Here is a 144179-nt window from a genome sequence, read left to right on the forward strand (position 1 = left end):
CCAATAGCCGGCACTAAAACAAAACAGGAAGAATTAGTTTCATTGTACGTTGGCATACGAGTGGTTATAATGCATCATGCCGACTTTAACCTGGGTTAAACCTGTGGCTAGCTGACATTTTGACTGAAACTGAGTCACAGAAATTACGAGTGTTGTACAGGGAATGGGATAGGGTAGGCGAGCTAAGGAGGCCTTCACAAAACCTTAAAACCTGAGTGGACTGAAACAGAGGAGATATTGTGGTCTATTTGCTCATATTAAAGTATTTATTCAATTATTACAACATTTAACACACGTAGAAACATATATATGTATATATATCAAAAAAGTGAAAAGGTACTGGTGTGTCTGCTGCACAGCAGTGTCAACTAATCACAGGGTTAACAAACAAATCAATCATAAAAACAAAAATCCTTTTAAAAAATCCTGCTACAAATGCACAGTGCTGTAATCCACTTCAGATGTGTGTAGCTTGCCATCTTTTATACCTTACAATATCACTGTCAAAACAGTTAAAAATCAATCTGTGTCTTTGAGCAATTGGTGGCGTATTTTAAATTAAAAGGGGGGAACAGCTGGCCATGTCCAAAGGCCGAGGATAGTGGTCTGGTAGTGATTTAAATAATATAGCGGGAATGTCCACTTGCCATAGGCCATGAATAGTGGGCTGGTAGTGTTCTAAAATGGACAGTGGGCATGGCCAAAGGCCATGGCTAGTGAGCAGGTAGTGATATAAAACAAAAACAGTGTGGACGGCCGGAGGCCATTCTCACTGGCAATGTCTGTAGGCCAGTGCTAGTGGTCTGGTAGTGTTCTAAATGAGAAATGGACAAGGATGAAGGCCGTGCCCACTGGCTATGGCCAAAGGGGGGGCAAGATCCCTCATACAATTAACACCCCATTTCCCTTCTTGGTACATTTGTGAACATGTATGGTAAACTTATTTTAAATAGATTAGAGGCTTGGATTGTAGAGACTAATTGAATAAGCCACGTTCAGACCAGTTTTAAAAAGTGGATTTCCACAAATAACCAAGTATTCAGGTTAACCCTATTGATGGATACATATATTTCTCGCAGGCAGGCATGCGTTTTATGTTACTCATTGACCTTAAAACAGCCTTCAACTGCATCCCCAGAATAGTCGTGGAATACCACAAAAAGGAAAACTATGCCAACTCCACTTTTAACCACCACAATGCAACTATACACACATAATACTGCCTTAGGCAGATCAGGGAATGGCAGGGAATGCATTGGTCTTTTCCCAGTTGAAAAGGGAGTGAGGCAAGGATGCACTGTGGTGTCCACACTCTTTGCAATGTATTTTCATGATGTCATTGATAACATGTCCGTGGATTTTGCTCATTCACCAAAGATGGGGGTGGGGGTGGCGTAAAGATTAATATCTTAATGTTCACAGATGATGCAGGTTCTTAGCTCACACACACACCGGGATCAACGGGTGAAACTGGGTAGTTTTCTTTCCAATTCCCTCCCAAAGGATGGTGATGTTGCACAGGGATCCTCAATCTCTCCCCTCCTTTTTAATCTATACCTTAGGCCATTGATGGATATTCTAAGGAAGCATGAAGTGAAATTTCACTGGTACGCAGACGATGAGCAATTGGTCATCAAAATTGGGAAGGTGGAGGAAACTTTCCAGACAATCAAATGATGTTTGGATGAAGTCAAAGTGTGGATGTCCTCCAATTGGCAGCTTCTAAATACTGGGAAAGCAGAGGTAGCATTGTTTGCCCCAAAACACTTTCTGGGGGATAGCAGGCATCCAGAGGCACCCTGCTTTCTGGGCACATATCTAGTGTCCACAACTAAAATAAAAAAACATGGTCTGCATTTGGCACGAGGAACTGGGGAGCAAAGCACAGGTAGGTGTTAAGGTGCTATCAGTTTTCGCCACCTTGCGCATCCTGAGACAGGCACTACCGTTCATTCCCACCGAAGACCACACAGTGCGGTGGGAACCCTGTTTAATTTGCGCCTTGATTACTGTAATGGGTTACTTGCAGGCATCCCCTCAACACAAATGCAGAGACTGCAAAATGCCCAAAATGCAGGTGTTAGACAAATTTTCAGAGTAAAGAAGTTTTTCCTGATTTCTAACCTGCATCGATCTTTGCACTGGCTTACGGTGAAGGATCGTATTGATTTCAAAATGCTGTGCCTGGTGTTTAAATGTGTCAATATGATGGCCCTCAGCTACCTCTCAGAAACAAATACTATGCATCAACCTACCCAACATTTGTGGTTGTGAACCAAACTCTTGTTGCATATTCCCCCTTCAAATTGTATTTTTAGGGTTGATTGACGGTTTACAATATATGACATAAAGATCTGGAATAAACTCCCACTGGAAATTCAGGCCATAAGGACACTCAGCTGTTCCCGTAAAGCTCTAAAGACCCACCTGTTTAAGTAATTGTGGCAGGATGGCTATCAATGACTCTTTGGTGTTAGGGTCTGGAATGTGGTTTATATGCTTTACCCATATTATTGTTTGAGTCTATACTGATTCCACCAGTGCCTAGATATGATTTGGTTTGTTCAGGTGCACTATATAAATGATTCAAAATCAAAATCAAACTAATATCTCTTCTCCTAGATTCCGCAGGAAGACCTCCATGATGTCACCTTCCTGGAGGGCTCCACTAGGATCCAATACATGGACGACCTACTGTTAGAATCTCCTTTGTTTCAGGTCTTCCTTGCTGACTCGATGTACTCCTCGCTGCCCTAACAGTAAAGGGCCACAAACTAAACAAGGCAAAATTGCAGCTCTGCCTCCCCACAGTCCCTGGATTCGTGATTATGCCTCCACTCAAGCCCTGATGCAAAAGATGCTACTAGATTCCCAACCTGACAAACTCACATGGTCTCCTACAGCTTCCACAGCCATCTCCAAAATAGAGACTGCCCTTTCCATTGCCTCGGCCCTCGCCCTTCCTGGGTACTACAAATTGTTCACCCTATTGTGTGATGAGAAAGAGGGGTATGCCTCAGGCACACTCACACAGAAGCACAGGGACGTACAATGCCCTGTGGCATACTTTTGCTCACATTTAGACCCTGCTGCCCCTGCTTTCCACAGATGTTCCAGAGTGGTGGTGGCTGCCACTGCCCTTCTACATGCAAAAGCTGACATCTCCCTAGCACATCACATAAAAGTGTCAGTACCACACTCAGTATTAGCACTCCCCCTCAGGGGTAAAACACAACACCTACCTGTTGCCCGTCTCACCAAACATGAAAATGTGGTCATTTCTTCCATCAGCAGCACTCTCATCAAATGCGCCCCACTCATATCTGCCTCCCTCCTTACTACACCTGATGACGGCCACCCACATTACTGCCTTCCAATGGTTGACAATGTATCATCACCAAGAACAGACCACAAAGATACCTCCCTCCCCAATGCCGATCTGATTTCTGTTGTTTTGCCGTTTACACCTCCTTTGAAGTGTTAGAAGCTTTTCAGCTGCCATCAATACGATCAGCACAAGTTTCTGAAACTCATTGCCCTCACACAGGCTTGCATGGTCGTCACACAACACACAGCCACTATATACACTGATTCACGTGACGTCTTTGGTGTCTCACATGATGACGGGACCCTCTGGAAACAGAGAGTTTACCTGACTGCCCTAGGTATTCCTATTGTTAATGCGCTTTATGTTGAAGCACTGCTTAACGCCTTTCTTCTACCGACCGAGCTGTCAATTGTGAAATGTAAGGACACACTCAACTTGCAGAAAATACTGCACTCCAGTGCACATAGACTCCTGATTATGTGCCGCTGTTTCTCCTCTCATTTGAGTAACCCTAACATCTCTTTCCCTCCTGGTGGACCTCCAAGAGGCGTCCAGTCCGGGCAAGAAACAGGGCTGGGAAAGTAAATTATTTGTTTGTTGCTCTAATCGCCTATGGCGTGATGACACGAGCCGGCTAGTGGCCCGACTACCATTACTATTGTAGGTAGCACATATTGCTCACCCTGTGTCCCATTCAAGCAAGGGAAACATGACTTCAGTGTTCCAGTTATTCGTCCACTCCTGAAATTGCCCTCCATTGCTTAGAAATACTGTGCTCACTGTCCAACATGTCTCACGGTCAACCCTGGAAAGCATAAGAAAACAACTCCAGGGGTGCATGAAGTACCTTATGGCCTCTTTGTGAATTAATGTTCATTGTCAGTTCTCAATTCCAGCAAATAGAAGAAGCCTTTCCTCAACCACCGTCTATCAGCGCCAAAGACACAGCAAAAGTGCAATCTGCAGGGGTATGTGAGAATGACACCCCTCTTCTGTTGGCCACTGGGGTCCCAGAAGCTACAACCCTAGTGACTGCGCAACCAGCACTGCTCGACAATGAAGTTCTGCTACCTGTCCTGAGGTTCAAGTTGCGGGGTGCAGCCTCCATCTCACCTCACATCGGAGGGTGACCCATTGCTTTCAAAGGTTTGATCATTTGTCTCCGGCAGGTGGCCCATTACTATTAAAGGTTTGCTACACTTGTCTCTGGCAGGTGTCCCATTGCTATCAAAAGTTTGCTCCTCTTGTCTCTGACAGGTGGCCCATCGCTATCAAAGGTTTGCTACACTTGTCGCCGGCAAGTGGCCCATAACTTTCAAATGTTTGCTACACGTGTCTCCGGAAGGTGACCCATCACTCTCAAACGTTTTGCTACCCATGTCTTTCAAATATTGTTATCACCAAGCAGCCACAATAATGTGGTGCACCTGGATTATAGGTGAATAAGTAATCCAGCCGAAGGGGTTTGGAGGCCAGCTATGTGTGCCCAGCACAACAGCTGATTTATTTCCAGCTCTACAGCTCTGTCATCATCATCCTGGCAGGGATCCTGAACTTTTGCATCATCGTCTCTCCTGTATACAATGTCCTGTAACCATGACAACCACAATGCACAAATGAAACAGTGTTGCAGAGCATAGTTTTTGTGGAGGACTATCCCCCTCTTCAAAGATTGTTAAAGGCAGCTACAGATGAGGTGCAATGTGCATTCTCAGTTCATCATTAGGTTGATGCTGGGTGTGGACGTCCTTATTTTTTCTGAAAACTCTCAACAAGATGCTCATGACTTGTCCATGTCAATCCTTGAGGTTTTAGAAAAAGGAAGACGTTCCTGGGGATTCTTTTATTGGGCCAGCAAACAATCTAACCCACTCATGTCCCAAATACATCTCCTCCACTCAGTGTGGTAACATAGTGTATATACATTTTGCAATGTATTATATTGCATCCTTTAAGGCACACCATGTACTATGTTCTGTATATTTTTTAAGTACAAAAATATTACCAAAAGAGGCACATTGGCACTGAGATACACAGAAAACCCACAACACACTGAGGCGAGAAAAATAGGGGATGAACCGAATCTCATCTGTGCTACTCTTCTCTAGGGAATAAACATATTCAGGTACCTTCTGAAAGTCAGATGCTCCATCACCCACTGATAATCACGAGAATGCTCTTCCACATAGAAGCTTCCTCTACTGAAAATTATCTTTAACCTTTTATTTTTAAATTATGCCTGGTAATCATGATAAGACCCAATGCCTCAAAGTGTAACAGGAGATTTGAGAACATTTTGACAGTATGCTCAAGGTGGTAATAGGGCATAATTATGCTTTATGAGTAACGCAAAGTGTTGATGTACCACCAGCCCTTGTGGAGTTAGCTGCCTTTGTCTCTTTGTGCTGAAACAGATCTTCTGAAGTTTAAAAAGGAGTGAAAACTGTTGTCTTTGGCTGAACCTCCCCTTGGTGTCGTTCATTCTTAATTCTGTCATCTGCTCTCTTTTCTTCTATGCCCTGATGCCTGCAGGCTTTACGACACATTATACGTGCAAATGCAAGTGCAGTTTTTTTTGTGTCTTTATGTAATCATAGTTTTGTAAAATGAAAAGTTCATTAAATTCAGCTGATTCAATAAAACAAGTGCAAATAACATAACAATGAAGTTGGTAAATGGTCTGAGAAATGTCTTTTCTATTGAGTAATAGTCTTGCAGGTACAGTTTGCACTCTGCATTTTCTTCCTAAACTGCAACAGGAGGACTCAATGAATGAGTTTGAATAATCTATCCTTGCATCATTGAAACATGTATGTTACGCAGTTTCTGGGGGAGAGTAAACCAGTTTACAATTCTCTTATACAGTTTCAAATGATAGATCAAAGGTTGAGTCACTTTGGAGGAGAAATGTGATCTGACTTTCCATTAAAATGTGCTGATGTCTAACTGTCTATGTACATAGATTGTCAGACAGATGGCCACATTGCATCTAGGGCCAGAGTTACTGCACAGATTGACTTCAGATGTATCAGCATAACATTTTGGCAGGTTATGGTGCATCCATCCTTGGACTTCAACTATCCAACAAGTGAAGTTCATAACCTGGATGTTGCGTCCCTCATCTAAGGCAAGGAGGATATGTGTATCATCCACATCTACTGTATTCCATAGAAGTAGAGTACTTTGGATAAAGGCTGAAGATACACATAAAAAGGGGAGCTCTGTGTATCACTGCACACCATGTTAGACAATTGAGATTCAAAGATCCCCTAGCCCAGCTTATTGAGAATGATTACTCAAGTTGGTCTAAAACCATTTCTGTATATGCGTGATGCTTCTGAACCTCAACTAGCGATCAAAGCGGATCCTATTCTCGCCTGTATTGAAGGCTTCAGAGAGATCAAGCAGGACCAAACAGCAGGCCATGTCTCTGTCTACTAATCTTTTAATATCACTGGCCATTGGGGTAACCATCAGTTCTGTCCCCATACTGAGGTGAAAGGGTAGATGGGAGATTGGTCAGATACTGCAGGGCTCATTTGTGTAGAGATGATCTTTTTTCAATAGAGTAAAAATCACTACACTCTTAAATTCATTGGGAATAGTTCCTGTTTGAAGTGAAGAATCATTAAGGCGGATGGGAGCAGAAGTGATTTTACTTCAATCCTTTTCTTCCTTTTGTGGACAGCAATTCTTAGGAGAGCCACATGGTTTTAAGTTTCAAAGAAACCTTTATTTCTCTGCATGAGTAATCACTATGAGGGATGCAAATTGAGATGGACAAGGGCAGTTCTCACAATCTATATTAACTGTATCAGCATCATGGATAGGCCAGATCTTTGGAAGATCGGCCTGGATAGTTTCAACATTAATTTGGATATAAAGTGCTATTTTTCTGTCGAATCAGGGGCATTTTTGTATTTTTGTGAGGGGTCCATGAAGGATATGAGCATATTGAGGACTTTAAAGAGCTCATGTGAGGGATCCAGTAAGGAAAAGATTTTGTCAAAACATGATTTTTCTTTTAAGCTTTTGCTGCCATCTGTAAATAAGTGAATGAAAATGTGCCATTTCTGCAATCAGAGCCTGAGAGAGGGTGTTTTCTCCTTTACCTTGGATGTGTTCCACTGTTGAAATTACTTGTGATTCTTTTTTTATTTCATTTGATTTAGAAGAGCCACCTTATCAAAGGCAGTGGCATACGTATAGTCTATGGAATTAAAGATTGTCTGGGGAGGATTGAAATTGCTCATTGAAAATAGGTTGGAATATTGGGGTTGAGGTTTCTGGCAACTAGCTATTTAAGGATAAGGGTGCAACATTATCTAGGACTTGTTAGGGCTGGAAAGTAACATATTAGGGATGAAATGGCTAATTGCATATTCTCTAAATAATGATAACGATACTGAATGATGACTATTATTATTATTATTATTATTATTATTATTATTATTATTATTATTATATTATTATGTTGTTGTCTTGTAGGACATTGTGAAACTGTGATTAATAACACGGAATTGAACAGGGATGTAGCCTCTGAAGAAGGATACATTGGTTTCTGAAACACGTCAGGCAGTTAAGACTGTGTTAAAGAACATTCATTACACTGCCACGCTATAGAATGATGTATATACACATAAATCGAATATGTGTAATGATATTCATAGGCTAAAGATGTGGTTTAAGATTGTGATGAAAACAAACATTATATTCTCCAATTGAGAAATTGATTGTATGCCAGAACTGGATGTATGATGACAATTATATGTTGAACCTTGTTGTCTGAACTTAAGCAGATTTTGTGCAGTAAATAACATAATCAGAATTTTAAAACATTTTTGGGAGTGAATGTATAAGTTTGAGAATCTTGAATTCTTTTGAAGGGGGGATTCCTCCTCGGATAGAGTGCACCAGGGTTAACTGTTGGCAACAACGGATTTATTGGTATAGGGAGTATTCTCATCTTTCAAGCAGAAATTGCCAAAGATGCATGTATTTGTACATTTCCAACATTCAAAATAGCCTGGTAAAGTATTTTCTAACCCCCATCTGCTCACTTTTTACCCCCCACCTCTACCCTCTTCTCCTGCGACAATGTCTTCCTTTGCCCCACTAAACCTGGTAAGATTCTTGGCCTTGTCCCCGGGACTAACCCTTCATGTGCCCCCATCAACCCTCTATCCTCTCACACAGAGAAACCCTGGCTCCCAGTGTTGCGCCATATCATACTTCCTTGGCCTAGATCCTAACTGATCTGCCAACTTTTGTCCTGCTTCTCTTCGATCTCACTATTTCAAAATCCCAGAGAATGTAGTTTTCAACCGACTCACTGAGTTATTTGACACACAGAATGGGTTCCTCTTCAATCTGGCTTCCGACCTCTGCACTCCTCTGAGACTCCCCAAAGTTAGTAAGTGCATCTCTTCCACTCGTCATGGTAACTGTTCATCTATTCTTATTCATCTCAACCTCTCTGCTGCCTCCAACAGTGTCAACTACCTTCTTTGAACACTACCTATGCTAGGCATAAGGGACCAGACCCTCTCTTGGTTTGCTTCATATCTTGCCCCGAGACACTTCCATGTATCCTGGAACAGGTTTACCTCCCCACTCACCCCCTTACTCTTGTTGTTCCACAAAAGTCAGTCCTTGTTCCATTTCTCTTCACTCACTATGCCTCTGCTCTTGGCACCTTGTTCTCCTCCTATGGCTTTTCCTATCAACTCTTTGCTGATGAAACTTAGATTGTCTTCTCCTGTTCCTCTTTATCTGATGAGTGCCACAAATGTCTAACTGTCTCTATCAAATACTGGATTCCGTCTACCTTACTCATGCTTACATCCACTAATACTGAGGTTCTCTACTTCCCATCAAAACAGGCTATCTTTTCCTCTTCCCCTCTTCTATTCTTCTCTGTGGACTACCTTCCCTACTCTGCTTTTGCTCGCAACCTTGGTTTCATCTTCAACCCATTTCACAACTTCTCACTCTTCATCTCCAAATCTGCCACTTCAGCCATACTTAATCTCCTCAACATCAGAAAATTAAAACATCTTCTTCAAATCAACACTGCTAAGCACCTAATCTCCTCTCTTTAGCACTCTATCGAGCTGACTACCTTGCTAGTCAAGTCTATGGCCTCACCAATTATTCTTTTTCACCTCTTGACAAAGTCCTCAAATCTGCTGTCTGTACACCCTTTACCTTTCCTTGCTTCACCTCCACCTCCCCAACCCGTCATCAGTTTGGCTGGTTATCTATGAGACAGATGACAAAGTATAAACCCATTCTCATCATCTTGAAAACTACACACATACTTGCCCTACCATACCTTTTAGCCCATTCCAACGCTCTACTTTAATTTCTCTCTCACTCCCTACTATCATCCTTGGCTCACTTCCTTGCCACCTGCCATTGCTGTTGTGCTCCCTCTTGTTTCTGCTCTCTTCCTCTCCTCGCTCTTTTACTCTGGAATGATTTTCTTCCCCCATTCCATACTACAGGCACTCTATTTCTATTCAAATGAAACCTCCTAGCTCTTTTCCCTTCTAAAGAACCACTTGCATAGAATTTTACACCACCACATTTCCCTGTTCTCCTCTACCCTTACCTGTCTATGACAACCCCACAACACTTATCCCTCACCCATTCATCCTAAAACTTAACACTTCCTCCTCTGCCACATTCCTATATCATGCTCTACTTTCCTTGTCTATTGTTCATGTTTCTTCCTCCCCTGCATCATCTGGTCTTATATACACACCCTCTCATTTTCTTAGGGGCATTGGTCCTCCGCTCTGTAAATCAATGTTGAAAGGTTTTGTAAGCATTTTTGGGCCAGAAACACATTGATTGCTATGTAATTCCCATTAAATAAATGCATACATAAAAGTAGTAATTATAGAAGCAATAAAACTGCTAAAAACATTGCCAATCCTACTTCCTGAATTAGCCATGATGAAAAGTGCTTCATGAATGTGAAGAGTGGTGCCTGCTGAAATTCAGCAGGTGACAGAAATTCTCCCACGTGGATGGTGGAAACCATTGAAAAAGTACCTTCTTATTGGGGACTGTCAATGCATCATTGGGCTGCCCGTCCACCTATCCCAAAATGTTTAGGTCACCTTTGTGAATAAGGTGAGCTGCACTTTTTTATTTTCAATTGGGCATCTTTGCTAAACAAGTCATCAGTCCTTCACAGTGATGCCCATTAGTTTAAGAATCTTGATTTCAGACTCTCCCTTACACGTACTCAGAGTCCTGTGTGGATGGGTTATTTGAACCCTCGGCACACTACAGCAGTATGCTCACATATTGGATAATGTCATGTTGATTTTATTGATGCCCGTAATCACACATTCTTTTTGTTGTGGGAAATGTTTCGCCGAGTGTAATGATCTCTCGTTTTCAGAATGTATTTGTTGTTGTTCCTTTGCATATTTGATATATTTCTTCCCATTGGTTGCCTGATTAGTGTGCATGGTGCTATTATGTAGTGTATGTGTTTGTTTGCATCGTCGACCATGGCCTAATGCTGTGCTGTCCCCTTTCTTCCCCTCCTTATTATTTTCCTTTGCGAGTTACCCATTCATGATCTTGATAGGATTTACATGTGCCATACTTGTGTCACATGCAGTACATTCCATTTCAAGTCCTCAAGTAGTTTAATTAATCTGCACCCTTACTTTGTAGCTACATGTCAGTATTTGGGGTAGTGTGAATTGTTTAGATTTGGACTCTGTGAATAAGGTATAAGGTCACAGGAGCAACACTGATATGCTTGGCGTATCTCCTGATTGATCCAAGGGGTAATAATTCTGAAAAGGACACAATGGCCCTCATTCCGACTTTGGAGGTAAGCAACGTCCCTTACCGGCATGACGCAAATAGTGTGTCTCTGATGGCACCAGTCCGCTAATAAAGGACTATTACAACTTCGCGGGCACGAGCTTTGCGCCATGCCGGTAAGGTACCTAGAGCCATGCCGCAAAAGGCTCCCAAAAAGCCCTTACCGGCATGAAGCTAGGCGCAGATTACACTTCCGACATAGTGCAATGCGTCATTAGCGGTGACCGTAAATAGCGGTGACCGTAATTAGCGGACACCGCTATTTAAGGTCACCGCTAAATAGCGGAACCGGAAATAGCATCATCGCACAGGAACGGGAAGGAGCACAGCGGCAATCTTGAAAAACACAATCCATTGCTATCCTCAGCACACAGGACCCCTGGGAGACTGCTGATCTACTGAAAAGTACCCCTTACAAGCCAAGAATTGCAAAAGCTCTGAAGAAGGGACCTGCCCGCCTCCGAAAGGAGAGATTTAACCAGGACGAACTGCAGATGCTTGTGGACACTTTGCATTAGCATTCAGGCACAGTCTTCAGCAGCAACATGAGGAGGGAGGCAGTGCTGTGTAAAAAGGAGATCTGGGCACTTGTTGCCCAGAAGGTTAGTGCAGTGGGCAACACACCCCACATGGTTAAGGATTGCCGTAAGCGGTGGGATGATCTGCGCCTAAGGGTGCGCAACATATTATCGGTAAATCGCACCCAGGCCATGGAAACCGGAGCAGGACCAAGTTCACCCATAAAGCTCACCCCGTGGGAGGACACATGTGCAAGCATCATTGGCCCAGAATCGATTGAAGGCGTAGGAGAGATGGGGTGTGGCGCCACGACATCTGCTGATGGAGGTGAGTATCCAAAGTAAACACTGCTAAGCCAAATCTGATGAAAGTCAATGCCAATGTCTTTCCAAAGAGTCATGCCATGTTCGGCCACACACACCCTCCCTGTAAAGTATGCCGAAGCAAGTGAGACACATGCTTATGCCTGCTGCAAGGCCATATCGTACATGACACATACCACACAAAGTAGGAAATTCCACGAGGCACACAGCGTGCATGACCAAAATAGTGAGCATGTCAGACAGCACTGTTTCTGGCCAACATGAGTGACACCGACATATGGCTGCATTCACCACCCATGTATGAAATGACGTGCCCTTCCCAACACAAATGCCTATTACCCACAATTGTGTGGATGAGCAATTGTCCCAATGTATGTCTGATGCCTATCCAAACATCACTCATGCCGTCACTGTCTTCCACCCCCACAGGCAGTGAACATGACAGCGAAGAGCAAGACACCACCTCTGCACAGGCCACACCCAGTAAGAGTTCCCAGGAGGACAGCAACCGTCCTTCTACTTCCAGAGGACAAGCCATGGGGCGCCGTGTCCCAGCAAGCAAGCCACCGCAGGGACACATAGCACCTGCACCACCAAGGCCCGTGGAGGGCACACCAGCCCCACCCCCCCACCCACTGTTCTGCCTGGAGACACCTGTCAGACACCCCATTCAGAGGAGTCCAGTGTGGCTGGGGAGGTGGCAGCCACAGCACCCCTCACAGTGGAAGACAGCCAGGATGATATCTCGGGCAACATTGAGGATGATACAATGGATGTGGTCCACACCCCAACCCAAGTTGCATCCCCCCAGGTATCTACAAGTGATACCGTTAACACCAACACCTCAGAGCAGTTTGCGCATGACGACACCGAGGGACCAATCAGTCCAGTACCCAGTGTTGGGGAGGATGAGCAGGCTGGGCATGCCAGCCACATACCCAGCACACCCACAGGTGCAGCCGCAGAACCACAGCGGGCCGACGTGCTCACTGCACTCATCCGTGAATTTGTAGAGGACAACCGTCAAGCCAGACTTGAGCGGCGTAAAGAGTTGTCAGAACTGGGCCGGTCCTTTACAGACAACATCAACCGCCTCTCTGAGGAGGTCTCGGCCCTCTGGCAGGTGCTAGGGCACATCGCTGATGCCTTGGAGGCAGATCGTCCTGCCACACCGCCTCAGCAGGAGGCCACACCATCCTCCAGCAGTTCAACCCAAACCTACCAAATCTACGTGCACTGCGCCGACAGGACATGCCAACCGCTGGCTCTGGGTGTGCCGAGTGAATGTAATGGCAGCCTCATGTACAGCTTTGTGGACACAATGGGACTTGTGTGGGGGAGTTGTGGGGGGAGAGGGGTGAGGGTGTGTGGGGGAGTTGTAGGGGGAGGGGGAGAGGGATGAGGGTGTGTGGGGGAGTTGTGGGGGGAGGGGAGGGAGGGAAGTGGAAGGTTTTGACACTTACGTTACTATTCTTACATTCAATACACCAGTTGTGTGAAAAAGAAGACCTGAGTGGACATTCATCATTGCGCATGTGTCATTTAATCATTCACAGTGCATCCTGTCCATGTACACCCACATCCTGTGCCCTATGTCCAAACATTATGTCACCCTCTGCTGACATGTGTGTCAGAAATATTGTGCGATCAATGACTGCCACACAGCACGTCCCTCCTGTGCATCGGCACCGTGATGAGGTCCGGTCACATCTTCCTCCTCCCCTTCATCATCATCAGGTGGTAGCAGTTCAATGTCAGGGGTCAGGGGCACGTTCCGCCGGATGCACATATTGTGCAGCATTACACATGTCATGGTGATCTTGGCCACCTTCTCATGCCTGTAGAGGAGTGCCCCACCCGACTGGCTGAGGCAGCGAAATCGTGCCTTCAACAGGCCAAAGGTTTGCTCAATGACCACACATGTACGGGTATGGGAACGATTGTAGTCCTCCTCATGCCTGTTCTGTGGATTTCGGACAAAGGGTGAGGAGCTACGGCTTCAATGGATAGCCACTATCATCTGTATGAGATAACAATGAAGGTAAATGTCAGGGGAATCATGAAGGACAGCTGTACTGGTCACACGTGCCTTCAGTTTATCGTTGCCCATATGCACATGTCCCTGGATGCATTGCCGCCATTTACTGTTCCTCCATGTGTCCTGTGCCATGGTCTAATAGTGTGGGTTTCATATTCATGATGATGGTGTGCACTGATGTCTAGTTGCACATGCATGGTGTATGCATACAGCTGTGTAAGTGTCAAAATAGTGAGGTGTTGTGTCCTGTGAGATTTGGCAGTAGTCTGTGCAATCATGGGCAATCAGCAATGGCATTCCCATGGTGACATGCAGCACTCCTGTGATTGTGCCGGCCCTGTGCCGGACTGTGGATTCCCTAGTAGGTTCAGTATGATGCACTCCCAGGGATGCTTGTCCTGTGTGGTGATATGGTGGAGACATCAACATGGTGCATATGCACTGCATGGTGCAGGATGGCGTTACGGAGGGTGAGGGTTGCTGATGGGTAGTGAACGTGTCGTGGGATGTGGGGGGGTTTCCTGTTAGTCTTGTTGTGATAGGTGTGGACCTTACTTCATTCATATTGGATTTTTGTTTTTTGTACGGTATGTGATGGTTTGGGGCACACTTTGGTGATGTGCACATTGTGCAGTCTCATCAACATTGGCAGCATGGTGGTGTGTGCATCTCTCCCCTCTTTTCAATGCCATGTGCCAGTCCTGCTACTTACCAAGCAGCAAGGCACGTCGTCCAGCATGTCGCTCCATGTAGCGTGATAGCATGGAGTTCCGCAGGACCAAAGAGTCATGAGTTGATCCGGGATATCGGGCACAACAATGTGTGATGATCTTGTTGGTGTTGCATACCATCTGCACATTGATGGAGTGGTATTGCTTGTGCTTGTGGTACACCACCTCCATGGCATGCGGGACTACCAACTCCACGTGGGTGCAGTCGAGGGCACCTACACAATTTGGCATGCCTGCCAGTGCATGGAAGGCAACTTTTGTATCAAATATCTCCTGGGGAGTCCATGGTAGGGATATGTAGTCCCTTGTGTGCTTGAGGAGGGCATCCAGCACTTGGTTCAGGATCCGGGAAAATAAAAGTTGTGATATGCCATGCATGTGCCCCACTGTGTACTGGTAGGGGCCTGTGACAAGGAAGTGGAACACAGACACTACCTTCAATAGAGGGGGGATGTTGGTGCGTATTTCAATGAGGCTCACTATGTCGTTGTGTATCAGGTCCACTATGGTGGTGATGGTGTCCCGGTCCACACAGTACAGGGTGTGGATCTGCTCAGAGGTTAGGTTGAAGGGAGTGGCTCTGATGCAAGGGATTGGGGGCTGCCGGCGTGGTAATGGTGGCTGCACTGGTGGGGCATGCTGGGCCTGTCTCACTCTCCTTCTCCTCCTGCGTCTCCTCTGTGGTGGCGGCTGTTCTTGTTGATGTTGAGGTATTGCAAGCAGGTCCTCCAGCTCCAGTAATGCTACTACTATTGGTATCATCTTGGTTTGGGAGGGGGTGTGGTGTGTGGGTGTGCTCCTTTTGTACTGGGCCTGACTCCATTGCCTCCACCTCTGCTTATTGTGTGCACCGGTGGCAGTTGTGAATACTGCTCAGGGCTCTTTACGGCTGGTCGGTGATGCCGGTATTTACGCCATGCCGGTTGGCACTTTTTCTGCCTTCATGAGGCCGTTATTTGCATGTCCTCCTCACTTGTGATCTACTCCGGTTTACGGCATGGCGCTAATGCCGGCATGGTGGGTTGCGTGCGCGCGCCCAGCCCACTATTAATGGCATCGTACTTTACAGTGCCGTTGATAGCGGTCTGGTTGGTCAGAATAGCCCGTAGCGGTAAGCGATGCCGGTAATCCTGTACCGGCATCGTTTTTCCCTTACCTCCAAACTCGGAATGAGGGCCAATGTTTTATTTTATGGGGGTACATTTCCATTCATGCATATGTTGTGCTGAGGCCAGGTGCATTTATATGTTTTACGCAAATGTAAATACTTGAGATTTTGGCGAGATGTGTGAATTAGGCCCAAACTAATTCCCACTCCTCCAACACATCCCATATTCAAATGTTATTTTTTTTTATTCTACTCCTTATTTATTTATTTATTTATGTATTGTTCACTTGTTAGGCGCTTATACAGCAAATATATTCTTTTTCAGAGCGCAGACAGGGCAACAGAGAGGGAACATGGGAATGAAGTACATTAAAATACACAAAAATAATACAGTGGGGGAGGGAAAGTACAAACCTACTATACTTTTTTAGTATTCACAATGTGGAAGTGCAGCAAGAGGGCAGTGGGATAGGTGCTGTGGTGTCTGTGCTTGTGGGTGATGCTCAGATGAAGTGCAAGGCATGGCAAGTCACAATCATGAAGAGCCATGCCCAGCCCGATTGTGGCATTTATTCAAGGATTACCAGCAAAAACTGGGACATTAGCCCGCCATCCCTCCAATCCCTGGACATGGTTTTAACAATTAAAAATATCTCGGGACGCCGGGACCAAGGGTAAAATACTGGGACGATCCTGGCAAAACCAGGATGCCTGATCACCCTAAGCTAACGGACCGGGCAGCGTTTACAGTTAAGGCAGTGTTTACTTTCCACTAATCCCCCACTAACCCCAGCCCACTCTCTCTAAGCCCTTTAAACTCCCTATGCCCCACAGAGTCTTCAGGAGCAGGCCTTGGCTGTGGACCAACAGACCCGTACTTAGTAGCGAGTGCCTCTTGCACCCTGTACTTGGATACGGGAACCCTGCACTGACATCCAGAGCACTTTTGTGCTAGTATTTAAGAGAAGTGGGGAGAAAAAGAGGTGGTTGGTCATTTTCTGCGTGAGTTCTCACTGTATTTCCTGCACATTTTCTGCTTCACTGCTTCACGACTGGGCCTGGGTGCCCTAGTTGCTGCAGTACCCTGAGGTCGAAATTTTGAAACTCACCAAACCAGCGCCTCTGCAGTCGACCCGACAAGATTATCTAGTGCAGGCCTAATATCAAAAAACAGATATTGAATAACGACGGCATGATGAACCTACGGAGCAGCAGCTTTTCGGATGACCTTGGAGCTCCAGAGACAGATTATATTAACCTCAAAGTGAGGTATCAAGTTCCATCTCGTGAAAAACTAAAGACTCCAATGGAAAAACACAACAATTGCAGGAAGAGAACATTCTGAAAATATCGAGAGTGACAAGATGGATATAAGTACCCATAAACCATCAGAGGAAAGCACATCGGTCCTTGGTCAGTTAGACTCTTCTGAGGAGTGTTATCTCTCCAGGCACCAGCTCGAACTGGGATCTGGGATTTACTATAACTACCTGCACAATGAAATGCAAAATACAGGATTATTTCCTGAGGAGACGCATCCTGCGTATGGGAGACTAGGAACCTGGGAACGACACACTCTCCATCACTTGCCATATTATAAGGAGGGGGGCCTGGAAGGCTATGAAGCAGTATGAGACCAATGCCTACCCTCCGCAGACAATGTTCTCTGATGACTCAAGAGAATGAAGAATTGGGGAGATAGCAGAACCAGAAGAATTGTTGTTAATACAAGAGGTCACAAGCAGACATGACGTCCCCTCCATCATCTGATTTAGGTATGAAAATCTCTAAAGCTGTTCCAAAAGTATTTGGAGGTGCTACCGGGTATATGGACATACTACCCAGAAGCAATGAGATAGGCGGGGCAAATGGACCCCTGCTGGGTGAGAAATCAGTCCAAATGGAGAAGGGTCGCATAAAGAGTGATGCTAGTCAGACCTGTAGCAAACAGTAGGCCCCTTTTGGGGCCTATTGATTGCTGTATGTAATGCCTCAGTCTCCAAGGTGGATGTATTTTATGATCAATTTCCAGGAATATTACCCGTAAAAGTGTCTTTCCAAACTGGGAGTTCTATTAAATGCATAACCTTGATTAACATCTACTGGAACCTCCCAAATTGTAGCTTGCTCTCTTTCTTAACTCGTCTAACTGTAGTGTTACCTGGGACAATGCTAATGGAATCAGGGATGGGAATCTTGTAGCAGATGAGTTGACTAGCTATTGCGCCGATGTCCCAAAACAAAAAATGACTAGTAAAAAATACAGGGAGACAGGTAAAATTTAGAGTTCTTTTTTTTAAGGACTATTCCCTAAAGGTTGGTAATGGAAATATCCTAGGCGATCTACAACTGGCCCCTACTTGGGGGAATGGCCCAAATAACTCAGTTATAGATTATTTTGTTATGTTCAGAGACATATTTTATCACTGCACTCAATTGGAGATTCTAGTGGCAACTGAGAGGGATCACAATAAAATTACTGCCAGAATTAATTTTGGCGATAGGCTGCCTAGGGCCATTTCCAAACAGGAAGTGATTGTGAATGATATTGTAAATTGTATTCCCTGTTTTTAGCTCAGGGATCTAAATTGAATAATAAGCGGACTAAGATTACATCCAATACGAGGGAGGATTTAGTACTGACAAAATGTACAACATACAATTTTCAGCGATTTTTCTGGGAATTGGAAATAACGTTACACCTGATATCTAAGAATGCATTTGTACACCAGCACAGCTATGATCAAGCTACTAATCAGCTAAAAAAGATATTGCGCAAAATCATTAGGTGCTTCAGAACACAGAAACTATTAGACATTTAATATAAATCGACACAAAAAAATCCTACTCTCAGAATATCGTGCCTGGTGAGAGGAACGAAATTTCTTAAATATCAAAAAGACAGGGAATCAATGCTAAATACATCAATAGAAAATAACTCAAGACATTTCTGGACCTTAGTTAAAAGAGACAAGGGGGTGAAAAGCCTCCTACTGAGCAATATATTACAAGAAGAAAAAGAAGAAAGTTGGAATGAACATTTCATGAAACTATATAAAACCTGTGAAGATTCTGTGGCATTTGAAGGAGGGGTCCACCCATGGGCATTACAAGTAATCCCTGAGTCCCTTTCAACCTTGATTAAAAAAAAAAGTTATCTAATTTGAGGGCAGCAGGTGTGAAGGATCTTACAAACAAGATACTTAAATCTAATGTGGAAAATTGGTCTCTCATAGTATCGGCCTTATTTAATAATGTAATTGAGATGCAAAGATTCCACCATACTAGGAAGACGTCTTTCATCATACCCATATATAAGCAGGGTGATCGGGCAGATCCAGCTAATTATCGCCCGATCGTCCTGTTTGATGCAGACTGTAAATTGATTGCTTCTGCAATATTGGTGCAGTTGGAAAACTGGGCAGACAATGCACATATCCTCCCGAGGTCCCAAATTGGTTTCTGAAAGGGCATGCCCACTACATAAAATGGATTGGTTGTGAATTCACTGTGTGAAAGAGCTTGGATGACAGGCAGCCAGCCTCTATATGTAGCATCTGTGGATCTATCCAGAGCATTCAACACAATAAATAGAAAGAAAGAATTCCTAAGTACGTATTTGCTTGAATGGGGAGCGTCATTTAACCTCCATGATTTCTGCCTAAATGGGGGTAAGACAGGTATGTGCCCTGGCTCTGTGTATCTTTAATCTCTATTAAGCATACCCTAAATGGATTCTGTTGAGCAAAGCCTTGACAAGCCTTAAAGTGGATTTAGATAAATTGAGAACTTTGGCCTATGCTGATGACATCTTGCTCTTGGATTATACCCCGAGAGGCTTGCAGAAACTTCTGGGAGGTCTGGATGATTATGCTAGGGACAAAGACCTAATCATCAATTCTATAAAGTCTTTTGTCATAGGCTTCAGCAATGTCGGGAAGAAGACCACGCGTCCCGAGTGGAAATGAAATGGCGAGACACTGGGCTTCATTATAAGGTTGCCGGTCTGGTAACAACGCTACCGGTAAGCTTGCCGGTACCATTGTTACCAGACTGGCAAACTACGAGTTCTGCTCGCAGATGCCTTACTGCCCCCCCCGGTCTGACCTGGTGGGCGGACCGGCACCCACGAGCAGACCATGTTAGATGCACTGGCACCATTCCTGAATGGTGACAGTGCATCCAGCCTCCCCATTCCCATTGAGTTCAATGGCACTCAAATGGGAATAGGGACTCATATTTTCTGGCGCCCAGCAATGGGCAATTATCGGGTCCGCCGGGGCTGTAATGCACCAGTAACTGCCCATTCCTGGGCGCTGGAAAAAATTGCTCCGGCAGCAGATGTGCTCCTTTTACTGGCACGGCTACCGCCAGAGTCATAATGAGACCCACTTTCCCAGGTATTTAAAATTAAATACTTGGGTTCATACTGAATACCCACTGCAATAAGCGAGGGGTGGAAGAAAGATCAGTGTGGAAAATAAACCAGTTATCATGCCAGATGAGAAGTCTAAAGGGGAACTTCTGTAGATACTCTATAATCCCCCTAATAAAATACTAGGTGGGAAAAGCTATACCTGTTATCTTGTATGCCATGGGTGTTGAAATTCAGGCATGGGGCTTAAATTGGATGAAACTCGATGGTAAATTGTGGAAGAGGTTTGTAGGTCTGCCCAGTCTCTGTCCATGGGCTCTCACCGTTTTGAATTAGGGCTGTCCAACTTTGAAATTCCATCTGGAGGGGAGGATGGTACAGCTCTAGCGCTCCAGTATGTTACTGCGGTCCAACAGCATGTATGAAAATATGTCTAAGATGTTAAAGGATGGTTCTTCCCCTTTGCTGAAGATGTTGTAAAAGAAGGTCCTGGGACTGCTAGTCGAATGGGAAGTTCCTCTGTTTGAGATTCCGCAGAAAGTCAACAAGGTCCTGATTGAGAGCAGTCTGGATCAAAACAATTGATTCCATGAGAGCACAGAAGGCACATAACACCTTTTCTGTATTGGATAAACCATTGGATCCTGTACCTGCCTACCTATGTACATTTCCTAACCGAACATCGACAGATAATTTTATGAGATTCAGGTTGAACCTCCTACCTACCAAAGGAGGTATTTTTGTCGAGTGTGCATTTTTCAAAAAGGCCATTTTGGAGTCCCTCCACCATGTACTAATTGGCAGTGACGGTACCCTGATGGTAAGATCTAAGCATTTGGATCGGTTTGTACATTGTGCGAATTGGTTGGGTACAGACGAATTCTGCTGCAGAATCTCCCATTGCCAAGAAGCAATTTTAACTTCTGCAGTGTTGCAGGTGTTAAAAGAATTGGGTTATCTTAATCCTACGGTTGTGGGGCAATCTCAGTGGTTTGTATTGGACTGAACTGTATAGATTTGATGATGAAATTAGTATGATTGTCTTGTTCTATGTGAAGTACTTTTATGAGGTGTCTTTTTAAGTGTTTATTTTTATAGAATTGTAATTGAGTTCATGTTTGTGCTTATATGTGAAAAGTTGATTGTATATTGACTATAAAACATTACATTTAAAAAAAAAGTAATGTACATCATACCATTTACATAATTTTGCCTTGGCATGGTGGGCTTGAACCCCCAACCTTTACGGTACTACCCACGTGCATTATATCGTGACACAGAGACATGTTGAGAAACTAACAAACCAAAATGCCCATATCAACCAGAGCAATAGCTCCGTTTGTATTAACAAGCATACATCCTGATTTAAAAACACATATTTTGAGCAGGATCAGTGCTGTAAATATTGTGGTGGGGTGCAGGCACTGGGATTGGGGGTGGGGGGGCAGTTTGAGAGCCGAAATGCAGTGGGGCGTTATGAGCGGGTAGTCTTTCATTTATGTTGCTGGCTGTCCCGGTTTTTCTTGTTGAAAATCTGGCAGCCATTGTCCATAGAGGGAATCTATGATATGCAGGTTTACATGCGTGTTGTGAAAATCTCACAAGTGTTTCTGATACAAGTGAAGGGATACCCTAACACAGGCTTGTCCAACGTTTTTGACTGTGGGGCCAAAGCATTAACTTTTTGTCACCCAGTGGGCCGGCGAGCCAAATGTCAACAACCTCACCCAAAGCAGTTTATTAAAAAGCGATATTGTGTGACCTTTTACGCAATAGCAGGCAGTGATGTGGCAATGCAGTCCCAAAGATAGCTTTTGGTGTCAGGGGCAGTGAGTATCTTAGGGAGCCCCTCTATCAAATGATACAAGGTCAGGTGCTTGTGATTTCTTTCAGTGTGTATGTGTTCATATTTTCCTGAAATAGTGGGGGCGACCGAGGGAGCTATAAGGATCTAGAGAGGTTTTGGGGGGTTCCCTCTCCAAGAATTTATTTTCAAATATGGGGTTGAAATGGTGCATTTTACAGCAGAAAAACTGACCAAAAGCCATAATTTCATAATCAGTTCTAAAGGGGAACATGAAAATTCCATGTCACCAACAGCAGACAAGAACATTTTACAGCACAACACATTTTAATGGTCTATGTGTCCACAGTGTAAGACAGCACTGTCACTGATGTAACACATTATCATGCTAGTTGTGCCCAAAATATGCCTCTGTAGCAACATGTCTATCCTAGCTGTTCCCAATGTAGGCCAACATTGTCCTTTACAAAGCATGATTGATGCTGCCTGAGCATGTGCAGTGTGCCCAATACATATGCCAGCTTACCTCTGTAATACACATTCCTTACTTCTGTGTAAATGATTGATGCTGCCCGTGCAGTGTGCCCAATACATATGGCAGCTTATCTCTGTAATAGACATTCATTACTTCTGTGTTAATGATTGATGCTTCCGGTGCAGTGTTGTGCTCAATACATATGGCATCTTATCTATGTAATACACATTCATTATTTCTGTGTTAATGAAAGAAGCATAATCCAATTCAACAGATAAAATGGGGAAAAGCGATCACCCAAAGGTGAACCTAATTGAAGAAACGCAAAGTGAGCACAATCTTAAAGTATTTGTATTTGATTGAATTTATATAGCACTTTAATCCAAAGTGCTTTACATGAGTAACAAGAAATATACAACAAGCATAAAATGGCAATTGAATCACAACTAGAAAACAGTACAAGGACCAATTTACATTATTGCTGAGGTAAGGTGAGAGTGGAGAAGGACAGAGGTGTGACAAGGAATGGGAGGTATGAGTGGAGGTAGAAGCAGAAGTAAGAGGGGAGGCAAGAAGGTGTGTGGGAGAAGAGTGGAAAGAATATGACGAGATAAGAGCAGGAGATACGGTAGGGGGGAGTAGAGAGGAAGGATAGGGTGATGAAGTACAGAAGTAAGAGGGAGTAGGAGATGAGTGATGAGGTGGTGGGAGAAATAGGAGAGGAAGCGAAAGGTGTTAGGGAGGGGAATGGAAAAGATAAGATTTTAGAGAAGAGCGAGGAGTTGGAAAGAGCAGAAACGGGAGGAGGCGCAGGCTGGTGGAGGAGTAGAGAGTAGGAAAAGATCAGCAGAGTGGAGAGAACGAGAAGGGGTATAGAAAGTAAGAAGGGAGGAAAGGTAGGTGGGGGGCAAGACCATAGACGGATTTGAAGACAAGACAGAGGAACTTAATTTGAGCTGGAAGTGAAATGAGAGCCAGCCTAAGGAGGTGAGAGAAGAGGAGATGGAGTCAAGAGGTGAGAGAAGGCGGAGGGAGCGGATGGCGGAATGGTAGAGAGATTTGAGTGGGGAGAGGTGAGAGGAGGGGAGTCCAAAGAAAAGGGAGGAACGGTAGAAAAGTCTGGAGAAGATGAGGGAGGCAATGAAGAGTTTAATAGCATGACAGGTTAGGAGGGGTCGAATTTTACGAATGTTGTAAAGGTGAAAGCGACAAGACTTGGCAGTAAGAGAAATGTGGTGAGATAGAGAGAGGTGAGGGTCAATATGAAGACCAAGGTTACGGGCATGGGGAGAGAAGAAGAGTTGGGAGGGGGGAAAGAGAATGAAAGTGGGAGGAGAGGGAGGAGGAAGAGTGTTGGCAGGGAAGAAAAGGAGTTCAGTTTTTTCAGCATTAAGAGTAAGGAAGTGAGAGGACACCAGGATTTAATAGCAGAAAGGCAAGAAGAGAGTTTATCGTGAATGTCGTGAGAGAAGGAGGAGAAGGAGAGGAAAAGATGGGTATCATCAGCATACAAATGGTGCGAGATACCAAATGAGGAGATGATAGGAGCTAAGAAGGAAGTATAGGGTGAGAAAAGAAAGGGGCCAAGGACAGAACCTTGGGGGATGCCATGGTTGAGAGGATATGTGGGAGAGGTGGAGCCACCCTGTCGGAATTGAAACAATGTTATGCCTCCTATCGCAACAATTGTATGTGTATTGGCCTAAGCCAAGTTGTCTAAACATCATATGCTAACAAACTCCGCGGCAAGGTCTTGACCTTAGAGAAAGTAATGAAAGTCGCCATCTTGGATTAAGCCGCCATTTTAGGTTCTCTTGTAATGTGGAAGTCACCCTGAACATCAAAATGGAGGCCAAATGACATTCTGAGTAAGACTCTGGCCGAAGTGACCTCCACACACACGAATAATTAATATGCCTGCAGGCCGCTTGTCGGGGTCGCGAACTGAGACCTTGTCCTATTGTTGACCTATGTGTAAATGTACAACTATATCAGCAAAACTAATCAAAATGCATATAATATAGGATTGACCTGGCAAGGAACCCATAAGCCCGTCTCCTAGAATAGTTAACCCGCGGGGGGGTTGGCCAAGGGCTGGATAAAGAGTATAAAAAGCCCAAGTATTTCAATGTACGGTCTCTCTTACTAATGCATCGAACCTTCGTTGAAGTTCGTTACCTTACTCTGAGAGACGAATAGCTATCCGTTTGTCAATTGACTTTGGTAACTGTTGTAGCTTTTAAATAAAGCACTTGTATGTTCTTTGTAACATGTGTTGGTGTGTTTCTTTTGGGCTTCCCGGCTCATATTATTTTTCTGTTTCCACAGTTGCCGCCCGAATAGGGACCCTCAAGATTGATGCCGGATAATTGAAGGTTGACGCAGACTATCGAACCGGGATCGGACGGTGTGATACTGCGGGCCCGACCGAACGAGACGCGATACCTCGGCAGCGCTGCACGATCCGATCCTTGGACGATAGCAGTGTGGTCTGACACAGCATCTTGACGAGGGTCCATTTTTGAGGCGGGCAGATTTGTCGAAACCACCAAACACAAGGTAAAATTCGTTAGGTAAGTTTTTTGGAAAACCGTACGATCCTCCTTAGGTTTGGTCAGGTGCAGTCGTGACCCGAATCTTCATTTAACCCTGACAATTTGAATTTGGCGTATTGTATCTGCAGACACAATTATTGACCAGGTAACACCAATTTTTTGTGAAATGCCTGAGAAATTGTCTAGCTGCTTTAGGGCTCTGTTCCGCAGCGATCGACAATCTTTGGAATTTAGCCGCCCGGCACCAGAGGAGGGGTCGCCGGCATGTACTATGTACTGTAAGTATGGCATTGGAAGTATAGTATTTAATGATATTTGGCACAGACAAACTAGACATGCCTCCGAATTTCAGTGGCCAATCAATGGTAGTTTCAAGATCCCCCGTATTGAATACTTAGAATCGGTCTTGCTAAAAAAGAAGGCCATACCTGCGGCATTTAATGTTTTGCAGAATTGGAAAAAAGAAGCGTTGCAGCAGCTTAAAAGTAGGGATAAACATGCACGCCGTCATAAAACAAATGCCGAAAAGGCGTTGTTATATGATAAGGAAAAACATTCGGAGTCAGTGAAAAATATGGATAGGGCTTTCTCCCTAGGTATCCAGAAAATGTATCCCTCTAAAGATTTCCATGTTTCTGAAGAATTTATTGAAAAATTGTTAAACGAACGCAGACATAGTGCCTCCACGCCACCTCCGTATGATCCTCTCCTGGGTGCTCTACCCATTCCTGCTGTTATTCCTGTTCCCCTTATGCAACCTATTGTTCCTATTCCTTTAGTTGTTGTTCCTCCAACTATCGCACCACCCCTTCCTCTTACGCCGATCGTTGCACCCCCATTGAATTTGCCCGCACCTCTGCTCCCGAGTGGTTCTGTATTGACTGAAGTTGACCGGGGTGCGGGGTCGAAGATTGGCACTCGAAATACTGTTTCTACAGACAAGAAACAGGAATTATTTGCATGGGCTAAGCACTGTATGGAGAAAGTTGATCAAGTTAATGTTTTTTCCACATTATCAAATATGGACAATTTTCCCGAGAAAAATGTTTTTATCGAAGGTTTGGGGACTCATTTATGTGTAATGTGGAGTAGATTACAAAATTCAGATCTCCCACAAGGGGTGAGGGATCTAAATACTTTAGCACTTTCGAGGGACACAGAGGAGAAAGTACATGGTCATGTTGAGAGATTGTTTGAGTATAGGAGGGACTTTGAGAAATCTCGAGATGAGGATGATGAAGACGACAGTATGTATGTGCAGAAACGGTTCCTTCTGTGTCGTAGATCGGCACCTGAGGAAGTACGAATTTGTACCAAAGATGCGATTCGATGGATCTCGGATTCATCGATACCGCCAGATGAAGTATATGACACGTATAGTCAGTATACAGTAGAAATGCAGAAGAAGGTGATTCAAGTAATGGTACAGTACCTACAGGAAGAATGCGTAAGGAAGAAGGTTAGTTGTCCTATAGAGTTATTGAGAATTTGTAAAAGGGCTTTTTCGCCCGACACTTCTTCGACTGCCTTAGCGCTCGACCTGGCTCTGTTGCTTAGTAAGCGGTCAGAGTTACCTACATCTCAGTTGCCTATGAGAGATGTTCCTCCGACATTTGTCCCTAAGGTTGAGATTCCCGCTAACGGTGCACCCGCTGTGGACATCCCTGCACACTATGTATCGCAATTTGTTCACATCCCGTTTTTGAGACAGGAAGTGAACACTATTAGACAATCAATTCCAGATATTAGGAAAAACCAGACAGGATTCTACAAAGAGATAGAGTCCGTTTTGCAGTCCTCTGTGTTCACCTTAAGTGACATTGACTTGCTATTCCCTGTACTCCTGCCCGTAGATTTATGGAAGCACGTTCGAACAATAGACGATGTGCCAGGATTAGGAGATACGTCGGCTAACATGACTAGGTTTGATGGGGAAAGACCAGCTGGTGAGAAACCACCTCAGGTAATACTTACTTTGCCTGATAGAATTGTCGCAAAATTGAAAACCATAATTCCGGAGAAAAGAATTATTTGGGACAAGCTTACGGCCTGTGTTCAAGGAAAAACTGAAGGTGCCACCGAATTCTTTAAAAGATTCGAACAGGTATTCTCTGATTTCAGTGGACAGGACCTGGGCACAGAGTCTGGGAAAAGGTTGTTTGTGGACAAATTTGTACGTGGGTTGTTGCCCGACATCCAGTCACAGATTATGTCCTCTGAGAGCGCTTGGCAGGCGAAATCCCATTCTGAAGTTCTGCACATGGCTCAGTATTATGAGAACCGCGTGAATAATGAAAAAGAGAAAATAGAGAAGAGGAAAGGAGATTTGAAGACTAAAGTATTGTTACAGCAAATTGTTAGGAATCCCAGAGGAGGTACGTCACAGACCAGAGGTCAGCATGTTCCAAAAGGAAACGCTCCTTTGGGTTCTGTGAATGTTAATCAATGTGCCTATTGCCGCCAGGAAGGTCATTGGCGAGCAGTGCCCCGTCCTTCGCCAAAGGTCAAATAATACATTTGGGAGTATGAGTAGATGATCTAGAGGTCGCCCCGGAGCGGGGGGCCCTGATAGAGGTCAGTTTTCGCAAGATCCTCAGCAACCTTTTTCACGGGAAAATCAGATTCCGAGTGTGGATACAAGAAACATATTTGATCACCCTTCTGCTGCCTACCTTTCTGAAGAGCTTCCTTCCGATAACATTTTGTTTCGTTAGGACTGCCCGAAGCAGGGTTTGGAACCTTCACCTATTCCCGTTAATCAGAAAGGTCCCTATGTTGAATTGTTAGTGGGAAATAGGAAACATCAGTTTTTGATAGACACTGGAGCACAGAAGTGCTCCATTGATCATTCCCGGGTTCCAAACATTCCACTGTCAGGGCAAACAAATGTTTCTGTAGGGTTTTCTGGTATACCCATTGTTTGTCCGGTTTCTTCGCCGGTGTCTGTTTCTTTGGGTCCCTTTACGGACCATTGTCCCTTCCTTCTGACTTCGAACTGTGGAGAGAATTTGCTGGGGCTCAATCTGTTGAAGAAATTGAATGCAGTAATTCATTGTTCCTCTGATGGAGTACGACTGACGGTTTCACCACAGCAACTTCCCAATTCTCAGTTTCTGACTCGACCATTGCCTCCTGAGTTTAGTGTTGTTCCAGAATGTTTATGGGCGGTTGACGACAATGATGTCGGGGTGCTACAGATTGAGCCCGTTAAAATAGTTTTGAAACATGGAGTTAAACTACCACGCATTCCACAATATAAAATATCAGTTGAGGGCGAGCGTGCTTTGAAGTGCATTGTCTCCAATTTTGTGCATCGAGGGGTGATTGAAGAGATTGCAGGTAGTTTATGTAACAGCCCGATTTTGCCTGTATACAAGAAAGGCGACAATGCAATCCCATACCGTTTTATAATTGATCTTCGTGCTATTAACAAAATTGTCGCCCCACAATTTCCAATTGTGCCTGATGTAACAACGATACTAACAATGATCCCTGCTACAGCTACGCACTTTAGTGTTGTGGATTTAAAGAATGCTTTCTTTAGCATTCCTATACACAAGGAGAGTAGATATTTGTTCACGTTCACCTTGGGAGGACATTCATTCACATTTACTCGGGCACCTCAAGGGTATACTGAAAGTCCAAGCATTTATAGTAGAGCTTTGAAAGAGCAGCTTGACACCCTTGAATTGCCACCTACTTGTACACTACTTCAGTATGTCGATGATTTGCTTTTAGCTGCAGATTCTGAAAGTACTTGTAAAGAAGGCACTGTACTGTTGCTTGTTCATCTAGCTAAAAATGGTCATAAAGCTTCGCTCAAAAAATTTCAATATTGTTGTCAGGAGGTCGCCTATTTAGGCTACCTCCTGTCAAAGGAGGGGAGAAGATTGACACCTGAAAGAATAAAACACATTTCTGGCATGTCTGTTCCAAATACGCAGAAGGAAGTCAGGGCCTTAATAGGTATGGCTTCTTACTGTAGGTTGTGGATCCCAAACTTTCACTAGTGATAAAACTGATGTTGGCTTTGACGAAGAAGGGCATTTCTTTGCCGCTGCCATGGAAATCGAAACATCAACGATCATTTGAGCTTCTCAAAACCGCGTTATGCTCTGCACTGGTTCTGGGTACTCCAAATCATGACAAGACCTTTGTGTTGTTTGTGCATGAATGTGATGGATGTGCTTTGGCTGTGTTAACGCAGGAACACGGAGGGAAGAATAAGCCGTGCGGCTACTACTCCTCCGCCCTTGATCCTGTCACATGCGCTTTGCCAAGATGTTTGCGAGCTGTCGCTGCTGCTGCCGCGTCTGTAAAACAGAGTGAGGGAATGGTCCTAGGCCATGATTTAATTTTGATGGTACCTCACTCTGTAGATGTCCTATTGAATAAGACTCAAACGGAACACCTCACCTCTGCACGGCTGACAAGGTATGAATTAATTCTGTTTGCCCCTCACATTCAAATTAAGAGGTGTTGTGTTCTTAATCCGGCTGAACTCCTACCTTTCCCGCAAAATACTGTGTGCGGTGATGAAGAATTACATGACTGCCTGTATACCACTGAACAGGAAACGAAGGGCAGGATAGACCTTATAGATACTCCTTTGAACAATGCAGAATGGGAGCTGTTTTGTGATGGCTCCTGCTTCAAACTTCCAGATGGTACATCTACAGCTGCTTACGCAGTTACTACTTTGAGTACGGTTGTTGAAACTAAGAGAATTCCGCATAACTCCGCGCAGGCCGCAGAGATTATAGCGTTGACCCGAGCTTGTGAACTCTCCGAAGGGCGTATAGTAAACATATATACTGATAGCCAGTACGCCTTTGGGGTGGCCCACAACTTCGGGAGGCTCTGGTTGGAAAGAGGGTTCCTAACCTCACATAGGACCAATATCCAGCATGGTTCCCTGATAGTGCAATTGCTTTCGGCACTCTCACTCCCTAGGCAGATAGCAATCATGAAATGTGCAGCACATCGTAAGGTCATAGATGATGTGGGAAAAGGGAACGCTTTTGCTGACCAGATAGCCAGGCAAACGGCTACAGACCTTAGCACAGACATGTATGCTCTAAGGGAAACAACAGATGCCAATATAATGGATGAGGGTATCGGGTCTGTGCGAGATATTCAAACTGATGCCACAATAGAAGAGTCTAAAAAGTGGGCCGAAGGAATGGGGAAACTGGATGACGATGGGTGTTGGGTGGATACATCTGAAGGAAAATGGTTGCTCCCTGATTCATATGTGCTGGCAATGGTTACGATGGCACACGGTCCTACGCATGTGTGTGCCCAGCAGATCACGAAAATGTTAGAACAAGTATGGGTGAATGATAAAATTTCAAAGATTGCACAGCGCCATGTTCAGAATTGTATGATTTGCTTACAGCACAATGTGGGGAAGGGGACAGTAACTCCAAGGGGAAGCTTTGGGCCCCCTTCTGTTCCCTTCGAGGTCATCCATTTCGATTTTATTGAGATGGAACGGTGTAACAATCTAAAATATGTTCTTGTGATTATTTGTGCTTTTAGTAAATGGGTCGAGGCTTTCCCCGTTAAAGATGCTACTGCCATGACCACTGCAAAGACTATGGTAAAAGAATTCTTTCCACGATTTGGGCTTCCAAGGGTAATTTGGTCGGACAATGGTCCCCATTTTGTTACAGCAGTAATTTTGCAGATATGCACAGCGTTACACATTGAAAAACGATTTCACTCAGCTAGACATCCTCAAAGTGCTGGGTTGGTAGAGAGACATAACGGCATCCTAAAGAAGAAGCTTGCAAAAACATGTGCCGACACCAAACTGAAATGGCCAGATGCCTTACCTATTGTATTGTTAGCCATGCGTACCACACCTCAAAATAAGTCTGGGCTCTCTCCATTTGAGGTAGTGATGGGGATACCTGCTAACATTTGGGGTCTTCCAAAGCCTAAAGCATTGAGGGAGGTTGACAATGTATTGCTTGTAGACTACTGTAACCAGTTGACTAAAAATCTGTATCTCATTTACCATCAGGTCCAATCAGCTTTACCTGTACGGTTTATGGGCCCAGGACACGATATTCAGCCTGGAAGTTGGGTCCTAGTGAAGGCCTACGAAAGGTCTTCCTGTCTCGCTCCTCGCTGGAGGGGACCCTATCAGGTACTGTTGGTCACCCAAACAGCAGTGCGGGTGGCTGGAAAGAAGCATTGGATCCACGCGACGCATGTCAAGAAACTTCCTCACCCGACGCCACATGTTACAGAAGAAGCAGAACCCCTCGCTGATGCTACAATCTCTGATCCTGGAGTAGCAAACAGCGCTGTGAGTGCGTCGGAGAATTTCTCTGAGCCCGTGGAGCTTGGGGAACAGTCCATTTCGTCTCCGCCCTCTTTGAAATAGTCACTTCCGGAAAACATTGTTTCAAGTTCTGCGACTTCCGTCGCCTCCGATACGTCGCTTCCCTCAGGAAGTGACGTTGCCTTGTTTCCGGATCAAACAGTTCTGGGTACCACCAGGTACGACCTTCGACGAAGAAAATAGAACTACGGCACGGGTCTTTTCCGTGCATTTGAAAAGAAGAAGTGATTAAAAGTTTTCTCTTGTAAAAGAAAGTTCCTCTCGAACAAAAGGAAAAAAGGGGATTCTGCTGGCTAGGGTTGGGAAGGACTAAGAAGTCGCACGACCGTAGTGTCGCCAGCAACGAACATTGGGGTTGACGATTGAGAAACTACGATGCCTGCCACCTCCACCGCTGCTCCCCGCATTGGACTTGTAAATAAGGGGGTGACCAACTCGGACAACAAACAATGTGCCTCGGCCCCGAAAACGTATTGCTGTGTTGTGTTAATAATAATTGGAATTTGTGTAATTACTGCTATGGGACTTTGGTATTTCGAAGAAATTTACCCTCTAAAACCTCTACTGCCAATTGAGATTGTACCTACTGCCTTGACTCCCTCTGTACACCTTCACACCTTGTCACCTAGAGACTCCCAGCATAGACGAAAGTATCATAATAACACTTTAATGATAGTAATGAATGCAACACATGCCATTTTTAATAAGAGTAATTGTTGGATTTGCACCCATTTACCGCAACATGGGAACAAGGGGCTAGGATGGTATATTCACCCTTTACCTTTAACGACTGCTTGCTATTCTTCTCTTAGAGCACTTTTCTTTGGCCGTTGGAATGATAGCATCTCAGGGAACTTTGATGGAACTAATCGAAATGATTTTGAGAAACGTGAATTGACTCCCCTGGGATGCTCGCTTTTTGCAAATAGAAGTAGACCTAATGTTGCTTCTATTAGGCCATCTGATAAACTATCCCTTCCTTTCCAAACTCTAATTTCCTTTAAAATGGCTCAGATAGGCAATAAGGACGCTGTGGCCCCTTTCTACTCTATTAATCATAGCCCCAATTCAGTCCCCTTCTGTGTACAAAGAAATGGCACTCGGCCAATGGGAGATTTTGAAGGTTGTGTAAACATTGTGAATTTGACTGGGGAGAACAGGCCTCTGTATGTAGGGGGGCCTGTTTATTTCGTTTGTGGTAGTTCAGCATTTCCCTGGTTGCCCAAGGATTGGCAGGGAACCTGTTATTTAGGAATCCTGTTACCTGGGGTATTTATAGCTAGTACATTGGAAGTTTCTAAGGCTCGCCCACGGCGGGACGAGGACGGAGATACCCCTGGGCAAGTATTGGGAGATATAGCGAAATCAGTTGTACCATTTTGGGGACAGATAGCAAACTCTGAAAACATTAGGGGGCTAGCAAGAGTACAGGAGAGAACCATCAACCGGACTACGGATACACTCTACAATATGACACTAGAACAAAAGGCAATAAGATTGGTAGCGCTCCAAAATCGGATGGCATTAGATGTCATCCTGGCAGAACGTGGTGGAGTATGCAAATTAGTGGTGTCCGCTTGCTGTGTTTTTGTACCAGATTCCTCACCGAAAATTTTCAAAGCAATACAGAACTTGCACATCCTTAGTTCTGAGGTGCATGTTCCTGTGGGAGATTGGAATATTAGCGCCTGGTTCTGGGATTCTCTACGATCCTGGGATTGGAAGGTGCTTTCTGTCATCCTGATTATTTTGGGAATCCTGCTATTCCTTTGTTGCTGTTTCCAATGTTTACCTAGTATGTGTGCAATGCTAGGGGGATGTTGTGCTCAAGCGGTGAGCACAGTAGGGCACAACATGTATGCCCCGGACACAGCATCTAAAGAGTTTGTGTTACAAGAGGTTCTGATGAACGACCTAATGGCTATAGACATTACAGATAATGATTCAGGATGTATGGACGACAATGCATGGAGTTATTTACAGAAGTATTAGAAATTATATTAGCACTTGGCATAGGCCAAAAGGAGGGTTTGTCGGAATTGAAACAATGTTATGCCTCCTATCGCAACAATTGTATGTGTATTGGCCTACGCCAAGTTGTCTAAACATCATATGCTAACAAACTCCGCGGCAAGGTCTTGACCTTAGAGAAAGTAATGAAAGTCGCCATTTTGGATTAAGCCGCCATTTTAGGTTCTCTTGTAATGTGGAAGTCACCCTGAACATCAAAATGGAGGCCGAATGACATTCTGAGTAAGACTCTGGCTGAAGTGACCTCCGTACACACGAATAATTAATATGCCTGCAGGCCACTTGTCGGGGTCGCGAACTGAGACCTTGTCCTATTGTTGACCTATGTGTAAATGTACAACTATATTAGCGAAACTAATCAACATGCATATATTAGAGGATTGACCTGGCAAGGAACCCATAAGCCCGACTCCTAGAATGGTTAACCCGCGGGGAGGTTGGCCAAGGGCTGGATAAAGGGTATAAAAAGCCCAAATATTCCAATGTACGGTCTCTCTTACTAATACATCAAACCTTCGTTGAAGTTCGTTACCTTACTCTGAGAGCCGAATAGCTATCCGTTTGTCAATTGACTTTGGTAACTGTTGTAGCTTTTAAATAAAGCACTTGTATGTTATTTGTAATCTGTGTTGGTGTGTTTCTTTTGGGCTTCCCGGCCTCATATTATTTTTCTGTTTCACAACCCCAGGAGACAGAAAAGGTGCGGTTAGAAAGATAAGAGGAGAGCCAGTTAGGACAGAGTCTTTGGGCCAAATGAGGAGAGGGAGTTGAGGAGAAGAGGAAGGTCAACAGTATCAAAAGCAGTGGAGAGGTCAAGGAGAATAAGAATGGAGGAGTGCTTAGAGTAGCGTGCAGAAAGGAGAGAGTTAAGAACAGAGATGAGGGCAGTTTCAGTGGAGTGTAGAGGCCGGAAGCCAGATTGGGCAGAGGGAAGGAGGGAGTGGTTAGAGATGAAGGAAGAGAGTTGAGAATTGACAATACATTTGAGAAGTTTGGAGAGGAAGGGTAGGAGAGAGATGGGGCGATAATTGTATGCAAGGTGGGGATTAGCAGAAGGTTTTTTGAGAATATGGATAATAGTCGCGTGTTTAAAGGGAGTAGGAAAAGTGGAAGTCGAGAGGCAGATGTTAAAAAAGGAGGTCAGATAGGGTATGAGGAGGGGGTAGATTTTAGGGATGAGGGGGGTAGGAATGGGGTCAGCGGGAGAAGAAGTAGGATAAGTTTTGGTTAGAAGGAGGGTAACTTTGGAATGAGTGACAGGAGTAAAAGAGGACATGGAAGAGGATGGGGGAAGAGGAGGAGGAGAGTAAGAGGGGGAGGAGAGGATAGTTTGGTGGAGATTGAGGACTTTGTTAGAAAAGAAGGAGGCAAGATCAGTAGCAGAGAGAGGAGAGGTGATGGAAGGATCAGGGTAGCAGGAGAGAGAAGTCAGGATAAGGTTTGAAAGATGCGGAGAGGGTGGGAGGACTGAGACTGGAGAAGGTCAGAGAAGTAGGTGCGTTTAGCGGAGTTGAGGCAGGAGTCGTAGAGGGTATGATAGGAGAAGTATGCAGATTGGTTAGAGGGGGTGGAGTGTTTGAGCCAGAGACATTCAAGGCGCCTAAGGAGGCGGCACCTGGAGGAGAGATGCGATGAAAGCCAAGGTTGAGCAGGTCGGCGGGAAGGGCGAAATGAAGAGAGAGGGTAAAGAAGATTGAGAGTAGAAGAGAGAGAAAGTTAAGATGGAGGAGGCGTCGGAGGCTGAGAGGGAGGAGAAGTGGGAGGGGGGAGGGAGGAGGAGCAGGATGCAAGGAATAGAGAAGGGATAAAGCTGAGTAGGTCACGCTGGAAGAAGAAGGTGAGGGAAAAAGAGAGTACACAGTGATCAGATAGGTAGTTGGGTAAAGTGGAAATAGGAGAGGCGGTGAAAGAGGAGGTAATGATTAGGTCAATAGTGGAGCCAGATTGATGAGTAGGAGGGGATGGGAGGGGAGAGAGAAGGTAGGAGTCAAGGATGGATAAGAGAGGAGAGGAGGGAGGGTTAGAGAAGAGATGGAGATTAAAGTCGGCAAGTACAAGTAATGGAGTGGGGCTGGGGGAAATGAGGCTGAGGAGATAGTCAATGTCCTCATAGAAGGAGCCGACAGGGCCATGGGGCAGTAGATGATTAGGAATGAGATTGCATGAGGAGAATTAAAGATTTTGAACATGAATTCAAAGGAAGGGAGAGTATGAAGAATTAGACATGGCCGGGTGCCCTCCTCTCCCACCGCCCAGGGGTGGCTGGTGCGCTGGTACTCAGATCACTCCAGCTGAGCTGAGGGCCATGTTGTAGGAACCGGGGAGGGAATTGACCTCATGGTGTCTGCTGTAAAGCCCACAGTGTCTTGGATCTGGTGGGCTACGGTGTTATGCGCTCTGAAAATGTACTCCTGCAGCTGGCCTTCCTCCGAGAGGGGCACGGACACCTCCCAAGGGCTGTTTTGCCTCGTCCAGGTTAGCACTTGTCAGTTGCAAAAACAAAAACTGGATAGAGCCCCAGCCATTTTACCCGCTGTTCTGCTTTTGTGTGTATGGCGTGATTGTGTTGCCTAGCCATATTGGCAAAGAATTAATTTGCACATGCAGTAAAGTCATGTGGGAATTCATTACTTTTGTGATGCAATTTGAAAAGTACCTAAGGGGGAGTTTTTTTTCAAAAAGTGATGCAAATTGTACCCTCCCTCCCGAGGCAGAATGTTCAAACATTATGGTAGCCAACGCTGCTTTTGAGCCTCCGAGATACTGCTGGTCAGATAATTGTGTTTCAGTCTATCTGGCCAGCAGTATCTCGGAGGCTCAAAAGCACTGCATGCCGCAAACATACATTGGAAAATATGGCCGGCAGTACTTCCCACTGCTGGAGGCAAGTAGAACTAGACCTCGGTATGCACAGCACGTAGCACTGTGAACCTGGGCTGGGCTAAGCTGCTGGCTCACGCAGGTTCTGCCCTGGGCTCTGCAACGCAGATGTGTGAAGGTGGCGCTGTGTTTCCGTCACTCCACTCACACACATTACGTGATTATGATTTCCATTCACTGAGAAACAGCCAATGGAAATACTGTTACCATTCAAGGCAGTTATTTATTTTATTTATTTCCACTACTACACCGTGCCTTGCATGGTAAGCAGTTCTTCAGCCAATGGAAATCGTAATGCTTGTGGACTAAAATTCCGACCCTGAAACTGCAGCCACAACGCTTGCGGCGTATGAAATAAACACAAAACGTACAAAAGTAATCCTAATGCTTTGTCTGTGCTCTTGGGCTTCGAGGGCCACATAAAATGTCTTGGAGGGCCGCATTCCGGGCCTCAGGCCGCATGTTGGACAACCCTGCCCTAACACATGCCTTTGTTTGTGGCAGATCGTTTAGAATTGACCTGATAATGTTTAATGGGTAAAATACTACAAGTCATGATTTGTCAATTAAACCCAAGAATGAGTGGATCCATTGAGTTGATCAACATTTATTGTCAATTTCGGTTATATAGCTACTGCACATAAATGGAAGCCAGCCTCAAAAACCCTATTCTTTAACAATGGCAATATGTGCCCTAAATTATACAGAACATGTAGCTTGATGTTTAGCTCTTCTCAAAGACAAAATAATGATTATTCACAGGGTATCACTCAGTGCTCACCACACCATTTCTGCTTACCACAAGGCACAGAGAGAGAGGGAGATCTATAGTGACAATGCACCCCACATTTCATCTGCGCGCCACCACACAGCATTTTCCTTTGGCTATTTGCGTGCATATAGGAATGCCTCTTAAAGAATATCAGGCCTACGGTTTGTGTTATATAGAGCAAAAGGTACCCATAAATAATTTAAAATAATAGCCACAGTTATGTTGTTTTTCCCTTCTTCAGACTGAGAATACCAGGCGGCTCAGGGAATGTGGTGCATAACATTTCTCCAAGGAAACACATCAGTTCTCTGCCCGGGTCAGCATATATTTGGAAAGCACAATAATAATACCTCCAACATTTGTTTCCAATAACATTAATGCAAATGGAAATATCAGAAGCCCTGTGCTCTGATTGCATCCTGTTGCTAGAAACTGCTCTTGGGATGGCGGCCTCCAGCCAGGAGGAAAGGCATTTGTGTGGTCCGCCATGTGCAGAAACATTGGAAAGGTAGCACTGACTAAACACAAGACAGCCTACCACATGAATGACAAAAGCAGGGGACGTCTACCCCACTCACTGCTGGTGACTGAACATGCCATCTTGAGATACTCTAACAAACACGTATAACACAGTGAACATATACGGGGGCATTTTAGAAGTCCCACAGATCAGTAAAAGTGGCGGTAAAAGTGGCGATTCTCTTTTACCACAATTTGTTGCGACACTCTGGATGCTTTTCTCACTTTGCCTGACAAATGTGGATGCATTACTATCACAAAGAAAGTCATTATCGTCGAGAGGGGGGCTTTCGAGAGAATGAGGAAGATGGCCGCAATGTAATGTAGCTCGGGAGCTCTGGAGAAGTGGAGCTACAAGGGCTGTAGATGTGCCGCTACTGCTCCATTCTGAGGGTATGAGCTGATGCCTTGGTACAGGATTACTGGAGGCGACGGTACTTTCACCAGTGTGCTCGCCCTCTCGTTGTGTGTTGAGACGAAGTGGATGGATAGGGGCAGGGCTTTAAGTGGGCCGGTGGCCTCAGAAATCTCGTTCTGAGGAGGGGGCCTGCCAGGGTACACATATCACCCCCTGTCGCTACAGGACAAGGCTTTTTTTCTAAATAAAGAAGCTCTCGCTCATGTGCAAGAGCTTCAGGCTTCAGATTAAAATGCTTTTCTTCCATAATGGTGGTGCCTCACCTGTGAGCCATCCCTTCAAGCAAGAGATGCCCGCGGGCAGGCACCACCATCATAGAGAGAAAGTTGAGACCACTGCAAGCAGATGCCTTTTATTTTACTTTCAAAATCCTGAAGCTGCCGCAAATGAGGAGGGCTTTCAGGATTTTAAAAATCCAGCTGGGGAAAGGCTGAAAAGGTGCGGCACTGTCCCCTGCCAGGCAAACCTTTAGAAAATAAATGCAGAGATCGGGGGAAGGGTGCTAGTCTCTGCAAATGGCTGCGTGGCAGGGGTGCCTATAGCTCATTGAGCCGGGGCTTGTCAAGGGGGCGTGACCTAACGAGCCAGCAGGCAACCCCCTGCCATTAGGCAACAACCCTTTGATGAGCCTCAGCTCATTTTTCAGTGCTCCTTAAGGCACTGGATAGGGGACTCATTAAAAGAAATGACACAATGTGGATGGGTTAAAGTATTAATCTGATGTGCTATATAGACACCTGGATGCCTGTGCCCACTATTCTGATTGTTTTGGAAAGCCTTTCTCCATGCTCCAATGCCCTTATGAACTGAGCAGTTATGTGGCACTGTGGCTGGGCATGCGCCTGCCTCGCATGTAGCTGCGTGAGCATTTGGTCCAACGACTGAGCTTTAGCTTAGGGGCTCTTTTTTTGCAATGTGATGCAGCCCCGCACACCATCTAGTGAGCAGGCATATTTTCTAGCACATGGACTGTTGACCTGATGACCAGCACTGTTGGTGAAGGCGCAGCACCATTCATTCTTGGTCACCGCCAGATAGGTCCAACCACTCCTCTAGTTCAGATACAGTGAAGTATTGCAGATCAACTTAACGTATGGACAAGATGGACACCTCCTCACAGCTTCAGGCTATCTTGGTGGAGTTGAAGACCATCAACCAGTATACGCAAGAAACTAATACTACAGTTCAGGACATTATGAAGGAGATTGTCAAGGTTAACACCTTAAATGGGATGCATACCTCTGGGTAAGTCGTGGTCGTGTGCTATCTCAGTAGGTTTTCTTCACCCTGTTTTCTAAGGTTTGACATCTCTCTGTTCTTTGTAGAGAAATGGATGTTCCTGGCCTGTCGCCACAATGTCTGCCTGTGAGGAACAGGCAGAACAAAGGGATGACCGGAGGGACGACCCTCAGGGGATAAGTCAGAAGGCCAAAAAAACAGTAGAAACAAGCAGGTAGCTGGTAACAGTGATCTGATATAGATGCTGTGGCAGATTAACATGAGTGCTGAATGGAAAAGTAAGAAAACAAGGGCAATGCGTGTGCATGAACAATGGATAATCCAAGAGGAATGAAGAGGAGGACAAAGGAAGACAAGGAAACTGCGAAGGGCAGAAGGGAAGAAACAGGAGACAGCTAGACAGAGTGCAGGTAATAGCGTCTTACCCAAAAGGAAAATCACAGGGTTGCAATGCAAATGCTGGCAGGAACAGGGAGGCGATAAGGAAGCGGGCAGCGCCAACTTGGAAACAACTATACCACTTCCAAGAGGTAGCGTGGAAAGGTGATCAGGATCGAGCACGTCTCCACCATTGCCATAGCAACCAGCGTGTCGCTGTGACACTATGCCTTCTTCTTATCTCGGGAGTTGCCAGTTTCCAGGGATGTGTTCTTTTGAAATGACAAAGAAGAAGAGGAGCATGTATATGGGAAAAGGTCTCCAATCATTTCCAGTGTGCAATACCCCTTCCAATGTACTAGATAGTTTAGTCTTCCTCCTTGATACCATGAATCACAGATTTTAGAGACCACATATTCCTTCTGTTCTCCTGGCTTAGGAATGGATAACCTGAGTCATTTCCTGGAATATAAATTGAGAATGTAAGTCTTAAACAATGAGGGTGCCACAGTACACATCTTTGGACAGGGGCCGTTGCGCCCGACAGGTCTGATCTGTCAGACATAACAGCAACCACCCGCAGAGTTGTCACGGAAGCACCAGTAGCATTAGCAATGGTTATTTGTTCGCTAACCATACCTTGGATCCTGCCGCCCAATCAGGGTCCTTCCCTCGATGTTTGACGGCATAAATCTTGTTTCTTTGTTTGCTTTGTGCTAGGCTTTTGTCTGCCTCTTTATGGTTTTGAGCTCTGGTTTCCAATAGCAGGTCTACGGTAGAGGATTTTGTAGAGGGAGGAATAACACCGGCGAGGACAGGGGGTGAACTCCAGGTAGAACAAAAAAAAGGGTAATCTTAGTTACTGAATGTATTGTGTTATTATATGCAAATTCTGCTGTCAGCAACAAGGGCACCCAATTATCCTGGTTGGAAGAGGAGAAGCAGTACAGGTACTGTTCCATAGTGTATTTAAATGTCTCTGTCTGCTCATTGGTCTGGGGTGGTAAGCTGAAGACAATGCTCTTGCTACCCCCAGTTGTCTGCATATAATAGCCCAAAACTGAGAGGTGTGTTGGGAACCCCTGTCAGAGGTAATAGACAAGGGTAATCTGGGTAATCGAAAAACTTATTTGAGGAATATGGATGCCATCTGAGGGGATGTTGGTATTCCTGGTAAGGGAGTGAAGTAAGCCATCTTGGAAAAGAAATCAATAATTACCTTCACTGTTGTGAAATCATTGGAAGGCGGAAGATCAGTGACACAATTGGTAGAAGTATGCAGCTACAGACCTGTAGGAGATGGTTCCTGATGTAGTGATCCCAAGGATTTTGAGGTGGAATATTTGCTATGAGAGCAAATGGGGCATGTAGATACATAGTCGCAGAAGTCTTTCTTCAAACTGGGCCACCAACATGTCTGAGTGACAAGGTCATGAGTGGCAGTGATTCCCTTATGACCAGTAGTCTTGGAATCATTACACCAGGATACAACCTGTCTCTGTAAAGCTTTAGTGCCAATAGATAAAGGGTTTCCTGGAAACAGTAACCCGTTTGATTCCTTCAGCGGTTCAGCCGGATTGTCTTGGTGATGAAGTCGTCTTCTATAGAAGCTTTTTTACTTTCCTCAAGGAAGGTGTTAAGAACGTAAATTAATGTATTTTCTGGAAACATTCTTTCAGTATCACTGGGGGAGATTGTTTCTACACCAAAAGTCTGTGAAAGTCAGTCTGCTATTATGTTCTTCTTTTCAGGAAGATACGTAACAATGAAGTCAAACTGAGAAAAGAAATAGTCCCAACGGGTGTGTCTGCTGTTGTGGCATTCCATTTGAAGTAAAACTTTGAGGATCTTGTGGTCAATGCATACTCCAAAGGTTTTAGTGGCACCAAGAAGGAGATGACACCATTCACTGCATGTCTCACGAACGACTAAAAGTTCCCTCCCAATAACTAAGTAGTTGATTTCGCTGGTAGTCAGGGTCCTAGAGTAGAAGGCAACAGGATGTACTTGCATGTCTACAGTGGTCCGTTTCAACACTTGTCCAATGGCATTGTGATAGGTATCAGTTTCCACTATAAAAGGAGGTGTCTGATAAGATTGTGTGAGAATGGGAACCAAAACAAAGGTGGATTTGAGGCTACAAAACTGAGTTTATGCATCCTCAGCCAATGCAATCAGATTTTTTTTTAAGTAAGGATGTTAAGGAAAGAGCAATGTTAGAGATGTTGGGGATACATCTGTGGTGCAAGTTTGATAGGCCTAGAAAGCATTGGATTTCTTTCACAGAAGGTAGTGAGGACCGGTATAGAATGGCAGATGTCTTGCAAGGATCCATCTGGACACCTTTCTCAGAAAGAATAAATCCAAGATAAGGTACAGAAGGTGATTCAAAGATGCACTTTTTCAGCTAAACATAGGGGTAATGCTGGCATGATCTCAATAAAACTCCTTGAAGATGGAACCATGAGTCTTCTCGAATTTAGAAAACACCAGGATATCATCAAGACACACAATGACAGAGTGAAACAAGAAATCAGGGAATATTCTGTCAATAATTCTCTGCAAGATGGTGGGAGCATTGACAACACCAAATGGCATGACTTGATACTCAAAATGACTGTAGGATGTTCTGAAGGAGGTCATCCATTCATCCCCTTCCCAACTGCGTAGAAGATGGTAGGCTCCACGGAGGTCTAGTTTGGAGAAGAACAGTGCCTTCAACTGTCTCCAGGATGTCCTTAGGGAGGGGTATGGGGTATCTGTCACTCAGTTTAGTCTGCAAAAGTATATGCAGGGTCTCAGTCCCTTGGAGTCTTTCTTGGGAGCAAAAGAAGAGAAGTCTTCTTTTCAGGTATTGAAAAAGCAAACATACGCCCAAAGGGTAGAGATGAATTAGGAACAATATCTAAGGCGCAATCATCGGGCATATGGGGGGGTATTTTCTTAGGGATCAGGTTTTCAAAGATATTCTTAAACTCCGAATATCTAGACCATATGCTATTCAGGCAGATACTGGAAGTGACTTCCTGAACAATTGAAATGTCGAAATGCTCTGCATCATCATCTTGGTAGCAATGGGAAGCACAATAGTCTAATTAAATATGGACTATGTTGGTTTTCCAATCAATACTCGGGTTATGACTGTGGAACAGTGTATTCCGAAAACAATTGGGAAATGAGCAGCACTTATCAAGTCAAAAGTGAGGATCTCATGATGATGGTTGATATCCATTGTTATCTGGCCTGTTTTCTTGATTATGTGTCCGAAACTCAGTGGCCTACCATCAACCCCATAAACTGGCTGGGAATCCTCCTTATTAATAGTTGGTATCAGTTGTCTCTCAGCCCAAATCAGATCCATGACATTTCTGGCTGCCCCGCTATCCAGAAGCACAAGAGCAGTAAGATTAGTTCTATCCTGAATGTTTAACCTAAGGCGTAGAACCATCAATCTGTTATCCTGAAAGACAGAATGATTTTCAGGGGCTTTAAAGGGGCTATTGGTCAAACCCCGAACCATTGCCCATTTGTAGGATTGGAGTCTGTCTACTCCCTGATTCTGTGGAGGTACCTCCGGAAAGTCTCTCAGTAAATGACCCTTGGTTCTGAGGTAAAGGCATAGCCCTTATTCTCTCCTTCAAAGTCTTCCTGTAGCAGAAAGAGGGCCACAAGCAACAGCTATCTGCATCAGATCCTCAGTGGCAGTTGGTTCTCATGTGGAAGGCGGTAGCAGAGTTCCAAGTCCAGACTGGTTCCACAGTTCCTTCTTCATTCCTTCTTCATTCATCCTTCCTTTCCATGAGTTTTTACTCAATCTGTAAGATCATTAAGAATCTTCGGTACATGGTGTATTGGACAATTTATGGCCAAACCCCTTTGGACGTAATTCTCTTCAATATAGAAGTGTAAACCAAGATGTCGGATGTAACTTGACGAACATCAAGAAGTAATTCATAGGCAGAGAATGTTATTTCATGTCATTCAAACATTTCCTTTAGTGCCTGGGTAAATGGTGCATAGTTCAACAAGAGAGGGCTAGAAGAAGTGACCAAGGGTGTAGCCCATGCTAGAATGTCATCATTCATGTTGGAAATCATGAATTCCACTTTACAGAAATCTGTACAAATGTGGTAGTATGAAAAGTGAAGTACATATTGCAAGAATGTAGAAACTACTCTTTTCCTGAAGCAAGTCCCATAGCAGGCAGAACATTGAGGTGTTGACCTCTTGCAGTAATAATGTGACGTAAATCCATATTTTCGGCCTATCTCTGTTCCTTGTAGAGAAACTGACATTCCCTGCCTATCGCCACAATGTCTGCCCCTCAGGAACTGGCAGAACAGAGGGGACCAGAGAGACGACCCTCTGGAGGAAAGCCCAAAGTCAAAAGATCCTATTAGTCAAGCATTCCAGAGGTAGAAAAAATAAGTTTCTTGATGTTAGATGAAGATGCTGTGGCAGATTAGCATGAGTGCTTAATGGCAAGTGCTGAACAGAAACAATTTTTAATCCAGGAGGCAAAAGGACAAAGGAAGACAGAGGGGAACCAGGAAGGGCAGAAGGAGGAGAAACAGGAGAAAGCCAGACAGAGCGCCGACACTAGTGTCTTACCTGAAAAGAAGATTACAGGGTTCCAACACAGGTGCCAGCAGTAGCAGGAAGGGGAGGGTATAAGGAAGCAGGTGGTACCATCTTGGAAACAACTAGACCATTACCAAGAGGTAGGACCTAAAAGTGATCAACATCAAGCACGTCTCCACCTTTGCCATAATGACCAGTGTGACACTGTGACAGAGACGAAGGATATTACCAATCATATAAATGCACACGTTGAGCGCACTACTGAGAATGAACAGTGTATCAGTGCCTTTGAAGATGACCAGCGGACCCTAATGACCGACCTTGGTGCTGCCATTAAAGACATATGGTGGCTCGGCGCATTGATTGAGGACCAGGAAAATTGGGCCAGATGCAAAAATATCAGACTGGTTGGTGTCCCTGAGAACTTGGAAGGCAAAACTATGGAAGTCTTTTTGAACTCTATATGGCAGGATGACCTGCACATTTTGAATCCAAGAGATTAAACAATGGAACATGCTCATATGGGCATCCATTCTTAAACCTGTCAAATAAGAACAACAGAAAATCTTAAAAGTGTGATTACTGAACTTTCAGCATAAGCTGGCAGTGCTGAAGGCCCATTGTACGTCAGGTATACCACAGAGAGATGGGACTCAGATCCATATTTTTTATGTCTTTTTGGCAGAGGTGTCTTGGCAATTTATGGAATTCAACCTGATCTTTGAAGTGCTTAAGGGTTCGGAGAACTAATACTATTTAAAATTCCCTTCATGTGGCACTTTCAATTAAAGAGACAAAGGCATATGTTTGACTCCCCAAATGAGGCATGGCATTTTGTGAGGAGGCATGAAATACTGACATCAGATTGTATTTCTGACCTGGAGGACCATTCGTCCAGCACCAGCGCTGAAGGTCAGCAATGTGAACAATCATGACCCCAGAATCACTGGAAAAAAGCTGGTTGACAGCCTAAGGGCCCTCCCTGTGTGATGGATGATCACCCGTGGGAAGGTCTGTATACCTGATTGGTGGGAAATACTGGAGTGTGTTGGATCATGAACCATTCTACCAGTCTTGCAAGAATAAGCTATATTTTGACACTTTCATGGCATGAATTGACTCTACTCGTATGTGTATGTCTATGTTACTTTGACAAAGGGCAGGTGATGCCGTATGCTTGGTCCTATTAAACAATTTTTGGGATGCCCATAATGGATGCTTCAATTGTTCTGCGCTATACAACTGATATAGTCAATAACTTGGTCAGTTCAAACTTAATAAGGAAATGGGACCATAATGTAATATGCAGCTTTATCTGGGTCAATACTTGGGTCCACTTCATGAGAAAGTGGATCGGTGTCGGTGCCTTCCAAATGTCTGATGGGTGGACCCAGTATTGCAACTCCTTCCCCTTAACTGCAAAATGCATGTTATACACCTGAGTGAAGGGTGCCTGGAAGCTCTGTCAGCACCAGTGACAGACAAAGTTCTGCACATAGACTTTGTCTCCTGGAAACAACTGGAGTGGCAGCAAATTCTGTTCACCTGTCACCTCTTCTCTTCTAGGAGAAATCTGTTGATTGAGGCCTTTAATTCATTTGGTTAATTCATGCGAGTACCCATGAAACTCCTCCCCCAAAACTCCTGCTGCCCTGTGAGCATCTGATGCTGTGTGTGTGGGAAGAAGATGTGTGTGCATCCTTCTCCCCATCACTATCTCTTGCAGGGACGAGTGCTGGTCTTTCCTGGGCTGTGTTCTCAGGCTAAACAAAGCCAGGGGTAGATATTGCACCCAGTACCTCCTTAATGTTACACATAACTTAGACAATTTGCTTTTTAAAAGTCTGTTCCCTTTTTCTATATTCTGTTGGCTTGAGAGTGGTACATGGAGCACATCTCATGCCCAATTCCTAATAGAGGTGCTATCTCCATAAATAACTCATAAAAAAGTGAGTCCAATTATCAGATTGTAGGACCTCACACACACCCCAAAAAGGAAATACACCATGTGCTAGACGTTTTGCAGCAGATTTTGTTTCTTGGTGTGCACAGGGGCCATCCTCAACCCAACAGGGGAACGGTCATACCACAACAATAAGATAACAGTAATTAAAAGACCTGGCAGACATCTCTGCATAGTCAATGTGAAGTTCCCGAATTGGCCCAGTGGAACTGGGCAATGTGCCACGCAACATCTTGAGCATCAGGCCATTATTGTAGAGATGGCATGTTGTGCAGTTTGCCACAAACGTGCAAAGAAATTCCAGGAAAATTGGGCATAACCAGTCCTCTGAAATGTCTGCAGCAATGTGCTGTTTGGAAACATGTGCCGGGGAGTGAACCTGCTCAAAAGCAACTGTTAGCAATGCCTGTGGCATTTCTAACTAACATGTAATCTTTTGTTGCCATCCGTTCTGTCGGGGACTGCAAGCAGCCACTCTTCACCCACAGGCCCTTCTCGTGGGGTACCCGTACTTGCAACTCAATTATTTCTATAATTGGTACTGAAGTGTATGGATTGGTTATTTGTAACTGCTGATTTGCCAACTCAAGATATGCATTGACATCTGGGTTCCTGTGAAATCCTCCTTCTTAGGAGGCATTGTTTGCTGAATCATTGGCAAGTGAAATAGGGTCTGTATTTTGGGTGTGGCACGTTTAACCACTGCTACTAAGGAGGGGTGGGACAATGCATAAATCAATCTTTCAAACAAGGATGTATTTTGCACAGGTGTGCCATTGGACCAACAAACCCCCCTCCTTTTCCATCTGGACAATCCTCAATGGCCAGTGGTGGTGATGTATACTGAATCAGAGAAAATAGTCACCAAGCATTCCTAAAATGCCTCCAATGCTTCAATTAAGGCAACGTGTTCTGCTGCTTGAGCAGAACAATGTGCTAGTAATCTCTTCTGCAAACACAATAGAACCCCCTTGGATGCCAGTGCATGTTACAATGTAGCTTCTGACACAAAGCGCTTAGTTTGAAAATAGGCTTTCTTTTAATACATCATATTCAGACCTACATTTTATGATAAAGGGAATCCATGAGAAATGCAGAAGTACATAATAAAAAAGCTAACACAGAAGACATACATTATACATCACACGTCAGTATAGTTATTAAAAAACATCTTTACAGTATGAAGAATTTAAAGTGCAAAGTGCTAATAAAGTGTTCCCATGTTTGTAAACATAGACTAATACACACATTAACCCTACAATTAACTGGTTAGTCACCAAATTCTACATACTCCAGAGATAATTCCATACTATATCTACCTTACAAGTTTCATTCCTTTTCCTTAAAATATGCCTTGGACCTTCTTTAGGGGCTACAACTACATATCTGTCACATTAAAGGAATATCCTTGTACATGTAGCTCACCCTAAACCCTCAATTTCTTCTGGGCACGGCTAACCATATAATTTGGCCAACAATTAATGTAATTGTTCTGCCACTTGCTTATAGGGACCTTAGCACATACCAACAGTGAACAAAAACAGCACCAGATCAGAAAAACGCTGATCCATGTGTGGCCAGGGCACATATTGGGCTCTGACAGAAACTTTATGTAACAACAGAAACTGGGCCCCCACCTGTTTTGCTTGTAACTTCTTTCCCCATTGCTTCCCTTTTACCACTGCCATATGACCTGGTGACATTCTTAATCTGGGGCCCCACAAATGTTCTACTCATGGCCTCACTCTAGCTGGCACCTGTTCTCCCTGCTCCTCATCTGTCCCCCACTCTTCCTAACTCCACCGCTACTCCTGCATCAGCTTCTGATCAAATGGATTCATAATGTAAACTTTCTCCTCATGTTCGTCCGCCCTATACCCTTCATTATTACGACCTTCATTCCTTGTTTCTACATGTTTATTTATTTATTTATTTAAATTTGTATAGCGCGCAAGCAGCCCAGGGGCATTGAGGCGCTGTTACTTGCATGAGCTTAGTTACAGGCATGGTATCAGTAAGAGGCATATTACAGATAGGAACAAGCAAGGTTATCATTACAGCTTATGCGGTTGGTCAATACAACTTAAGCAGTGGGTCCTATGGTTGGTATTATGCTGCTGCGAGGGACCTTATGAGAAGAGGGTGGTTTTCAGTGCTTTGCGGAAGGCTAGGAGGGAGGGCTCACTGCGGATGGTGGGAGGTAGGGCATTCCAGTGAGTGGGTGCGAGATAGGGGAAGCTGGATCCACCTGCTCTGGATCTTTTTACTAGTGGCACAGAGAGCATGTTGGTGTAGGGTGATCTTGTTGGTCTTGTAGAGGCGACGGAGTGGATTCTTTGTGAGAGGTAATCGGGGGCAGTGAGATGGATGCATTTGTGTGTCAGTGTGAGCGCCTTGAAAATTATTCTCTCCTTTATTGGGAGCCAGTGGGCTAGTTTTCTGGCTTCCGAGATGTGGTCCCTTTTGGCAATACCTTGGGCTGCTCGGAGAGCACTATTCTGGATGACTTGTAGCCTCTCCAAGTTTCTTTTTGAGGTTCCTAGGAAGAGTATGTTGCAGTAGTCTAGCCTTGAGCCGGTGATGGCTCTGGCTATGTTTGTGCAGTTCTCTTTGGAGAGGAAAGGCCTGACTGCGTTGATCAGTTTAGCATGATATGCGGCTGAGGAGGCAATGGCGTTGATCTCTAATAGCAGTACTGTCAATTCTACATAGAATATCACCCATTTTCCATTAGTATGTACCTATTGGCACTCTTTGCACTTCTCCCCTCTCCTGCATATACTGTGATGTCAACTTACAAAAAAACACTGTATATTACCACACACCTTTACACACTCCATCCATTCACCACCAAATCACTCCACACATACCCACTCTCCCCTTATTGTTTTCTCCTGCAAAGGAGTACTTACATCAATGCATTCTCCTAAGCTGTTCCAATATGGGCACCCTCTTATTCCAGATGTGATCAAAGTAACTTGGTGAGACCAACCCTGCTTCTTATGAGACAATAGGCTTCCTCATTAACCCAGATGCATTGGCCCTGACCGTGTCCTTAATTTATTGACATTACCTCCACTCTTCTATCCCAAACCACAAGACGTTCCAGACACGGAATCTCCTCCCAAGACCAGGTGCCCAGGGACGACGTGACCAGGGCACCGTTCTTGAGTCTGAATTTTGAGGATGTGTTTGCTTAAGTTGTGTGTTTAGGTGTAATTCATATGGGGTGTCTGCCTCGGAGTGTGGGCAGTAGTGTTCTGAAACTTTGCCTGCCTCATTGAAATCACAGAGCCTTGTGCCCTATTTTCATGAATTTGGCGTTCAAAAAGCACATCCCTTCCTACTCTTTTACTAACTAACATTCCATTTCCATCATGTTCAGGCCCTGAAGCTTGGTTCAATTATTGTGTATCTGTGCACCATAGGTTCCTCCTACCTCAGCTTCTCTCTTGGGGAGCACAAAAGGGAATTTTTGAACTACTAGAGCCACAGCTCCACACCACGACCTGGGTTCTCTTCTGTTGATCTTGTTCTAGGTCTTAATATAAAAATGGCAACACTTCTGCCAAGTTAACACACCAACCTTGCTTCTACCACACTGTCTGACTGACTCCATCTTCCACTCTGTTCAAAACTTCTCACACATCACACTATCATATGTCACTATAATACATCAACTAACACCGGGCCTATAATATTGCCCTATAAATTACCTCTGCAGTGGCAACATTAGTATATTTGTTGTTCCTTCTGTGTTGCTATATGCAAGTGTCTAATATGTTTCAGAGCTAAATAGACAATGTATGCTCCCTCCTCGGCACAACCTTCACTCTGCTCCCATGATGTTGCGTTCTAATAGGTTTCCTGAACTTTTTTGCCTGGGTGGGACGCTGTACGTGTATCCCTAAATTAGCTGTACAATGGTTATTGTCAGTTCTTATTTGGGTCCTACTGTATGGACTCAACTTTGGGAGGGTCTTGTTATCTTTTTCATAGGATATTTTTGGGTGGGGCTTTCCTTGGATCATGTTATGAACAAACGTTTGGGACAGGATAGTTTGAAGTATTACTGTGTTCACAGGATGTTATGCGGCTTAGCAGGCGCAGTCTGTGTGGTGTGCTATTTATTGAGGTGGGAAATTCATGCTCATTAGGCGGCATCATGATCATATGATTGAGGCATGGGAGGGGAATGAAGATGTCTTGGTGTTCAATGCATATGCCCTGTCTTGATATGATCATGTTTTGGTTTATAACGTGGAATATTCAAGGCGTGGGCGACCCAATTAAGAGGTGTTGATTGTTGAATTGTTTGAGGGGCACTCACGGGGGATATCATTTTTCTACAAGAAATGCACCTTGACAAGGTTGAATCTGAGAAATTATGGAGAGAATGGAGGGGTCAATCGTTTCATGCGCTGTATCATCAGAAGAGTGGGGTATTGATACTCATACGCAAACCTGTTCAATTTGGAGCTCAGGATACCTTGGCAGACCCAAAAGGATGGTATTGAATGATTTGGGGCATATTTTATCAACAACGTGTTACTATGCTTAATATATATAGGCCTAAGAAAGTCAATACTGGATTTTATATGCATGTACTCATGAAATGTGCACCTCACATTCTTGGCCGGGATCTCAATATTACACTTTCTCTGGAACTTGATAGGCAGTCATTAGCTGATCTGAACCCTAATACACCACAGCAAACTAAGACACTTTTTTTTTACATATGATGGATCTCCAATTGCTAGATGTTTGGAGGGTGCTCCACCCATTAAGGAGTGACTTTACTTTCTATTCTCATCATCATAAAAGTTATACCTGTTTAGATTATTGGCTTCTGGTATTTACTATGCCTTCTATGGTTGACAATCTCAGACCATGTTCTGCTGATTTTTCACGTTCATTTCTTGCTTGCTGCTCAATAGGCTCTGCCCTGGAGATTATATCTAGCAACATTGCAATCTCTGGATTTTGTAGAATACTTAGTGGAGTTCTCAGATTTGTTCTGGGAGGAGAACTTGGGTGGTGACTATAATTCATTAAAGTGTTGTGACACCTTCCAGGCTTTCCTTAGGTGACTGTGTATCTTGCAATGGGCATACAAACTAAAGCAATGGAAGGCTCAAGAACGACTGGTGGGGGCGCTGCAGCAGGCAGAACAGGCACATACACCCTGCTCTTCTTTTACAGGTCAAAAAGTGTCAGACAAGGGGCCTCATATCGAGTTGGGCGGTAAGGGTTAACGGTAAGGAGAGCGGTGCTGTTAAACTCTTACTGCCCAATTCTGAGGTCCCTTAGCGGGACCTGCAAAGGCTGTGTGGTCATTACTTCAGTCGATGCCAACTATCCTGGCAGCACCGATGATAGTTACATCTTCAGGATGTCCCCCCTACACCAGGGCCTGGAAGCTGGGAAGAATGGCAATACATGGCTCATTGGTGAGTAGGAATGGTCATGCACATGCATGCATATTGCACACAGACAAATAAACACTGTAAACAAATGACAACCATTCTCTCCTCTACAGGGGACAGTGCCTCCCCTAAGAGCACATGCTTGATGCTGCCAATACGCAACCCCAACACACCTGTCCAGTCAAGATACAACACTGCCCATATTGCAACTCGGGGATAGTGGAGCATACATTTGGAGGGCTCAAGTCACGTTTCCGCTCCCTGGATCACTCTGGTGGTGGGTTGCTATATGCACCACCAGTATTCTGCAGAATCATTGTTGCTGCATGTGTCCTGCACAATGTTGCAACACGCCGTGGCATCCCAGTGGACATGGTGGTCGCACCCCATCCACACCCACAGACCCGCTGCTTGCGTATGGTTGGGCAAAGGGCATATGGAGAGGCTGCGCATACCCAGCTTGTGTAATCATATTTCACTTAAAATCCCTCTCCTGTGGAGTGCACACAACCCTGGTACATCCCAGGTGCCAGTCAATGATGACAATGGACCAAACCACTGCACCCACAAAACCACCCTGAGTAAGTGTCCTTGGAAGTGCACAATTGTGTGCATCCCTTAGAACTAAAACACATTCCGTCTTGTGCTTCCAAAAGAAACACATTGAAGGGGGGAGTACCCCACTACTACCATGCCAAATATTAAATTAAATGACCTCTGTGTCACCCATACCATCCTATATGTCATGTAAAATGATCATAAGACGTTGCTATGGTATGCTATGCTATGTTATGGTAAAGTACATTTTTAAAGGGCCGATACACAAGGCAAGTGTCTTAAACCGCACAAGGATGGATGTAGCAAGGGAGGGGAAAAAGAACACTCATTCATAGCCATTGAATATCTCAAACCATAATAGTCTTTACAAGCAGGGTAAGTGCATATCATACAATTAACAGTGGAGGTTGCATATGGCACAGTAAGGATGGTGCACACAAGAGAGTTCTTGATGGAGGATGGAAACTAAACAGCAGGAAAGAAGTGGCTGCAGAGATCAGCAAGAGCAGGTGCCAGGGAGGAGATACTACCATCGATGGGTCTGTAGGAGTTCTGGCACATCAGTTGGGAAGACACCTTCATGGGGTGGTCAACTATGGTGACTTCTTCAGGGGAGACATGAGTGAAGGAGGAGAATGAGGAATGATGAGGGTGAGTGTTAGGGGGGCAGAGGGTTGTGTTTGAAGAGCCTGTCACAAGTAGGTTTAGTCAGTCCTGAGTCTTTAAAAAATATATGATATGCTAGCGCATTACAAAGGTACTGTGAAGGAGTAGGTTCAGAATATACAGTGGATGGGTTGGCAATTACAGAAATACTCACCTCTTACACTCTCGCCAGAACCATGCTTGATGTCACAATGTAATGCTGCCCACCGAGGGAACTGTTATGGAAGACATAAGCAGACAACACAACTCAATGTGAGACAGCAATCAACGATAAATGCATGCTAAAAGTACAATGTTACATGACCATGTTCAATGGAGAATTCCTTGTCGCAGCATAGAAATGGTCAAATACTGCATTCAATCAAATGCTGCAGCACCATGCACCCAGTCGTGTTGCACTAGAAGCTGTAAACACCATGGTGCAGCATGCATAGTAAATTCATGAGAAAGCACCAACACCACTAACCCTAATGTGCAGGTACACAACATATCCTACATAAATGCATACATTCCATCATCTTTGTGGCTTTAAACTGGTGCTGCACACCATAATACTTGATCCACAATCAAGACAGGCCAAATGTGACATACAGCCATAAACCCACAAACCCTGCCAGGGATATGAAGTGTCACTCATTACACATGATAAAAGTGCCATGAGCCACACATCAGCACAGCCATCAGCACCTGCCACAGGTGTACACAGTTGACCATGCTACCCACTTCCAAAGAACCAGGAAAACCCCACACAGTTAGAATGCACACATTTTAGAATCAGTAAACAGTGACCCCAGCAATCCATTGGAAGAACATGTCAATACCCATCATCAGAAGCACCCCTATGTGAAACATGAACCCCTTAAGAAATAGTGTTGGACCACAAGCTAAGTCAATCCCAAGTGAACACACATAGTGCTACTCTCCCATGCAAACACCACATATGTGTCAACAATTGCCATTCATTTACCTGTCCTGAGAACCCACCTGCCTTGCATACGATGGACACCATCGGGAGACGCGTCCCCTAAATTTAATAATATGCATAGTAACAGCAGAAACAACATGAAAAAACATGGTTTCATACAGAGAATATGCAGACACCACCCACTGCAGGAGCAACACAGGGTGCCAGAGGGTGACTGGAAATAGATTGTGATCATCCCTGGAGAACAGTGTACCACAACAGAGAGAGGGAAAAACAGTGATACAGAGAGGAATTCGCAAAAAAATGCCACATCAAGGAGTATCTTGGGAAAAAACGCACACCTGTGCCTGCACTGCTTTGCGCCAAAATACGTGTTTCGGCGTCTATACTTCGCCTTTTTCAAATCCGGGCCTTTGTAAGCTTGCGATTCGCTCACTGTATAGTCTGCTTCTAGAAAATCCTGGGTTCAATCTCACCTGCAAATTCTATTTCTCGTGCTCCAATCATCGGACTTTCTAGAATCAGACTATACAGTGGGCGAATCGCAAGCTTACAAAGGCCCGGATTTGAAAAAGGCGAAGTATAGACGTCGAAACACGTGTCATCCACAAAGGGCTAAAACCTTTAACAAAATAAAAACAAACTAACCAGAGACTTGTTTGGAATCCACCTTTCACGTATTGTGGCGCAAAGCAGTGCAGGCACAGGTGTGCGTTTTTTCCCAAGATTCTCAGACGGGGTAGAGGAACTCAGTGGGCCTCATTACGACCCTGGCGGAAATCGCGGTGCAAAATGCACCATGGAGCACGGCGGAAAGCTGCCGATAGCGCCATGGGGGTTGGCGGATTTTCCGCCCCATTCCGACCTTGGCGGGGCGGTAAATCCCCATCCCCCATTTTACCCTTCCCCATTCCCATTTTTGCCCCATAGGGTATAATGGGAGTGAGGAAGGCGTTAATTACGCCACCGTAAAATACGGTGGCATAATTAACAACAAGGTCCCGTAGCGCCATGGATTTCTCCGCCCGGAAAAACCAGGCGGAAAACGCTCCATGGCGCTACGGGAACTCGTAGTAGGGCGGACGGGTCCGCCGCGAATAACGCTGGCGTAAACCCACTCCGCCAGGGTCGTAATGAGGCCCAGTGTCTCCGTGTTGGCCTACACTCATGCGACAAACATCAATATAATAAAGAAATACATTAAGGGAGGAATCAAAAAGTACAAGGAGCATTTTCAAAATAGATCACGAAGGTACAAGTACATGATATCTATACAAAAAAGTTCCTCAAAATTAAAAAACACATCAAGGAGTACACTGCCTGGATTTCAGGTTTACATGCTGTAAAGCACAGTAGGTGCGGCCATAGAGGAATACACATAGGTAGGTAACACAGTGACATGAGCACCACTTAAATAACCATACCGGCATGTTAGCATGCAAGGCACCTATAAGAAAAGCAAGACATGCAGCAAACATGCACATGAATGATGCATGCTCAACATGCAAGACAGTGCACAAGCTTACCCGGTGACTGTGACGGCATGGTGTCAATCCCGCATCACCTTTACCCAGAACTGTGTCTCCTAATCAGGTACAGGAAGGACAGTGCCTGGTGGAGGAGCATGGACGTCAAAGGGTGCAGGGTGTCTCCCCCGGGACAGCAGTCAGAGCCAGATCACGGATTACTGAAACAACAGGGGAGAAGACATTACAACTGCCATAGTGAAATACTATTGAAACAGCACACAAGTGCAACAGAAGACCAAACCCATAATCACCTGCAATTGCCATCCTTTGCACCACCATGCAAACATGCAAGTTGACTTCACCATGCATGCTTGCATGTACGCCACTGCACACATCTTGGCCTTGAAATGTTAACATTACACCTCAAGGAAAATAAAGGATAAAAGTAAAAGGAAAATAAACATGGAAAGTGCAAATCAATAAATACATCAGTACAATGCCAACATCCGGGCCTGGGGTGAACAATAGTACCAACAAAAATAAAATGTAAAAATCAAAAATGTCCATCATGGACCCTGGTGGGGGGGATGGTGCACCCGACAGGAGCGGGGGGAGGCAAGGTGCATGTCAACTTCTCTCCATGGGTTTATGGACCACACAGCTAGGTTGAACCGAGAGGCATGCCTCTACCGGCACCACCTTCCTGGGTAGAATCAGATGGTGGTAGTTGTGCAGGAGGCTCACCATGCAGTGTCCTTGCCTGTTCCTCAGTCTCCTGGTGACTGCTCTTCCTCTTGGATTGCAGCTCTGTGGGCCAACAACTCTTGCTTCAGGGCTTCTCTGTGTGTCCCACCCTCAGCAAGCAGGGATGCCTGCAGAGCCCCCAGATCTGCCCGTCGGCCCCTGCTGTTGGCCTCTATGTGCAGCCGGTGTGAGTGGCATGCGGACCACATTACCTGCAGTTGTTGCGCTGCGTGTTTTGCTGGTGGGATCATATAACTGGCCACCCTATCCATGCACTCAGCCACCCTATCACAGTCAGCACCCTGTCGGTGTGTGGCATGCAACAACTGCTTCTCCCACACTGTCTACCCAGTCTGCACACGTCCCCCAAGTGTGTGGGGTCCATGCCTGCCTGACCCAAGGGAGCATGGACCTTACTGCGATGCAGTTGTCTCTGGCTGCAGGACTGCATCCTTCCCTTGGACATCTGCCCTAGAACCAGAAGGTGATACATGTGAGTGTGGCCTTGCACCCATAACCACCTCAGACTGACGTGACAACACTGACTAGCTTTGTGAAGGCATCTGCCCCCCTGCAGACCCATAGGCCACAACTGCTCCAACAATTGGTGCACTCACCTCCACCAGCATTGAGGATTGCACATCCGGTTCAGCACCAGAGCTACTGTATTCATAATAGTCAGTGTCATATCTGGAAAGTCCCAGGATGGTCTGTAACACCAGTGGATTCTCCTGGCCTGCCACACCATGTCCTCCACTGGTGGTCTGGACCGGCACAGACTCTCATTCCTCCACTTCCTCCTCCTCTGCATCTGGTGCCTCCTAACCTGTGCAAGGACATAAAAAGATATGAGGATTCATGTGAAATGTGTTGACAGTAAACATCTGTATCACATTGTTGTCATGCAATACAATGCCAGACATGTCACCATGAGAGAAATAGCATTTACATATTATGTACAAGAAGCCATCTGATTATGGAATATGTTCCTGCACATGTAGCCAGGGGACACATTGCCAACACACATGGTTCTCTGAAAGCACATTGTGGCACATGACACAGCAAACTATTGACAAATACATGCAAAATGGGCATGGTCATGTGGCTCTGTAACATGCTATTACATTACATGTCAACAGGTACACACACATATTCACATCAAAGTGTGCATCCATCACAGGCCACACCAGTGTTGAACTGTGGCCATGGCCTGAGTGTGGAGTCCCAGTTGAAGTATGGCTGTAAGCGTAACATCTAGACAAGGGTTGTGATGTGCAGAGATGTGGAGAGAGTAATTACATGCACTTGGAGATTGGAAGAAGGGACAGTGACACAGATGGACAGGGGCATGGACCTATGGTGTGGGTGCTGAGTGTGGGAGGGTAACAGGGATGAGTCCTCACAACAATTTGATACCGATACACTGTCATAGCTGCATCAGGATGTGCACAGTGTAGAAAAATGCAATGTCACTCATGACAAACATGTGAGGCATGTTTGTAGTCTTTTTGAAAGTTATGTGTAGCATGGAACCACCTATGTGCATGTGTGAATGGACTATCTACACAATGCAGTACATGAAGTGTAACTCGTGCTTCATAAACAAGCACTTGTCTAGCAGAGCAGAGTCACTGACATCGCTGATACAACTAACTAGATGGCCTGTTATGGTAGCATGTTGAAAATGTTGTTTGTGTATGCTGGTGGCGGATGACTACTGTCACAATGCCAACCAACAGATGTACGACACATGGGTTGTAGCCACTCTAGAGTACACTGGACATGATTCAGTACACCATGACATGGTTCAGCCAGGGCAATCATTCAAATGCAGGCAGAAGCGCAACACAATCATACATCTTTGTTTTGTTTCCCTATATGTACTCAGGATGCAAAATCTTGGTTACTCTCCAGACGTGCCCTCATAATCTGGCAGGCCTCCCACCCCTTGCACATGATCCATATGAATGAATTGGTTCATAGTCTGTTCATGTGGAATTAGCGCCTCCTCCTCTGGTGACTCCCCTAGTGTTTCCATTGCAGAGGAGAGGTTGGCACCCATCTTGGACTTGGCGTGGGGGTTGAGTCATTCCACCACTTCATGACTTGAGAAGCAGTATGCTTCTCATGCCCTAAGGCATTTATCTCATCCGTGACATGCTGCCAATGCGCAATATGCTGAGCAGGTGTATTTGTGCTCCCTGGTTGCAGGCACATGTCATGGTGGTGATCGGTCATGTAATCCATGAGGATTTGGAGTACTTCATCATTGAAGTTTCTCTTCCTCAACGTGATGGTGTCCTGTGCCATGTCATGGGGTTGAGCCTGTTTCTGCTGTGCATGCTTTGTTTTCTGGTGTTGACTCTCTGTGGCTGGGACCACTGAGGGCCCCAGATGCTGGACCACTAGTGGACTGGGGCATACCATCACCCACTGATGCTGGGACAGCAGCTTCCACTGCACATCCCTTACTCTCTGGGCAGGTACAGCAGCTTTCACTGCACGTCCGTTACCCTTCGGGGCAGAGACAGCTGCTTCCACTGCATGTCCCAGAACCCTTGGGGGTGGGAGGGACAGCAGCTTCCACTGCAGGTACCCAAACCCTTGGGGGGGGAGTAGCTTCCACTGCACGTCCTTGACCCCGGACACCTCTGCCACCTTTCCCTCTTGGGGCCTTTCCACTCATGTTACAGCTGTACTTGAACAATGGAAGGCACACAAAGCAGTTTTCCTGGGCAATTCGAGAGAGGGGCTCTGTACGTGATGGAAAATGTACTTCTGTGATCCAGCAAGGCTCAAAAGTACCCAAGGTGACAAAAATACCATGTGCATAATGCATAGGCAGCCCAAAAATACTAATAAAATAGAGCAAGCGAGACCTCGATAGCTTCCGAAAAAAGAAAAAGTGTTACGCGATGTGCAGTGGCACCCAGCATCACAAAAAAGGCATGCGAGAACCACAGAAAGCTACTGTAAAGGTAAGAATGGAGGTACATGATACACAGGGACACCCAGAGTATGAAAAATGTATACACGAATCACTGATAGCCTCGTCAAAAAAAGTAGACCCGCATATGCGCAGAGGGAAATCTCCCGCTAAAATAAGACATTCCTACAGGGCCAGTAGTGAACGAATTGAGTGGTACCCCAAAAATCAATAAACCTCTCGTCCGTCTACTCCCAATTGCACGCACGGTCAGATTTGCTTCTACATGTACTTCTATATCCCTGATTCTGCAGTTACGCGGTAGGGGCCTTTCCTCTGATTTCACGTGCACACACTACTTTCAAAAGCGTAAAGTTACTGTCACTCTGTTTCCAGCTGCCCACGCATTATACATGGAAGTCCCAGACTCCTGCCTATGAGCCTTTAAACCTGCCTCCTACTGCCCTGAGCTGCCTCCTACCGAGCCACCTGTTGCTGCCTGCCCAGTGTGTGTGCCTACTGCCCACCTGCCCTGCATTTTGAGTGCCTGCTGTCCAGCCACTTCCAGGGCTCCTGTCCTTAGTCTGTTAAACGGGAAATCATATTGTGCCTCCTTTCTATTTATATTGGCCTAAGCCTAGTCGCTCTGCGAAGAAAACCGCGTTGCAAAGTTCCGATTTTAGATCGATTTTGCTGCCATTTTAGAATCGTCCGCCATTTTGATTTCTGTTCGTATGTGATTCTCTGTTCTAAAATGGTGGACTGTGTTTCTAACTTGCAACCAAGCCTTCCCAATCTATGAGCTTTTGTTAATGGTTAGACTGTCCGAGGGCCGACTGTTTAGACTAGGTAATGAGACCTTGCCCCAAGCATGACTTGTTGTCCCAGGATTGTCTGCACTGATAAGCCTCATCCACAAATACACATTGAGGACAATGTTATGTAAATGTCGAGCGTGGACACTGGCAGAACTACATTGTGAAGGGATATGTACTCAGGCTCACTGCTAAATCCAGGAATACACTTCGCCATTGTAACTTGTTGGAAACACAAACCTATGTAATCCATGTGCATATTATTGTATGAGCTATATGTGAACTCGGCACAAACTCTAGACCGCAGATTATTGACCTGTAGAGGGGCTGGACAATATCGTAGGAATTGTATAAAAATGTAAATGTTTAGATGTCCAGCACTCTCCCTCCTCACTCTGACGGGCTGGTACTCATTGCGGGGTGTCGAGAGCCAGATAGCTATCTGTATCAGATCTGTGTTTCTCTGTAACTGCGCAGTATTAAAGATCTGTGAATCTTTGTAGCCCGTGTTTGGTGTATTTCCTTTTGTGGTACTTAGCCTCGATATTTCCTTGCTTTTACAGATATTTCCTTGCTTTTACAGCCCGAACAGGGACCCTCAAGATTGATGCCATTTCGCTGAAGTGTTGACATGGCTATCGGACTGGGATCGGACGGTGCGAAAGGGGGCCCCTTCTTTCATGAGACGCGATACCTCAACAGTACTGCATGACCCGATCCCTGGACGGTGAGCATGCGGTCCGAGACGGCATCTTGACGAGGGTCCATATATCGAGGCGGGCAGTTTTGCCGAAATCACCAACCACGAGGGTCCTTTGTTGTTCTTTGTAATCCGATCGGACCTCTTTTAGTTCTTTGATCAGGTGAGTCGTGAGCCGATTCTTAAGTATCCTGATAATTTGATTTTGGTGTATTGTACTCGCGAGCACAATTATTGACCAGGTAACACCAGGAATTTGATATGCCTGAGAAATTGTCTGCCTGTTTCTGGGCATTATTCCGCAGAGACAGACAATCTTTGGAATTTAGCCGTCCGGTGCCACAGGAGGGGTCGCCGGCATGTACTATGTACTGTAAGCACGGCATTGGTAATATAGTGTTTAATGATATTTGGCACAGACAAACTAGACATGCTTCCGAACTTCAGTGGCCAATCAATGGTAGTTTTGAAATTCCTCGTATAGAATATTTAGAATCTATATTGTTAAAGAAAAAAGCGAGACCTGCAGCATTTGATGTATTGCAAAATTGCAAGAAAGAAGCTATGCAGCAACTTAAAAGTAGAGAGAAACATGCGCACCGACATATGTCCAATGCTGAGAAAGAGTTATTTGATCAAGATAAACAGTCAGAGTCAGTTAGAAATATGGATAGGGCTTTTCAACTTGGTATTCAGAAAATATATCCGTCTAAAGATTTTCATGTGTCTGATGAATTAATTGACAAACTTCTAAATGAACGAAGGGCTGGTGCCACTGTGCCACCTCCGTTAGTTCCTATTCCCATTGCTTTACCTCTTCCTGCTGTCGTTCCTCCTCCCGTAGTACTTCCTGCTCCTCCTATTGCTCCTCTTCTTCCGGTTATTGTTCCCCCATCTATCGTTGTTCCTCCGCTTGTACCTCCACCTTTGCCTATTGTTACAGGTTTGATAGATTTGTCTTTTGCACCTGTGATAGCACCTTTGTTACTGATTGTACAAGTTTCTTCTACTCTTTCTCTCCCAAGTGGTTCTGTTCAGCTTGTAGTTGATAAGGAAGCGGAATCAAAGATTCTAACTCGCAATAGTGTCTAAAGAGAGAAAGCGTGATTTGACTGCATAGGCTAGACAGTGCATCGAGAAGGGTGAACAATCTGATGTTTTTGCCACACTCTCTAATCTAGAAAGTTTTCCAGAGAAAAATGTTTTTATTGAAGGACTGGGAATTTATTTATATGTAATGTGGAACAGACTGAATGATGTAGATCTCCCACAAGGGTTGGGGTATCTGAATGCTTTAGCATATTCAAGAGATACTGCGGAGAAAGTATATGAGCACGTCGAGAGGGTTTTTGAGCATAGAAGGGAGTTAGAAAGGTTACGGAATGAAGAAATTGATGGTGATAGTTTGAGCGCTATTTTTGCTCAGAAACGGTTCATTCCTCCTTGTAAGTCGATGAGTGAGGAAACACAAATTTGCACAGAAGATGCAATTAGATGGATTTCAGACATGTCGATATCTCCTGTAGAAGTATATGACACGTATAGTCAGTATACGCCAGAAATGCAGAGGAAAGTGTTACAGCTTATGGTAGAAAACCTGCAGGATGAATGTATAAAAAGAAAGATTTGTTATCCCGCAGAATTATTGAATATCTACCAGAGAGCTTTTTCGTCTGACACTCCTTCAGCTGCTTTAGTGCTCGATTGAGCTCTGTTGCTCAGTAAGCGTTTGGAGTTTCCTATCTCTCAGTTGCCTATGAGAGAGGTTCCTCCAACATTTGTCCTAAAAGTTGAGGTTCCAGCTAATGCCGCAGCAGGTACTGCTGCTTATGACATTTCTGCACATTATGTATCACAGTTTGTTCACGTCCCGTTCTCGAGACAGGAAGTGAACACTATTAGGCAATCCATCCCAGATATTAGAAAGAATCCAACACGGTTCTATAAAGAGATAGACTCTGTCTTGCAGTCATCAGTATTTACTCTGAGTGATATAGATTTGTTATTTCCCGTGCTCCTACCCATTGATTTGTGGAAACAGATTAGGACAGTAGATGATGCAGCAGGTTTGGGGACAAATGGGATAATATGGTTAGACAAGATACAGACCAGCTGGCGAGAGACCCCCACAGGTAATACTGACATTGCCTGATAGAATAGTGACAAAACTGAAAGCCTTAATTCCTCAAAGAATGATTGTCTTGGACAAACGTACTGCTTGTGTCCAATGGAAGTCCGAGGGTGCTACCGAATTCTTTAATCTGTTTGAATAAGTGTTTCCGGATTTCAGTGGACAAAATTTGAGCACATAATCTGGAAAACTACTATTTGTAGACATATTTGTGCGCGGATTGTTACCTGACATCCAGTCACAAATTATGACTTCTGAGAGCGCTTGGCAAGCTAAGTCTCAGTCTGAAGTATTGCATATGGCTCAGTATTATGAAAATCAAGTCAATAATGAAAAAGAGAGGATCGAAAAGAGAAAGGGAGACCTGAAAACTAAGGTTTTGTTGCAACAGATTGTTAGAGGTCCTAGAGGGGGTAGTACACAGTTTAGGGGACAGTATGTTCCACAAGGTAACGTGCCGCTGGGTCCTGTTCATGCAAACCAATGTCCCTATTACAGACAAGAGGGTCATTGGCGAGCACAATGCGGATCCTCCAGCAGGGGTCGAATAATACATATGGTATCATGGGTAGATGATCCAGAGGCTGCCCTGGGGAAGGGGGTCCTGGTAGAAGCTAATTTTCTCAGAATTCTCAGGCCTTTTCACAAGAAAACTAGCCACTGAGTGTGGATTGTAGAAATGTCTTTGATCATCCTTCTACTGCTTATCTTTCTGAAGACCTTCCCTTCAATGATATATTGTTTCGCCAGGATTGCCCAAAGCAGGGTTTGGAAACAACGCCTATTCGCCTTCATCAGAAAGGTCCCTACGTTGAAATGATAGTGGGAAATAGGAAACATCTATTCTTGATAGTTACAGGAGGGCAGATGTGTTCCATTGACCATTCACCGGTTCCAAACATTCTACTGTCAGGGGAAACCAATGTTTCTGTAGGGTTTTCTGGTACGCCAGTGGTTAGTCCATGTTTCTTTGCCGGAACCAATTTCACTGGGTCCATTCATGGATACCTGTCCATTTCTTTTGACATCAAACTGTGGTGAGAATTTATTGGGGTCGAATCTGTTGAAGGAATTAAATGCGGTAATTCATTGTTCTTCAGATGGAGTGCGTTTGACGATTTCACCACAGCAACTTTCTGCCTCACAGTTCCTGACTAGACCTTTGTCGCCAGAATTTAGTGATGTTCCGGAGTGTTTATGGGCGATTGATGATAACGATGTTGGTGTCCACAGATTGAGCCTGTCAAAATCATTTTGAAACAAGGAGTGAAGTTGCCACGTATTCCTCAGTATAAGATTTCGGTTGTTGGTGAGCAAGCTTTGAAGTGTATAGTTTCTGATTTTGTACACTGTGGGGTAATTGAGGAAATTGCAGGTAGTTTGTGCAATAGTACAATTTTGCCTGTGTATAAGAAAGGAGATAATGCAATTCCTTTTCATTTTCACAATTGATTTACGCGCTTTTAATAAGATTGTTGCTCTACAATTTCCTATTGTGCCCGATGTTACGACGATATTAACTATGATCCCAGCTTCTGCTACTCATTTTAGTGTCGTAGATCTTAAAAATGCTTTCTTTAGCATTCCTATACACAAAGATAGCAGATACCTGTTCACGTTCACCCTAGAGGGGCACTCGTTTACATTCACCCGTGCGCCACAAGGATACACGGAAAGTCTGATCATTTATAGTAGGGCTTTGAAATAGCATCTTGATACACTAGAGTTGCCTACCATTTGTACATTGCTTCAATACGTAGATTATCTTCTTTTAGCTGCTGATTCAGAAAGTGCCTGTAAGCAGGGCACCATGTTGTTGCTTATTCACATAGCAAAACATGGACATAAAGCTTCACTGAAAACATTTCAATATTGTCGACAGGAGGTCGTCTATATAGGCTATCTCCTCTCAAAGGAGGGAAGAAGGTTGACGCCTGAACGGATTAACATAATTTCTAGCATGTCTGTCCCAAATACACAGAAGGAAGTCAGAGCCTTGATAGGAATGGCTTCTTACTGTAGGCAGTGGATCACAAACTTCTCACTAGTGATTAAACCAATGTTGGCTTCGACGAAGAAGGGCATTTCTTTGCCATTGCCATGGAACTTGGAACACCAGAAAGCTTTTGATTTGCTCAAGACTGCACTATGTTCAGCACCAGTTTTGGACACACCAAATTATGAAAAGGCCTTCGAGTTGTATGTGCATGAACGTGATGTATGTGCTTTGGCTGTGTTAACGCAGGAACATGGGGGGAAGAATAGGCCGTGCAGCTACTTTTCCTCCGCCCTTGATCCTGTTGCATGCGCTTTGCCAAGATGTTTGAGAGCTGTCGCTGCTGCTGCTGCGTCTGTAAAACAGAGCGAGGGTATGGTCCTAGGCCATGCTTCAACCGTGTTGGTACCTCACACTGTAGATGTTCTATTAAATAAAACACAAACACAACACCTCACCTCCGCACGATTAATGAGGTATGAATTGATCGTGTTTGCACCGCATATACAAATCCAGAGGTGTTGTGTATTGAATCCGGCTGAACTATTACCTTTCCCGCAAGGTACTGCTTGCAGTGATGAAATATCACATGACTGCCTTTACACCACAGAACAAGCGACTAAAGGCAGGATTAACCTGAGAGATACACCTTTGAATGACCCACAAGGGGAGCTGTTTTGCGATGGCTCTTGCTTCAAACTTCCGGATGGCACATCCACGGCTGCTTATGCCATCACCACACTAAGCACGATTGTGGAAACCAAAAGAATTTTGCATAACTCTGCGCAGGCCGCAGAGATTATTGCATTGACTCGAGCTTGTGAACTTTCCGAAGGGCTAAGTGTAAACATATATACTGATAGTCAGTATGCTTTTGGGGGAGTTCACAACTTTGGTAGACTTTGGGCGGAACAAGGTTTCTTGACCTCACATGGAACGAAGATTCAATATATATGGCTCCTTGATAGTGCGATTACTTTCAGCGCTTACACTTACCACTCAGTTAGCAATCATGAAATGCGCAGCGCATCAGAAAATCATAAATGATGTAGGAAAAGGGAACGCTTTTGCTGACCAAATAGCCAAACAAACTGCTACTGATTTCTATTCAGATATGTACACTACAAGGGAAGCCACTAATGTTTGTACCATAGATGAAGGTATTGAATCTGTAAAGAATATCCAAGCCGATGCCACTTTAGAAGAAACTAAGCAATGGGCTGAGGGTTTGGCGAGGTTGGATGATGATGAGTGTTGGGTGGATAAGTTAGAGGGAAAATGGATGCTGCCAGATGTTTACATTACTATGATGGTCGCAATGGCTCATGGCCCCATCCACATCTGTGCCAGGAAGGTTTGCAAAATGTTAGACAATGTCTGGGTGAATGATAACATCTCAAAGACAGCTGAGCGTTTTATCCAAAGTTGCATGATCTGTCTACAACACAATATGGGGAATGGCACATCGACACCAAGGGGTAGTTTTGGTCCACCTTGTGTCCCCTTTGAAGTGATCCACTTTCACTTTATTGAAATGGAGAGTTGTAATAATTTCAAATTGGTTTTGGTTGTTATTTGCACCTTCAAAAATGGGTTGAAGCATTTCCTGTAAAAGGTGCCACAGCAATGACAACGGGCGAAAACCATGCATAGGGAATATTTTCCTAGGTTTGGATTACCAAGGGTAATCTGGTCGGACAATGGTCCACATTTTATCGCTGCTGTAATTCTGCAGATATGCGCGGGATTACAGATCGATAAACGGTTCCATTCGGCTAGACATGCTCAGAGTGCTGGATTGGTAGAGAGACACAATGGAATAATTTTAAAGAACGAGCTTGCTAAGACGTGTGCCGGCACCAAATTGAAATGGCCAGATGCCTTACCGATAGTGTTACTATCAATGCATACCACCCCACAGACTAAGACTGGGCTCTCCCCATATGAGGTGGTCATGGGTAGGCCAGTTAACATTTGGACCTCCCCAAACCCTGGGCTATGAGGGACATTGAGCATGTACTTCTTTCTGATTACTGTGACCGTTTAATTAAAAATCTGTATTTGATTTACCAACAGGTGCGAGAAGCCCTCCCAGCGAAATACGAGGGGCCAGGTCATAGCATCCGACCTGGACAGTGGGTGCTTATCAAGGCATTTGAGAGAGCATCCTGTCTTGCACCGCGGTGGAGAGGGCCTCACCAGGTGCTCCTGGCCACACAGACAGTGATTTGGGTGGAGGGCAAGAGGCACTGTCAAGACAATACCCTTCCCTTTGCCACACGACACAGAAGATACGGAGAAACCTACCTGCTCTGCTCCCAACGATCACTCAGCATTGAGCAGTACTGAGAGTGCTTTGGAGACACTCCCTGAGCCCGTGGGGCCTGGGGAAACAGCTGCTTCATCTCCACACTCTCCTGCAGATCCTTTTTCACCGGTGTTAGGTTCTGTTGCAAATTCATCATTTCCATCAGGAAGCAATGACACACTGTTCACAGATCACACTGTACCAGGAGTCACAAGGTACAATCTGCATCCACGGAGCTAAACTTACTGCACAGTTCGACTGTGCCAACAGAAAAAATCATCATAGGGCTTGTCCTTTGCCCTGTGTTTTGCATGCAAAGTAAAGTTGTGGGCTGGGGATAGGGAAAGACTAAGAAAACGCGTGATGTGTAGATCACCAGCAAATGAACTATGGTGCTTTTAGTTTCAAAGGAACAATGCCTGTTATCGCCTCTAGCTGTATGGAACAAATAAGTGACTCTGTGGCCAGCAAAGGCAATGGACAATCGAATACATGGTCTTTTAAAACGTATTGTTTTCTTGTAATCATGTTAACCGGTTTCACAATAGTAGTTGCCTTAGGATTTTGGTATATGGAAGAAGTATGTTCGCTCGAAACATTTTTGCCTACTGAAAATGTACCTACACCTTTCGTGCATTTGCACACTCTATCTCCTAGAGACTCTCAACACAGACAGAGTTACCATAATACCACATTATTGCTTATAATGAATGCAATACATGCCATTTTGAACAGGTCTAATTGTTGGGTCTGCTCTCATTTACCGCAACATGGAGACACAGAGTTGGGCTGGTATATTCATCCTTTGCCTCTGACTACTAGATGTTATGCTTCTCTAAGGGCACTATTCTTTGGCCGATGGAATGATAGTATCTTGGGGAACTTTGATGGAACGAATTTGAACGAGTTTGAAAGACGAGTTTTAATGCCCCTGGGATGCTCACTTTTCACAAATAGAAGCAAGCTTAATGTTGCTTCCATTAGGCCTTCTGATAGACTGCCTTGACCTTTTCAATCTCTGATCTATTTCAAGATGGCTCCTATAGGCAATAGGGATGCCACGTCACCTTCCTATACTGTTAACCATAGCCCGAACTTAGTTACTTTCTGCATACAGAGGAATGGTACTCAGTCAATGGGTGATTTCAAGGGTTGCACCAGTGTTGCAAACTTGACCAGTGAGGACAGACCTTTGTATGTAGGCAAAACTGTCTATTTCGTTTGCGGTAATTAAGCTTTGCCATGGCTACTTAGGGATTGGCAGGGAACCTGTTATTTAGGGATCCTGTTACCAGGGGTATTTATAGCTAGTACCACAGAAATCTCTAGGGCTCATCCAAGGCAGGACGAGAATGGCGATACTTTGTCGCAAGTTCTGGGTGGCATAGCGAAATCCTTTGTACCTTTTTGGGGGCAAATACTGAATTCCGAGGATATTAGGAGACTAACGAGAGTACTGGAGAGAACCATCAACAGGACCACTGACATACTCTATAACATGACTCTAGAACAGAAAGCAATAAGGTTAGTGGCACTACAGAACCTGATGGCATTAGACGTCATCCTGGCTGAGCGTGGTGGAGTATGCAAATTAGTGGGGTCCGCTTGTTGCGTTTTTGTACCAGATTCATCCCCAACCATCTTTAAGGCTATACAAAATCTGCACGTCCTTAGTTCACAAGTTCACGTTCCCGAGGGAAATTGGGATCTTAGCGCTTGGTTCTGGGACTTCTTACGATCTTGGGGATGGAAGCTACTTTCGGTCTTATTGATTATTCTGGGTATTCTGTTGTTCTGTTGTTGCTGTATGCAATGTGTCCTGTCATATGTACAATGTTAGGGGGATGTTGTGCACAGACTATGGGAACGTTAGGGCAAAAGGTACGCGCACCAGAAAGAATGACCAACAAATTTGTGTTGAAGGAAATTTCTGTTACAGACCTTATGGTGATCAATATCTCTGATGATTGCGATTCAGGTTGTATGGACATTGAGACGTGGAGTTACTCGTAAAGACTAGTTGTAGTTTAGCTCTTGGCTTAGGCCAAAAGGAGGGTTTGTTAAACGGGAAATCATATTGTGCCTCCTTTCTATTTATATTGGCCTAAGCCTAGTCGCTCTGCGAAGAAAACCACGTTGCAAAGTTCCGATTTTAGATCGACTTTGCCGCCATTTTAGAATCATCGGCCATTTTGATTCTGTTCGTATGTGATTCTCTGTTCTAAAATGGTGGACTGTGTTTTTAACTTGCAGCCAAGCCTTCCCGACCTTTGAGCTTTTGTTAATGGTTAGACTGTCCGAGGGCCAACAGTTTAGACTAGGTAATGAGACCTTGCCCCAAGCATGACTTGTTGTCACAGGATTGTCTGCACTAATAATCCTCATCCACGAATACACATCGAGGACAATGTTATGTAAATGTCGAGCATGGACACTGGCAGAACTACATTGTGAAGGGATATGTACTAAGGCTCACTGCTAAATCCAGGAATACACTTCGCCATTGTAACTTGTTGGAAACAAAAACCTATGTAATCCATGTGCATATTATTGCATGAGCTATAAGTGAACTCGGCACAAACTCTAGACCGCAGATTATTGACCCGAAGAGGGGCTGGACAATATTGTAGGAAATATATAAAAATGTAAATGTTTAGATGTCCAGCACTCTCCCTCCTCACTCTGATGGGCTGGTACTCATTGCGGGGTGTCGAGAGCCAGATAGCTATCTGTATCAGATCTGTGTTTCTTTGTAACTGCGCTGTATTCAAGATCTGTGAATCTTTGTAGCCCGTGTTTGGTGTATTTCCCTTTGTGGTACTCAGCCTCGATATTTCCTTGCTTTTACAAGCCCTGTGACCACCTCAGCTGATTCACCGGACTCCCACCGTGCCATACCATCACCACTATCAACAGCCCATCTCCAGGACCACCTTGCCCACCCACACCTGCTTCGGGGGTTGCCATGTCAGCAACATCATCTTCTTACCAGAGTGGTAAACCCATGGCAGCGAGGCAGAGGGCTGTCAACTTCACTGCCAGGGAAGTTGACATCCTCATGGAGAAGGTCCTGGAGAATCATGATGCCCTCTGCAAACCATCAACACAAGTCGGCAAGGAAGGACATCAGCAGTTCTGGGGTGAGGATTATGGATGCCGTAAACCCTGAGGGGGCAGCATCCCAGACCTTCAATAACATGCATACTCGCTGGGAGGAACTGAAGTCCAGGTCCCACAGCAAGACCCTGCTCTTTATTGATGCCAGTGCATCCATGGAGGTGCACCGTGCGCGCAGGTGCTGGCTGTCGATGACCAACATGCGGGTCCTAGAGAAGTTTTACCTGGCGCTGCACACCCAGGTCTGCGAGTTGTGCCAATGTCTGGAGTCGACTGGTGAGTATCCATGTCTTGCGATGCTCTTCAGTGCATGTGGATGGTGCTGCATGTTGTCAGTGAGCCCCTTAGGTTTGCAGCAAGTATGCCTCTGAGACAGTTGTCTGCGTGCATGCCCCAGACATTGTTCTACATGTTTGCATTGGACCATATGTAATTTGAATGAGATGTCAGTTGCATTGTGTGTTGTACTGCTGCCTTTGAGACCGTGCATGATTTGTTATTTGTGTCTGACACGTGCCGGTGTGACAAGTGTGACAGAGGTAGTGTTGGCGGCATCATGTGCATGCATGGTGTTCATGTGTATGTGGCAAAGATGGGAATGTGCCATCACTCATGGTTGGATTTTGATGTCTGACGTAGTCATGTCGCAGGATTACAGTTGACGTGACTCTGAAGTGATTGCTCATCACACTGCTTGTGGACTCTCTTTTGATGTGTGTGCATGACATGTGTATGAGCACATGATGCATGTGTGTGTAGCATACACAATTGATTGGTCATGAGAGTGTCACATACCCTGATGTGAATGTCTGCAGTGATGGACACACATGTATGTGCATGGATGTGGATTGTAAGTCCATGTGTGTGGGGGTGGAGGAGGATGGTTGGTCCCTTGACTAGTCAACTTCATGTGAATGTTTGTATTGCCATGCACACATTGGTGAAGTACACTGATGTTGTGTTCTGTGTCTCCTTTTCCACAGTTGCATCAGAGGAAGAGGGGCAGAAGCAGTGCAGTGGAGCATGGCAGCAGGGATGCCTCCACCAGGCAGAGGCGCAAGGTCCAGCCACGCCCCCATGACAGCACATTGTCGGGGAGCGAGGTGGATGGGGCTGCGCTGGTACCATCGGACAATGCTGCTGGTGGTAAGACCAAGAGGGCGAAGGTGAGAGTGGTCTCCTCAGCAGTGGGGGGGCAGGTGATGCAACACTGGGGCCATCCATTGTGGAAGACCCCCAGAGTCATCCAGGTTGGTGGGTGTCGAGGGGGAGGAGGTGGCCATAGACACACAACCCATGGGTCAGATGGGGGTGTTGAGGTGGGCATGACTACTGAAGTCCTGTCCAGGGGCATGAGGCTGTGCCAGCCACCCTCAAGCTGCCTCTGCTAAATCTTGTCCCTGGGCCAGTGGATGCAGCTGTATGCACCTGCCGGGATATCTCCACCCAGGGCCAGCCCCTGGTGTTGGTTGTGAACACACAGACTGACACCCCAATGCCATCTGCTGCTGCCATTCAGGACTACATGATGCCCCTACAGGCCGGGGTGGCGAGGCGTACAGCCATCATAGATGATAATATGCAGGCTCAGGGGTGGACTGGGAACTAAAAGAGGCCCTGGAAATAATTACTGGGGACTAAAAGAGGCCCTGGAAATACTTTTCAAAGTGGCCCCCTATGACACATTTTCAGCAAGCCCAATGCTTTTCCTATGGGAAAATGTGGAAATACCACAAAAAAGAGGCCCAGGGTGCAGAGGCCCACCGGGAAATCTCCAGAGTTCCCTCTATGCCAGTCCACCCCTGTGCAGGCTTCACGTAGACTGTTTGCACGTCTTCACAATGAGGTATGCCAAATCCTCAGCTGGCTTGCAACATTCCTGGTCCAGTTTGTACTGCATGGGCTGTTTAATAATGCAAACCCCTCCTCGTCTTCCTCCTTTGTGTGTGCCAGTCATTCTCCAGGGCGCCTTCCGTCCCAGGTACCACCAGGGACCCCTGTGCACCAGTCCCACCCAGATTGCCCAGTCTGGTGATGCCAACATCCCTGCCCGAGTTGAGAGTCGAAGGTCAATCAGCTGAGGCGGTCACTGTCCCTACCCAGGCACCGACAGTGTCACCAGCAATGGATGGACAGAAGGCACCCAGAAGCAGGGCCTGGGCTGTACGCACCCGGGTGTCGTCATCAGCCCGAAGGGCATACACTCGAAGCAGCCGCAGGGCGCTGTGGCAGCAGCAGGCTTTAAGGTGGAGGCTACTTTTCTCAGGGCCAAACATCGCAAGGGGGCAGGTGCACAGTGTGAGGCAGGAGGAAAACATGGACCTCAGACTTTGGATGTCTTCTGTGTTCAGGATATATGGGCAGCGAATAGGAGCAGACTGGCAGCAGGCTCGGGAGGCAAGGGTTTTGATGGCCAGGGCAGAAGTAGCACTGTGTTGGGCAAGGAGGTGGGCTGCCATCCTGGAGGCAACTTGCAGGGAGGCAGAGGGGATAGAGAGACATATGCTGGAGGCACTGCAAGCCCTCCAGGCAACAACGGAGGCCCGCCTGGGGTAGAGGACGTAAGCTGGACGATGCCCTGGTGGAGAGACTGAGTGAGATTGGTGATGAAGAGATTGACTAGACCACTGCCTGTGTATATAGTTATTTAGGTGTTAGTTTCCTTTTATTTTTTTAATTTTCACCAGACTTTTCGGACATTCCTTCCCCTTTTTTACTGTATATAGTTATTAAGGTGTAGGTTTCTTTTATTTATTTATTTTATTTTCACCAAACTCTTCATACATTCCTTCCCATTTGTAACTGTATATAGTTATTTAGACATAAGGATTATGTTTCTTTATACATTTTACATGGACACCTTTATTTTTTACTTGCAAATTTATGATGTACATATTTATTGAAAATATATCTTTTTGTTTGTTCAATTCCTGACTTCTTGCTGTCCATTTGTGTTTTGGCCTGTTTGCTAGTTCTATTTTGAGGCAGTGCTTCTCTCCATTTGTACTCATGTGTCTGGTTTCATGCATGCTTGTGTATTGTTGCTGGAATGGTTGGCAATGGCAGGATGCACATGTGCCTGACATGTGGTGTCATGTCAACTAGATGGATGGGTGTGCACTGTGTAATTTAATTTCCTTTGACCTGTGCTGCATGCCTCTGTGTTTCGCTTCACTGTGGTTGGGGTGGAGGGAGATGTGCTGACTGTGTCGTGCACACACCTCCAGCAGCATATGGTATCACACAATGCTTTCTCTCAGGTGGTAGTCAACCTCTACCACTGGAATGCAGTAGTGGCACATTATTGATATTCCAGAGTGACTGCACAATTCACCAGTCTCTGTGAGTCATGCTCTCTCTGACTGCCCTACCATCACCCGTGCATGTACCGGTCACAAGAGAGTTCCTTGACAGCTATTTGGCCACCCAGCTCAATCATACTCATGTTGTGGCATGCCTTGCCATTGTCTGTATATTTCGCTACAATTTTTTATATGTTTGCTTCTGTTGTAGGTACACATTCTGTCACCATGCTTTGATGCTATGGCAATTTTGCATGTGCAGCAAGCACATGTTTTTGCACTTACTTGTCACATGTGTATTTTGGGGCAGTATTAAGGCCTGGAAGGGTGTGTGAGCAGATGCTCCACTCATGGATGGACCTACATTGATTGCAGTTGTTTGGATTTGCAGGATACATGTCCATGTAGCAATTCACGGTGTGGTCACACCACAGATATGCAGGTAAGCAACAGACATTCATTGCAGTGGTCATGTGTCACGCTGTCAGGGTACTGCCTATGAGGGGTGTCCCTTCTGGAGGGGGCTGCCTGCAGATGGTGTCACAGGTGAGGGGAGTGAGGTGTGGTGTCCCATCTGGAGGGTCGGCTAGATGTGGGGGTTTGGGTCACAGGTGAGGGGTATGGGGGGTGGTGTCCCATCTGGAGGGGGTTGCCTGTGGGATTTGTCGCATGTGAGGGAAATGGGGGGGTTTGTGTCCCGTCTGTAGAGGACTGCCTGCAGGGACTGTCAGATGTGAGGGTGACTGTGGGGATATCCTGTCTGGAGGGGCGACCTGCGGGGGATTTCACAGGTGAGGGGATGGGGTTGGTGTACCATCTGGAGGGGGCTGCTGTTAGGGATAATTCTCACCCAAGTGCAAACTTCCTCTACCTTAGAGCCCTCTAGCTCTTTTTCTATATTTTGGGACTTTGAACTTTTCATTTTCAGTGTGTTTTATTTTTGTGTTCTTTGGATATGGAGTTTTAATACAACTCCATAGGCATCATCTTTTTCTTGTGTGTCACACAGCACCTTTAGTGCAGTGGCACAGGTGTGTCTTTGAGACTCCCCAAGGTTTAAATACCTTCTCTGGGACTGACTACTGTCTCCCAGAGCATGTAAAGTTAAATTGGCTTTACTAGTCTTTTAAATTTACAGACCCAGCACACACTATCTTCCTATAGAGTGCTGGAGGGGTTGCCAAGCATCCCATGAGTCTAAACACTCATGTAACAGTCACATGTTACCCCTTCCCTCTTGAAATGGCTGGTAGCAGTGGATTTTAACAAACTACCATGATTTTTCCAGACCGCGAAACACTGGTGGCTAAAAATCTGGTCCACCATGTTTTTCAATATGGCGCTCAAGACCTATCTGTAAAAACAGACTCCGGTCCACTTTTTTCGCTGTTTCTTTTAGGAAAAGTCCTTCTAGTGTTTGTCTCTGCGTGCAAGGTTTGGTCCCTTTGTTCATCTGCCTTTGGCGGACTTCAGTGCTGAAGCCCTCTTCTGGCGCCTGAGTGTCTGGGATGGACAGGATGTGAGGGAGGTGCCCGAAACTCCTTGTGCTTAGTCTCCTAGGAGACCTGAATGCACTCTGGCATGATTGGCCAGCTGGATGTCTGGCAAGGACAGCCACCCTGCTGGGTGAGTGACAGCTAGGCTGGAATGAATGGGGCAAAACTGTTTAAAAGCAGGTCTCTGGGACTTGGAAAGCAGAGTCGATCACTGGAACGAAAGAACCGAAGATGAACTGAAAGAAGACGACTGCTGCAACTCCTGGTCCACCGGTGAAGCCCTGCTGCAGGTCCGAATTGCCTGAAACTCCATCGACAGAGAAGCCCTTCAAGGACAACTTCTTCCCTTGAGTTGGTGGGAACAACCAACTCGCAAGCCATCTGGACACCGTCCCTAAACTGGTTGAATTTCCTTCAGAGTGCTGTTGAAAACCAGATAGCCAGTGGGAAGGATACCAGTTTGTGGACTTTAAGGCACTCACACCTTAAACCAACACTTTGCCAAGCTTGTGGCCTCTTCCCTGGGCAGTCCTCCTTCTTGTCCCCACGACTGAAGCTCAGGAACAGCGAGATCTGCAGGAACTGTCAGGAACAACTGCCTCAGCTACAGCTCTTCTTCATTCAAAAGGTACTGTACAAGTGTGGTCAAGAAATCCTTTCTGCCGCAGTGAAAAAGTGTGAGAATTCTAAGAACAGTGGCAAAGACTTAACCGTTTACTACCAGAACTGTGCTATCCTACCAAAAACTCTGAACCATTGACTTTGGCCCAGGCCTATTGAATTGAATTGCTGGTTGTAGTGAACTGAAACTATTTGCCCTACCTCTGAAAGTACTTGTTCTTTAATTCGTTTAACCTTGTCTTTTTACCCCTTTTTAAAGTAACTGAAGTGCCATTTTGCTCCCACTTATGGGGAGCTGAACTTGTTCAGAAACGAAATGGTTGTGTATTGTAGTGTATTCGATTGTGATATTGAGCTGCTCTTACTAGTGGAATGTTTTCCAACTGACTGTGTAAATAAATGTATATTCTTTTACCAAGAAACCTTGAGTAAGTGTTTGAACCACTGTGACTGCTAGTCCTTTGTGTAACCTCTTGTACTGCTCACTTTACTCTTGAGATAAGTCTGACTGCTCAGCCACTGCTACCACATTACTGTGTAGTACATGCTTGTACCAAAGGGGAAATTGTACTTACACCTGTAGTCTTAATTGTGTGTAGTGTTTCCAAAGGGTACTGCATGTGATTCTGCCTAACAGCTGCTTGCAGGGTGTCACAGGTGAGGGTGGTTGGGGCGGTGTCCCGTCTGGAGGTGGCTGCTGCGGGGGGTGTCACAGGTGAAGGGGCTATGGGTAGTGTCCCGTCTGGAGGGGGCTGCCTGCGGGGGTGTCACAGTTTAGGGGGCCTGAGGGTGATGTCCCATCTGGAGACGGCTGCCTGCAGGGGAGTCACATATGATATGATAGGTTATTTATAACACGCTTAATACCCAGGGGTTTCTAAGCGCGGACCCAGGGATCGAACCTGTGTTGCTCCGTGTCATCTTGATTCCCAGTCGAGCACGCTGCCGCTGAGCTATCCTCCTGGGACAGGTGAGGGGGGCTGGGGGTTGTGTCCCGTGTGGAGGGGGATGCCTGTGGGGGGTGTCACAGGTAAGGGGGGATGGCAGGTTGTGTCCCGTCTGGAGGGGGCTGCCTTCGGGGGGAGTCACAGGTAAGGGGACTTTGGGGTGATGTCCCATCTAGAGGGTGCTGCCTGTGGGGGGGGTGGCGCAGATGAGGGGGGATGGGCAGAAGTGTCCTGTCTGGAGGGGGCTGCCTGCTAGGGGTGTCACAGGTGAAGGGGGCTAAGGGTCTGGTCTGGAGGGGGATGCCTGCAGGGGTATCACAGATGAGGGGAGCTGGGGTTGGTGTGTGGACTACAGTGGTTCAAGTGCAGTAGGGGGCTATGTGGACAGGGTGGGTGTCGAGGTTGTAGAGGGAACTCACATTTTTGTGAGGGGTGTAGCCTACACTTACAAAGAGGTGCGCATTTTCCCTGGGGCACAGCCTGGCCTTGCAAGGAATGGAACGCGTTTTCTCTGGGGCATGGACTGGGAATGTGACGTGTTTTCGCGCAATTTCACTGGGGTATGGCCTGGCCTTGCGAGGGAGGGCACATATTTTCTCGAGGGTGTGACCTGGGAATGCAAGGTTTTTTCACGTGATTTCACTGGGGTACGGCATGGGATTGTGAGGTTTTTATGGGCGATTTCACTGGGGTACTGCCTGGGATTGCGAGTTTTTTGTCATACGATTTCGCTCGTGTACGGCCTGGGATTGCAGGATTTTGTCATGCATTTGTGCGGGGTAAAGCCTGGAATTGCTATCTTTTGTAGTGCATTTTCTATGGTGTGCTCGATGCTGGGCCAGGGATGGCGAGGAGACTTGCGCCGTGTTAGTCCTTTAACTTTCTTTTTGGTGCGTGAAGGAGTGTTGGGGCGTTCCTCACGCAGCTTGTTTTTTTCTTGCGCAACGGTTAGTAAGGCCTCTTGAAATCCATGAATACACATGCCGCGTAACTATTTTTCTGTGCCACGGCTCATGCAGGGTCCCTTGCCTCGTGCGGCACTTGCGCATTTCTGCGCTCAATTCCATGAATCGGGGCATCTGTTTTTACTGATTCATAAAATTTCATGTAATCTTCAAAATAGGGATATTCAATTTAAGATCATACAGTGCCTCTATTATAGCCCAGTGAATTTATATGCGATGAAGCTACTTAAGCTCCTGTGTCAGGAGTGGGTGTGGCCAACACGGGGTGATGGGACACTTATTTTGGTCTTCTCGTGAGAATCAACCGTTCTGGTAGATGGTATTGTCGAGGCTCACAAAATTATCAGGTGCCGCTCCAAACTACAGAGGCAGCAGTGGAAATGTAAGCAGTGTTGCTCTTGACATCAGTGTGTACAAGCTGGAATCACCTTGTGACAATTAGTCTACCTAGTACAAATGGACTACAGTATAAACTATTGTGAAAATAAGCTACAGTGTGTATCTTCTTCCCAAAAATGTGCAAATGGGGCTTTCTTATTTTGCTGAATAGGAGATAGACAATCAATTTCATATCTGCATTGCATCATCATTTTATCGTTGACTACTAATGGCTGCAAACGATGGATAATCCAAATTGTGTTTTCAGTCGCAATGCATGTATCCCACTCAAACGTCTTGAACATCTCTGAACAGATTCCTTGTGCGCCCGTTCAGACATAGCCTGAGTGAAAATCTGGTCAGTATACTTTCATATTTTTTTTAATCATGTTTACACTTTCTAAATGTGAGAAATGGTGTCCACTTTGAATAACTACTTAATACGAATTGGTTGATGGCACGGTATGCTTGCTCTCTGTGCAATTTTCCAGTCTCCAAATATTAAAAAGTTGCAAAAGACAGGTGTACATGTGCTAGGTCAGAACATGTTTCCGAATCCCGGCGTCTTCTCATGGTGTTTTGAGGTTGAATAGGGGCATAAAAAGGAGAACGGGTGTCTGTCATGTTTCCCTGCTGCGCCTCATAACAACGCATGATTGAAATGGCAGAATCAATTTTCATGCTGGCAAAAAAAAAAAAAAAAAAAAAAACTGGACTCCTACGCCATACAACAGACTTGCCGGATTCCAAAGGAATCCATTGTTGATGCCTCTGACAGTCGTTAACTGCAGGAGGCATCTCTACATTTTCCAAAACGAAGAGGAAAGACAAACGTTTTCAGTTTTAACACACCTCTTTTGTACTATGATTTAGAAATGTGAATCATTGCATAGAGAGGATGTTTTTTGCATGAAATATGTCTCTTTACTTGCAATGACGGCAACAAAGCGAACACGTAGGCAATGCCAGCACAGTAAGAATGTATGGCACGTGTGATACATGTGATACAAGAGCACCCAGAACTTCTGAGTAAATATCTGGTTTAAGAACTCTATGACAAGTCTTATTTGGGCTCATATTGATTTATCTTGGTGTGAACATATATCACTTGCCTGGCTATTAACTGAAAAAAGGTCAATCCAATAAGATACGATGGGGTGACCACCTCCTTCTCCTGCAAATTGGGGGTCAATTTCACACAGAAGGCGACAGCTGTACGAGTGTATCAGTGTTTATTCAGCCTCGCTTCACCGTATTCTTAGCAGCCTGACTGGCCTTGGCACTTCACAGACCATAATATATTTTTTTTAAGAGTGCAATGACATCTGCAAGCAATCCCCACTTCTTTCTGCAGAGTAGGCCTTTCACTCGATACCACCAGCACCACCCGATGATGTGTGCGTCTGAGGCATCTTGCAAATGACTGGAGCTTTGGTGTAATCACTTGACAAATGTAAGTACAAGAGCAGACCTCGGTGAGGGAGGCAACAGGGCTTGGACATAATGCCAGCAGATGCTGACCCTCACCATTCAGGGACATGTGAAATGTGCAGAGACGTGCAACACATAAGTTAATTGCAGTCATGGACACATTCCTTACCGTGGAAAAAAATTGAAACATTCTGTTGAACTTTGTAATATGCATTTCAATAGGGGACCCACTCTTTTCTCTTGATACGCGTACACAAAACAATAAGCGACATTGGAGAATGCTCATTGTGTGTACAGATAGGTAATATTGTGTGTGACACTATTACATAATTATTTAAATTGGATTTCTAAAATTACGGTTTCCCACATAAAGGGGAGTGCAATGCGTGATCCTATAACTACTAATCTAAGAATTATTAATTCATATTCATGTTCAATTTTACACTTTTTTTCTGAAGGGAACCTTGGTTCTTTGGCATTGAAGACAGGAGCCTCTTTACGGTAAAAACATGCTTTTGTAATACTATATGCATTTACCGCTTTCAATATATTCATGAGTCCTCATGTTTCAATAAGCTTTATAGCCAGATTGTATATGTGGACTAGATGGCAGAAGGGTGTCACACACTGTTAGGGAGCGTCTGATTTTTAGGACTACAGTATGAGACAAGTGCATATATGGAGCTACACATTGCTCGCCAGGTCACTACGTAAAGGGGTGATCTGTGGTGTTAATCTTTCCCCTACTTGCTGTTTTGTCACAACCATACACATAGTCAACAAGACAAACTGGCATGTTGATTCTTTCACAATAGTTGAAGAAGTCGGATTGGCTATAACCTTCCTATTCTGCGGGGAGCCTCCGACCCAAGGTTTTACGACACATTCCTCTCCTTCCCTCATCTCTGACTGTCTGTCTGCTATCCAGGAATGGTGTGCCGCCAATGACCTCTGCCTTAATGCTAGTAAGACTGAGATTCTACTCATCGGCACACCCACTCCCTCCTTCCCTGCAGCTCTCTGGCCGGCCTCTCTTGGCCCTCTTCCTGCTCCTACCTGCAAGGCAAAAAACCTCGGGGTTATCTTCGACTCCACACTCTCCTTCTCTCCTCATATATCTGACGTCTCTAAGAAGTCACACTACCAGCTGCACCTTCTCAGAGGTATTCTTCCCTTCCTCTCCTTCCCCCAGAAGTTCACTGTCTCACGAGCCCTGGTTCTCTCAAAGCTGGACTACTGTAACAGCCTCTATCTTAATCTGCCTGCCTCCACTCTCCGCCCTCTGCAACTCATCCAGAACAGAACTGCGAGACTTGTCCTTGGCCTCAAGCCCAGGGACCGTATCTCTCCAGGACTGAAGTCTCTACACTGGCTCCCAGTGGCTGCGAGGATAAAGTTCAAAACCCTCTGCATTGTCCACAAGGCCTTCTTGGGCCTGGGGCCTAAATACCTTCAACTCTCTCTTCCTAAATATCTTCCTTCCCGAGCCCTTCGCTCATCCGTCTCCAACTCCCTCAGAGTCAGCCGCTTCTCGAAGCAACGAGCTGGGGGTAGATCTCTCTCCGCGGCAGGGGCCTCCCTCTGGAACAGCCTTCCTGCCCCCCTGAAACTTGAGGAGAACCATCTCCGGTTCCGGAAGCACCTCAAAACCTTCCTCTTTGCTTCTGCTTTCTCTCTCCCTCTCCCCTGCTAATTCTTCGCTGAATCTGCACCGAATCTGCAACTGGGCCACTCTCACCGACCTCGGTCCTGGGCCCAGCCACTCTCCACTTGCACTGCCTCCCTGGCAACCCCTACACTAGGGGCTGTCTCTGTATCCCTACAGCCCCAGTTCCCAGCACTTGTCTGCACTTACCTTGCACTTGCCACTAGCTGGCCCATTATTTATTTTATTCTACTTACCTTGTACTGCACTTCCCCCCTCCCCCATGCACTTTCTCCCTTCCCCCTACCCCTGCACTTGCGCAATCTGAATGACACCTGGCCTAGTAGGATCGTTGTCTGTCTTCCCCTTGTTCCCCCCTCCCTGCCTCGTCGTGCCTTGAAACACTTGTGTATAGGCGCGCTACAAATGCCATATCATATAATATCATAGGAGAGACGTGCACTGCCAATGGAGAATGGATTTAATGCACACATATTTACACATTTGATTTTATTTTGTGTATTTTTTTCTTCAACTTATTTATTTGTGTCTTAGCCAGATCATGTCTTTTCACAATGTAACAACATATATGGAGAAAAAAAAATGTTCAGCTTCAAAACTGTATATATTCTATTTCATAAAAAGAAAAGATAACAAAGCAGAGAAGAGAGAGGATAACAAAATAAAAATATATAAACCAGACAAATTCCCCCCAACGCAATCCATCATTTGTTAGTGAAGCTTGTTGGCAGGCATTACATTAAGAATACATCACAAATCTCCCCCTTAACACAGATCGCTCCTATGATCGCCTACGGACCAGCCTATTTCTGATCAGAATTTATCAATAAGGCCTAATGTTTGGAGCCCTCAAATCACTTATATTGTTAGAGAGATTCCTTCTCCCGCAATCAATCTATTCCAAAAGATCTCAGAATGTAGGGTATCTACTCTCTCTACTACATGGAACAAATGTCTCCTCACCTCCCAGGCACCACTACAATTCACCAGAATATGCTTGAGGGACTGAACTATATTTTCTCTGCAACAAGTGCAACCAATTCCACAAGCGTTACCCTTCTCACGGGAAATAAGGAGTTCTCCGGTAGACACAAGATTGAGACATATTCTTTGGAATTCCTGCCTCAAACTAGAATTAGGCAAGGGTCTAAGATATCTCAGAACATTACCTATTTTTTGTCAATGGGGCGGAAGGATTTTGCTAGGACTAAGGAACGCATCATATCAATGGTGTGTATCCTATCATCAGTCTCTTTGTGCGAAGTGAGTTGGAGATAAGCTCCTCCACATCATTTTCACAGTCCGAGAGAATTTTCGTTACCATCAGTTTTAATTATTTAGTATCCTCGGAGGATTCAATCCCAATGTGGATGCAATATTTTCGTAGAGGGAGTTTGCTTGTGGAACTATAATCAATCTATACAATGAGTTGATCCGCCAGTCCACATGCATTTCTAAATAAGAAAGCCCTACTTCACATCTTAGACTGGCCATAGGAAGGGAGAGAGGCAGGCCCAATACCTTTTTCCAGAATCGACCTTCTACTCTTATCCAGTTGGTCTCCCAGAGCAGAGGCTTTGGGCTTGATCCTATAGAGTAAAGCTGGCATTACCTTGGCTATATACAATTTTAATAAAGGCACCAAAGAAAATTTACAATATGTTTATTTTGTGTGTATAAGGAAATTCATGAGGATCGAAAGTCCGACGATTATTTGTAAAATGTACTCAGTTTACTAGTGACAAGTAGTGATGACATATTCCTCTTGTAGGCCCAATTACGTTACCTGACATACTGAAATGTTGCCATATTTAGGTGTGCTGTTTAAAAATGTTACGTTTAATTTATTTGTTTGCCACTGCAAAGGAAACTTTACATGTGAAATAGAGTTGCATGATTCAAACACAGAAACGAATGTATGCTTAACCAAATGTCAAACAGCATGCCCTACCTACCTGGTGTTCTGTTTTCTTTGATAACATCCGCAATGTCCGTGGCCAAATTAGGCTGTGGCACTACTTTGACAGCGGCATCTTAAATGTCTTTTTACCCAACGGTGAAAAACAACATATTTTGACATGTATGTATGACTTCATGGTGTGTATCCATTTTAAACCTAGCTGTGAAGTAAGGGAGCAGGGTACATAGGTTACATGGCATGTCTGAACTATAGTGACAGCTATCTTATACTTTGGTGTAAAGACCATTAGTGAAGTTGTAATCCTGCTAGAATATGTTTATTTGAGAAAAATCCTGAAGCAGATATGATAAGGTTTTGAGGTTTTTCACCAACAAACTGAATGATCTCGTTGTCCATTTTCCTGTCAAGATATCTATAGGTAGAAACACACGAAGGCCCATTTTGCCCGGAGCAAATAGATTTTGTGAAGCCAGGGGATTGATATCTGCCTTCTCAGGCTGCCTCTCTACGTGGAGTGAACACAAGCAGCTGCCAAGTGTGACATGGCTTGCTCACAGCTGCATGGATTTCTTTTGGAGTTTCCCTGTTGAGTGAAGTCTTAAAGAATAGGAAGAGGTGTACAGAAATCGGACTACTTTGCCACACTACTGTCAAGGAATGACTCCCAGCAGAGGATAGTGGCAAGGGAAATGTGTTCAAGATCACATCGGGTGTTCATTCACAAATCAATACAGCATACAGGTTAACACCTAGGACCTACCAGGCAACAAGGCAAGTAATAAATATTTAAAAGAACTCAGAATGCACGACTGGAGTTTCTGTTTCTTTATCTGCTACATCCACGTATATGACTCACGTGCTCTCTGGAGTTTCCCATTTCACTGATGTTATGACTGGGCTGTTAACCCCCCCCCGTTCCAAGGGCAGTAACAGGGGGTAATAGCCGGCAGCCCAAGTTAGCGGCCTAAGCGACGCAAGGGCGGTTAACGAGAGCTCTGGGCCATTACCCACCGTTCCAGCACTTGCAATGGGGGTTAAGACCATTAGCAGACCGGGTTGCCAAAGTGGTAACCGGGGTTGCTAAAACAAAAAGGTATATTCATTGAATGGGACGCTGTGCGCCGCCCGTTCAATGAATGAAAATACTGATCCAAAATGGCCACCATTGTCATAGAAGGCGAGACTCCATACGCAGCGTCTCTTCTATCACCACGGCAGCTGCAAAAGGGAAGTTGCTGTGGCAGCGGCAGACGGCCACCACTGCATTCAGGTAAGCAGGTAAGTGGGAATAGGGAGGGGAGTTGGGGAGCTAAATTGAAATAAAAAAATAAAGATACGAGTGGAGGATGAAGGAAGATTGTGGCCTGTGATGGGGAGGCAGCCTGCGGGTTCCGTGGAACGCAGCATGAGATTAAGATTATAGGTTTCAGCCCACAATCTGCGGAACCTGATTGGCTGCACCCGACCCCCCTCCCCGCACTCCAGGGGCTAATGGTAAAAAACGTTGAGAGATTGAGCCTATGTTATGGGTCCTTTGTAGAGTAATCATAATTGGTACGTTAACATCTATCATATAGTGGATGTACAATGATGGCTACGAATTCTCGCATTAACCCTTGCCACCCATGACCATCAATATTAATAATAAACTCTAAATTTGGATTTCAGATATTTAGACATTTTACATTAACCAGTTCTTGACCCACGAGCAATCACTACAAATGGGAAACACCTGTGAGTTGGACAGCATTATTATACTTGTTCTACTAATACACAGTTGGATACATGTAATGTCTCTACAGTTTTTACACACATTATAGTCAGTTAGCAGCCAATTAGACCCTGATTTGTTTTGATTTGTTTATTTATACATCAAACAAAACCAGAGGTATCTAGGCGCTTTAACTTAAGAATATGGTTACAGTAAGTGCAGGAAGCCAACAAGTTTCAATAGTTGCAGACCCAGCATACAATGGACCTGTATAGTGCAACATACATACTTAGGAAAGCTCACCTCAGGTTACGGGGACCTACAACAGAGTACATATGGAAAAGCTCACCTCTTGTTGCGGGGAACTTCATCAGAGTACATATGAGAGACATAGTAGGTGCATTAAATACACACTTGGAAAAGCTCACCTCTTGTTGCAGGTAACTACATTAGAGCACATCTGAGAGACATAGTAGGTGCATTAAGCACATACTTGGGAAAGCTCACCTCTAGTTGGGGAGAGTAGAGACAGGTATGCATACGGACATAACATTGATGGCTGTATAGTACATGCTAAGGAAAGTGCAATCTAGGATTAGAGGGCCATATCAGGCATGCATTTGAACACAGAGAGTGTAGGGAGAAAAGCAGCGTGGCAGTGGCCATCATGTAGAGAAAGGCACTGACGGCTAAACCGGCAGTATGATGGTAGAGAGTTACATATAAGCAGCAACAGTATATTGTTATTTCAGGACAATATAGCGCAGTAAACGTATAATATTTGCTACAGAAGTAAGTCCAGATGTGACTAGAAGCGTGGGGTACGAAGTGTGCAGAGGCAGATATGGCATGCTAATATTGAAACAGGCATGCAGGCCATAACAATGATAATAAGGCTGACATTATAGAGGGATAGTTGCAGTAACGTCCCTAAATAGTGCACTAGACGAAGGATGCAAAGTTGGTTGTAAGGATTGGTGCAGGCCAGTTAGCCCAGTGTGCAGTAACGGCCATATGGATACAACGGAAATCGGAAAGCCGTATACGGCATTCCTAACGACCTATGTAAGACTAACAGTAGTGAATTGAATATTGTTAAGAAAAAGCGAAGTGAGTTCCGTTTTGGCGCAGCGGCCAATGTTTGTAGAGCGGGTGAGCATTGTTTTGTGTTTCGGTAGTTTAATAAATGTAATCGAACACGGTGCAGAAGCAGAGTAGCAGAAAGCTATGGCATGCAAACCAAGGCACACTGAGCGCGGGATTCACTCACAAGAGAGTGTAGGGAGAAACAGGTGAAGGCTCTCGCAAGGCGGTGGCATGGATAACATGCAAGATGTGTCGGCGTGTAATGGCCAGAGTAGGGATAGGTCTGATAGTGCGCATATCTTACCTGAGTAGACAGCCCGGCTGCCCAAGGATGCTCGCAGGTAGTGGAGGGTGGACGACCGTACAACGGCATGTGGTGGCAATCCCCGGGCAAGGCAGGGAAAAGACAGGGGGCCTTAAAAACGGGCCTATAATGCCAGGCCCGGCTTTGCTTCATGGCTCAGTCAGGCCTTGGTTTTTGCTGGGGGCTTAAGCGAATCAGGCTGTCGGATTTTGCTGTGTGCCTGCAGGCAGCTCGAAGAAAGCAAAAAAAGCTGGCTATCTTACAGTTCTCTTGAAGTCGGCTTCTGATAGATGAAGTAACAGCAGACTCTGTCCCTCGGTGGAGTGGGGGACATCCTTCCTGGACAGATGATGCAGGGAAAAGACAGGGGGCCTTAAAAACGGGCCTTTAATGCCAGGCCCGGCTTCGCCTCACGAATCAGCCAGGTCTCAGTATTTGCTGGGGGCATCAGCCAATCAGGCTGTGGGATTTTGCTGTGTGCCTACATGCATTGTAGGCAGCTCAGAGAAAGCGATAAAAAGCATCAGCCATCTTACAGTTCTGTTGAAGTCTGCTTCTGATAGATGAAGTAACAGCAGACTCTGTCCCTCGGTGGAGTGGGGGACATCCTTCCTGGCCACATGATGCAGGGATGTCTACTCTGTGTCATGTAGCCCAAAAGAATTGGAAACATGTGTTTATACAAGCGTGCAATCCCTCTCTCCTCCTAATACCCAGAGGTTTCTAAGTACAGACCCTGGGATCGAACCTGTGATCTTCTGTGTGGTCTTGCTTCCAAAGCGAGCACATTGCCACTGAGCTATCCTCCCGAGACAATTGCAGGGGAACTGAAACATGGTACTCAAAATGGCCAAAAACAGCAGTTGTGATAGCAGATGAGTCCAAGGAGCCTAGTGGCCAAATTACCAAACCCGCAGAAATAAACAGTGATGAACTTTACCTGCATTCTAGCATCATTCCCAGTGGTCTAATCGTGCGTAATACTCCTTGTCTCTTCTTAGATGATAAGGAATACGTGACCAATTTCAGCTATGTGGCTACCAAGTGTAGTCGCGACCTCATGGTACTAACCATTAACACTGCTATACGAACTGCCTCCAAAATTCAGAAAGATCTAGACCTAGAAGAAACTATTTTTTCGACCAACGCGGCAATTACCAATGCCAAGAATCTACTGTTAGACATAAACAAACAGTTTGAAGACTTCAAGAGTGCCACCCTTAATCGCAAAACCAAAAAACTTCAGAAGGATATCAAAGACTTCGACTTGAAAGTAATTTATCCCTATATTTCTGACAACTACATAAATAGTATACACCAAGGCACCAACCAAGGTAATCAAAGAAACCGCAGAAGAGGGGTAACATTCTCGAGTTCAAGTAGTGGATCATCCTCGGATGATCAATCACGACAACAACCGAAGTCACAAGGCCAACCACTAAGCAACTTTGGATATCCCACCCCATCCCCATTTTTTCCTTTTTTAGGGGGTGGGGGGTTTGGCAACCCCCAATGGGGTCCGCCACAATGGGGGTTCCAACCGCGCGGCGGAAGAATAAACCAGCATCCCAGACGCCGCAGGCAACGATATTAGATATATCTCAAGACCATGAAAAAATTCCTGTCTTTAACTTGGCAAATATTCCACTAACGAAAGCAGAGTATACAGTCCTTACGAAGGGCCTATCTTTTGTGCCCACAGCACAAACGGACTGGTACAACTCCGAAATGGAAGTCCGAACATTTTTAAGAAAAGTTAGGTTACGTACTTTTTTCAAGGACCATAATTTGGAACCTGGAGAAACAGATGAAGACACTGGACTACACAACCCATCGTCATTCACTCCAACTGATGGCCAAATACCACCGGAGCTCCTAACTTTTGAAAGATGTGTGTTGTAAGATCTGGATCGCTTAAAAAAGAAAACCATCAAAACCAAACACAACATGTCTCTAGTAGAAAAACAAGCTCTAACATTACTACAGACAAATAAAAATATCATCATAAAGCCTGCGGACAAAGGAGGAGGATTAGTAATCATGAGCATAGACCAATATAAAAACATGGTCTTAGCACTACTTAATGACCGAGAAAGTTACTCAATACTCAGAAAAGATCCTACCCGAGAAATTTCCCAAGAGATCTTAGAAGCTGTGAACTTTGCATGACAACGTGAATGGATCTCAGATAAGGAAGCAGAATACCTCATCAGACCAACAGGCAGGACCCCTTGTTTCTATTCACTACCCAAAATACATAAAGATTCCATCAACCCACCCGGACGCCCGATAGTCTCTGGATGTGGCTCAATAATTGAACCATTATGCAAGTTCGTAGACACCTTTCTGCAACCGATCAGCATGCAAACCCCTACCTATCTCCGAGACACTACCCACACAATAACTATCTTTGAAGCTCTGGACTTTAACCCTCAAGAACAAATATTGGTCACTATGGACATCAAATCACTTTACACCAGTATCCCTCAAGAAGATGCGATTGAAAGTATAAGGGAATGGCTCACCCTAAATCCCCCTAGCACCAGGACCCCGGTGAACTTCATCGTAGAAATCATGACGATTGCATTACAACGGAATTTTTTCACCTCTGACAACACCATCTATCTTCAAACTAAAGGCACAGCTATGGGCGCAGCCTTTGCACCCAGTCTAGCCATTTTGTTTATGGCGAAATTTGAGAAGGACTTTGTACTCTCCCACCGAAATAACTGGCTAACCAACATCGGCCATTGGCATCGTTATATCGATGATGTGATCTTCATCTGGACCGGCAGCTCAATTGAACTTAACAACTTTTGGAATTGGTTGAATACATGTAATCCACATATTCAATTCACGATGGAAAAAAGTAACGAGGAGATCAAATTCTTGGACCTTTCGATCCGTTCGGAGAATGGAATGTTACTATGTAACTTGTACAGAAAAACAACTGCCCGAAATACTCTTCTTCACTATACCAGCAACCATCCGGCACACACCAAAAATAACTTACCATATGGACAATACCTAAGAATACGCCGAAACTGCTCTTCTATAGACGATTACAAACATCATGCCCAGAACCTGACCACACGCCTACTAGCCAGGGGATATCCTAAGAAACAACTACATCTAGCCAATAGGAGAGCCCGCAATTGTACTCGCGAAAATCTTCTCCAAACAGAACAAGAGAACGTAGCTTCTCAGGAGTCACAACTAACATGTGTTGTCACATTTGGAGCACATACTTCAAAAATCAAACAAATTATCAATAAACACTGGCACATTGCACGCCTGAAAATGCCTGGGGATCCTGCCCCAAGATTCGCATATAGAAGAGGAAAGAACTTGAAAGAGCACCTTGTACATTCACTCTTTCAACCTGTTGCAAACACTACTCGAACCCTTCGACCCTTGCAAGGACACCACCCATGTGGCAACTGTGTAGCATGTAAATTTACCAAAAAAATGAGTTCATTCCAAATTGGCACCCGCACTTGGACACTGCGAGATTTGACGAACTGTAAAAGTCAGAATGTAGTGTACTGCATAGAATGCCCATGTGCTCTCAGATATATCGGCCAAACATCCCGAGCCATTAATATAAGAATATCTGAACACAGATCCAAAATCAGATGTAAAAATACGACTGCACCCTTGGTTGAACATTTCCTCAACTTTAATCATACCCCCAATGACATCCTATGGTGGGTGATTGAAAAAATCGAGGGTGGACCAGATATCCAACATAGTCTCAATAAAAAGGAAGCCCGATGGATTCATAGGCTGGATACCTACCATCACGGCCTGAACGAAGTCTTCCAACCCATCACCTAATGACCAATGATGTGGACCAGATAATCTCTCATTTTGTGACTACCTATATGCACCTCCGTAACATGGTTTATGGCTAACTGGGTCTTTTGGACCAGTAACCACATCTCCCAACAAATCCAATTGAGCCACGCATATGAGGATTACTAAATTCATCAAATTAATAAACACAGCAGTGACAATTTAACTACCATCCCCCGTCTCGATGCTGCCTCATTCGTCATTTAATTAATAACAATGCTCCAACTGTAACACTTACAGTTCGTAAACTGCATTATTATGCTAAGTAACTACGAACCACGCTCACCAGACCCGTACTGAACTACACATTTGTAGTTCATAAACAGCGAGCGAGGGAACATGCGCACCTTTTAAAACATTTGCTTCGTCACTCGTGACGGATACCTCCAGTGCGCATGCGTGGGCATCCCAAATAACAACCAGCCCTCTTCACCCTGCGCTTCTATATCCTGTTCCGCATTGCAGCGAAGACGTGTCTTGCCGACTCATCTCGCGGCAGACAGCTCACGGGTGGAGAATGAGTCGGAAAGTATGACTCAGCGCCGTCGAAGCAGACTAACAAGGTGAGCTCATAGCTACGGCATCACACAACACTTTACAAAGCAGTAAAACACTCTTTATGTACATCGTATTATTTTCATGTTTAGAGACTGTAATAATGTATACCCACAGACAGATTCACTCCGTGATTACCTATAATTAGGCAACACATTTTCTGTTGTTACAAGTAATTCAAGAAAACAGGCCTAGCAACTGCATGGCTTGTCTCTCTTGAATACTTAGTGGTTACCAAAATCCAGTGAAGGTACACCTCTAGTTTCAGAACTTTACATATGACACAAGACAAAGAGCAAAGTGTTTACAGGACAGATGGAAAAACATAAAGCATGTATATCAAAGACTTCATTACAAAAATCAAGAACACTCAACCAAGGGTGCAAGGGCATAGCAAAAACAAGTCACAAACCTCTCTGACTCCTTTGTCACCCCACCTAGGGAAGGAAAGGAAGAAGAAAAGGTACACAGCGTGGAAACACAGACTAGCCTGCAGGCAGAGTGTGCTAAAAAAAATCTAATACCCATACATTCAAAGCTATCTCATCAAACTAAAGTAAAGTGTGAAACTGTGCTGCTTCGGAAAACGAAAGAGTGCTAGTCAGCAAAATCGTACAAAACAAGAACATACTGAAGAACATTGCAAACGTACACATCCGGAATTCAGAAAGTATCAGGAACGTACAACTAGGAACAAGTGGGTCACTCAAAGAGATGGCATTGCACTATTGACCAAAACTTACATGAAGAAATGTAACACTTTAAAAGCTCAGAATTGATCACTTTCCTAAGATGTGATCATGGTTAGCACCTGCCAGCAACACGCGTTCTGATTCCTCTGCCAATACTAGGCCTTCCGCTGTCGAAACCTAAAAGAATGCAGATGATACAGAATTGATCTTTAACCTGGACATTGATAATGCCAATATTACGAGGCATGTATTTAGGAGTACGAATTTGGATGAGAGACACTAGTCTACTGATGAACGTGGGCAAACAGAGGTATTGTGGGTATGTAACAGACAGAGTAATTGCTGATTTAATGACTGGACTTCAGAGCTAGAGACACCACTGGCTCTGTATCCTCAAATAAATAATGATTCCAAGCTTTCTATGATCTCACATGTGTATTCATTTGTGAAACGGGTCCTTTTTTTGCTGTGTATTTTAAGGACAATGCTTGCCTTTTTGGATTTTCCAAGTTGGGTTCCATTTGTTATCACTTTGGTGCTACTACTGCTAGATTACTACGCTTCTTTTTCAACCCTCGAGGCGAGCTGAAGGTAGGCATTGATGTGTCTGCTGTTGTCTTACAACGTATGTTGCCCAGCACTAGCCGACCGTAACAGGTGATTTCCACTTGTTTTCCCAGCAATTGCAAATCGCGTACATGCAAGATATGACCCTCGACTTTGTTCCTAATTAGTGCCAGAGATTGACGGCACCCTCCCACGCATGACGCTCCTGCAGACAGCAGGTTTGTCTGTTTACATTAGCTGACGCTGTGCTCTTGACATCCTCAATTGATTAATAGCATATGTTTTCAACCTCTCCCTGACATTCATTTCATTATAGATATGCTTCCATCCGTCAGAGGTGATTCTACACTCTTGACTTAACCGATTGAGGTGCTTGATTGTTAGAACACCTGTCCAGGAGGCTTCGATAGCGGCACGTTAGGTATGGACTTAACACTCTGTTTTATGCTTATTTTCCTAAACCACTTAATATGGGTGCTCACATTCATACCCACACTATTTTTGTATTTATTTTAACTATATACCTATATTTCTTTATTTATCTCCATTGCTGTTCTTGGTGTTGGGATATATTTTTGTATCATGCCTTTGCCGTGGTCACGGGTTCTGCATAACTAGGTGGCTGGGCTTTTGCCTTATCTTTGGCTACGCGAATTGGGAGCGTACTGTCTGGGGCCTGACTGCCAACTTTAAAGGGGTGGCTGCCTGGTGCTATTTACCAAATTATTTTTGGTGTTTTCTAATCACCCTTCATGCTAATACCTCACACTGAATTTAAGCGTGTTTTCATATTAGCCCAACATGATGGGATGTCATTTGATTGTCTCTGTAGGGGCTGCATTTAGGATTGAATATCCTGAAGAAGGGGGTCTTCATCTTTTTATACACCACCGAAACGCCAACCCTGCCGTGCCCCAGGCATAGGTGCACATGCACCTGTGACCTGAGGTTGTGGCATTTCACGCTCACCAGCGGAAGGCGTAGGACATCATTTCAGCCTGTTGTATAATCTCCATAGTTTTTGTCTCATTAAAAAGCAACTATATACATCATTCTCAGTTTTGTTGCACAACCTTTCAGTTTCTTACTTTTTACCTGAGTTTGGCTTAAATGCACAGGATTTTTGTCTGTTGCGTAATTTCTCAGTTTGCTTCTTTATGTGTCTACATTAAAAAAAGGTTGCATTAAATGGTTACCTTTGTTATGACTAAATCCACTAACCATACTTTCGATTTAGCAAGGGCCAGTTAGCTAAAGTTTGCTTGATGCCCAATCTAGTCTAAATAATTATCAGAACAAGAATTATTTGTTCTAACTTGGATAGATAAAGATTTCTTTCAGATCAAGTGTTTTTGGTTAATCTGTTTGCCCCTGTTGTTCTCTTCTTCCTCACTTATCTCTCGCCCCTCTGTTTTCTTTTTCCTTCTTAATAACACTGAATGTATTGTATATACCTTTGAAAATGTGTTAATATATGTTTTATCTACTTGTGACAGTTTTCCTCATTTGTCAAGTTAGCAAGTGGCTACATTAATGTTTACCTTTAGAAATAAAATATATATCTATATTTTTCTTCACACATGTTTGTAGTTTTGTATGCTATAGGTTACTAGCAAAGGTCACTACGGAGGTTTAGTATGACTGGTCATATAAATTCATATGTTTAACTGAATGATTTGTTCCGTTTCAGCTATCAGATGAATAGGTACTGTTAGCGTTTCAAATTATTGTGTAAACTTTGGCCACACGGGAACATATTTTGTTGTATGTTAGCTTTTTGCTCCACTGTGTTCCTGAGGCATTTGGAGACCCTCTCTGTTTATAATATTGCTAGATTACGCACACAGCATCAATCCGGGCACACCAAAGTTTCCATTTAACAGCTCGCAGCATCTGCAGATTGAAGAACCATGCTCAGTTCTTAAACTCCTTCTCCTACTTTGAGACTGCTACATTGGTTCATGCAAAACCTCACTCCATTGGTTCCTGCAAAACCTGGCCAATGCTGAAAACCCTCTGTATGGTCCATAAGTCATTCTACAGACTGCCATCAGGATTTATCATGGTTAAAAAACTGTACACATATTATCCCTCAAAAACCTTCACGCCGTTATCTCCATAAGTATCATTGAAACCATCTTGGTGGTAAGGCCTTCTTTAGAAGTACTGCTGCCCTGTGGAACTCTTTTCGTCTGTCTATGTGACAAATGGACCATCAATTCCACATCAGAAGGAGTTTGAACTCCTTCCTTTTTCCGGGCTCATCTTTGTCATTTTAGGCAGGCTACCAGACTTGTTGGTTATCTAGTGCCAATAGACTGCGTTGGCAGCAACAGTGTACTTTCTGTTCTGTCTGAACTTGTTTCTCATATTGCATAACTATCTTGTACCATCCACTATCCTTACAAGGCAGCCAGATAGACTGTAGTCAACTATCTCACAGTTAGCAAGTACCACAATTGATTATTTACTCCAAAACACTGAATTGCATGCACACCTTGTCTTGAAAATGTCCCACAATGCAGTATGGTGATTCCCATTCCTTGTCTTCTGAAGAAAACAGACCAGGTAAATGATATAGTTATGACAATAGACACTCCAGAAATGGAGGCAACTAACATGAATGATGAAATCACCTAGCCGTACCGAAAGCTAACATATCAAGATGACATAACGGTTCCACAAAGCAGATGGCACTGCCCATGTAGGGGGCACTAGAGGGACAGCTGATATAGTGGGCTGCCCTTCTGCCCCCACTGGGTCTGCGCCACCACCACTCTTCCAAAGAAGGCAGAGCGGGGTGCCCTGTGCTCCGGGGTCGGCGGAAACCAGCCCAGGGTGCAGGCACTAAAAATCTTGGCGCTAGGGAGAGCTGTTCTCTTTTTGAATCGCTGGGCGTGACACAGGATTGAGGCAGCAGGTTTAAGGACCAAGTAGCCGCTTGTAAAGTATGGGGGAGATGAGGGGGTCAGGCACAGAAGGTGCCAAAGTTCACTGGGCCCCACCTATTGCGACCAGTGCTGCCTCGATAGAGGTGGGCACAGACTCCAAGCTGCCAGTCAGGATAGCCAGAGGTTTTTCGGGTGGTTCAAGCTTTCCAGCATTTGTAGCAGCATTTGAGATTGTGTAAGGTTTGAGAGTTGCAATGCGCATTGGCGGGCCACACTATATTTTGTATTGTATCAGCAGCCGCATGGGCAAGGGTCGCTACTTTTGGGATGGGGAGTCGTTTTCGGTTTCATGTTTTCCCACATTTGTAGTAGTGTTTTACTTTGTGCAAGGATTGAGATTTGCAATACGGGTTGAGCTTTGCGACTCTCGTTGGCGAGCCTCACGGTATTTTATTTTTGGTATTGTTTCCACTCATCCATGGTTCACCCTTTTGTAAAACCTATTAGGATATCATGTTTAAGGTGCGCCGCCGCAAACTAAGATGGGCAGAGAGGGGTGAAAGTGCGACTTCAGGCGCCCAGGATATGGTCAAGATGCTATGCTGCTGAGGTATCCATGCAGGGTCGACCCTGGCTAGTGCCTGGGTGGGAGACCTGTTGGGGAGTCTGGAACGAAGAAATCAAACAGAAAACGCCAGCCCCACACGGTTCTTTGTCCTCCCAAGAGAGCTTTACCAATATATTGCTTGAACACATTAGCAGTGTGCTGTTAAGATGAAACTATACATCCTTATGTCAAGCAGAAATATGTTTCGGGGTAAACAACAACTGTTTTGGTTGGGTACAGCACCCTATGTAACACACACAATATGAAATAGTATTACAGCATGTTGTGTCATGTTATGTTAGCAATTTATGTAAAGTGTGAACGTTCACCCAAGGGCATCATGGTGCTAACTACCAGAGGCAAGAGCAGTTTAACAGAATGATTTATGGAAGAGCAGAGTTTTCTGCTGGAGTCAGAAGGAAAAGTGGTCAGCAGTAGCCCAGAGGGGCAGAGAGAGTGAATTTCATAGTTTGGCTGCCCTCTACAGAGAAGGCCTGTCCACCCAATTGTGCCAACTTCACGCGAGAGACTTGGATGGTGAGAGAGGCTTGAGATCGCAGAAGGGGATTGGCACAAAAGGGCAGAATTTGGACAGGAGGTACTCCAACCGCAAGCCATAGAAAGCCTTATGCACAATGCAGAGAGATTTAAATTGCACCTTACAATTAATAGGAAGCCAGTGTAGAGCAGGAGAGATGTGCATAGACATAGTTGTCCCGGCCAAAGACCAAGACAACACCAGCCCGGCTATGCCTGCCCTGACCAGGCGATCAAGCAGGAAGGAGTTGTAGATGGTATCAAAGGCAGCTGAAAGATCTAACAGTATCAGCACCCCAAACTGCACCCTGATGCGAGAGACAGACTAGGTCATCAACAACGAAGACCAGTACGCTCTTGGTGCCGCGGCCAGGGAGTAAGCTTGGAGAGGATTTAAGAAACAAGAAGACTCAAGAAAAGAACTCAGAAGAGGAGAGACTAGACATTCACAGTGTTTCAAGAGAAAGGGAAGTAGAGATATAGGGCGGAAATCAGCAGGAACAGTAGGGGATCACCAAAGCGAGTTTTAATTCCAGGGGAATAGCACCCTACTGACATGAGCGATTAACTTCCAGCACTACCCACGATGAGATAGAAGGCATGATAGGGGACAGGATCAGAGGGGGAAGCCAATTTTAGGTTTACCATAGCAGTTATTATGTCCTCAGGAGAGAATAGAGGAAAGGAAGACCAGGAGCAAGCTGGCTCTCGATGAGACAAAACAGAGTGAGATATGCCCCTGTGTAAACCAGACTGTAAACCAGACTTCACTATGTGGTCTCGGATAGCGAGAATTTTGTGGGCAAAAAAAGTGAGAGAGAGAAAGTCACAGAGCTACTGAGTAGGAAAAACCCCAGTCTGAATGGACGTGGGGGAGGACAGAGAGCAGAAACGCTTGAACAGTTCCCTGGGCTGATTGAGAGCAGATTCTATTCTAGCAGAAAAGATGCTGCATTTAACAGCTAAAATGACTTTATTGCATATTGCAGTAGCTCGACATAGCAACAAGTGCTCCGACTGGAGGTAGGTCTTTTTCCACTTGCACTCTGCTTTTCTGAGTTGAAGCCTCATCGATTTGTGGGCCTGGACAAACCAGGGTTCTGACAGACGACTGCATTGTTTACACATCTTGTAAGGGGCAGGAGAGTTGGCAATGATAGAGAGCACTTGTGCTAAAGAGGAGAGGCCAAAAAGCTGGAGAGCATCACAGCCTCCATTAACTTTATCTGGATTTGTGCCTTTACCTGGAGACCCTGGAACCTACCTAACTGGAGCTCAGTCTAATCGACCGGCACTGCGAGTCGCTCCTCGACTCTTGCCGCTGTCTGCCGTGCCATACGCTTCCTGGAGGAGGCGGAGCCACGCACGGCACGTGATCCATCACGTGACTTCGGGAGCAGCCAAAAGACCCAGGCTGCCTCCCGCTCTGTGATTTGTGCCTTTACCTGGAGACCCTGGAACCTACCTAAGTGGAGCTCAGTCTAATCGACCGGCACTGCGAGTCGCTCCTCGACTCTTGCCGCTGTCTGCCGTGACATACGCTTCCTGGAGGAGGCGGAGCCACGCACGGCACGTGATCCATCACGTGACTTCGGGAGCAGCCAAAAGACCCAGGCTACCACCCTTGCGGCGTTAAGCCCGACAGGGGTGAAGGGCGCTGACTGTTTTGCGACTGTTCGGCGCTGTGGCGCTATTTACAGTCTGGAACTTGCGAAGGTGAGCCATCCTTACTGTTAAACCTATATAACAGTGTCTCAGTGTACTCTTGCTCATACATATTGAGTAACCTGACACAACTGAAGTGTGACAGTATTTATACGATTGTACCTATTTTCCCCGCTAATACCTCTTATCAGGAGAAAGGTGACCAAAACCATCAAAACCCATGGCCAAAACCAGGCAGAACAAAACTCGCTATAACCTGCGTAAGGGCCAAGAGGGACCTAAGGACCTTCCTTCTCAGAAAGCTAATAAGAATAGTAATCCCACAGAGGTGGAGGGCAGACCGATCAAAGGAACTATTCCAGCTTTGTTCGGGAAAATTCAAACCAAGCCAACTATCGCTGGGGATGAATCAGGAATGGAAGCCAGTAATTCTCAACCACCAGTCCTACATAACAATAGTATCTCTTTGGACAATACTAACTTTAATGACATTGATAACAATTCTCTCTTAGATCTATGCCTATCAATACAAAAATCAATGGCCCCATCAAACAATCTTCCTACAGTGCCCAACGATTGCCCACTTGTGATTGAGGCACAGGTTCTAAACACAGCTCAGGGGGGGCAGCAAAAGCCTGGGAGACCTATTAGTCCAAGACAACCAGGTAATTCAACATCAAATTTATCGGGCTCTTTCCCCATGCGCCCCTCCTCTATCTCCTCAGTGGTTCTGTCAGAGGAACGGCTATCTACTTCCCCAAATCTCTATATAAGCTCTGATGATCCGGAACATATGGACAAAGGAGACAGTGGAAATTCTGAAGTTTGTAGCAATCCAGCCATTATAGATCTGAAAGCCTCAGTGGCTTCTCTTCAATTTGCTATGAAAATCCTGCTAAAATTATGCGGGAGGATCCATGCAAACTCACTAATACAGCTGGGGCTACCCAATCCTCTCATTCCTATGGGGCAAGATCTACCCAACCAGCATCCCCCTAAGGGAGATGAGGAACAGGATTCACAGATGATACCCGACAATTTAGATAAATCTATAGTGAATGCTTTGGAAATACCTCTGACAAAAAAACAGCGACGCCAACAAAGACGCCTAGCTTCGAGAAATTTGGTGGCGGAAATAGCCTCCCCTTTACCTGCCACTAACGTTCCAACAATACGTACAAAAAAATCTAAACGTAAGAAGCGAAAATCCAAGAAAAATGCTAAGAAAGGGATGGGGACCCTAACAAGTTGGATTATCCCAGATATAACACAAGAAATCACCAGCACGATTATAGAAGACCCCAACCCTGACCTTTCTACTAACTCAGCTGATGTGGACACTATATATCCGCACCAAGACGAACAGCATAAAGTGGATAACAAGGGACCTCCTAAACCACTGGAAACAATAGAAATCAATATCCCTAATACAAGTAAAATATGCATCATCAAAAACTTAAATCAAAAGCAGAGGGATAAGTGGCTGACAAGAACGGAGGTTTTAAATAAACTGCACCTGATCCCACAATTGCGGGTAATCCGCTCGGAGGACTTCTCTTTTGTAGAACCGCTCACTGTATGCAATCCCAATGTGACAGCCCTCCACTGTTGTGTCTTGGCATCTGCTCAATTGATTCGCTCTCATAAACAATGTCTATTACAGGTGGGGGTGGAAGTAGATGCTTGTAAAGAGAAGGAAGATCCTTTACTCCCAAGTGCTGAGCCATCGGCAGCCCCAAATAAGAGTGGTATACCCACCCAAAAAATGGGAAAGAATGTGCAGATGGCAGACATCCAAAACACTTTGAAATGGCTGGCAGATTCGCTGCCTTTAGTCCTACAACAATCATGAGATCAAACCCTGCTAAGCTGGAACACACATGGCCATCAGCATTTTCTTACTAACAAAGGCTCTCTATCAATGATAAGTAATTTCCCCATCTTTCTATTACAAGAAACTTGGCTGCTCCAGCAGACAGCCTTGGATGGGTATACCATTTATCACACCCTTGCGAAGAAAGGCATACGGGGACGACCATATGGGGGTCTAGCGATAGGGATTTCCAATAAGCTGAAAAGCAGAATGATCCCAGTGGATAGTGACTATCTGTGTGCTGCTGCTCTGACCCTTAGGATTAAAGCAAGATGGGAAGAAATATTATTAATTAATATATATAATCCCCCGGGTGCAAAACACAGAGAAAGTATACAGGACACCCTGCATAATCTCTTAAGTGATTGGAATGTAACCAATGGTAGAGATTTTATTATTCTGGCTGGGGACCTAAACTGTAGAATCAATAGCGGCGGTGGTACAAGTAACAATCAGCTTCTAACAAGTAACAGTATATGGAACCAGGCTTTTACGGATATTGAAGGGATGTGCTGGAGGGGTTTCTTTGACTGCTGGGACCTTGAAATAATTAATGGTCGTACCAGAAATGATAGCCCGGGTAAATTTACATGGAAGAATGGGAGTAGTATGAGCACCTTGGACTATATCTATACTAGTGTGGAAATCGCATTCATTGTTAAAGATATGATGGTGAGCGAATACAAATGGAGTGATCACGATCCGCTGATATTATCACTGGGACTCAGCCACCCGGATGCTGCATTGGCAAATCTGGGAGATCTTGTAATCAACCACTCCCTAAATCGCATTTCCTGGTCAACGAATAATATCCTAAAGGCCACAAGGGCGTCCGAAGAGTGGGGTATTAAACAATTAAATATGTTTACGCAAAAGTCACCGGAGGAAATCGAAAGGTGGATAAGTAATTTCTCTGCGCTACACGGTTCTCGTAAAATGGGCCTGATGGTGGGCAAGGCCTCTAACGAATTTGACCGTGCGATCAGAGATAGGAAACGCAAGCTTAGAGGAGATATGAGGTATATAAGAAATGGCCCTGACCCTAAGAAGGTGATTGCTCTTAAAATAAGAAAGCTGAAGACCACTTACCGAATATGGTTAAAACTGCACAAAAATACAAGGAAGTTAGAAAGGTGGCAACATACAGTCAGAACATTATGTGGTAAGAACACTCGCAAAATTTGGTCCATATTGGGGAAGGTGAAGGGGAAAACTTTATCCAGCATGGTTAACCCTATAGGAGATGATAAATGGATCTCCTTTCTGGAAACGAGAAATATGGGGAGCATCTCTGAGACCTATACCCCCAGGGCTAGCAAACCCCCGACTCCCCCATTCTCTATTTCTATAGAGGACTTACAGATAAGAATTAAGGCTTTAAACACCTCACGTGCTCCGGGACCGAATGGCCTCTCTAATATGGTGCTGAGGAGTAACCCCCTCTTTTGGGCAAACCTACTGAAAATATTGTTTGATAAAATATTACATGAAGGTAGTATACCGACATCTTGGCAGGCAGCCATCATCATACCTGTCTTTAAGAAAGGTAGCAGGGCCGACCCTACGAACTATCGGCTCTTATCTATGCTGGACTGCTCTGGGAAACTGTTTGCAGCACTTATTCTGAAAGAATTACTAGTATGGGTAGAGGAGGCTGGGATCTTAGATCAATTCCAAAGTGGCTTTAGAGCAGGCTTCTCTACCTCCAACAACATATTTATTATGGATTCTTTGAGAAATAAGGCGCTATCTCGTTCTAACCCCCCTCTATATGCACTATATATAGATTTTAAGGCGGCCTTTGACTCGGTCAATCGCTCCCTTCTATGGAATAAATTGAGGAATCTAGGCTGTCCTGAACCTCTATTATATTATCTGGAGCTATTACACTCAAATAATACTGTTCAAGTTAGGCTGGATAACTTGGGTTCAGTGACCAAACCCATTCCTCAGAGGCGAGGAGTAAAGCAAGGATGCGTTACTGCTCCAACATTGTATAACTTGTTTATCTCAGATATACCTAAATGTCTCCAAGGGATTAATAATTGTCCCCCTAAGATAGGATCCTACCACTGCCCGCTTCTAGCTTATGCAGACGATTTGGTGATCTTGGATCACACTTTTAGTGGTATTCTGAGATCAACCAAACAGCTTTGGCATTATGCAGAAATTAATGAATTAGTCATTAACAATAGTAAGACCAAGCTGTTGTTATACACTGTTGGTAGAGTGGCTAGACCAAGAATGATGATGGGTGTGAATGAAATTGAATACACGCACATGTATAGATATCTGGGGGTAGAATTCGATAACAAAGGAAACTATTTCACTTGCATCCAGGAGCGCAAAACAAAAGCTGCGCAACTTACAGCTTTAGTTTATAAATTCACACAAGAGCAATGTGGATTTTCAATTTGGGCAGCACGCCAGCTATATATTCAATGTCTGGCTCCTATGGTGACGTATGGCTTAGACCCACTGATAAATATGAATTTAGGATGGTTACAACTGATAGAGGGTAAGTTTTGGAGGAAAATCCTCGGCCTTCCGCAGTGTATTCCCATGGCAATTATTAGGCTTGAGATGGGAATCTTCTCCCTTAGATCCATGGTATTAAGAAAGAGGATGGAATTCCATATTAAGCTCAATAATAAACTTACAAATAAACTATTACTGACGATCAGGGAAGATTGTGCGGCTGGTAGACAGGCCAAATTTGAAAATCAGACTCGATCCCTGACTGAAGAAATCAGCTGGGCACCTGAATGGGGCCGGGATAATGAAGTCCTGATTACCAGCATGCGCAATCGCCTTAATCTGTGGGATTGGCAGAACAATTTTAAACATCTTAATAGCCTGAAAAGCTATAGTTTTATTTTATTTAGACTATACACCTATGGAAAGGCGCAACTTTATCTAAATCAGTGCCCATCAGAACATTTGAGGCGGTTTATCTTATTAATGCGCCTTAATTACTTACCGATTCTATCTACTCAGGGCCCTGTACTGGGGCTGAACCTAGCAGAAAGATACTGCAGGATCTGTGATCTTCCTTCCGAACCTGAGACGGCTCAACACGTGTTGACGTGCTGCGGCAGGATGAGAATAGAATACAATAAGTATTTGGGCGATTTTGTCCACAATACAGACTATATGGGCCAAGCAGACTTTTGGAAGCAATGTGTTAACACATATAACCCTAAATTGCATTTAGCACTTTATCAGGTTTGGCGAGTGGCAGTTGCTCTCATGAAATTAAACTTAAGGGGGTCTCTTCCCGTTAGGTAAATGACATTTTGTTTCGCTGTGCAAGTATGAAATATTTTTAGTATGAATCAGAATAGGATGTTTTTTTTCATCTCTTTTAGATCTCGATCCAAATCCATATGAATTAACTTCCCAGAAATTGTATTAAGGATTTTATTAAGATTTGGAATCATATTGTATCTTACTATGTTGTACTTTGTATTTTAGATATTTGATGTTAAATTATGTGTAAAGTTTTTTACATTTGTTTAAAACTGTATCACATTAATAAATAATAATAATAATAATGTATCTGCCACAGCAGCAGTGGTAACCGAGTGCCAGCTATGTTTCCTATTGGCAGGCTTAGATGGTGGGGAGCGAGCACTTGCAAGTTCACTACTGAATGGGATAAGAAGATAGTAAGAGCATTCCACCTGAATGACAGGAGAGACGGAGACCAGAGGCTTGGACAGAAAAAAACAGATCAAGGGTATTTTCCAGGCAGTTGGTGTGGCAAGTAACAGACTGATACAGGAAAAGAACCATAAACGCCGAAAGGAAAGGAGCAGTGAAGCGTCCCTACCGTTGAGATTAAAATTGCTAGCTATCACCAGGTTGGGGTATTTCAGCTGAAGTTTGGCAGCAAGCTCAGAGTAAGCATTGCCGAAAGTTGGGTCATAGCCCGGGGGACGATAGACAATTAGAACATGACATGAGGTAGATGAATTCACAGAAAGGCGAACAAACAGAGCCTCCATCTTGACATTATGGACAAGGGGTAATACATTAGCCACCAAGGATCATTTATGGACCAACACGACCCCACCACCAGGGTGTGGGGGGATGTAAGGTAAAGGTGGATTATGCTATAATCGACAGGAACCGCCTGTACGACCGCCGGGCCAGAACGGTCACAAAATCAAGTCCCGGTAATGCAGGTGATATCCAGTGAATTATCCCATAGCACATCATAGCATGCCAATGTATGTGCATCCATGGACCGGGAATTGAGCAGCAAGCACAACGGGCGGTCAGCATAGGTTGGCGGCTGAGATGGAATAACGTGTTAAAACCCAGCAGGCCAGTTGGTGTCAACAGGGGCAAGGCGTAGTAAGTTCTCATGAGATATAGCGGAAGGTCTAGTATTGGCAGAGGAATCAGAACGTGTGTTGCTGGCAGGTACTAACCATGATCACATCTTAGGAAAGTGATCAATTCTGAGCTTTTAAAGTGTTACATTTCTTCATGTAAGTTTTGGTCAATAGTGCAATGCCATCTCTTTGAGTGACCCACTTGTTCCTAGTTGTACGTTCCTGATACTTTCAGAATTCTGGATTTGTGCGTTTGCAATGTTCTTCAGTATGTTCTTGTTTTGTACGATTTGACAAATGCATCGGGAGCCAGAGTTTGATGTGGCCTATCAGCCCACAGCCCTGACACAGCACGGGCAAGCAAAGACGGGCTAGACTTTGGCATGACTTCGGCTTGCAGGGCCCTATTCCGCTGTGCTCGTCCGCTGTGCTTTTGCAAAGGACCACCCAGAAGAGACGGTTGAGGTCTGGTTAGAAGGACGGGAAATGTTTTCCCCTGGGTGGCTTTTAGTGCCCTTCAATAGCAGGAGTTGATTGGGAGCAAAGGTGAATACAATAACTGTGAGGTCTTGTGGAAGAAATGAGCAAAGGTGAGTAGAAGAACAGAGATGGCTGACTTGGTATGCTGTGCATGCAATGGCCCGCTCTGCTTCCAACACTTCAAAGGCAACTGGTAAGGATGGCTGCACACAAGTTTCCGGTAGTGCACCTTGGGGGTAACAAAATCACAGCACTGGGTAGGGGTGGCTAATTAGTCTGATACAGGAGCGTATCAAGATCTTGAGGCAAATGTTGAGGAACACTGAAATACTTTGGTCTGAGATTGTCCACAGAGTATATGGTGGGTTGCTGAGAACAATGTGGCCATGGACAAATTTAGAAGGAAGTTGAAAAAGAGCATGGAGAAATGTATGCGGCTTAAGGGTTTGGGTTTTATAAGGCACAGAATTCTTTTTGAGAAGGACACCATCCATTTTGACAGTGATGGTGTGCACTTGTTGATTGTGGGTCACAATGTTTTCCTCCTAGACATCCTTACAGCACAAAGGAGAGCAGGATGCATGTAAGGGGCTAAGGTGAGTATGTTTTCTGTGAGCAGGGCCATTGGTGGTCGAGGGTGGGGTCATGCTGTGGATGATGCCATGAGCCTTACCTGCTTACTGCAGGAGACAGGTTAACATTCTACGGGCACTGAAGCCCTTATGGATAGTTGGGACTCCTCTACAACAGCATTGGCCTGGGCATTACACTCCATACAGGTGCATGGGAGTGATAGTCCTGGCAGAAAAATAAAACCAGACACAAGCTTGACTATTCACTAAGAAATAAAACTGGAAATGACGGGTTACCTACAAGGATATTAAAACTGAAGTGATGGATCACCGGTTTGTTTGAAGCCCGGGAATGGCAATGGCCAACGGAGAGGTGTTTTATGCAAGGTCCACTCAGAATGGGGCAAAGCTAGGACCGTCCATGAGATGACTCCAATAAAGTGATCTGTATGTTTTCCAATATGCAATGGGAGTCTTTGGACCCTGGGAGTAGGGGGGCTAACGGGGCCAGTAGAGCTGCCGGCCCTGTTAACCCCCTACCGCCTCATTACGAGATCTCCTCGCGGGACAGGTTTCACCAGGCGTCCTTAGCGGGTCAGCGAGCTGTCCAGCATGCTAACAACGGGCACGTCATTAACGGGTCCGTTGTTAGCATGCTCCCCATTCCCATTGAGCCCTATGGGGGCTCAAATGGGAATGGGGAGGGGTTCCTGGAATGGGGACATACCGGGCCCTCCAAGGTTGGAATGACCCGGTATTTCCCCATTCCAGGAACCCAGACCTGGTACCCGAAATGGGGTAGCCATGCCGCAAATAGTGGCATGGCTACCTCCAGGGTCGTAATGACCCCCTTTGTGCTCATTAAGAGAAAGGGAAGATTAATATTAATGTTGTGTCTGTGAGGAGGGAGGCTGGGTATGGTTTAGCCCTGCTAAGATAAAACACACATCTCACCTCTTTTAGACCAGCTTGATGACTTTGATGTGTGGTCTTTATTTATGCAGCATGAATTGCTGGTAGACTGTACTTTTGTAACTGAGATCAGTGATTCTGAACTTATTGTTACGGTGTGCTTTAAACATGCAATACATTAAATTAAAACAATCCTGAACTCATAGGAAAAGCACCCAAGACAGTTGTATGTCAAAAGATGAGTGGAACTAAAGATTATTGGGGAGAGACGTGTACGCTTAAAACTAATCCTTGTTATGGAGCTTGCAAAAAGTGTTTACTCCAGGGCCCAGGTGATGTATACACCAAACCAATATTATCGTACCTGCTGCCTATGCAGTCTATGGAAGGGACGCAGATTAGATTGCCACACTAAACATAAAAGCATTATATACATCCTTCCTGATAGGACACCTGTGAACTGGTATGGGAGCAAACACCTACTGGAACCCTCTGGACAGAAAGTAGATTTCATGGACCTATCACCAAACATTGGCAAAATTGACGTTAATTAGAAACAGAGTGACTGTACTTCTCCTCATAGTAATACATCCACCCAAAGCAAACAATAATAATAATCATGAACACTGCACATAACTTAAATGTGTTACTGAGAATAGTTTAAACATTACCAGAAATAACTAACTGCCACCATCTAACAAATCCATACACAGAGACGACCTGTCATAAATACAAAAGACCATCAAATATCACTGGAGAAGAGTGAGGAAAGGGTGAGGAAAAATCATCACCTCATTGACTGCTGCCGGACAGGAGAGGGAATACAGCACCCAGAAAGTAGAATCCTAAATGAATTTGTGAAGGCACTAAATGCCTCATCCCCCGGTATACAAATAGAAAATCAGTAAACCTACGGCAATTTGAAAAGTCTTAAATAGTGTCATTAGCAGAATAATGTTGCAGTCAAACCCTGGGATGCAGTGGCTACCATGGAGCTGGACATTTGCAGAAATCACCAATATTCCAGCTGCTCCAAAAGCCTATTATTTTTCTACTAATCTTGCCTACATTGGGAAGTGAAGAACACTCCAACACCGTGAACTAAATGTAGATATATTTTAAAAACTAATAAGAAGTAAACAGGCTTGCAGTTATCCTGAAATTATTTAAGACAAGCTAAAGGAACAATGCATTGAAGCACCGTAGCTGAAGGAAGAAAAGCATACTTCATCTTTATGTTACCTATTGCGATAACATTACATACACATGTCTATGCTGTTTTTACTTACATATTACAGTCTTTCCCAGTGCCAATAAGTAGATATGTCAATGTCATAACGTTTTTAGGAAATCCTGAAAAAAATGCTATTATTTTTAGGATAATTGTTGCACATCTTGCAGTTCCTTATATAAAGGGGTGATTCATAGAGACTTACAAAGTTACATATTAAAGGTTTGAGAAAAAATTTGGAATTTTCAGGAAATAAGAGCCTCATTGCCATCAAGAAAATTGATGAATTTGCATTATGATTTGTGTTTTCCTCCTGATTATTATCAAACTTAGACAAGTTATAAGAAACAATACAGAAATGGTGGGTGACGATGAAACATTTACTTTTGCTCCTGAGGAAATCGCAAACAACATTTTTTAATCTTAATAGGCATTTATTTCAATTTAAAAGGGATGTTGGGAAAAATCATGAAGGTATAGATTTGTATCTTGGCAATTCGGCTCATTTAAAGAATGACCTATGGTATCAGCACATGAACAAGTTGGGAAGGAGAATATCAGATGAAAACGGCTATGCATGTTCTCTCATAGTTTATGCTTTGGAAAAATTGAAAATATTCATAGCAACAGAAGTATCAGTGAAAAAGGCACATTGCCTGAAGCATCTTGCACTTTGCCTAACCAGAGGACAGTTTCAAGGCAGAACAGCATCCATAGTGTGGGTGAATAAGGCAACATCTAAGAGGGCAGACAGCTATGTACAAGACATAAAGTTAAGAGAGAAACCAGAAACAATACATCAAATAATTAAAAAGGAACAACCTGTAATAAATGCAGCAGGAACCAAGACTGAAGAAAATAATATCTTACAAAGTAAGGATAGGAAAGGGAAGGAGATAAAAGAATTCTCAGAAAAATGTTAACAAAAAAATTAAAGGAACACTGCTTATCCATGAAGGATGGGGCTGAATGATTGATTGTGTGCAGAGCAACATCATTAACCGAACAATGGGAAGTATTTGTGGCAAATGCAGAAAAGGATTGCAAAACCCAATGGCCTAAGACTGCAATATTATTGACATGGGTTGACGATGGGGGGAGGGGGGACCATTGCAGATACTACCCCTGAAGAATGCATCTGTATGTTTCAGAAATATTGGTATGTGTAATGATGGACCATTACTGGGCCTCTGTTTACTGGTGCTGATAAGCATACCAGCCTTAGTGGTACCACAAAGTGACCTGCAGATTACCGACTTCCCTAAGATGGACATGCACCTGAGAAAGAAGGAATCGTTTTACTGAAGCGGATGAGAAGCAATTACTTCTCAGCAAAAACAATAGAAGCTTATTATGTCATTCCAGATGAGCACAATATGCTCAGCCGAACAGCAGTGATATTCACAGCTATTTCCCTGCTTCCACACACATAACCCAGCCATCCTCAACTGCTATCACTCGTCTATTCTAATCTTCCAATCCTTCCATGAAAACATTTTGTAACTTCTTTTTCAATTCCCACCTTTTCAAAACTTTTAACCATGTAAGGCACTCCAAGACCCACTTGGTAGGGCCAACGCTGAACAGAAATTCCAATAAAATAAAATAAAAAGGTAATGAGGAGATACGAATGCTGCTGAATACTGAAAACCCCAATAGACGTGAGGGCCTGAGGGTGCCAGCAAAGGAATTGTAAATAGCACAAGAGAGGTGTGAAGAACCATGCTGGATACTGAAAAGCTCAGAGAGGTAATGGCCTGCAAAGGGAAGCCTGTAACGTGACCACTGTAAAAAGTACATTATGGCCGATATTCTCAGAGCGTTTTACAATGGGGTTTTGCCATTATAAAACACTTCTGTGAATTAGGCCCTTAATGTCCTAAATAAAGGTTTATGTTGCTGTGTCATAACACTGCCAAGAAGGGGCAGCTGCTTCGACTCCTCAACCCCGGGCTCTGGACCCATTTCAACTGAAGATGTTGAAAAGCCCTGATGCCGTCCATTCTGCAATCTAAACTGGCTCTCGCCATGTCCCCATTGAGAGGCCATCAAAAGACCCAAAGGTGGCAAGGGCAATGGGAACACTGCTCCTAGGCCATACACCAACAATGCAGTTCCACTTCTCCTACAAACACCAATATGCCCAAAAGTCTTCACACAAACACAACACAATATGCAGATCTCGCAGCCCAAAAACTTTTCTATCTCTGGCAACTCTCTTGCTAAATCATGTAAATGAGGGGTCAGTTAACTATGTTATCTCCCTTATTCAAAAACATCAAAAGTCTTCACTACCATTTACAATAAAGCAGTGAAAATAGGAGGGCAAAAGCGCTTGACAATCCTATATGTTGTAGTCCCTCTTTTTAATGTGCAAAGACAATATAACATAATGACAACAAAAATATAAAGCACAGTGTAATGCAACATAAAAATACAAAATTCATCAATGCATCAAACGTGGAAACACAACATGCCCTTCAAATCCGCATTTACTAAATTGTTCATCAACTTGAACTGTAAATCCTCTCCTACAAAATGGTTGCACCTGTAGAAAAGTCCTCATCAGGATGCACTTGTTCTGCATCAAGGAGCAGCACACTGGCATTGATGCTCCTTACTTACACATATTTTTAGTATGCCCTATTAGGTGGCACTTGTAACACCCATAAGCCAAAATGATTGCATTAGAGGACAGATAGGGAAAAATGGCATCTGAGGAGGGACACACAGCTTGTAGGCGTTGTTTGGATATTTGCCCACCTATTGACTTCTCATGGCCTTGCCCATCCCTATGTACATTCCCACCCAGTTATTGCCCCTCTCTGCACTAAACAAATCCTTCTGAAATCTCTTTGAGCTCACGCTAATCACGCCTTACCATCAGGCATTGTATTCAAGTGCCTGCCAGTGTTTTCTCAAACCGGTCTTTTCAGACTTAATGACTTAATTGGAGCTGTAAACCTTCTACTGGTGTAATGAAAATGTCTTGACCAGGTCTGCCTTCAGCCACTCAGTTTATGAGCACTATGCATGTCCTTCACTGAAGTCCTGTTGAAAATAAGCATTGGCAAAGGCAACCATTTTGGCTTGTTTATAAGAATTATGAATCTATCAGGCACCGTTTTTAGATGCCCAAGTTGTCACACCCTTTTGCAGCTGCTACCATCAATGGCCAGTTAATACCATGTCATGCTGAGCAAGGTGGCACACAATAAAGTGCTTAGCAGATTCAGCTTTAGTGAGGCCTCCAATCTATATAATATCATTCAGCAGATACCCTATGTACCACCAATAAGCTAGGAACCAGGCCGGTGTATAGTAATAATATATATATTTATGAAAATGTTACTACAGTAAATAAAAAAGGACAGCAGCCACCAACTCTGTGGCACAATACAATATCACAACTTCAGCTCACTTGCATCAATTGATGGACATGTATTTCTAATAGACTTTCAGTTACTACAACAACACAGGTAGCATTTAGAGATTTGAAGTCACAACTTACATCAGATTTCTTTGCAAATGAACTGATAGAAAAATGTGAAACACACAGTGATTGCTTAGTTTATCCCAATGCTCTTTTCTTCCAGCAACCCCCACCCTCCAGGCATCAGTTAGATATGGCCCCTTTGGTTTGAAGGCAAGGCACAGGGAGTGGGAATACAGTGGTGAACATCGTTTTGACTTTTTATTTGAAGGGCAAGGTTTTGTGAAATAAGCCCAATGGGAAAATCGTTTTTTGACACCAATTCAAATGAAATGCAGGGCTTTGGGCTTCTGATTTGGGAATGCATGGGTCATGTGTTTTGCACAAACTCCATTGACTTGAAAGGCACATTTTTAGGGATTCTTATTTTGGGATTGAGGACACCCCTCGTCTGTAAGGAAGAGAGGTGTTACAGGAAAATAGGGAAACCCAATTGCTTTATTGACTATAATGGCTGCAACACACTGTGCATGAAATGTGTACATTTCAAATTGTAACAAAACTCATACTGTGATCTTTTCTATATGGGAATTAATTGAATTAACTTTAAGTAAATGTGCTAACGGTCTACACAGTTTTGACACCCTCACTGACAATTAAAAGGAAAGGATTAAGGCAGGTAGTTCACAACACAATTCAATTTACGTGGGATAGGGAGTTTTCTTTGAGAAATTAATTCAGTTATCATTTTAGTCAAATATGGCTAGGGTCTACACAGTCTTGCCCCCCCTACCAACTATGCAAGAAGGAGATGAAGGCTGGTAGAATCCACCAACACTTTTGTTGTCATCTGAATCAATCTACTTATGTGGAAGACCTTGGTTATTGGGCACTCATGGAAACAGGTGGGCTCATCATGGGAAAGCACCAATATGGTCAAAGGCTTCTGTCAAGGATAGTAACCAGCATCCAGTACTCATCTGGTTCCTCTAATGTCAGGCCCAGTTAGCTTCTAGGTTTCCCTGTCTCTACCTCCCATGCAAGGTTTAAGACCTCTTCAGGTAGAAACCTTTTCTCCTGGGAAAATGGTACCCCGGATGGTTTGGTATCTCTTGTTGGCTCTTGGGTTAGTCGTTCCTCACTAGACTCCCCTCTCAGATTGGAAATTGATATTATATAGTGCTGATGACACTTGCACATTATCAGTATTCCAATGATATGGATTGGCTACCTCTCTCCATCCCCCTCCCACCAATTCTGCCCACTGCCTGCTGATAGGACAGGAAGTTGGGAAGTGTTGATTATGGAGACTAAGGGGAGGAGAAAAATGAATCAATCCAAAATGACATGTTGGTTTATCATTTTGATTTTCTTAAAATCTCCCTCCATGGCAACTAACTTTATTTTTCAGATAGCAGCATGAGCCTATATGTTTTTGAATTCTACATTTAATGGTGAATCGGGAAATACTAATTTCACTTCGGCACACCCTTAATGGGAGGAGCTATTGTTTATCGTAATTTGCTCCTCAGAATTATGAGAAGAACAGAATAATGGTTTTCTTTCTAACTCAAATTATATACATCACACATGGTTCATATTCACATGGAACTGACAGGCATGTATGCCCTTTAATATGAGTCCCGATGAGCTTACTGGGACACACATTTGTCTTTTTATACAGGAAAAGCAGTATTATGTTAATCATAGGCAATGCACCACAGGGGCCCCCGAGTTTAAAATCCAGCTCCCCTCTCCTCATGAATTTCATTTCGCCCCAGTCACATGACACAAGCATCTGCCTGGCTCATGTTATAGCACCCTGCCATTGAATGTTATCAAAGGTTTCTGTTTGTAAAAAATGCACAGTTAATTCGGAGGCCTGACCTTACAGGTAATTTCTGCTGGCTGTTTTATCTGTACCCTCAACAATTATGATCTACTCTTTATATTTCTTTGCATTTAAACTGACAACCAGTCCTGTTTCCTAGTGGGCCTTAACAACAGGTCTTGAGGTCACAGTTTCAGTTCAGTGGGAAGACACAAACTGCACCCATAATTCTGAAAGAATAGCCTTTTAAATTGACAGGATGTGCTGGCATGCACCATTTAGTACTGTATCTGGGCCTGCTGTTAATAATTACACTCTTTCTTTAATACAATATTTGAACAGATATAAATTCACGTTTGGTGTTATTCACCCATAGGCCACAGTTACCCTAGCAAACCAGTGAAAAAAAGGCCCCTCTTTTTAAAACAGGCTATTTTGCATGATTGAAGTAATTGTTTTTATATATGACACATTCAAAGTGCTTGGCTTCACAGTCTTGTGCTGCATTGAAGCCAATGTAACACGCTGCTATTAGTCTCCTTAAGTGAAATTGTAGCTTTTCATATTTTATGAAATCGCATTTCTGTCAAATGTGTGTTTTGTATATTCACTGGGCAAATCCAGTAGTTTTAATTTCTCAGACACATTTTTCTTCACTTGTGCACCTGTCCATTTTATTAAAGTTGAAAGAGACCAATTTTTGTTCCTTCCCTAGACCTTAAGTTTAGAACTGGCCTGCATATTCCAATAGGTATTAACCTCACCCAGATTCATTCTTATAATAGGGCTTTGCATGGCCTCTCAATCTCTGTCACTCTGGGGCTGTACGTTTACCCCATAACCACTATGGTAGTATCTGTCAAGTGCCTTTCCCATGCCTATACAAAAGCACAAACTGCTGCCAAACACAGCTAATCTTTAGCTCCCCTTTATGGTGCTCTTTCTCCTAGTGCGAGCCATGTATTTCCCTTTTAAAGCTGTCTTCCTGACTTTTTCATTTGCAGTAGGTCAGCTGTTGGAAGTGGATCTAGACAATTTGACGTCTACCCTCTCCTTCTGCTAATCACTGCCAATCTATGGTGCCATTTATGGTGTTATTTGTCTTAGCACCACCCTTTCTTTCCCTTCTTAACATGTGTCCTATGCTTTTTTCTTAGCAGATGGTCAGCTGGCGAAAGTGGATTTATGTTGCCTGACCTCTGCTCAACCCACCTGTAAATCACTGCTAATCGCTGGTGCCCTTGAAAGTGCTCTTTCTCTCAGCATTGACCCTTTCTTTCCCTCACAAAACTGCCTTCCAGAATTGTTTTATTTTGCAGTTGGTTGGCTTGTGAAAGTGTATCTGTCACCAGAAACCATCTTCTCCCACTTGCTATTTACTGCTGAATATGTTGTTGACCTTTTTTGCACCCTCTAACATAGTCCTGCCTATTGCTATCCCTTCTTAACCTTGCTTCCCCATGTTTTCATTTTGCAGTTGGTCAACTAGTGCAAGTGGATCTATATTACTTGACCTCTGCCCCATCTATCTACTATTCAATACTAATCTTTAGGTGCACATTTGGCAATCTTTTGGTTAGCTATACCCTTGTCTTCTCTTTATTAAGTTGCCTTCCAGACTTACTTATTTTGCAGTTTTCAGCTTGTGCACATAGAACTAGGTTATATTAGCTCTGCACCTGCCAAGTTCACATGACCAAGCTCCCGCCACCTTCTGATGCCACCTGTTTCTCCCCACCAACTTGAACATCACTCCCTAGATGTCCTCATCACCACCATCCTCCTCTAAGGACACATGAAGAAAATCAAATTACCTGTTTGTGCCTGTCTGTTCAAGCATAAGGCCATGAGCTGGAGTCACTTGCCCTTTAGAAGACAGTGATATATCAACATCTGTTTCTTTCAACCACAGACCAATCCCTACATTCATATGATCCACTCTCTCAAACACACTCAACATCGCTAATCTTTCAACTTCTCAAATATAGGTTCCTCTCATATCCCATTCTTTGCTCACACATTTAATGCTTATCCATGCCCACTCATTCATCCTGCATGCAACTGATGTTGACATTATCACAACACACAAAAACAATGAAACATGGCTCTGCCGCACCTCTTTTCATGTTTTCAACATCCTATCCCACCTGGATATATCATCCTACATCCTGATCATTTTGGGTGGATTGAATGAGTGATGTCGCTCAGACATCAAACCATATCTGAAGAGAATGCACTGTGCATAACCAGACAACAGTAAGATAAAATGCTATCCCATCTACCAACCAACGTACAGATGTGGTCCTATCATGAATGAGATTACTGACTTTTTCTGTTCAGCCTCTGTCACACTAGACCAACATCTGTGTTAGTGCAATTCGCATGTGATTCTCTTGGTTTTAGCATGAATGTCTTGGAGTCCCCACCCCCATATCACTAATTCCCAGAGCACCTATGTCATGGATCTGTGACATTTCCAGCAGATGGGCTGGTATTTTGCCAGGAACCTCCTTCTTCTTGAGTTGGCGTGTATGGTTGTGCACACGAGTGGTGCGTAAAACCTGTCATTATAAACACAAACACTAAATGCTGTCTTCACTTGAAGACTGCTTTCCCTCTAAACTCCCTTCCACCATTAGACTTTTCTTTTTTTGTTTTTTTCTGCTTTTTCCCTGCAAGGAGAGCCAAGATGCCTTTGGGCGAATGTTGTGATATATAAGTTCTGTTTACATTACATTACATTACACCCCAGTACCTTAGCTAGTAATTTCATTTAAGTTTCTTGGGCTAGTTCCTTCACTGACCAACAATATAGTTCTGCTTGCGCCGGATTCTTCTGGAATAATGTGATTTGTCGTTCACTAGGAATTAGTCCAAGCCTTTCTGGTGTGAAATTATCCAAATAAGAACGCTGTTCTAAGTAACTATTCTCTTGCATGTGAGCTGATTCCTCTTCAATGTGGATGATCATCAACTAGTCTTTTTATTTTTATTGGAGCACTTTTCAGGTGGCAGGTGTCTTTGTCCAAGTTATCCATTGTGTAAAGATCACTGAATAACAGGTAAGTCTTTGATGTCCAAGTAAGTGCTGAATGGTACTTTTGGTGTACATAATCCCAAGTGTACAGATCCTGGTGCAAAAGTAAGTCTTCAATCTCTAAGTAAGTGCAAATTGTACCTCAGGTGCATAGGAAATACAAGTCAGATGTAGGTAGAATCAGGAACTGATATCACGACTGCAAGGATCGCAGTAGCTGCTCATCATGTTGCAGTGTAATAACGCTGAGCATAAGTTTGATGGAGGGCGGGGCTTATATAGCCCCAGCTGTCACAAGATGGCAAACAGGATTTCCATATCTGGCAATATCCTTCAATATGAAGTCTTCCTTCCTCTGTAGTGCATAACACTGCTTCTTGAGTGAGTTCTGTGACCTGGCCCACTTCCAATTCTGCAATAAGGCAGACCAGGAAAATTGTGTATGGGCCTTCTGCCCATATGGACTGTGTGCATGGCTTGTGCCACTCAGGGAAATGTGTGTGTGTGTTTTTATTGGACCTAGGGACCCTTGGTTTCCAGGTCATGGCAGTCGGGACTTCGACCTGTTGAGAATCCAAGCGAATATGAGCACTAGAGACGCTCTATGTATCCTGGAAGATCCCTGCATATAACTCAACATGTGGAAACACCCGCCCACATCACAGTAAACATCTTTGACCTTATTCTTTCGTCTTGGATGCTCCTAAAATGCCTCAATCATATTCCACATACCACACCACCATCTCTATCCTCTTAACACACACCCACACTACTCACAAGGGACAGGGTAAGCCCATAAGCCTGCCGCTCCTGTAAAGCTTTCTGATAGAAACACTAGAAAGAGGTTTGAATCATCTCTTAAAGGAGTTGATCTATACATATGCCCACTTACCATTGTCTTATACCAGAGTCAAAAACTCCACATTGTGATACAGCCAAGATCTGTTTGACAACAAGTGCACCCTACAAGAAAAGGAAAAACTCTGGCGTAAATTCCACTAGCCTGATGACCTTCTCACTCTTAAGGTACTACATACTTAAAACATTCTACTAATCCAAAGAAATATCAGCAGCCTCTAACAAACCAAAACTCTTCTTGCTGCAGCCAAAAACTTCTCCAACATCCTACCAGATTGAAAAATACCAGATTGAAAAATAACAGTGTCTCTGGGAAAATGCAACTCCTCAACAATGGCTTCATCAATAAAACTGAAACGCTTGGACAACACATTGATGCATCTAAATATGTTTCACAATTGATAACAAATCCACCTCTGCATATCCTGACCCTGGACTGCCTTAATTCCCATCACTCCTAACATAAAAATCTTGCCTCACTAAAGTCAACCTCTTACAGTGAAAATGTCCAACGTTATGCCATAATGCAGCCGGTATTTGATGAAGGCAGTCGAGAAAGGCTGCCTACCCCTGTCTGGTCCCTGGAATCACTGCATCACCTGAGTGAGCAGTGTAGGCCCTTTCCATGCCACATGTCACACTGCCTGCACCTGATTCTAATGCTGTGTGTGAGACAAAGGTCCACAGCAAGATGTCTGCCGCCATATCTCCGACAACACTACCATGGGGACACTCAACCTTCTGATGCTTCTTAACATCTTCTGACATGATTGGCCGATGGGGATACAAATATGGAAGTTGCATCTAGCCGGACCGCGCTGCCGGCATTTGAGGAAGGCAGTCGAGAAAGGCTGTCTACCCCTGTCTGGGCCCTGGAATCACTGCATCACCCGAATGAGCAGTGCAGGGCCGCTCCATGCCACATAGCCACACTTCCTGCACCCAATTCTAGTGCTTTGTGTGAGCCCAAGCTCCACAGCAAGATTTCTGCCGCCATATCTCCGACCACTACCGTCGGGACAGTCCACCTCCTGATGCTTCCTAATATCTTCCAACCTGATTGGCTGGTGGTGGATGCATATATGGAAGTTGCCTCTAGCCGGATGGTACAGACATTTGAGGAAGGCAGTTTAGAAAGGCTGCCTACCCCTGTCTGGGCCTGTCCAGGCTAAGAAAGGCCCAAGACCGCTCATCAAATAAAGTACAACTACTCTTCTGAGTTCTACCCTTTGGCCTTTAATGAATCTTGCAATCGCTCATATGTACTTTTATATACCTTTCACCATAATAGCATTTCCCCAGAGGCCTCTAAATTAATCTCCAAGGCTTGTCGCTTGCTCTTGATTTCATTACTGTGTTATGTCTACACAGCTCTATGCTGTTCCAACATTAAACAGGTCCATCTTGAACAGTCCACATTCCGACTGGGAGCGTCTCGTCCAAATACAGGACCCAATATTTTACCATCTCACCTCCCCTGTCTCGCCTGATTCCATTCCTGCATTCTTAGCCCACACTGCATAAAAAACGCTTTGTGATCCCCCTATTTTGCCTCGTCAGCCCCGAGCTGAACGTGGTACATAACTTAATTGCAACTGAACTAACTTGACTACCAGCCTTGTGCTTTATATGTAAGCACAACATACCAGATTTCACTGTTCGCCTCTGTGCTATATATGTACCCGTACAAGCCCACAACCTACTGGATTTGACTGTTAGCCTCTGTGCTATGTATGTAACTGTACATGCCCCCAACCTACCGGATTTGACTACTAGCCTTATTTATATGCAACATTTTGTGCCCATAGCATACCGGACGTGACTGTTAGCCTCTGTTCTGTATATGTAACCTCATGTGCCCTCATTTCACCTTACCTAACTGATAGCCTTGTGCTGCCGATTTATCCAATTTGTCTGTAACCAACCTGATTTTACATGTTCCAACTGTAACTAGCGCCTAGATACCTGAGGGCTTTGTGCTCTGCTAAAAATGAAAATAAAGAATAATATATAAATACAAAAATAATAAAAAAGATCATATTCATCTGCCTCTCGGCTTTCCCCGAAATAGTTAACACCTAACTCTGTCAGGGCATCTTCCCAATCTGCCTAAAAACATGAATGATCTGCCACTCCTTCAAACACTCTTTCTGGACCCACATGACCTTACCATTTACCAGCCAATCACCAACCTGCCACTTATCGGTAAAGTTATTGAGAAGGAAGTAGCCAATCCATTCCATGATCAGATCAGAAGCCACGGCCTGCTTTGGGATTGCCAATCTGGGTTGCATCCCAAATGCAGCACAGAAACAGCTATGATCCAGTTGATTGATGATTCTTTCCAGGTCATCGACAAAGGAGACTCTTGCTTACTGGTCCTAGACTTTGTTGCCACCTTCGATATAGTCCACCACCACAATCTGAGCAGCCTCGATGTGGAAAGAATTGGCTTTTCAGGCAAGGTTCCCAAGTAGTTATCCTCTCACCTATCAGACAGACAGCAAGCTGTTCAGATGAGCAACTTCATATCTGACTACTACCCAGTTACCTGCTGAGTTCCACAGGGCTCAATACAGGGCTCCATACACCCAAGTGATTTTCAGCCTGTACATCTGTTAAACGCAAATCATATTATGCTCTCTTTTGATTTATATTGGCCTAAGCCTAGTTGCTCTGCGAAGAAATCCGGGTTGCAAAGTTCCGATTTCTGATCGAATTCGCTGCCATTTTAGAATCATCCGCCATTTTGATTTCTGTTTGTTTGATTCTCTGTTCTAAAATGGTGTACTGTGTTTTCTAACTTGCAACCAACTTGCAACCAAGCCTCCCGACGTTTGAGTTCTGTTAATGGTTAGACTGTCCGCTGGCCGACTGTTTAGACAAGGTAAAGAGCCTATGTACTATGAATGAACTGTCGTCTTAGTATTGTCTACACTAACAAGCCTCATCCACAATTGGCAACAATGATGCGTAAACGCCAAGCTTGGACACAGGCTGAACTACATTGTGTTGGGATATAGACTAAGGCTTACTGTGGGATCCGAGAATATACATCGCCATTGTAACTTGATAGAAATGCAAACTCATGTAATCCTTCTGCATATTATTGTATAAGCTGTATGTGAACTCAGCACAACCTCTAGACCGCAGGTTATTAACATGTAGAGGGGGTGGACAATATTATTGAAACTGCATAAAAACATGAATGTTCAGATGTCCAGCCCTCTCTCTCCTCTCTTTGACGGGCTGGTACTCATTATGGGGTGTTGAGAGCCAGATAGCTATCTGTTTCTATGTTTCTTTGTAAACTGCGCAGAATAAAATATCTGTGAATCTTTATAGCCCGTGTTTGGTGTACTTCAATTTGTGGTACTCAGCCTCGATATTTCCTTTTGCTTTAACAGATGGCACCCGAACAGGGACCCTCAAGATTGATGCCATCTCGTTGAAGAGTTGATGTGGCTATCGGATCGGGATCGGACGGTGAGAAAGGGGGCCCTTTCTTGGATGAGACGTGACACCTCAACAGTACTGCACGACCCGATCCCCGGACGGTGAGCACGTGATCCGAGACGGCATCTTGACGAGGGTCCATATATCAAGGTGGGCAGGTTTGCCGAAATCACCAACCACGAGGGTCCGTTGTTGTCCTTAGTAATCTGAACGGACCTCCCTTAGTTCTTTATCTGGTGAGTTGTGCCCCGATTCATAAGTATCCTGATATTTGATTTGGCGCATTGTCCTTGCGAGAACAATTATTGACCAGGTAACACCAGAAATCTGATATGCCTGAGGCATTATTCCGCAGAGACAGCCAATCTTTGGAATTTGGCCACCCGGCACCACAGGAGGGGTCACCGGCGTGTACTATGTACTGTAAGTACGGCATCGGTAGTATAGTGTTTAACGATATTTGGTACAGACACACCAGACATGCTTCTGAACTTCAGTGGCCAATCAATTGTAGCTTTGAGATTTCTCGTATAGAATATTTAGAATCTATGTTATTAAAGAAAAATGCTAGACCTGCAGCATTTGATGTATTACAAATTTGGAAAAAAGAAGTTATGCATCAGCTTAAAAGTATAGAAAAACATGCACGCTGACATATATTGAACGCTGAGAAAGTGTTATTGTTTGATCAACAGAAACAGTCAGAGTCAGTTAGAAACATGGATAGGGCTTTTCAATTTGGCATTCAGAAAATATACCCGTCTAAAGATTTTCATGCGTCTGATGAATTAATTGACAAGCTTTTAAATGAACGAAGGCCTGGTGCCACTGCGCCACCTCCGTATGTACCTATTCCTGCTGCTTTAACTCTTCCTGCTGTTGTTCCTCCTCCTGCAGTAATTCCTGCACCTCTTATTACTCCTCTTATTGCTCCTACACCATTAGCTATTGCTCCACTTCCTATTATTGCTCCTCCACCTGTACCTCTATCTTTGCCTGCTGCCATGGGTTTGGTAGATTTGTCTTTTGCACCAGTGTTAGCATCTTCGTTACTTATTGTACAAGATTTGTCTACTCATTCTCTTCCGAGTGGTTCTGTTACGCTTATAGTTGATAAGGGAGCGGAATCAAAGATTGTAACTCGTAATGCAGTTTCTAAGGAAAGAAAGCGAAATCTGAATGCATGGGCTAGACAGTGCATGGAGAAGGGTGAACAATTTGATGTTTTTGCTACACTCTCTAATCTGGGTAATTTTCCTGAGAAAACTGTGTTTATTGAAGGACTGGGAATCCATTTCTCCGTAATGTGGTACAGATTGAACGATACTGATATCCCACAAGGGTTGAGGGATCTGAATGTTTTAGCATATTCAAGAAATACTGCAGAGAAAGTATATGAGCACGTCAAGAGGGCTTTTGAGTATAGAAGGGAGTTAGAAAAGTTACGGAATGAAGAAATAGATGGTGATAGTTTGGGCGCTAGTTTTGTACAGAAGCGGTTCCTTCCTCTTAGTAAGTCGATGAGTGAAGAAATGCGAATTTGCACAAGAGATGCACTTAGATGGATTTCAGATATGTTGATATCTCCCATAGAAGTATATGACACATATAGTCAGTATACGCCAGAAATGCAGAGGAAAGTGATGCAGGTAATGGTAGAATACCTGCAGGATGAATGTATAAAAGGAAAGATTTGTTGTCCCTCAGAATTATTGAATATCTACAAGAGAGCTTTTTCGTCTGACACTCCTTCAGCAGCTTTAGCGCTTGATTTAGCTCTGCTGCTCAGTAAGTGTTCAGAGTTGCCTACTTCTCAGTTGCCTATGAGAGAGGTTCCTCTGACATTTGTCCCTAAAGTCGAGGTTCTGGCTAATGCCGCAACAGGCGTTGCCGCCTATGACATTGATGCACATCATGTATCGCAGTTTGTTCATGTCCCGTTCTCAAGACAGGAAGTGAACACCATCAGACAATCCATCCCAGATATAAGAAATAATCCGACAGGGTTCTATAAAGAGATCAAATCTGTCTTGCAGTCATCAGTATTTACTTTGGGTGATATAGATTTGTTATTTTCTGTGCTCCTACCTGCCGATTTGTGGAAACAGATTAGGACAGTACACGATGTACCAGGGTTAGGGGACACATGGGATAATTTGGCTAGGCAAGAAAGAGAAAGGAATGGTGGTGAGAGACCACTGCAGGTAAAATTGACTTTGCCTGATAGAATAGTGACAAAATTGAAAGCCTTAATTCCTGAGAGAAGGATTGTCTGGGACAAACTTCCTTCTTGTGTCCTAGGGAAATCTGAGGGCGCTACTGAATTCTTTAATCGGTTTGAACAATTATTTTCAGATTTCAGTGGACAAGATTTAAGCACAGAGTCTGGAAAACGATTATTTGTAGACAAATGTGTGCGTGGATTGTTACCTGACATCCAGTCGGAAATTATGACTTCTGAGAGCTAAGTCTCAGTCTGAAGTGTTGCATATTGCTCAGTATTATGAAAACGGAGTCAATAATGAGAAAGAAAGATTGAAAGATTGAAAACAAAGGGTGACTTGAACACTAAGGTGTTGTTGCAACAGATTATTAGAGGACCTAGAGGAGGTAGTATACAGATTAGGGGACAGTATGTTCCACAAGGTAATATGCCGTTGGGTCCTGTACATGCAAACCAATGTGCTTATTGAAGACAAGAGGGTCATTGGCGAGCTGTCAAAAAGGTCAGGGTTTTCCCAACTCCCTTGGAAGCAGATCCATAACCCAGGTTCCGAGTGCCAACCAGTCCCAATTGGGACCTTTTGGACCCAGTCCTGGCGCCAGTGGCACCAGGCTCATAAATATGCCCAGTCCCAGCGCTGGAAGCGCCGGGCTCATAATGCTTGAGTGGACTTACCTGCAGCAGACCATGCTGCTTACTTGCCTGCCAGTTGAGTCTCTGATCCTCTTCTGTTTGGAACTACTTTTCCTGTTGGGTGGGGCAGGAGCCACTCCCTAGATTCAGAACACTGGAACTCTTCTGGAAAGCAGGAACTCTTTTTTTACCTAGGCGTGGCTGTGGAAGGAGACACCTAAGCACTACAGGAGGCTATTTAAACCACACCCGATGGATGAATCTTGCTTTGCGTTATTCTGCATCCTCAGCAGCAGAACGCTCATCGTGTCTTCTGCATCTGATCCTGGGCCTAAGGAAAAAGGCTTACCATCCTGAATCCAGTCTTCAGCAACACCTATAAAGACAAGAAAGAACAGGTTAGCATTACGGTCTTCAGTGACAGCTCTTCACTTACCTGGTCCATCGGCTGTCACCAACGCCTCGCGCTGCATTCCGGCATCTGAAAGACAAAGGCTTACCTACCCTTCGTGCGCTCCGGAGGTCTTCACACTGCATTCCAGCATCTGAAAGACAAAAGCTTACCAACCCTTTGCGCGCTCCGGAGGCCTTCGGCGCTGCATCCCGCATCTGAAAGACAAAACAAGGTGCGTTTAAAGACATTGGGGAACTTTAATACTCACGTGCCATTACTCCTTTCCACATCTAACCCAGTGGGTATTCCGGCACCCTGCAGCCGCCCCGAACTTGTACCTGCAAAATAAAAAGACAGTTAGAGCGCATCGTGAAGCAGGCAACAAGCGCTTACTTACGTGCTTCCGGGCGCTTCTATTCATCACACGGGCTCCATCTTCAACTCACTTCAGCCCACCATCCGCCATCGCCGGAACCCTGCAAAACAAGAGACATCATTACTAAAGACTTTAAAGACATTAGAATTACTCGAAACTTACCGTTCGTGCAGTAAACGACGGACAGCAGTCCTCTGAAGTCAAGAGGCCTGCTCCCCTTATCCAGTGAAGAAACTGGTTACAGCACCCTGCCTCGAGGCAGATGGAGAGCACGGCGTTCACTTACCTAAGACATCTTACCCTTCGAACCAGACATACAGTGCACAGAGGGCCAGCCCAAAGAGCCAGCCGTGTGTTACACATCACCTTTGAAGATACGGTATACGCCCAGTCAAGACCGACGCCTCTACGGGAATCAGGTGAGCGTTACAGAACGCAAAACTCCCGTCCAGGCGCTATGGAAACCTCGGATACCGACCAGCTAGCCCAGTTATTTGGGGAACTAAGGGCAGAAGTGCATGCAGCCCGTCAGGAAACGAACGCTCTAAGAAGGGAACTGATTATTTCCAAGGAGCGAACAGATGATCTCGCTAGACAATTGCTACAGTCACAAGCCGGACAGACCCCGTTACCCGCATCTGGGGGAAATCTTCCTGCTACATCCTCTATGAATCCAGTGCAGATCAACCTACCTGGGAATGTACCTCTGGCTCCGCCCGAACGATTTTCTGGTGACCCAAAGAGGTTTGCAGTATTTATCAATCAGTGCCGGTTGCATTTCTTATGCCGGCCAGCAGCCTTTCCAACTGATCAAGCTAAAGTAGCTTTCGTGCTTTCGTACCTTAGTGGCAATGCGGCAGACTGGTCGATCCCTCTACTAAATCAAGATGATCCGGTCCTCCATGATTTTCAAGCTTTTCAGCTCAGTATGGAAAAACTGTTCGCAAGACATTCACAGGGGCAGGCCTTGGACAATGAGCTTCTTTCGTTGCAACAAGGTAATCAAGACCTTTTGGCTTATATTGCGTCTTTCAACAGACTGATAGTGGAAACTCACTGGCCTGAGGACAAAAGGATTACGCTGTTTTATAGAGGTCTACGAGGAGAGCTCAAAGATGTGTTAGCCCAAGTAGTGAATCCCCCACAAGATTGTTCGGACTATATAGACTTAGTCGTTCAAATAGATCACAGACTGCAGAACAGGAAGGCCGATCGTTCCAAGTTTGATGCTCGAGTATTTTCCAAACCGCCAACTCCTTCCAAAGGAGTAGACTCCGGGGAACCCATGCAAATAGGGGGTCTGAAAGGTCCTCTAACACAAAAGGAGCGGGAAAGGAGAAAACAGTTGCAATTATGCCTCTATTGCGGAAACTCAGGGCACTTTCTTCGAGACTGTCCAGTGAAACCTGCCAAGAAGGCAGTAGGAGCTGCAGTTAGCAAAGTTACAAACTCTGAGCAGGGAAACGACCTCGCCCGACAAGAATAGAGGTCCTCTTGCCGAGCGTGAAAACCAGTTCCGTGACCTCGCATTTCGTGATACCTATGGTCCTCATTAGCCCTGATAATCCGGATCGATTACATGCAATTGAAGCTTACGTCGACAGCGGTGCCATCGGCAATTATGTGGATCATGAAATGGTTTTGAGGATGAATCTAACTCTTTGTCCCAAGGCTGTAAAGGACGTCATTACTACGGTGGATGGTACGGAGATAGCCTCCGGGCCAGTAACGCATGCCACTCAAGAAGTGACGCTAGTAAGTCAAGATGGACACCATGAGAAGATCGTGTTCGATGTGATCAAGGCCCCTCAGTTTCAGATTATTCTAGGAATACCTTGGTTAGAGAAACACAATCCTCTGATCGATTGGCGAGCAAGAACGGTCCAGTTTCCAGAATGTGTCTCTACTTGTCACCCTCCACCTGGTGTTGCACTGGCAGCAATTTCTTCAGAGACTCCCCAGTTACCTCCCGAATACCTAGAATACCAAGATGTTTTCCGGAAGGATCAGGCTAACTCTCTACCTCCTCATAGGTCTTATGACTGCCAGATCGACCTGATACCTGGATCTACTCCTCCTTGTAGTAGAATTTATGCCCTCACCGAGCCTGAGAACCTTCACCTTCGACAATACCTGGATCAATACCTGGCAAATGGGTTTATTCGTCCTTCCAAGTCCCCTGCTTCTTCAGCTTTGTTCTTCGTTCCAAAAAAGGAAGGGGACCTTAGAACTTGTATAGATTATCGCTCCCTGAACCAGATCACTGTTAAGAATAGATATCCGTTACCTTTGATCCCTGAACTCCTGGACCAAGTCAGAAAAGCATGCATATATACAAAGCTGGATCTTAGAGGAGCTTACCACTTGGTACGAGTAAAAGAGGGCGATGAATGGAAGACGGCCTTCCGCACCAAGTATGGGCTATTTGAATATCAGGTCATGCCCTTCGGACTTTGTAATGCCCCGGTCGCCTTTCAATATTTTATGAATGATGTCCTCAGAGAGCTCATAGATGTGTGTGTTGTTGTTTACATTGACGACATCCTCGTTTATTCTTCATCGGAATCTGAACATCGGAAACACGTGAAAATGGTCCTCGAAAGATTGCGTCAACACAAACTTTTCGCTAAGTTGGAAAAATGTGTTTTCAACGTGACTGAAGTAGAATTCTTGGGATTCATATTATCACCTGGCGGAGTGCGTATGGATTCAAAGAAGGTCGATGCAGTTCTCAAATGGCCATCACCATCCTCCGTAAAAGGTGTGCAAAGCATGTCAGGCTTCGCTAACTTTTACCGCAGGTTTATCCCCGAATTCTCTCGAATAGTCCAGCCCATCACTGCCTTGTTAAAGAAAAACAAACGTTTTGAATGGTCTACCGAGGCGGAACAAGCTTTCCAGGATTTGAAGACTAAATTTATCTCTGCACCAATCTTAAAACACCCTCGCCCCGAACTCCCCTACATTGTGGAAACTGATGCTTCAAGCCTTGCCATGGGGGCAGTTCTATCACAAAAGGACCCGGTAACCAATCAGTTGCATCCCGTGGCATTTTGGTCCCGCAAATTCTCGCCTCCTGAAATCAATTACACGATTACTGACAAGGAACTTCTGGCTATCAAGTCTGCCTTTAAGGCTTGGCGGCATTATCTGCTGGGGGCCCGACACACCGTTACTGTGATTACGGATCACAGAAACCTGCAATATTTGAAAACCGCAAAAGCCCAATCCTCTAGACAACTCCGTTGGGCATTATTCTTTGCCGAGTTTGACTTTATAATTACCTATCGACCTGGTACAAAAAACGGTAAAGGTGATGCCCTTTCTCGGATGGGAGTGGAAGAACACTTGATCAACCCTAAACCTGTACCAATCATTCCCGAACAAAGAATTCTGGGTGTAATCGCCACAGAATCCATAGAGGAAGTTAAGGATAAAGCCAGGCAACTTGTAACTCCAGCAGACATACAGAATTGGCATCTGCAGGGAAAGGACTTTGCAGTAAAGGACAACTTATTGTATTTCCAAGAACGATTATACCTACCCAGCACAGATTTACAGAAAAAAGTAATCTCTTGTTATCACGATTCTTTAATGGAAGGACATCCCGGTATGGCCAAGACCTCAGAAAAGATCAAGCGCTACTTCTGGTGGCCGTCTTGGAAAAAAGATATCAGAGACTTTATAATGTCCTGTGGAGTATGCGCCCAAAACAAGAGTCAAAAGGAAAGACCAGCAGGCCTCTTACGCCCTATTGACATCCCACCTCGCCCTTGGCATACGCTTTCTATGGACTTCACCACCGATCTACCTCCATGCTCCGGATACAATACGATTCTAGTAATCGTGGACTTATTCTCCAAGATGGCGCATTTCATTCCGCTCAAAGGCTTGCCAACAGCAGCAACTCTGGCCCGAGAATTTCTCGAAAACATCGTCCAACTGCACGGTTTTCCTTCGGTTCTAATTTCGGATCGAGGTAGTCAATTTATTTCTCATTTTTGGCGAAGTTGCTGTCGGTCGGCTCAAATTGATGTGAGACTATCGACCAGCTACCACCCTCAGACCGACGGACAAACCGAGAGGACCAATCAAACTCTGGAACAGTATTTACGCTGCATGCTGCAACAAACTGAAAAAACTTGGAAAGACATCCTTTGGATAGCCGAATATGCCTACAATAACTCTGTCCATTCGGGAACTGGGAAAACCCTGTTTTTTCTTTTGTACGGCAGTCACCCTCGAACCTCAGAGTTGGATCCCCTCCAAGATCTTGAAACACCAGCAGTAGACTACCTGCATTCTACAATCACCCAAGCCTTTGGTGCATGCCAGTGACATGCACTGGCAGCAATTTCTTCAGAGACTCCCCAGTTACCTCCCGAATACCTAGAATACCAAGATGTTTTCCGGAAGGATCAGGCTAACTCTCTACCTCCTCATAGGTCTTATGACTGCCAGATCGACCTGATACCTGGATCTACTCCTCCTTGTAGTAGAATTTATGCCCTCACCGAGCCTGAGAACCTTCACCTTCGACAATACCTGGATCAATACCTGGCAAATGGGTTTATTCGTCCTTCCAAGTCCCCTGCTTCTTCAGCTTTGTTCTTCGTTCCAAAAAAGGAAGGGGACCTTAGAACTTGTATAGATTATCGCTCCCTGAACCAGATCACTGTTAAGAATAGATATCCGTTACCTTTGATCCCTGAACTCCTGGACCAAGTCAGAAAAGCATGCATATATACAAAGCTGGATCTTAGAGGAGCTTACCACTTGGTACGAGTAAAAGAGGGCGATGAATGGAAGACGGCCTTCCGCACCAAGTATGGGCTATTTGAATATCAGGTCATGCCCTTCGGACTTTGTAATGCCCCGGCCGCCTTTCAATATTTTATGAACGATGTCCTCAGAGAGCTCATAGATGTGTGTGTTGTTGTTTACATTGACGACATCCTCGTTTATTCTTCATCGGAATCTGAACATCGGAAACACGTGAAAATGGTCCTCGAAAGATTGCGTCAACACAAACTTTTCGCTAAGTTGGAAAAATGTGTTTTCAACGTGACTGAAGTAGAATTCTTGGGATTCATATTATCACCTGGCGGAGTGCGTATGGATTCAAAGAAGGTCGATGCAGTTCTCAAATGGCCATCACCATCCTCCGTAAAAGGTGTGCAAAGCATGTCAGGCTTCGCTAACTTTTACCGCAGGTTTATCCCCGAATTCTCTCGAATAGTCCAGCCCATCACTGCCTTGTTAAAGAAAAACAAACGTTTTGAATGGTCTACCGAGGCGGAACAAGCTTTCCAGGATTTGAAGACTAAATTTATCTCTGCACCAATCTTAAAACACCCTCGCCCCGAACTCCCCTACATCGTGGAAACTGATGCTTCAAGCCTTGCCATGGGGGCAGTTCTATCACAAAAGGACCCGGTAACCAATCAGTTGCATCCCGTGGCATTTTGGTCCCGCAAATTCTCGCCTCCTGAAATCAATTACACGATTACTGACAAGGAACTTCTGGCTATCAAGTCTGCCTTTAAGGCTTGGCGGCATTATCTGCTGGGGGCCCGACACACCGTTACTGTGATTACGGATCACAGAAACCTGCAATATTTGAAAACCGCAAAAGCCCAATCCTCTAGACAACTCCGTTGGGCATTATTCTTTGCCGAGTTTGACTTTATAATTACCTATCGACCTGGTACAAAAAACGGTAAAGCTGATGCCCTTTCTCGGATGGGAGTGGAAGAACACTTGATCAACCCTAAACCTGTACCAATCATTCCCGAACAAAGAATTCTGGGTGTAATCGCCACAGAATCCATAGAGGAAGTTAAGGATAAAGCCAGGCAACTTGTAACTCCAGCAGACATACAGAATTGGCATCTGCAGGGAAAGGACTTTGCAGTAAAGGACAACTTATTGTATTTCCAAGAACGATTATACCTACCCAGCACAGATTTACAGAAAAAAGTAATCTCTTGTTATCACGATTCTTTAATGGAAGGACATCCCGGTATGGCCAAGACCTCAGAAAAGATCAAGCGCTACTTCTGGTGGCCGTCTTGGAAAAAAGATATCAGAGACTTTATAATGTCCTGTGGAGTATGCGCCCAAAACAAGAGTCAAAAGGAAAGACCAGCAGGCCTCTTACGCCCTATTGACATCCCACCTCGCCCTTGGCATACGCTTTCTATGGACTTCACCACCGATCTACCTCCATGCTCCGGATACAATACGATTCTAGTAATCGTGGACTTATTCTCCAAGATGGCGCATTTCATTCCGCTCAAAGGCTTGCCAACAGCAGCAACTCTGGCCCGAGAATTTCTCGAAAACATCGTCCAACTGCACGGTTTTCCTTCGGTTCTAATTTCGGATCGAGGTAGTCAATTTATTTCTCATTTTTGGCGAAGTTGCTGTCGGTCGGCTCAAATTGATGTGAGACTATCGACCAGCTACCACCCTCAGACCGACGGACAAACCGAGAGGACCAATCAAACTCTGGAACAGTATTTACGCTGCATGCTGCAACAAACTGAAAAAACTTGGAAAGACATCCTTTGGATAGCCGAATATGCCTACAATAACTCTGTCCATTCGGGAACTGGGAAAACCCTGTTTTTTCTTTTGTACGGCAGTCACCCTCGAACCTCAGAGTTGGATCCCCTCCAAGATCTTGAAACACCAGCAGTAGACTACCTGCATTCTACAATCACCCAAGCCTTTGGTGCATGCCAGTGACATGCACTGGCAGCAATTTCTTCAGAGACTCCCCAGTTACCTCCCGAATAGCTAGAATACCAAGATGTTTTCCAGAAGGATCAGGCTAACTCTCTACCTCCTCATAGGTCTTATGACTGCCAGATCGACCTGATACCTGGATCTACTCCTCCTTGTAGTAGAATTTATGCCCTCACCGAGCCTGAGAACCTTCACCTTCGACAATACCTGGATCAATACCTGGCAAATGGGTTTATTCGTCCTTCCAAGTCCCCTGCTTCTTCAGCTTTGTTCTTCGTTCCAAAAAAGGAAGGGGACCTTAGAACTTGTATAGATTATCGCTCCCTGAACCAGATCACTGTTAAGAATAGATATCCGTTACCTTTGATCCCTGAACTCCTGGACCAAGTCAGAAAAGCATGCATATATACAAAGCTGGATCTTAGAGGAGCTTACCACTTGGTACGAGTAAAAGAGGGCGATGAATGGAAGACGGCCTTCCGCACCAAGTATGGGCTATTTGAATATCAGGTCATGCCCTTCGGACTTTGTAATGCCCCGGCCGCCTTTCAATATTTTATGAACGATGTCCTCAGAGAGCTCATAGATGTGTGTGTTGTTGTTTACATTGACGACATCCTTGTTTATTCTTCATCGGAATCTGAACATCGGAAACACGTGAAAATGGTCCTCGAAAGATTGCGTCAACACAAACTTTTCGCTAAGTTGGAAAAATGTGTTTTCAACGTGACTGAAGTAGAATTCTTGGGATTCATATTATCACCTGGCGGAGTGCGTATGGATTCAAAGAAGGTCGATGCAGTTCTCAAATGGCCATCACCATCCTCCGTAAAAGGTGTGCAAAGCATGTCAGGCTTCGCTAACTTTTACCGCAGGTTTATCCCCGAATTCTCTCGAATAGTCCAGCCCATCACTGCCTTGTTAAAGAAAAACAAACGTTTTGAATGGTCTACCGAGGCGGAACAAGCTTTCCAGGATTTGAAGACTAAATTTATCTCTGCACCAATCTTAAAACACCCTCGCCCCGAACTCCCCTACATCGTGGAAACTGATGCTTCAAGCCTTGCCATGGGGGCAGTTCTATCACAAAAGGACCCGGTAACCAATCAGTTGCATCCCGTGGCATTTTGGTCCCGCAAATTCTCGCCTCCTGAAATCAATTACACGATTACTGACAAGGAACTTCTGGCTATCAAGTCTGCCTTTAAGGCTTGGCGGCATTATCTGCTGGGGGCCCGACACACCGTTACTGTGATTACGGATCACAGAAACCTGCAATATTTGAAAACCGCAAAAGCCCAATCCTCTAGACAACTCCGTTGGGCATTATTCTTTGCCGAGTTTGACTTTATAATTACCTATCGACCTGGTACAAAAAACGGTAAAGCTGATGCCCTTTCTCGGATGGGAGTGGAAGAACACTTGATCAACCCTAAACCTGTACCAATCATTCCCGAACAAAGAATTCTGGGTGTAATCGCCACAGAATCCATAGAGGAAGTTAAGGATAAAGCCAGGCAACTTGTAACTCCAGCAGACATACAGAATTGGCATCTGCAGGGAAAGGACTTTGCAGTAAAGGACAACTTATTGTATTTCCAAGAACGATTATACCTACCCAGCACAGATTTACAGAAAAAAGTAATCTCTTGTTATCACGATTCTTTAATGGAAGGACATCCCGGTATGGCCAAGACCTCAGAAAAGATCAAGCGCTACTTCTGGTGGCCGTCTTGGAAAAAAGATATCAGAGACTTTATAATGTCCTGTGGAGTATGCGCCCAAAACAAGAGTCAAAAGGAAAGACCAGCAGGCCTCTTACGCCCTATTGACATCCCACCTCGCCCTTGGCATACGCTTTCTATGGACTTCACCACCGATCTACCTCCATGCTCCGGATACAATACGATTCTAGTAATCGTGGACTTATTCTCCAAGATGGCGCATTTCATTCCGCTCAAAGGCTTGCCAACAGCAGCAACTCTGGCCCGAGAATTTCTCGAAAACATCGTCCAACTGCACGGTTTTCCTTCGGTTCTAATTTCGGATCGAGGTAGTCAATTTATTTCTCATTTTTGGCGAAGTTGCTGTCGGTCGGCTCAAATTGATGTGAGACTATCGACCAGCTACCACCCTCAGACCGACGGACAAACCGAGAGGACCAATCAAACTCTGGAACAGTATTTACGCTGCATGCTGCAACAAACTGAAAAAACTTGGAAAGACATCCTTTGGATAGCCGAATATGCCTACAATAACTCTGTCCATTCGGGAACTGGGAAAACCCTGTTTTTTCTTTTGTACGGCAGTCACCCTCGAACCTCGGAGTTGGATCCCCTCCAAGATCTTGAAACACCAGCAGTACACTACCTGCATTCTACAATCACCCAAGCCTTTAAGGAAGCTGTTTCTCACCTTCAAAGGGCTAAAGAACAATACAAGAAAGGAGCAGATCAACATCGGAAGGAAGCCCCTCAATATCAAGTAGGGGATCAAGTCTGGTTATCCACCAAATATCTACCTCTAAAAGGGCCACGCACATTCAACCCAAGATACCTTGGTCCCTATTCCATCACTACCATAGTAAACCCAGTAGCGGTCAAGTTGGACTTGCCCCCGCACATGAAGATACATCCGGTCTTCCACGTCTCTCTATTAAAACCCGTGCAACCTCAAACCCGACTAACCAAATCTCCAAAACCTATCCTAGTTGATGGAGAACTCGAGTTTGAAGTCAAAAGCATTCTGGACTCCAAGATCTCCAAATCTAAACTATTCTACCTAATTGACTGGAAAGGCTACGGCCCCCAAGAGAGATCCTGGGAACCTGCTGAATATGTCCACGCTCCTCGCCTAATCAAAAGATTTCACCGAACATTTCCTGACAAGCCAAAACCCCCGGAGAAGCCCGGTTTGGGAGGGGCCTTGAGGGGGGGTACTGTCATGATCTCTGCTTCCAAAAGGTCAGGGTTTTCCCAACTCCCTTGGAAGCAGATCCATAACCCAGGTTCCGAGTGCCAACCAGTCCCAATTGGGACCTTTTGGACCCAGTCCTGGCACCAGTGGCACCAGGCTCATAAATATGCCCAGTCCCAGCGCTGGAAGCGCCGGGCTCATAATGCTTGGGTGGACTTACCTGCAGCAGACCATGCTGCTTACTTGCCTGCCAGTTGAGTCTCTGATCCTCTTCTGTTTGGAACTACTTTTCCTGTTGGGTGGGGCAGGAGCCACTCCCTAGATTCAGAACACTGGAACTCTTCTGGAAAGCAGGAACTCTTTTTTTACCTAGGCGTGGCTGTGGAAGGAGACACCTAAGCACTACAGGAGGCTATTTAAACCACACCCGATGGATGAATCTTGCTTTGCGTTATTCTGCATCCTCAGCAGCAGAACGCTCATCGTGTCTTCTGCATCTGATCCTGGGCCTAAGGAAAAAGGCTTACCATCCTGAATCCAGTCTTCAGCAACACCTATAAAGACAAGAAAGAACAGGTTAGCATTACGGTCTTCAGTGACAGCTCTTCACTTACCTGGTCCTTCGGCTGTCACCAACGCCTCGCGCTGCATTCCAGCATCTGAAAGACAAAGGCTTACCTACTCTTCGTGCGCTCCGGAGGTCTTCACACTGCATTCCAGCATCTGAAAGACAAAAGCTTACCAACCCTTCGCGCGCTCCGGAGGCCTTCGGCGCTGCATCCCGCATCTGAAAGACAAAACAAGGTGCGTTTAAAGACATTGGGGAACTTTAATACTCACGTGCCATTACTCCTTTCCACATCTAACCCAGTGGGTATTCCGGCACCCTGCAGCCGCCCCGAACTTGTACCTACAAAATAAAAAGACAGAGCGCATCGTGAAGCAGGCAACAAGCGCTTACTTACGTGCTTCCAGGCGCTTCTATTCATCACACGGGCTCCATCTTCAACTCACTTCAGCCCGCCATCCGCCATCGCCGGAACCCTGCAAAACAAGAGACATCATTACTAAAGACTTTAAAGACATTAGAATTACTCGAAACTTACCGTTCGTGCAGTAAACGACGGACAGCAGTCCTCTGAAGTCAAGAGGCCTGCTCCCCTTATCCAGTGAAGAAACTGGTTACAGCACCCTGCCTCGAGGCAGATGGAGAGCACGGCGTTCACTTACCTAAGACATCTTACCCTTCGAACCAGACATACAGTGCACAGAGGGCCAGCCCAAAGAGCCAGCCGTGTGTTACACATCACCTTTGAAGATACGGTATACGCCCAGTCAAGACGGGCGCCTCTACGGGAATCAGGTGAGCGTTACACGAGCACAATGCCCGATCCTCCAGCAGAGGTCGAATAACACATTTGGTATCTTGGGTAGACGATCCAGAGGCCGCCTTGTGGTAGGGGGTCCTGATAGAAATCAGTTTTCTCAGAATTCTCTGTCTTTTTTGCAAGACAATCAGCCACTGAGTGTGGACAATAGAAATATTTTTGATCATCCTTCTACTGCATATCTCACTGAAGACCTTCCTTTCGACGATATATTGTTTCGCTAGGATTGCCCAAAGCAGGGTTTGGAAACTATACCTATTCCCGTTAATCAGAAAGGTCCCTACGTTGAAATGATTGTGGGAAATAGGAAACATCTATTTTTGATAGATACAGAAGCACAGAATTGTTCCATTGACCATTCACGGTGTTCCAGACATTCCACTGTCAGGGCAAAGCAATGTTTCTATAGGGTTTTCTGGTACACCAGTGGGTCAATTCACAGATCACTGTCTGTTTCTTTTGACATCAAACTTTGGTGAGAATTTGCTGGGGTTGAATCTGTTGAAGGAATTAAATGCGGTAATTCATTGTTCTTCGGATGGAGTGCGTTTGACGATTTCACCACAGCAATTTTCTGCCTCACATTTTCTGACTAGATCTTTGCCGCCGGAATTTAGTGACGTTCCGGAGTGTTTATGGGTGATGGATGACAATGATGTTGGTGTTTTTTAAATTGAGCCTGTTAAAATTGTCTTGAAACAAGGAGTAAAGTTGCCACGTATTCCTCAGTATAAGATTTTGATTGATGGTGAGCAAGCTTTGAAGTGTATAGTTTCTGATTTTGTACACCGTGGGGTAATTGAAGAAATTGCAGGTAATTTGTGCAATAGTCCGATTTTACCGGTGTATAAGAAAGGAGATAATGCAATTCCTTTTTGTTTCATTATTGATTTACGTGCTATCAACAAGATTGTTGCTCCACAATTTCCTGTTGTGCCTGATGTAACGACGATATTAACGATGATTCTGGCTTCTGCTACTCATTTTAGTGTCATAGATCTTAAAAATGCCTTCTTTAGCATTCCTATACACAAAGATAGCAGATACTTGTTCACGTTCACCCTAGGGGGACTCTCGTTTACATTAACCCGTGCGCCAGAGGGGTACACGGAAAGTCCGAGCATTTACAGTAGGGCTTTGAACGAACAGCTTGATACACTCGAGTTGCCTGTTACTTGTACATTGCTCCAGTATGTCGACAACCGTCTTTTAGCTGCAGATTCAGAAAGTGCCTGCAAGGACGGCACCGTGTTATTACTTATTCACCTAGCAAAGCATGGACATAAAGCTTCACTGAAAAAGTTTCTGTATTGTCGACAGGAGGTCGCCTATTTAGGCTATCTCCTGTCAAAGTAGGGAAGAAGATTGACATCTGAATGGATAAAAAGCTTCTTACTGTAGGCAGTGGATCCCGAACTTCTCACTAGTGATCAAACCAATGTTGACTTTGACAAAGAAGGGCATTTCTTTGCCATTGCCATGGAACTTGGAACACCAGAAAGCTTTTGATTTGCTCAAGACTGCACTGTGTTCAGCATCAGTTTTGGGCACACCAAATTATGAAAAGGCCTTCGAGTTGTATGTGCATGAATCTGATGAATGTGCTTTGGCTGTGTTAATGCAGGAACATGGGGGCAAGAATAGGCTGTGCGGTTACTTTCCCTCCACCCTTGATCCTGTTGCATGCGCTTTGCCGAGATGTCTGAGAGCTGTCACTGCCACTGCTGCATCTGTAAAACAGAGCAAGGGTATGGTTCTAGGCCATGCTTTAACCTTGTTGGTACCTCACTCTGTAGATGTTCTATTAAATAGAACGCAAACACAACACCTTACCTCTGCACGATTAACGAGATACGAATTGATCTTGTTTGCACCGCATATTAAAATTAAGAGGTGTTGTGTATTGAATCCGGCTGAATTATTACCTCTCCCGCAAGATACTGCTTGCAGTGACAAAATGTCACATGACTGCCTTTATCACACAGAACAAGAAACTAAAGGCAGGATTGATTTGAAAGATACACCTTTGAACGATCCAGAAGGGGAGTTGTTTTGCGATGGCTCTTGTTTCAAACTTCCGGATTGTACATCCACTGCTGCTTATGTGATCACTACACTGAGCACGATTGTGGAAACCAAAAGAATTTTGCATACATCTGCGCAAGTCGCAGGGATTATTGCATTGACTCGAGTTTGTGAACTTTCCGAAGGGCTTAGAGTAAACATATATACTGATAGTCAGTATGCTTTTGAGGTAGTTCACAACTTCAGTAGACTTTGGGCAGAACAAGGTTTCTTGACCTCACATGGAACGAAGATTCAATATGGCACCTTGATAGTTCAGTTACTCTCAGCGCTTGCATTTCCCACTCAGCTAGCAATTATGAAGTGCGCAGCACATCAGAAAATTATAAACGGTGTAGGAGCCATGAATGCCTGTACCATAGATGAAGGAATTGATTCTATAAAGAACATCCAAGCATATGCCACTCTAGAGGAAACTGAGCAATGGGCTGAGGGCTTGGCGAGGTTTTATGATGATGGGTGTTGGGTGGATAATCTAGAAGGAAATGGATGCTGCCAGACGCTTATATCATTATGATGGTTTCAATGGCTCATGGTCCCATTCACATATGCGCTAGGAAAATTTGTAAAATGTTAGAAAATATCTGGGTCAATGTTAACATCCCAAAAACTGCTGAGCGTTTTGTCCAGAGTTGTATGGTCTGTTTACAGCACAATATGGGGAAGGGTACATCAACACCAAGGGGTAGTTTTGGTCCACCTTCTGTCCCTTTGGAAATGAACTACTTTGACTTTATTGAAATGTAGCGTTGTAATAATTTCAAATTTGTTTGGTTGTTATTTGGACCTTTAGTAAATGGGTTGAAGCCTTTCCTGTAAAAGATGCCACAGCAATGACAACGGCGAAAACCATGCTTATGGAATATTTTCCAAGGTTTGGTTTGCCGAGGGTCATCTGGTCAGATAATGGTCCACATTTTATCGCTGCTGTAATTCTACAGATATGTGCGGGATTACAGATCGATAAACGGTTCTTTTCGGCCAGACACGCACAGAGTGCTGGATTGGTAGAGAGACACAATGGAATCTTGAAGAACAAGCTCGCTAAGACGTGTGCCGGCACCAATTTGAAATGGCCGGATGCCTTACCGATAGTGTTACTCTCGATGCGCACCACCCCGCAGACTAGGACTGGGCTCTCCCCGTATGAGGTGGTGATGGGGAGGCCAGCTAACATTTGGAATCTTCCTAAACCCAGGGCACTGAGGGATATAGAGCATGTACTTCTTTCTGAATATTGCGAACAGTTAACTAAAAATCTGTATTTGATTCATCAACAGGTGCGAGAAGCCCTCCCAGCTAAATACAAGGGACCAGGTCATAGCATCTGACCTGGAGAGTGGGTGCTAACTAAAGCATTTGAGAGAGCATCATGTCTCGCACCGAGGTGGAGAGGACCCTAACAGGTCCTATTGGCCACACAGACCGCTGTACGTGTAGCTGGAAAGAAACTTTGGATACACGCTTCACATGTCAAGAGGATACCTTTCCCTTTGCCACACGAGGAAGAAGATAAGGAGAAACTTACTTGCTCTGTTTCCAATGATCATTCAGCATTGAGCAGTACTGAGAGTGCTTCGGAGACACTCCCTGAGCCTCAGGGCCTGGGGAAACAGCTGCTTCATCTCCACACTCTCCTGCAGATCCTTTTGCATCTTTGCCTGGTTCTGCTGCTAATTCACCACTCCCATCAGGAAGCAACGATGCACTGTTCGCAGATCACACTGTACCAGGAGTCACAAGGTACAATCTGCGTTCATGGAGCTAGACTTACTGCATAGTTCGGCTGTGCCCACAAGGAAAGTAACCATAGGGCTTGTCCTTCATCCCATCTTTTGCATCTGAAGGAAAGTAGGTGGCTGGGGATAGGGAAAGACTAAGAAAATGTGTGATCAGGAGATTACCAGAAAACAGACTACAGAGTTTTTGCTTCAAAGAACAATGCCTGTTATTGCCCCTACTGGTACGGAACAAATAATGACTGTGTGGCCAACAATAACAATGGACAATAGAATACATGGTCTTTCAAGACGTATTGTTTTCTTGTAATTATGTTAACTGGTTTCGTAGTATTAATTGGCCTAGGATTTTGGTATATGGAAGAAGTACGCCCACTTCAAATATTCTTGCCTACTGAGAATGTTCCAACTGAATCTGCACCTTTAGAGCACCTGCACAATCTATCTCCTAGAGACTCTCAACATAGACAGAGCTATCACAATAATACATTGCTGTTAATAATGAACGCAACCCATGCCATTTTGAATAAAACAGACTGTTGGGTTTGCTCTCATTTACCGCAACATGGGGAAAAAGGGTTGGGCTGGTATATTCATTTTTTGCCTCTAACTACTGCATGGTATTCTTCTCTATGGGCACTATGCTTTGGCCAATAGAATGATAGCATCTCGGGGAACTTTGATGGAACAAATTTGAACGAGTTAGAAAGGTGAGTTCTAACGCCTCTGGGATGCTCACTCTTTACAAATAGGAGCAAGCTTAACGTTGCTTCTATCAGGCCTTCTGATAGACTGTCCCGACCTTTTCAATCCTTGATTTACTTTAAGATGGCTCCTATAGGTAATAGGGATGCCATGCCACCTTCCTATACTGTTAACCATAGCCCCAATTCAGTTTCTTTCTGCATACAGAGGAATGGTACTCAGTCAATGGGTGATTGCAAAGGTTGTACCAATGTTGCAAACTTGACCAGTGAGGACAGACCTTTGCATGTAGGTGAACCTGTCTACTTCGTTTGCGGTAATGAAGCTTTCACATGGCTACCTAGGGATTGGCAGGGAACCTGTTATTTAGGAATTCTGCTGCCAGGGGTATTTATAGCTAGTACCACAGAAATCTCTAGGGCTCGTCCAAGGCGGGACAAGAGCAGTGATACTCCTATACAAATTCTGGGTGACGTATCAAAATGTTTTGCACCATTTTGGGGGCAAATTATGAATTCTGACGATATTAGGAGACTAGCGAGAGTACTGGAGAAAACCATCAACTGGACCACTGACATATTCTATAACATGACTCTAGAGCAGAAAGCAATCAGATTAGTGGCGCTACAAAAGCGGATGGCTGAGCGTGGTGGAGTATGCAAATTAGTGGGGTATGCTTGCTGCGTTTTCGCACCAGATTCCTTCCCAACCATCTTTAAGGCAATACAAAATCTGCACTTCCTAAGTTCAGAAGTGCATGTTACAGATCTTAGTGCTTGGTTCTGGGACTTCTCACGATCTTGGGGATGGAAGCTTCTCTCAGTCTTATTGATTATTCTGGGTATTCTGTATTCTGTTGTTGCTGTATACAATGTCTTCCGGCCATATTTTCAAAGTAAGCGGGATGTTGTACACAGACTATGGGAACATTAGGACCAAAGGTATACGCACCAGAAAGAATGACCAACAAATTTGTGATAAAGGAAGTTTTCGCTGCAGATCTTATTGCGATTGATATATCTGATGAATGTGATTCAGGGTGTATGGACATTGAGACGTGGAGTTACTCGTAAAGTGACTCGTTTTTAGTTTAGCACTTGGCTTAGCCCAAAAGGAGGGTTTGTTAAATGGAAATCATACTATGCCTCCATTTGATTTATATTGGCCTAAGCCTAGTCACTCTGCGAAGAAAACTGTGTTTCAAAGTTCCGATTTCTGATCGACTTCACTGCCATTTTAGAATCATCCGCCATTTTGATTTCTGTTCGTTTGATTCTCTGTTCTAAAATGGTGGACTGTATTTGTAACTTGCAACCAAGCCTCTCAACCTTTGAGTTCTGTTAATGGTTAGACTGTCCGCAGGCCAACTGTTTAGACTAGTTAAAGAGACCTTGTACTATGAATGAACTGTCGTCTTAGTATTGTGTACGCTAACAAGCCTCATCCACAAATACCTATCGGTGACAATGATGCGCAAACGCCAAGCGTGGACACAGGCTGAACTACATTGTGTTGGGATATAGACTAAGGCATACTGTGGGATCCGAGAATATACATCACCATTGTAACTTGATGGAAATGCAAACTCATGTAATCCTTCTGCATATTGTTGTATAAACTGTATGTGAACTCGGCACAAACTCTAGACCGCAGATTATTAACATGTAGAGGGGCTGGACAATATTGTTGAAACTATATAAAAACATGAATGTTCAGATGTCCAGCACTCTCTCTCCTCTCTTTGACGGGTTGGTAGTCATTTTGGGGTGTTGAGAGGAAGATAGCTATCTGTTTCTATGTTTCTTTGTAAACTGCGCAGAATAAAAGATCTGTGAATCTTTATAGCCCATGTTTGGTGTATTTCAATTTGTGGTACTCTGCCTCGATATTTCCTTTTGCTTTAACACATCGAAGAGCTAGATTCACTCCTCCATGATCCAAACACCTTTCTACACCAATACATGGACATTACGCAGCTGTACCTTAGAGTTCACTTGTCTGATAACATCAAGTGCCTCTGTAAATGCCTTGCCACCATTCACATGTGGATGGCAAATGCATTTCTAATGCTCAACCCAACCAAAATCGAATTTGTTCTCCTCAGTCACTCATTCAAACAGGAAATCATCCACAGATGGCTGAATGACATACACTTGGGTGGGTTCACTCCTCCACTCTCCACCGGGATTGTTGTAGTAACATCTCCTTTCAGCAGCATATTGACAAAAGGGCTCATACTGCTTGCTATCATATCATCTCACGCTGCTACGCAAGATTAACCCCTTCCTGCCACCACAGGACATCTTGAGTACAGTGCAGGTTCCTATGATTGCACACATTGATGGGGGAAACACCGCCCTTGCTGGGCTCCCAGCATTACAACAGGCCCCTCGAGAGTTGGTCCATCACGCTGCAACATGCCTTAATACGGTTTTGAAGAAATTTTAGCATATCACTTCCACTTAGCATGACCTACGGTGGCTATCCCCACCAAGAGTATCATCAAAATTACCTGTAGTACATATAAGGCAACCACTGCCCAAACGCCTATCTACCTTGCTGCCAAATACACCACCTCTGGTGGTACATGCTATTCCAGAAAGAGACTGACTTTCACGAGGCTAGAAAACAAACAGGCATGCAGGGAGAACACAAATTAGCAGCCAGTGGCATATTCACGCTTCCTGATGCCCTAGATCCAACAATGTGTAGTCCCTCTACCGGCAAAGTTTCCTCAGCCGCCTTGTCAGAGACTGCACCTTAGACAGGCTTTACTCACACTTACCTTAAAGAGACAGGAGCCTACATATACTAAATTGGAGTGGACAAAACATTTCATCCCCTTCATGGACACAGGTTACCAATCATAACCCTAAAATGAGCAGTACAGTTACAGCAAGACTTCAACTGTTTTACTGGACATTCACACAGTTTTCATAACTACTTTCATGCACAGACTCAAACTTTTCCTTCCTGCTTACTTCATGAGCCTCAATGTTTTTCATGGACATTGCTTGTAACAATGATTAAATGAGCTGCCCAGGGTCACACATTTTAGTTAAGGGTTAAATCAGGGATTTGAAACCACTCAGCAATTTTGGAACCTATCCTTCACCAGATTACGACCCTGTCCTTGCAGCAAGCAGCAATTATTTCAGAATGTTTGACTTTCAAGAACAAAAATAATACTCTGCTTTGTATCCTTGACTTTTGAAGTAAACAGATCATATGATGAACTAACTGAAAGGTACCTGATTTGGGAATGATGAGGAGTCCTGGTAATATGTATTTGTCTGTATGGTTTAGTATGTGATTTGTGTACATTACTACTATAAAACAGTTTTATTACGGCTCTTGAAAGCTAAAAATTAATACACATTTGTACCAACCAGAAATGAGAAGATGCATGGCGAAAGGTAAAAATCGCAGAGTGGGTTCAGACCCTAACATCACATTTTAACAAAAGTGTGTGCTCCTGAGCAAATCACTATACCTCATTGTGACTTAAGTGCAAAGCCAAAAGAGGGAGACTCTAAAATCTACTTAAAAGACACTAAGAAGTACTCTCCCCGCTGCTGGCTATGCGAAATGAGGCGTTTGAGAGGCGATGGTTGCCAGAATCCCTAAGGGAGGCAGTGATTTTTCAACTCCTAAAACCTGGAAAGCCAAGCACAGAATGCGGGTCATACAGACCCCTATCCATGTTAAACCAAGACAGCAACATTTTCATGGCAGTGTTGACAAACAGACTCAAAAGGGTAATTAACAAAATCATACACCCTGACCAAACTGGCTATGTCCCAGGCAGGAGCATATCCGACAACCACAGGAGACTCCACGATATCATAGAACAGAGAGCGACCCTGGCGAAATTGCAATAGTCTCGCTGGATGAAATAAAAGCCTTTGACTCTGTGAGGTGGCCGTGGATGATAGCGGCCTTGAAAGAATATGGGATAGGACCTGGGTATCTGAGGTGTGTTAAGATGGTATACAGCTCCCCAATAGCTAGGGTCAAAACGGGCGCGACAATCTCAGATAAATGGCAACTTAGCAGGGGCACAAGGCAGGGCTGCCCCTGGTCCCCCATGATATATATTCTTGCATTAGAACCATTAGCGATCTGTCTCAGACAACAGCATGGAGAGATAGGGATCCACATGAAGGGGGGACCGCACTTGATATCATTGTGCGCCGAAGATATGTTGCTATACCTTTGCTTCCCAGAGGAAAACTTACAGTATGTCCTGGATGTGATGGAGCATTATGCGACCCTTTCAGGCATAGCGGTAAACCCCAAAAAGTCAAGCATGTTCCCCGTGGGAAGATATAGGGGAGCCCCACAGGGGAACGTCCCTAACTTGCAGATACCTTGGCAGACTTGAAGTTTCAGATACTTGGGGATCAATATATATCATACGGTTGCAGATGAATATAAATACAACACGTTGAGGGCAGTGGAAGGCATCAAGAACAGCATGGGGTTCTAGACAAAACCCCCCCTGGCCATGGTGGGTAGGGCAGCCTTGCTCAAGATGGTGGTTCTGCCCAGGTTGTTACACTTTTTCACGAATATCCCATATATGCTCCCCAAACGCTTTTTCACAAAACTCCAGAGCTTATGCAGGGGCTTCATATGGCATAATTCCAGAAACAGGGTGTCCCTATGGAAGTTGCAGAACCCGTATGATAGAGTGGGCGTAAACCTACCGAATTTTGAGATATACCACCTGGCGGGGCACATTCAGTATGTGGCCAGATGGTTGTCAGAAGAAAAGACGACAAAAGCCAGATTACTAAGGATGGACTGTGCCCCATTCTTTCTAAAAGAACTGATATGGCTACCTAAATCAGAGATGCAAGGATGATTGAGATTGCTGGAACTAGGCTGGAAAACATGGCGCAAAGCGTGCTAAGTAGTGGGAAACCTGACCCCATGCTCCCCGCAGGTGCCACTGGTGGCGCTATGCGGTGAGGACATGCAAATGATAAAGGGGATCCATACATTCTGGGAACAGATGGGCCTCGTGATCCTTGGAGACATATGGCAAGAGGGGGAGGTATTAGACTTCCAGAAGATAATGGAGGACACCGGGGTACATAAAGGACAATACATTACATATACTAGAATCATCAAACGAGTGGGAGAAAAGTGATCCGAGATAGTACTAACAGAACAACCGGATACAGTCATTGAAACAATGTATGATATCTTGGAGGGTGGGTACAAAATATCCCGATTTACGAATTACTGATGTCCAGAGTGCGCAAGGAGTTGCTCCAACTGAGGCGGGATTGGGAGGAGGAGGCAGGAGAACATATGCAGAATGGGCAATGGGAAAGAGCCCAGAGGTATCATAAGAAGGTGTCCCGGAATGCGAGGCTGAAGCAGATCCAGTTACATGTTACCCACAGGGCATACATGACCCCCAGCAAAATCGCTAGGTTTGGGAACTCAGTGACACAGAAATGCCCCAAGTGTGGGGAGGTGGATGATGGGATGATTCACATGTTCTGGGCGTGCCCGGAGGTGGAAAGGTTCTGGGAGGAGGTTAAACAACACCTGTCTCAAAAGGGGATTAAGTTGGAGGTGGAATCAGTATGGGCATGCATGTTGGGGGGGCTTTACTAGACCACGTAACCGAGATCAGATTAGTAAATTGAAAGACCTAGCCTACATGCTGGCCAAACGGAGAATCGCTATCGCCTGGAAAGCAGCCCAAAGACCC

Source organism: Ambystoma mexicanum, chromosome 6q, assembly GCF_040938575.1.
Source record: "Ambystoma mexicanum isolate Mex_15411 chromosome 6q, UKY_AmexF1_1, whole genome shotgun sequence".
In the NCBI taxonomy this organism is placed as follows: domain Eukaryota; kingdom Metazoa; phylum Chordata; class Amphibia; order Caudata; family Ambystomatidae; genus Ambystoma; species Ambystoma mexicanum.